The following is a 144,179-nucleotide window of genomic DNA, read 5'->3' as shown; positions in this document are numbered from 1 at the left end:
TTCTTCTTTTTACCTTTCTGCATAATTTCCTTCAAACTTTTCTTAGTCTTTTTGTTTGATCTGTCATAATATAGAAATTTATGCTTTTTAACATTCTGCATATGGTTGACTCTGTGATTTACAAACGCTTTCTTTTTGGTATAAGTTTTATCACACTTATAACATCGGTACAATGTTTTCTTAGCAGGACTCGTCTTGGTCAGTGATGAATCCCCAGAAACCAGTTGAATGGGTGAAACTGTAGGAGGAACATCATTATGAGATTCAACTGGTTTTGGTGGTGCCCAATCTGCAGTGCAACTCATGGGATTAGCTGTTGGATCAAAATTTATTATCGATTTCGGTTTCAATGTTAAGTCATTAGTGCTGTAATTCACACAGATTGGTTTTTCTGTTACATCAGGATACACCGTGAACGTCGTTGGCATTTCTGACTTCATTTTAGAACTGCCTCCATTTACACTAATGGGATTAGCAGTTGGATCAAGATTTATCATCAATTTCCCTAGTAGTTCTGATTTCAATTTAAAATCATCATTTACACACATTGGTTTTTCTGTTACATCAGGATACGCCGTGAACTTCATTGGCATTTCTGACTTCATTTTAGAACTGCAGCCATTTACACTAATGGGATTAGCAATTACATCAGGATTTATCATATTTTTTTGAGGCAATTCTGGTTTTACTTTCGAATTACGATTGCTGTCATTTTTACCCATTGGATTAACTATTACATCAGGATTCATCATTGACTTCACTGACTTCGTTTTCACTTTAAAATTGTCATTGACTGGCTTTGATTCAGAAATGGCGGCATTACTCATTGCTTTCAAATTTAAACAGGCTTTCTTATCAAACGGGTGTATTCCCATTTCCTTTATTTTTTTATTTCGCCTGTGATTATTTTTGTGCGTAACAAACGTTTTTCGCACAGTGTATATTTTACCACAAATCTTGCAGGTATAAGATGGTTTTTCAGCAGCTTTAGAAACATCTTTAGAAACACTGCCTGATACTTTTTTTCTCTCATTTTCTGAAGTATGAGTCAGTTTATGCAACAATATATTTGCCCGAGAAAAAAATTCGCCACAAATGTTACACATAGACGAATCACGTTGCTCTTTCCTGTCATCTGAAAAAGATAAGATAATTAATGAGGCAAAAAATTAAGAAAGCACAATTTTAAAATGCAAAATTCGTACTCATCCGTTTCGAAGGGCTGCATAGTGGGACGAAAATCGATATTCGTGGTCAAATAGGGAAAAAAATGCAACATTTTCACCTTTTTTTTCTTTGGTAGTAAAATGTTGAAGGAAGAGCTTTATTTTGCAATTAAATAAATAATAAATGCACTAAAATTCAGATAAAGTTAACTTAAAAAATTATTGAAAAAATTAAGCTACGTTAACAACAAACAAAATATGGCATTCTTTTTATGTCTTGATTGAAATTAATTTCAGAATATGTATTATTATGATCTCAATTTATATTAGTAACAAAAAAAGTAAAAATGAGGATTGAAAAAGAATTGTAAAATTTTTTGAGTATTAAAAAATATTCGCCATAAAATTGCTATGAATTATGAAAATTGATAGTTTAGCCAATATGGAAAATATTACCAAAAGATAAGGTTTTATTTTATTATTTAGAAGCATTAAAATGACGGCATAATTAATAAAACTTAATAAAAAAACCTTTTTTATTTATATATTAAAAGATCATTAAAGTAAAATTTATAATTAATTTTCAAATAAATATTCATAGTAAACGTTTATTTAATTCAAATAAACATAGCTTCAATTTTCCAAAATTTTTTAGGTTAGCTTTACCTGAATTTTATTGCACCTTTTATTTATTTAATAGCAATTTAAAGTTCACTATTCTTACACATTTTACTCCAAAAAAAGTAAATAATAAATAAAAAATTTGAAAATAACTCTTGATAATACTTTCTTTTTCCCATATTTCCATTTCCGTCCCATTGTCAACAGTAAGAAATTAGTTAAACTGTTGTTGGCACAAATTATGCTTAATTAATTGTGGTAATAAAATCTATCTAGCATAATAAATTTATTGCGACAGTTTCTAACGACTCTCCCAAAACGGATAAGTACCATAAATAATAATGAAAAATCAAAGTTATTTTGCTTGTATGATTTACATATAAATCTTAAATTTTTTTGCTTAAATAGGTATAATTAGCACCAAATCAGGTATAAATATGTTGGAGGACACATTCGAAAGATAGTAGCTTTAAAATCTTAACAGAAAATCTTTTTAAAAAAATTCTTAGTTAATAATTTAGTCCACAATTTCAGTATACAGAACAATAACTTTTAACTAAACTGAAATCAAAATTTATTTCACGTTCCCTCTGGTTACCAAAGTATTTGTCAATAATAATGTACAATCGTCACACAGGCATTTGCCTATAGTAACGGAGATAAATTCCTTAATTTCCAAAGGAATATTGAAATGCAAAATTTAAATGATTTTATTTATTATGTGCCTTCGAAATTTACATGGTTATCAAAATTAAACTGCCTTTATTCAGAGAGCGGTACACGTAAAATATATTCTATAGGCCAGAATAGCATTAAACTTAAGCTAACGGATACTCAAATCATCCACTTCGGATTTATCAACAAAGTGGCTCAGGTGATAGAGCGCTGACCTTTCCAATAGGACTGTCTACCCACACACCTGTCACCAAAAAAAAAAAAAAAAAAAAAACATCTAAGAGAAAACCCCAATAAAACCCATATTTAAGAGGGTTTTTTAAGAAATAAAAAAAAAAGGGAGTAGGTTTACCGACTTTTTTTTTCCTGTTATTATTATAATTCCATACATTTTTAAATATTTTTCTCAAGTTATTTTATCATTTTTAAGTTAATAATCTTATTACATGCTAAAAAGTTTAGCAAAAAATTTTTTAATACATTTTTGAAAATTTTTATTTTATGAAAACATATATTTTAAATAATAAAAAATATTGTAACATAGCAGAAATGAAACACTCTTTGTATTTTACCAAAATATTTTAATCTCAAAGATATCACATAATATAAATTTTACAAGAAAATTCTGTAATTTACGTTAATGAATGATATTTTGGCAAAGTAAAAATAAAATGAATGCCACATTTAGCTAAAAGTTCTGTAATAGTCTCTTCTGTCTATTAACCTCTAAAAAAACATCTATTAACTTCAGCAAGCTTTTTATTTTTTTCGGGACACAAATTGTTTCGCAGTTTGGACCAAACAAGTTCATGTGTTAAAAACCTGCATTCAATAACTGCTGAGCTTGCTGGACAACCAGCTAACTGAACAATAAAATGGGCAAATTCTTTTGCATTCTTCACTACACTTTAAACGATGATTGTGGGTTCACACTTTATTTTTTATTCTGAAACACAGAACTAGAATTACCCACTCATCATTTTTCTTAGAAGCCCAATCCTCTGTCTCTTTTCGCATGTACTTAGAAAGCCTCTTTCCAGTGTATTTCGGATTCAGCATATTAGCTAAAGAAATGAAAAGGCGCAAGGTCCCACAACAACGAGACCAGGTTTAGCTTACAATTTAATTCACGCCGGACCTTTATATGGAGAACGTTAGGGTTTCATCACCACCGTTACGGTAAATGCAGGACTGCTGATTTGGGGTGGTTTCATTCTGAATTTCAGAATGTATAAGCATTTTCAAATCGAAACGGACAAGTCAAATTTAATGGGTCATCATTCTAGAACATGTGCCTTTGTATTAGGCAGGGTTGGCAAGATTTTGCCGCAGGTGGAAAAAACCATGGTAAATACCGGTAAAAACCGTCCTGGCAAAAACAGGTTTAGTCCAAGCAAATTGGCAAAAACCTATATTTTCCAAGATGAGAGGACAAAAACACATTTTTGGTACAAAATTATTCCTAAAATTGAAATATATACTATAAATATAAATAATTACAAAAAAATTAACAAAATTATTATTCCATAATAAAATCATAATTTAATAATATATCATTTTAGTAGTTTAAAACATTATTGATTGGAAAATTTGCGATTATTCTCTTTTTTCCAGTGAAATGAACTTATTTTAAATTAATATAACTATAATTTAAAGCATAAAATATCTATCAAGATGTGTAGTTAATTATTGTACAAATAATAATTTTTTATAATATAATAATAATAATATTATACAAATAATAATATTTATTTATTTGTAAAAAAAACATTTATTTAAGGATTCTAAAATGAAAAGAGGTTAAAAACTTTCAATGTTTTAAAAATTATTGCCTTTATATTAATTATTAATATGTTAAAAATAATTTTTTCATGTAATGTATCAAAATTATTATTCCTTATGATTGATTTAAATTTGTTTCAAGTATTTTGTAATAATATTTAATCAGCAATTTAGATATTTTGGTTTTTGCCACTGTCCTGGCAAAAAACCCATTTTGCCGGCAAAAACTCCAACCCTGGTATTAGGGTGTGAGCAGAATTTGTGTTTATGGTTGACAACGCCCGGTTTCAAGTTTCACCGCGCAAACATCGTAAACGAGTGCCTTCAATATGCAGATATCAATCGTCTGGAATAGACAGTGTTCTCACCTGATTTGAATTCGATGCATGTGTAAGATATACTTAGCCCGACAACTTGCAGCTCATCAATTACTTTTTTACTTGCATATAGGACTTTAGGATCACATTGCTTGATGAGTGATGTAATCTTCGCCAAGATCAGAGCATGCCTAGACGTTGTACGTACTGCATTGCAGCACTTTCGAACGATACACCTTAATAACTGTTATGTTAACCATACGCTATAAAGTTTTTGCAAGGAACATACGCCGTAGTATTATGAATATTGTATATTTAACATCTTTTCTTCCTTTGAATCTTTATGAATGGTGTTTTCGACACTACGAAGCGCAGCAGGCTCTTTACAGCCTGTATTTCCGGGTTGCTGTAATGATGCACTGCTTGTAACAAAAACTAAGTCCAATCACGTTGCCTTTGCTAAACAATATATCTATAAATAACTAACACAAATTTTCACTTCAAGCTCACCAGAATTCTCATTATTAAAAATCTTATGAAATGCAACAGATTTGAGAGCAGGAGTTTTATTATTTCTCTCATTGAAAACAAAATTATCTGTTTGAAAATATCACCATGAAAAATAAGCTGTAGTAAGCAACCATAAACTTCGAGATTTGTGTTTACATTCGTAGTGAAAACACCATTCATTTGAGCCACATGGCATCATCCTTAATTTAAGAGCGTGAGTGTAGTTAGGAAACAATGTTCTATTCTGAAACAGATGGGGCTTTTAAACTAGTGTCACTCAAGCCAAAGTGGGGGGTCGTGTAATTGACGAGTTGAAGTTATGAGCTGAACAATTATTTCGTGATTTAATGTTTATTTAAGTTGTGTACATTACATCTCGTGTTTATAACGTTTATTTACATTGTGTTCATTAGATTTATGTTTCGCACTTATGTTTATTTATTTTACGTGTTTATTAATGTTACACGTTTATTATTTTTATCATCTTATCATCTGTATTTCTTATATTTATATATGCTGTGTTATTTACGTGTTTAATACCATGATAATTAGTACATGCCAACTGATGTTCATATACGTAATGTTTTTATTTATGCCCTATGTTAATTATGTTTATTTCCATGTTCTAAACAACGATAATTATTTTCATCTGCTTTTTCTGCAAAAAAAAAATTTTTTTTAATGTGCACTCTCAATGTATGTGTTATTTTGGTTCCAATTCGGTTAGTTATAATGTTGCGGAAGGCATAGACGTTTGCACATTTCCTGTGTGTTTTGTGTTCCTGTTTTCGTGTAAATAAATTGTGCGATGCCTTCTCCTCCAGAGTGAAAAATTCATTGCACCAAAGCTCAATTAACATAAGCTAACAAAATGTAAAATAACTACTCAATAATTTTCGCAAAAATATAATTAGACTAAATAAACAAAATAGTAAAATTTTTATTTGACAATATATGTAGCAGAGTTGGCCAAAAATGTAATCGATTACATTTTTTGATTACAGTAATCAATTACTTGTAATCATGATTACAATTTTCAAAAATTTTGATTACAGCTGTAATCATGATTACAATATTGATTACAGTAATCAATTACTTGTAATCGTGATTACAAAGTTTGATTACAGCTGTAATCATGATTACATAGTCGATTACAGTAATCAATTACTTGTAATCATGATTACAATTTTCAAAAAATTTTGATTACAGCTGTAATCATGATTACAATTTTGATTACAGTAATCAATTACTTGTAATCATGATTCCAAGTAATTGCGATTACAAGTAATCACAACAAAAATGATTACAAGTAATTATGATTACAAGTAATCAAAATATATGATTACATGTAATTTGATTACATGTAATCATGATTACATGTAATCTAATTACACGATTACAAGACTATTGTATTCTTATAAATGATTATATTTTACAGTAGATAGTAGAATGCATTTTATAATGATACATTTTGCACGTATTAACATGTACTGCTTTTTGTACGTATTTGTATACGTACAAATGATTGTAACTGAAATGTATGTACATATGATTTTATCTAGTGCATATGTTCAGACATTTTAGCATCACACACATGTACATACACTGTACATGTATACATGTACATTTATACACAATGAATATATGCATTTTATGCAAATATTTGTGTATGTAAAATGTATATCTATGTTCATGTACGCATGTATATACAAGTACTTGTGTTTGTACGAACATACATACATTGTCTGTACAATGCATGTCCCATGCATGTATGTGCAATTTATTTATGAACAGTACAATATATGTATGCATGTACAATATAGGTATATCTGTAGGATGTACAATATATGTATGTATACATGTACATGATATGCATGTCCAGTGTATTTATGTACATGTACATAATATGTTCATGCTCAATGTAAGTATCCAAATATGCATAATACATTTGTGAACTATTGTACGTACATTGGGCGTATTTATACTTCACATATATTCATACATGCATTCGACATGCATAACGTACGTACACACATTTGAGATGCATATATTGTACAGATGTATATACATATAGCGTACAGATGTATATACATATAGCGTACAGATATATATTCATATAATGTACATATGATGAAATGGACATATAATGTTCATATAATGTACATATGTGTGTACATATACAGTACGTATGTGCATAAATATATTGGGCATAATTCTTTCGTACAAATTTTACATGTGTACATGCATGCTATCCCTATCTATGCATATGGTGCAATGTATATATGTACAATGAATGTATCCACACATGTACAATAGACGTATGTTTCATGTATGCATATCCATATGTACTATATATGCACGTACAATACATGAATGTATGTACATACATTGTACATGCGTGCATACATTACACGTATACATATGTACATTACATTTATGTCTAAATATGTGTACAATGCAATAAATAAAATGCATGTAAGTTAACTTTTAATGACTCAAGCAAGTTAAATGACAAAATCAAACGATATTTAAATTTAGTTTTCAGCTTTAATTGTTCTATATCATTTTGAAATTCTCTGAATAAAAAATTTTTTTCAGGTATTTTCATGAAATGTTTGACAATACAGATTTATTTTTTTTCTAACATAATGCATGATTCATAGAAATTTTTTAAATGGTAGGAAAAACGGTAAATTTTATGTGTGGAATTAATGTTTAGAAATTCCAAATAAAATTATCGTTTGCTTTCTAAAAAATATGAGGTCGAGTTTCATATACCTTAGAATAATTTTAAAACAAATTTTAATAACTTTACTCATATAAATTTTTTTAATGTATGCACAATGTATGTGTATATTGTAATTACATATATTTAAATGTACGCACGTATTTGTACATTACTTGTAATTATGTACATGTATACGTTGTATGCACATGCACACATTGTGCATATAACTATTTTTTTGTACATCCATGCATTACATGCGCATAAGTATTAACAAAGTATGTAGTTATACAAGTACATACGTAAGTTGTACATAAGTACATACTTTGCGTGCACATATATCGATGTACATATAAATATGCATGTATACATGTACGCATTTTATTTACGCAACTATGTGCATATATTGTACCTTTAAATAACATTTTTACATATTGTACGCAAATACGTACAATTTTATATACAAACGTACATTGTATATACGTGCTATTATCGTAAATTTATACAATATATGCACTTAAGTGCATAAAAGCATGCAAACGCATAAACATTATTTTCATATACGTTCATACATACATTGTCTATGTATACAAAGATACAAAACATTGCCTTTTTGTACAAACTAACATACATGCGTACATGTATCATAAATGCATAATTATATGTACTAAGCATATGCGCATTGCATTAAGTATATTACAATATAATTATGAATATTGTACGTACAAACAACGTTTGTGCATACATTGTATGTATAGGAATCGCAAATTGTACGTGCATGCGTGCGTACATTCTATGTACATAAAATATGTAAACACATGAATACTTACATAAAAAATTTGACTATAGTATACAATCGTAATAACTTGTAATCGTATAGTTTGATTACAAGTAATCACAATTACATGTAATCAAATTACATGTAATCATGATTACATGTAATCATATATTTTGATTACTTGTAATCATAATTACTTGTAATCGTTTTTGTTGTGATTACTTGTAATCGCAATTACTTGTAATCATGATTACAAGTAATTGATTACTGTAATCAAAATTGTAATCATGATTACAGCTGTATTCAAAATTTTTTGAAAGTTGTAATCACGATTACAAGTAATTGATTACTTGTAATCGTGATTACAAGTAATTGATTACTGTAATCAAAATTGTAATCGTGATTACAGCTGTAATCAAAATTTTTTGAAAGTTGTAATCACGATTACAAGTAATTGATTACTTGTAATCGTGATTACAAGTAATTGATTACATAGCTGTAATTATCTGTAATCAATTACAGTTGTAATCGATTACTGTAATCAACGGCCAACTCTGATATGTAGCATGGGTATCAGAAGTTTAATAGAAATACAGTATTTACAAGATTCATTTAGGCATCCAAACACAGCAATACATGGAACTCATTATTGCTTTCAATTTCGTTGTAAACACTCTCACTTCAGTACAATCTTTCTCACAATATATTTGACTTCCGATAGCACAAGATCTGGTTCTACACGAAAAACAAAACTTGGTAGGAATATAAAATCTAGGGTAAACAAAATTTCACGTGGCACTGAGTGCAAAAATGCTGAGTGTATGATTCTACTTTAGTAACTACTAGTATTTTGCCCCATTGAACAGCGATATTTAGAGTACATGAGATTCTGTCCTTATTTCGTTTTATTTTCTCTACGCTTTGATGCTAAACTATGATACTTGAACACCTTAAGATTTTGTTCGGGTTTTCCTTTTCTTGGAGACTTTTATAAGCGTTTTTCGAAGCTCTTTTGCCACGAAAAATAAAAAGAATACATGATGTTTGAGTGTCTAAAACATGAATCAAAGGTTCAATTTTAAATTATATAAAATATCTTGTAACAGCTTAATATCAGAAAAAAATTACAACTTCTCGCTAGTTCTGTGGTACCTTTCTCCTTGAGAAAAATTAATAAGGAGAATGAATAATTCTTAAATTTGGCATATATTTATGAACACAAATAATGAAGCATCGAAGTAATTTTTTAGATATTAAAATAGATAATAATTTTTTAGATATTAAAACATTAAATCATAAACAGATTTTATTTCGACATAACTATGGTTTTTCTTTATAGTCATTTTTCATCATTAGCATAACAGGTGCAGCGAAAGGTGGACAAAACTTTACCTAAACTATTACAACACTTCAAAGAACAATCTTTAAGACATAGTTTGATGCACTATGTATTTTTTTTTTCTTCATACAGTGTATCTGCTACATTTTAGATTTTCTAACTTCATGACTTTCCATGATTAATTCCAAGAATTTTTCATGACTTAACAAAGTTACTATTTTTTACATACAATAACATTCATTGAAATGATAGGTATAACCAAAACTGTTATGCTCTGCATCTTTATATTTACAGATTTTGAATTTAAAAAACAGGGTAAAGAAAGAGTTGAAGCAATAAAATAGCTGGAAAAAATACAAAAGCAATTATATTTTTTTTTCCTGCAGAATACATTCTAATGATACTTTTCTTGTTCATCCGAAAGGAAAGAAATACTCCTGATTTTTCTGTTCTCATTTCGGAATAAAAAAATTTCGCCAATGACTGGCTTGCTTCAGCTAGAATTTTAAATTGATAAAATAAAAAAAATAAGTAACAACAAAAATTCTGAAATCACAGAAGTTTAAAATATAATTCACTCTAGAAATGCTTTTTCTTTCATTTTTTGAAGGAACACCCTAATTTTTAAAGAACACGATAAAAACATTTTATATTTTAATCAAATATGACTGTGAGTGGGGATTTTGTTACAAATTCAGATATTCGGAACACCATTACATTGGGGGGAGGGGGGTAAATTCCATCATATTATTAGATGTATATTGTATTGTGCACAGTAGAATAAAATTTACATGGGTCACTTCACATACTAAAAGACATTTTCAGATAAAATATTAAAGGAAATAATTTAGACAATAATTATGTCAACAAAAAAAAAATTATATTATTTTAGAAATTTTTTTGGTTGGAATTTTTAAAACGTTATAAATAAACTTAATTATAATACAGAAATATACATTTTAACAAATTTTAAGCTAGTTTTTTGATAATATCTTTAATTAACGAGAGCCAATAAATGTTAAGAACAGAACATTCAATTTTCAGCCAAATTTTGAAATGCCTTTATGAAAATAAAAAACAAATTAAATTTTTTTCAAATGCATTCTGTAACTGTTCAACTTCATTAATCTAAACAATTCATTTCATTAAGTCAATAGCTGCTTCATTGAGTAAAAAAAAAATATATATATATATATTCTTCAAGTTTTGCAACATGACAAGAAATTGGGACATGATAAATGCTATGCAATAACCCAAAGATAGACAAATGAATAACTACAAATTTTGCTACCAAGCTTGGAACTACAAATTTCCGAGTTAGGTGAAAAATTGGTAGGTGACATTATGAATCATGTAATGATAATACAGTGTAAAACATTAATTTTTCAAGACTAAAAAATAAAATAAAAAAATAAATGTGAGAAGCTGTGAGTGAGTATAAAACATTTATTTATTCTGTAGTCTTTAAATAAGGTGATTTTCAAGTTAGAATGGTGTTTTGTAAGCTTTTCTGATGTTTTGAAATATTGTTTCGTTAAAATAATAAACAAATAATCAAGTTTTGGAACACAAGATAAACATAATACATTCACTGCAATGGCCCATATATAGAAAAAAGTGTTTTTAAAATATATATATGACCCATATATATATTTTAAAAACACTGAATTTTCAAGATTTGAAAACATTGTGACTAGATGTGAGTATAATACATTAACTTATTCTGTTAAGTCTTTTAATAAGGTGGTTTTTAAGAAGAAAACGTTTTTTTAGGGTTTTCTGGACTGTCTCAAACAGTTGTATAAATATCTTGGTGAAATATTTGTTAAAAAATATACATAGATGTATATAAAGTTCCCCCAATTTAACCTATATAATGTGTGTTGCCAGTTTTCATTAAACTGTACATTTATGTAATACTGATACCCTGCATCTTTCAGGGTGGCCACCCACCAGAGAAATTGCCAAGACTAAAATTAATATAATTTTAGCAATCATTTGAAAAATAACCCATATATAAATATATAATTATCATGACAAATTTATACCTTAATGCTGAAGAAATTTTTTTAATTAAAATTATTTCTTAACGTTAAAATTGCTCATTGTTCCAAATCTGAAATTTTCATGATTCCACAAATTTTCATTATTAATTTTATTACAGACTCTAGATAGGTCTAAATTGAAGAACATTTATTTACCTTATGTTCTAAGATATAAGGAAACTGAAATTATTTTAATAATTTCAGTTTCCTTGTTATTTTAATAAATGACTCATTTATTAAAATAACACCAATGACAAAAAATAATAAAAAAGCAACTGGATTAAGTTTTAAAAGATACAATTTGATACATAAAATGTCAAATAATAAATCGAAATACTTTATTGTGTGTAAATAAAACGACATATTCCCTGAAATGAATATGACAAACAATATTGCTAATTGCTGGTTTTCCAAAAAATTAGATATAAGAGTAAATTTCCCTCAGAATTCTAGGTTTTCTCTGTTTCAAGAGTGAGTAGCCACCCTGCAATTAACAAAGTAAACTCAAAACAAATTTTTTCTTCTTTTAACTAAAGAAACTTTACCAAACATAATTTGTTGTAGGGTTGTCTAACAATGTCTTTCTTGGTAACAATGTCTTTCTTTCAAGCAATGTCTTTCTTGGTAACAATGTCTTTCTTTGCATACCATAAGTATATTCACTGCCCCCACCTCTGTTATCTTCTGAAGGATAGTCTAACAATGCATTTCTTGGATATGGGTGAGCTTTCAAATCTGTATTATCCCTGACTTGGTTCACACATGGGGATTTTAACAAAACTTTTCTTTCCTTTTCAAAGGAATGTACTCTTAACGCCTCATTCTTAACAACTGGATTTGTTGTAGGACTTCCTAATAATGCAGGTCTCTGAAAATCAGAAGAATGGTATACTTTATTTTTCAATACTTGATTTACAGCTGGGGTGGTTAACAATGCTCTCCCTTGTTTTCCAAAAGAATGCATTCCTAATTCTTTTTCCCCATTCACATAAAATTCTGGAACTTGTAACAATGCATCCCTTTGATAATCAGAAGGATATGCTTCCAGATCCTCATTATTAGTTACATAACTTGTATTGGGGTTTTTCAATAAGGGCTTCTTTTGCTTATCAGAAGATGTAGCTTCGAAAATCTCAACATCTGCAACATAACTTGTATTAGGGTTTTTCAATAAGGGCTTCCTTTGCTTATCAGAAAATGTAGCTTCGAAAACCTCAACATCTGCAACATAACTTGAATTATGGTTTTTCAATAATGGTTTTCTCTGTTTATCAAAAGATTTGGCATCTAAAACTCCTTCTGTAATATAACTAGCAATAGGGTTTTTCAACAATGTTTTTCTTTCCTTAGTAAAAGAATTAGTTCTCAAATCTTCATCATTTGCAAGATAACTAGTACCAGGTTTTCTTAATAATGTCATTCTTTGCTTATCAAAAGAATTCACATCTAAATCCTCATTACCAACAGCATACCTTGTACCAGGGTCTTTCAATAATGTCTTTCTCGGCTTCTCAAAATGACTTATTTCCAAATCTTCATAACCTGCACCAGGATTTTTTAATAATGTCTTTCTTTGTTTATCAAAAGGGTAAGTTTCCAAATCCTCATTATCTACAACCCGATTTTCACCAGGTTTCCTTAATAGCGTTTTTCCTTGTTTTCCAAAAAAGTGGGCTTCCAAATTCTCATCTTCTTTAACACAACTTGTACTAGGACTTTCTAATAAGGTTTTTCTTTGCTTATCGAAATGGGATACTTCACCAAGTGGAGAGCTTGGCAGAGCTTTTAATGCTTCCACTTGATAATCAACAGGATATACTCCTTGTTCATTATTTGTAGGAAATTTTGAAAATGTGCTTTGTTGATAATCGAAGGAATGTTCTTTTAATTTCTTATTTTCCATATTCTGATTTATGATAGGGGACATATTTCTTGGGTAAATAAAAGGATGAGTTTCATACTCATAACATTCGGAGGGAGTTTCTAACAACACATCTCTTGGATAATTGAATGTATGTATTTCTACCATCTCAGTTTCAATTACTTTATCAGTTGCAGGAGTTTCTAATAATGCATTTCTTTGATAATCAAAAGGGTGTACTCCGATGTAATTATTATCCATAGTTTGATCTTCCATAGGAGTTTCTAATAGAGTACTTTTCAGACCACTAAAATAACGTGCATTAAATTTTTCATTTTTGATAATGGTAGGAGTTTCTAACAAAGCAGTTTTTTGATAGTCAAACGGGTGAACACCCAATACCTTACCATTAGGGTCTTCAATAAGACCAGGTGTTTGTAATAATGGCCTTCTTTCTGTATCAGAAGGATGTAATTTTATTTCTTTATTTTTAACAGTTTGATTTTCAGCAGGAATTTTTAACAATGTCCTCCTCTGTTTATCAACATTGCCTCTGCTTAGTTTCACATTTTTTCTAGTGCTATTTACAAAAGGACTGGTCAAGGAACATCTTTGATAATCAGAAGAACTAGTCATACTTTTATTTTCTGCAGGGGATTCTAATAATGCTACATATTTCTTACGCCTTGATCGATTCTTCCTCTTTTTTCTAACATCTTTATCTTTCTTAGGAGTTTCTAATAATGCCTTACTACCTATAATTTCTGAAGGGGTTTGCAACAAAGCCTTTCTCTTCATACTAAAAGGATGCAATCCTAATTTTTTAGTTTCTACGATAGGATTTGCTTCAGGAGTTTTTAATAATGCCCTTTTTCTCTTTTTGAAAGAATGCAATTCCTCATTTTTCTCAAATGTATTAGCTACATTAGATTTCATATTTGTATGCCTACTGTAATCAAAAGAGTGTGTTTCTAAATTTTTATTTTTCCTAACTTCATGACCTGCAGAAGCATCTAAAAATACTGTCTCTTTCTTAATGAAAGCTTGTCTTCTAAATTTTCTTGTTTTACTGACACTATTTACTGAAGAGATATCTAATGATGTTTTCCATTTCTTACAAAAAACATTTTGCTTTTGCTGAACATGTGTTTTTGTAGAATTTTTTTTCTGAAAATTGTATTTTCCCCAACTATGATTTTTTCCCTGTGTGAAATTCTTCTCACCAGTAAGATTTCTTTCAAAACTTTTTTCCTGAGAAAAATTATTTTTACTAACCTCATTTAAAGGGGTTTCTAATACTTTCTTTCTTACCTCATCATAAGGATGTTGTTCTTGTTTAACATGAGCTCCTGCAGAATTTTCTGCGTGAATACTTTTTTCATGGGCGTAATTCTTTTCAGAAATAAAATTTCTTTCAGTACTTTTTTCCTGAAAATGATCATTTTTCTGACTTTGATTTTTGGCAAGACCTTTCTCCCTAATACAACTTTCTTCTTGAATATCATTTTTCTTCTGAGTATGATTTTTTCCAAACTTTTCAACCTGAGTATAACTATTTTTTTGAATTTTACTTTTTACTAAATTTTTTTTTGGAGTATGACTTTTCTCATGAGAAATCAGTAAATGCCTAAAATGCCTGGGAAAACGAAGATTGCAAAACTTGCATTTTAAACTACATTTTAAAAGCTTTTGAGTCGAAGACTCTTTAGTAGACTTTTTAATGTTTGTTTTTTTATGAGGAGAACCAGTAAAAGAAGTTATCGAAGTGTCATAGACTTTGGCTTTTTTAGAATCCATTTTGATAATTGAGGTACAAAACTGTTAACTTAAAAGTTATTTTAAAATATTTGGTATTTTGGCAATTTCTTTAACAAATTTGAAATTGATGTGACTTTACAGAAAAGTTAATAACTGGAATGCTTGTACAAAGTCAGATTTTGCTTATATCCTGTTGTTTCATTTTTATCTGATAATGACTGGTATAACTAAGACTAGTAGACTTGTCATATTTTTTTTATTGTAATTATCTGAAAGTAAGAAAAAAAACTTTGTGAAATAAAAGTAAATATACCAATACTGATTAATAAATACAATAGATTCTTAAAAAAGATTTTTTATTCTAACTATAGTCATATGTTCAAGCACCACTTAGACACAATTGTGTTCAAGCACAATTGATTTATGCTGACTATATATTAAGGGTTTTTGTAAATTGATCATTTAGATTAAACTTTTTATGTGGTTTAAGATATACAACAACTTAAGATGAGATAGATGCAAATCAATATTATATATCTACATAGATATATAAAGTAACAGTTTAGAAAAAATATTGAAATTTCTGTTTTTGTAATGAAATGCACAAACTTAAAAGATTTTGAACAAAATTACCCAAAGATAATATCGGTAATAATAAAATTAATTTTTAGAAACTTCTTTTATTATTATTATTGAATTGTAATAGAGATAAAAAAAAAAATCAAAATTTTATATAATATTGTACAGAAAAATCAGCAGAGTTAAATAAGAAAGGTCATACATTTTTACTCTTCAAATAAAAATAAATATTGTTATACACTTAAGAGACAGATAAAAACTTAATTTATTTTAAATGTTTTTCATTTTGTTTTAAATAAAATAAAATAGAGCATAAAATTAACTTATATAGAAGACTAATTTCCTTTTTTTTTCTCAAACTTTTTTCTGTAAGCATTCATTAGTTTCAAAAAGTGATGTTTATATTTGAATGTTTTTTTTATTAGCTTTAAAAGGTTATGAGTACACTATCATTATGAATTTCTTTCTTCCTCAGTTATTTATTTTTGAATCAACCACAGTTTTGTGAAAAACATTGCAATTATTCAAAGATGATAGGTAATATATTGTATAGATGACACTATTATATTGTATAGTCTTTTTTTATGCATGTCTTTTTTTAATATTATTTTCCTTTCTATTTCAGGGAATTGTAAAAAAATTGCTCAACTCTAATTAACACATATCTTAGTTTAACAATTGAAACATGAACTCTACATATGTGCAAGTATTTTTATAAACTAAATGAATAAAGTACAGGTAAGAAGAATTTTTTGTGGGGAAAGGGAATGTGAAAAAACAAATTGTAAAACTAATATTTCTTGACCACTTCTGATAATGATTGCTTGAATTGTGACGAATTTTTAATGTATAATTTATTATTGCATAATGCATAGTAACTAACACCTATCGTTTCTCAAAAGCTCAATGGAACTCAGACATCTAATAGTGAAGAATTGCCACAATCTTAGTTATAGGTATATTTCAAGAGATATTTCATATTACGAATTAAATTTGGAATGATTTATTAGTAATCCATCCCTAAGATTTCTAGGTTCAGGAAGCATTATAAAACTTTGACACTTTTCTAAAAATTGTGAAATTTGGTGTTTCTTTTTGCTTTTTTTAAGTGCTTTTTAATAGAATTTTTTTCTTTTTCAACAATTTAAAAAATGTAGGTGATCATTTTATTATTTTAAGGTTTTTAAAATGAATTTTAGGCTGCAAAATATAAAAAATTATGAAGTAAACAAAAATGTTATTAAGTATTTCGGCAGTCTGATAGCAGCTTTCACAAAGTTAAAAAGGCCACAAAATTTTATTCCTAAAAAATTTACAGCTAATCAGTTTACAAATACAACTACAATGAACGGTGGAATAACTCTAGTCAGACAAGTGAAAACTGAGGATGTTATATATCATGAGTGCACAAAAATACCATAAATATTTACTCATAACTCAACTGATTTTGACAAAAAATTTTATACTTTCTAAGAATTAGAAAATGAATGTAATAATTTATAATAACTCAACTATTACTTGATTAAAAGCTTCATTTGCTTCAAAAATATACAAAGTGGAGATAACAGTCGACACTTTCACATGCTAAAAAATGGATGCCTATTTTTGAACGCTTGAATTATGTGGACTGTTATTTATAATTGATTTATTTCAAAAATATAAAAATGGAGATAATAGCCAACGCGTTTCACATGCTCAAAAATGGACGCCTATTTTTGAACAATTGAATATCTTGACTGTTATTTATAATTTGTATATTTTTGAAACAAATGAAGTTTTTATTCAAGTAATATCTTACCACTTCAGTTTCCTGGGATTATTTACTTAGTTTTTTAGGTTATTGCATTCATAAAAGTATACTATTTAAAATAATTCACAATGGTTGAAAAAAACATTCATAGCTGATATCTATTTCTGAACATCCATTTTTGTAAAATAACACCCACATCTAGTTAATTGTAAAATCTATGAGTTTTAATTCACAAAACAAAACTCTAAAAACAACTAAGAGTTTGCGAAAAAAGAAAGAAAAAAAAACGGATAAAATTTTCAAACTGGGGTGGTATGAATGAATTCAGAATAATTATATAAAGAGTGTGAAAAGATTCATTATAAAGATTGTGAATGCATCTTTTCAACTCACTAAATGAGTGTTTTAAGCAGATTTCTGCATGAGGGTCCCACACTGTTGATAAACAATGTGAAGTAGGTAATCAACATTCCACAAACTTTTAAACTATAGATCATGAACACCTAACAATACCTTTTCGTTCATTCAAAGGTAACTTCTGGATGATTTAATTTGGTCACATTAAAAAAAAAAGAAATAAATGCTTAAACATTTTCCTCAAAACTTTCGCTAGATCAAAATTATTCTTTGTCAAAAGAAGCATTTTATTCTAAAATTGGAAAAAATTTTCAACTCCTACTTTTGAAATGATTCTAAGGAACCATAAAAAGGAAAACGTTGATTGTTATATTGTAATGAATAGTTCAGTGCAGACTAAAAAGAGTGTTAAATTGATATTGTGCCTATGGAATAGATAACAGCGCTTAATGTGTCAGTCCCGACAATGTGCTAGTGCAAACTGCAAAGAGTGTGAAATTAATATTGCGCCTAGGGAATAGATAATGGAGCTTTACCTGTCAGTCACAACAATAAAACGATAACAATTGTAACTGATTGGGGGATATTTCTGTATTGTGATCTGTCTCGCCAACTACAATCGCCCAAATGCAAAATAGATTTCAAACTTGCAAAAGCATGTAGGTAGATGTTTGTCCGGGGGTGGCTACAAGTTATACCTTTCGAGTTGATCCCTTTCTGTGATTTTTTTTTAAGTTTCTTGCGGGCCACTTGACCAAGACTTGGCGATTATTCTGCCACAGATTGCGATACAGAGATCTTCCCATTGATTGAGTATAGACGGTATTTCAGAGTCATGAAGCAACTCAAGCCATTTTTTTTTTTTTTAAATTGCACAAACTTTTGGATAAAAAGTACTAATTCGTCAGTGCTAGTGGTATGATTAACTAAAATAGACACTTTAAACTATTGTATTACGTGTATTATAAAGTCCTTAAAGGTGACAAACCCCTCATATTTATCTATGGAAAAATAATGTGAGCCATTTTAATTTTTAATAAATAAGCAAGAAAATAAAGTTAGAATTCCTTTATTTATTAGTAGAAAATATAGTTAGTTGAGGGACTTTAATAAGTTTCGATTAAAGTGTAGAATCGGGAGACTATTAATATTTGGTTATATGAAAATATGACTATGTATAATTTTACGATAATAAACCAAGAATCAGGTGACGGTAAATAGAAATTATGGTAACCCGATGCTGACGTCATTAAAAGCAGAGACAGCAAGAAAAAAAAATATAATGGTATGGTAACGGGACATTTAAACCAAAGTTTCAACTTTTAGAGTAAATATTCTTAGGTTTTTTGAGTTTTATAAGAAATTCAGATGCATTAAACAAGAACATATCTTACCGGAAAACAATTCTTTTTTCATTCCAGGAACAGAATATTCTTTGGAGTTAATGATGGAACCAACAAGATCCATGACTAAGTTTCTTTGAAATATAACAATCAATGACTACTATAAATCTATTTTATGAACATAACTTCTTTTTCATAAGCATAGCCACAAGCACATTAATTCTGTATTTGTTTTGAGAATTATTGAATTGCTTTAGACTGCTTATTTCTGTCCAATTCGATATGCTTCTTTAATTTTTACGACTGATGCGAACTCGCAAAAGCAGGCGATTATTTTAATGGGAAATAACCAAATCCGCAACCGTACCATTAACTTATAAAAATAGAAATGTCAACAATAGAACAAAGTGGTCCATTGCGAAAAAAATATCAAACTTTTTAATATCAACGGAAAATAACTTTTAATCGGTTGTAATTGTCAGCAAATTTAAACGAAAATATGGACTTACTGGGTTCTATTTTAAATTCTATGGAGAAGCCACCTTCAGCCTCTACCGAAAGAAATAAAATGATGCAAAGTGTGTTTTGCTTTTAATTTGTTAACAATAAAAATTATTTTCCACGCATTTTTAATTTTCATTAAATAAAAATTCGTCAAACTTTATATAAAATATCTTTTGGGAATTATCTACTATTCATTAAAAATCAATTAAGGTTTCTCATGAGAAAAATATAAATTTTCTTCTGAAGTGTAATTTGTAAGCAATTGCGCGTTTAATATTTAAAATTCAGTAATGTCCGAATAATGTAATTGTAACTACGAAACGGAAATATCCCCCGTGAAATTAAAAGCAAAGTTCATGGGTAGAGAATTATTTTAACTTAAATGTGCAATATTGTTGATTGACAAGCTCTCTGTAAGAACTTCAATCTTTGCGAAATCTGCAAGTGCAACCCTCTGACTAAAGTAGTTATTTTGAAAAAACAATGTATAAAAATTTCCTGAACAAGGATTTTATCACTGATTAAAGGGAATTTATTTAAATAAAAGACTCAAAATTAATGTATTTGAAGTTACCTTCGCAGGTAGGATTTCTTCCCTGAGATTTTTCTTATACTGAGACAAAATTTCTTTTACAATTTATTAATTAAGAGAAAAAAGATAGGAGAAGAATAACAATATAACATATTAAGCAGTTAAATAATTACCTAAATAGTACAACTTAGAACATTTAAAAATATGGATGAGTTTTCATCAGGGTTTAAAAAAACCCGGGGATTTTTGAAAAAACCCAACCCGCCTGGGTTTTATTGAAAAAACCCGGGGAAAATTGGGTTTTATTTGAAAAGACCCGGGGAAAATTGGGTTTTTTCATTTAGTGCTCATAAATTTCACTGTGAAAATATTTTTATTCATTAAATAGAGTTGTATAAGTAAACACTAAAATTTCATCTGACTTTTACCTGTATTAAAATTAAACTGGAATAAATATTTAATGGTCTTCCATGTTTTTATAATACGATTAATAGAAAGTGAAATTAAAATTACATATAATTATAAAGAGTATCAGTTACTTGCCCCTTTTTTCAAATATTTAGATAAATATATGCATTTTTAGATACATTTTAACTTTATAGTTTCAAAAGACAAATTAATCTTAAAATACATACACTAAAAAGTATATATAAAAAGTTATAGCTTATTTTTAAAATCAGAAAATAAAACTTTAAATTTGTTTATTGTTGTTTAATGTATCACTTAATAGAAATTTTTTTTTGTTTGCTTTCAATATTTTTAAACATGATTAAAGGAAACAAAATAAATTGTATTCAAATGAAATTTTAATAATATTTAAAAAATCTTATAAGTAATATTTTAATTTTTAATTGTGATAAACTTTCTCCAAATAGTTAAAAATTGTCAGCAGATGTTAAGAGTTAACTTAAAAAAAAGGTCCATTTTTTCCCTTATTATTATTATCATACAACAGATTCAAAGTGTCTACATTTCTCTCTTAGACACTTTTACGAGTTTTGTAGCTTTATCTATTCCTAATCTATTTCGAAGTTTACTCTGCACCAAACCGAAAGTTAAAAAGCGTCTTTCGATAGAGACAGAGGATGCTGGTGCTGAGTGCAAATAAAAAAGAATTGACAGAAACTTTGTGGAAGCAATGAATTTTATTTACTTATTTTTTTTTTTTTGCCATAATTTTCCACTATTTTTTGATGAAAACTGTTGAATAACAGTGTCAAGCATCATTGATTTTGGAAAGTATTCAAGATCGGAAATTTTGAATGCCATAACACGTGGCAGAAATTCTGGATGATGCTTAGAAAGACAGTTTTCTGCTACTTGGTCTTGTTCATCATTTAAAAATTGTCCCCTTGTTTAGAGATCCAGGATGCATATGCTAATAAATGATGTGGCTGAACAGCCTGATTGAATCTTTTTACAAAATGTTTATGGGGTTCTAATTCATGATAGTAAGTTATTTCATATTTCAACAGCTTCTGAAATTGAAATGTTTTCTGATTGAAGCTTTTTTAAAGCTTAAGAAACAATTGATATCTGCTTTTCCCAATTGATAGTTTATTGGTAAAGCCCAACATTATTTAATATTTTTGACATATTATTATTAGATTTATTTTGATGCTCAAGAACAATCCCTTCATATTTATGGTAATTATTGGCAAAAGTTTTTACGTGCTCTCAATATGAATTCCACCTAGTGTCATTGGGTCATCAAGTAGTTTTTTTCATTTGCCCATCCATGTGCTTGATGCACATTTCTAAAATATTTGTTAACTTCAACGATGTGTCCAATGATAGTATTAGGAGATACTTCTTTTTGAACCAAATAAAAACACAGAGCTCATTCTAGGCAGGGTAAACAGGGTGCAGAACCCTGCTGCCCTTTTAGTCAAAAGAATCCACCCTGTTGCCCCTGAAGTAAATTAGTGCCCTGATATAATAGACTCCATTCCCTTTTTGCTCTTTCTTTCCTCAATCCTTCTTTATTTTTCCAACTCTGCAATGGATTTCTTAAACTTTTGTTATTTTCAACTCTTTTTATTTAGTTTGTTGTTGCTGTCAATACATAGATTTATATGGGAAAGAAAAAATAGCCATCACACCCCCTTATTGCACTTGTCTTTGAAAGTTTGCAGTTACTTGCTCTATCATTAAATCATAATTATTATTAATCATTTTAATTATTAAATCATAACTACAGACACTTAAAAACATACATTTATTATTTTATTAATATATGCATGCATTTTAAATAAATTACTAAGCTAATTAGCTCAATATATATGTTAATTTATTAATAAAAATTAGTAATTAATGATTGCTTTGCTAGTTTTAGTAAAAAAAATAAAAAATTCTTTTACTAATTGACAATGTTTTTTAATAGAACGTGTAAAGCCCATCGAAAGAAATTATTGCCTTTTTAGAATAATAATGCCCTTTTTTTAAACTTTTACACCCTGCCCTTTTTTCTGCCTAGAATGAGCTCTGAAAAACACCAAGTGGGTTTTTTCAAAGTGGGCCCACTTGGGGAACCCTGGTTATATGTATTTTATATTAAGTTTAAATAACGCATTATCACTACCTATTTGAATCTTCTTTATTGTTAAGTGCATTACATTTCATAATTTTTTAAAATAGGAATTATAAAATATAAATGCAGTAATATAAAAGGAACAAGTTTATTAATCTTTTTGTTTTCACACACATTTATTTACTATATTTATTAAACATATGGATATTATCTATTATAAAATTATAATCTGTAAATATTTATAATCAGTAAAAACTAAAATTTCATCTGACTTGAGTTAAATAAAAGAACTGAAATAAATATTTAATGGTCTTACATGTTTTTATAATAAGGTTAATAGAAAGTGAAATTAAAACTATGTATAATTATAAAGAGTATCAGTTACTTGTCCCATTTGTTTTCAAATAATTAACCCTAGGAAAATGATTTCATTTTTAGATAAATAATTTTGAAAAGTAATAATAATAATTTTAAAGCCAGAAAATAAAACTGTTTAAATTTGTTAATGTATCACTTGGTAAAAAAAGAAAAAAATTGTTTTTTTTCAATTTTTTTAAACATATGAATTAAAAATAATAACCTGTTTATAAATATATAAAGCATGCAACTATATTTGAAAAATTGATCTTTTCAGAGTATATTATTTAAATTTTTATTTGATTTAATATCATTAAAATATTACTTTTTGAAAAAACCCACTTTAAGTTTTCAATAGTAGATACCTACTATAAAATTATATGAAGATTCAAGTTTTTTTTACTTTACTAATATTAAAAACTTAATCATATAAATCATGCAACTCAATTTGACAAATTTATGCTGCACTATAAATTATATAAAAGTAAATGCAAAACAATAAGTTTTAGTAAAAAAAAAATTTTTTTTTTGAAAAAACCCACTTATTGTTCCAAGTGGGTTTTTTCAAGGTGGGCCCGCCCAATAAAACCCGGGCGGGTTTTTTCAAAGTGGGCCCACTTGGCGAACCCTGGTTTTCATGCAAGTTTCTGCCTTCATATATCAGTTTTTATTTTAGGGTAAACAAAGCAATTTCCTTAAAATAACTAAATTGAATAAAAATACACGTCTTCTATAAATACTAAAATACTTAAAACTACCCCTCTATATATTAATTTTAACATTCTTATTTAGATTTCAAGTAAACTAAAAACTATTACACTTTTCTTACTTTTCAATAAAATTGTGTAGTGCTCAGCCATATAAATAAATTGCATACGAAGTGAAACCTAATTTTGATAGCCATGAACATTAACTCTTTAATTTAATATATAAAATATATATATATTATTCCCAATTATTCTTTTAAATACATTCAAGATACATTTATTTCAGAACATTTTTATTTCTAAAACAATATTTACAAATGTTTTTTTTTAATGAAATATGTACTAGTTTTAGAACTATACCCCACTCTGAGATAAAGTGGGTAAATCAAAGCATGTTCTTTTGAATGCATTGTAAGAAAACAATAAAATGAAATTGATAAGTTATGTTTCATATTTAATCTACATTAGGGGTGCTCAACCTGCGGCCCGCCAACCCTCAATGTGCGGCCCGCAGCAGCAATCTGAACAAAATGAAGAAAAAAATTAAATATTTGTTTTTGAAAAATAAAAAAAAAAATTCGGTAATTTAAATTTACACTTTTAAGTTTTTGACGCACCCAATCTCAATCAATGTAGTTTTTTGATGGTAAACGCTACGAATTTCAGCATAGTTTTAAAAATCCCAATATTATTAATACATCATTATTACGATTTACGAATTTTAATTACAACTTTTGACGCTTTTCGTATGTGCCGATTCCAATGAATTTTCGGTAGTTAATGCTACCCATTTTCAAGTAGTTTCTGAAATAGCGATTTTTGAAAGTTATGAAACGCTTTATTTGTGCAAACTTCATGGAAAATCTAAAGGACTTTAGATCCTATTTTCAACAGTTATTGCTGCACATTTCCGCCCGTTTTTTAAAACTTTGATATTTTAGCACGATATTATTACGAATCGCGAGTAAAGAAACGCTCATTTAGATAACCATTTTTTGACATGGCTTATTTGTAACGATTTTATCGCAAATCAAATTATTTTTCTATCGTTATTTTAGAAATTATTACTACCCATTTCTACAAGGTTTTGAAAGTACCGATATTTTTTTATACCCTATTGCAGCATTTTAATTTCAAATCCCGCATTTTATTGTTTTAGTAGTTATTATGTTTTCCCCGTGATTGCACATTATGATATTTTTAATACTATGTTTTGAATCGCGCATTAAAATAATTATTTTTTACGTGCTCTGTTTGTGCCGATTTTATCATTTGCGTTGTACTGATTTTAACACGCATTTTTTAAGAGGTTTTTCGAGCGGGTTTTTTCTTTCCCGTTATTGCTGCATTTTTATTTGTGATTTAGAATATACCTGATATTTTCACACAATATTACAACTCGTGAAATTCGATTCAGTTTTATTTTTTTTTCATAACTTAAAAAGTAATTGCGTATCTTAGCCAAATCAACACCTTCCCAGGAAAAAAAAAAAAAACGAGGTGTGCTTATATTAAATGCGGTCCGTTTTGCAAAAAAAATAATAATTCAAAACACGGCATAATTCTTTAGTCCCATGAACACGTGCAAGTTTAACAACACACATCGAACCTATTCTTTTTGTTGTCACATGTAATTTAAGAGTCATACATCGTAATTTGTATTTACGCTATCTGAAAATTGCGCATCGCATTTCGTATTAACATTAATGAGATTTAAAAATAATCCTTCGTATTTACGGGATTTAAAATCACATATCGTGATTCGTGTTCTGGCGTTTAAAATATCATCCTTTGCGACTTTTCTCGCAATTCATATGCATGCGTTTTAGAATCCATATATCGCAATTCATATTCATGCATTTTAAAAATCAAGTGTTGTGAGTAGTCCTTTCGCAATTTAAAAGCCACACGATTGGTATTCACGCGATTTGAAAAACAACCATCCAGTTTTTTATTTACGCAATTTAAAAATCACACGTGGCAATTCGTATTCAAGTAATTAAAAAATAACACATCGCTATTTGTATTTCCGCAATTTGAAAACCCAGAAAGGAAGAACACCATCAAGGACAAATTCCAAAACTGATTATGTTATTTGCTCTAAGTTTAATACTACCCACAACAACAGCTTCTGTCGAAAGACTGTTTTCCAGAATGAATTTGGCCTGTTCAAAATTAAAGAGTAGTCTTTAAATACAATCATTACATTTTCATTTAATGGCTCAAATAATATCACATGATCAAGTAGATAAAATTATCACAATATTCAAAAATTTTTCAAATCATTACATTTCATTTCATTACAATCATTACATTTTCATTTAATGGCTCAAATAATATCACATGATCAAGTAGATAAAATTATCACAATATTCAAAAATTTTTCAAATTACAGTATAACCATTAAGAAATTTTTTAAACCATTTTCTACCTTCATGGAGCATTTTATATCATTTATGATTATATGCTGGGAAATGATTTGTATATCATTAAATTTTAACTGTATAAAAAATTTAATCAAGATAAGTTTCGTAAAGTAATGTAAATTTTATTGATTGTTAATTGATTGTGTATTAATTGTAAATAGTAAGTGTCATGTTAAAAATATATTCGTCATAAAAAGTTGTAAACAAGTATCTTAATAGTTTTTTATTGTTAAGGAATATAGTTCCTTAAAATTTAATGTGTTTTCTTTCTTTCTTTTTCTTCCCTCTCTCAGCCTCTTATTATTAATTTAAAATGAAAATGTCTGAAAGTTAAAGTACATTCCCTAATAAATGTTAAATCTTACTTTACACTTAAGGGGTTTTGTTTCAGTTTTAATCATTTTTAACCCTATAAACTTTCTTTAAATCAAAGTATTTAACTTGAATTTATATTAATAACTAGAATATTTATTTATTTCAAATTTAATTCTATGAAGAAAAAAAATTAAGGTTGAAATTTATGTTTAAATGGACTTTTGTATTTTGTAATGTGATTAAAAAAATTTCAATTTTTCCATAGTTTTTTAATTATTTCAATTTATCTAAATTTTTTCTGATAAATTGATTCTGATTTTCGAATTCTGTTTTCCTTCTTAAGTAATCAGTTTTGCATTTTCTAATTTTAAATGTTTTAAAGTATTGTATTTTCTGCAAAGAGATTACAAGGTTAACCGACAAAAAGAATTTAGTGTTATATAAACAATGATGTTTATATAACAATCACCACCAACAATTGCTTTCAATATGTCAGTCTAAACACTTTGGCATGCGGCCCTTCATTGGTCAATCTGCTGTGCATGTGGCCCTACACTGAAAAAGGTTGTGCACCCCTAATCTACATGAATCGAATGTGCATGAAAGGCATCTACATTTTTGCCGGAAGTCAACAAAACTTGGTAATGATTTCAGCATAGATTACGATATAAAAATATTCCCAATGTAGTTATAGGAACACTTTTTTTAAAAATAATAATCAGTGTGTAGTTTTAAACCAAACATTTGCATGGGAGGAGATTTTTCCATAACGTAATCTAACATATCAACTACAATCATGGAATGGATTTTAAACTTACAATTAAAAAAAAAAAAAAAAAAACAGGCAGAAGTTTGCTTGTGAGTGGCTACAAGTTATACCCTTCGTGTTGGTCCACTTCTGTGATTTTTTTTATTTTGATTTTCTCACAGACGGCTGCTCAGAAATTGTTAATTATCTTCCCTGGGAAGCTAACTTCATTTCTTTTCAACAGATTTGGAGTTCCTACCCTCAAAATATAAGGGGTAGTGGCAGTTTGGTCATTAGAGTGGTCCAATGTTTTGACTCTTAATGTTAAAAATACTTTTTGCGGATTTTGCTATATCTCAAGAACTTTTTATTAAGCGAATTGAAACATTTTTGCATACAATTTCAAAATTCTTTTATCCCAAGATAATTCCCAGCAAAAAATAATTTTTAATAATTATTTTTTTTTAATAATGTTGAAAAAATTTGGGATTGTGAGGTATAAAATTTTTTAAAGTATGTCATTTTAATTTGCAAAATACAAAATTGGATGAATATATAGTTTTAAAAAATATTGTAGATTTAAAATTTGATTTCTCAGGAACTATTTGCCTCATTTTGCTCAAATTTGGTACTTTGAAGTTTAAAATTAAGTACTTCAGAGTGATGTGAACCTTACAATTTAAAATTTTTTTGACTATTATTTAATAAAATTTTTATTATTATTATTTATCTGTTATTTAATAATTATTAAAAATTATTTTTTGTATGGAATGATCATTCCGCAAATGTTATTTACAAATGTGAGCGAAACTTTTCAATTGTTTTAAAAAGTTTGCTTAGATTTGTTTATTTTTTTGCACACTGTATATGTATGGTTGTTATAAAGGAAAGTGCTTTAATGGAAGGCATACTAAAGAACTTCTTAAATAATCTGAAATGTTTTCTGAAACAAATTTATAATTATGAAGTCACAAAAAAGTGTCTGAAATATTTTTTTTAGAAAAAATCCCATGCCCCTAAATGACTATGTTGACTTGCCTTTCCTTGTCAAGATGCATACATTCTAGTCAGTACAGAGCATGGGTGCAAGTCTTCCGTCCCCATGACGGATTTCCGTCTTTCGAAAATGTCCTAGTAACGGAAGAAAGACGGAAACAAGACTGACTCGAAGACAGAAATCGAAATTTTTTTTCTTTTCTGTCCTTAAAAATATTTTTTAGGCCTGCGTTATTGGTCTACTTTCTTATGTCCTGTTGTTATTTTATCAAAAGACAGATGAATAAATATTTTTTGTGCAGTATTTAAACTTGATATATTATGGTAAAGCTTTCTTAGATGGTTTGCATATGTCGGGCTATTGTGTATGTTAGGTATTTCAGTCAAAAAAATTTCAGTCTTGGCCTTTTTTCCAACTTGCACCCATGGTACAGAGATTCAGTACTCTTGAAAAATATTTAAGTTTATGCTAATTTTAGTATTTGCAATGGAAAGTAAATTTTCTGCTATAGTAAATGTTCTATATACTGTTGTCAAATTAATTATTTTTGTTTATTAGTGTTCTTTTATTTAATTTAGAACAAAAGAAAATAATGGAAAAACAACAAGCTGCACAGAAGGCAAAGCTGAACAGTTTTAGAGAGAAGGTAAATTTACTAATCTACTCTTTGCTATTGTAATATGTATTTCATGCTGTCTTTAATTCTATGTTATTGCATTTTATTTTATATTGTAATCTAATATACATTTTAATAGCTGGAAACTATACTCTAACACTCAAAGTTATTGCAGATGCACTATAGTATGACAAATCTCAAAAAATTGAAAAGTAAGACAAATAAAATTCTCCCGTCAGATCCATTTTTAATTTCAAAACAATCTGTTGGTAGGAGTCGATTAATTTCCATGATAATCCCCTTCATTCTCAAAATAGATTCAAAATATGATGAAGAAAAAGTTGGAAGTAGTTTATTACCTATAGTTTATTTTTAAGTTGCAGAGTTTTCTCAGTATTTTATCCATATCTGTGTTTTTAAATAAATAAAAAAATGGCTCAGCTGCTTCTTGCATTGTCTAAAGGGAGAAAGTGTTAAATAGGTTAGGAGTTGTACACTAAACCACTGGTTTAATGCAAACAAATTATGTATGCTCTCTGAAATAAACAAAATACTACTCTGCTCATTTATAATAAAAGTTGTATCATAATGCAGGGTTTTTTTTCATATCTGGAAGCAGATTTTTTTAAAAATCATATTAATGTTTTGTTTACTCTTAATTGTGTCACAGATTTGTTGGTATTTGGAATCAACAGGGTGGCCACCCACCTGGAAAACCTTGAAAATCTGGAATTATCAGAGAATTTTTTTTATACTGGAAAAAACCTGGAAATATCAGGGAAATTTGGATAAAAACCTGGAAAAATCAAGGAATTTTAAAGAAAAGCTGGAAATTTTTTCTTTTATCATTTTTTTAATTTCACCAATTTAAATTATTTACTAATTTTCTTAATTTAAATTATTTCATCCATTATACCCAGTTTTTTTTAAACGGAAATGTATCGCCAAACAGTTGAAATATCATCAACTTAGCGATACTTTGCTTGCATCAAAATTTGCTCCATTAGAGCTCTGTTAAACTAGAATGCCACATAAAATTCTGCCACGGTAGCTAAACGAATGTAGAAACCTTTGACTGCTATGGGACTGTGCAATTTAGGAAAGATTCTGGTGGAGGTGGAAAAAAGGATTAGGAAATTAGCTTCTGTTTTTAAATTCTGTCCTTGGGCTGAATCCATTTATGGCTAAAGTTTGTTCCGATGCTTTGGTGGTAATTTTTTTTTCTATTTTGACAAAATGTTTTTGTATTTTTAACTTTATGAAATTCTCCAAAAATTAGTTGGTTATAATTTAATAATAATAGACTTTATAGTGCACCCTTTTTCTCAGAGCTTTTCTACTCCCATTCAAAGAAATCTATGAATTATTTTTTCTCAGCAAACCAACCAATCACATTTTTTTACAATCGCTAACAGCAATGTTTGTCGACAAATCTTTACAATTGTTGCATTAATGATTTTTCATTAAAAATTTTGTACCAAAACATTAAAAATTAAATAAAAAATCTAGCCAAATTGTCAAAATAAATTATTTTTTTCAAGATGATATGTTAAAAAAATAATATTTTTAATAAAATATTTCATAATACCGACACTTTTCTTATGCACATCCTACACTTTATAAGAAAAAAGAAACAAAAACCTGGAAATTTTAAGATTTTTATCTGGAAAATCAGGGAAATTTGAAATCTGATGTAAGTGGCCACCCTGAATAAATTAAATTTTCTTAGGCTTTTTAGTTAATGAGTTGGGCTCTTCAATAGCAATGCATTAGGTATTCAACTCACTTTCAGGTTAGCAAGTGCTCTTAGATCGTAAAGCATTTTTTTAAATAATAAACTATTCGAAGGGAATACTGATTCATTTTCTTTGTATGCATTTGAAATTGTTTTTATTATATTTTATATTTCTAGCAGAAACTATATTCTAGTTTTATTTGATAAGTGTAAATTGAATTTATTAATTCATTTTTAGTAAATAACTTATTTGAAATATATTATTGTTTGAAAAAAATTTTCTTTGCATAGATAGAAAAAGAAATAAATGAATTTATTCAAGATTCCCAGAAACAAAAGCACAAGTTTGCACCGATGGACAAAGTATATCGTAATATTGTGTAGGTATAATTTTTTAATTTATTTAACATATTTGCTAGTTTATTTACGTCTCATAAGAGCTACACAATGGGCTATTGGTGATGGTCTGGGAAACATCCCTGAGGATGATCTGAAGGCATGTCTTAACAATTTTGATCTGCTACTGAGGGAATGGCATCCATGCTTCTGTAGCCAGCATACCTGCGGGTGAAGTCAAGCACTTAACAGTAGAACGGTTTAACGACAACCGATACTGCTCACCCTTGGCAGCATTCTACCTATCTGTTAAGATAAAATAGATCAGGTGTTAAAAATTTGCAGAAAGCTGGTTGCCAGAAAAACTTGGCAGATTAAGGATACCCAATAAAAATTATGAATATTATCTTGTCAGATATTAGTTATATAAAACCATTTATCTCAGGTACATAATATTATAAAAATAGAAATTCCTTTTGATTTAATGTTTTACTAAACATTGTTCTCTGTAAATTTAATATGCACAGATATAAATATATATATAAATTCAAAGTAATATCTCTAACTTTATATACAGGGTAGTTCAAAACTATGTGTCAAAAGCGTAAGAGGGTACAAAAATCAGCAGATTTTGTACTGGAATGTAGATGTAGAAATACAGAGTTTAAGTGCTAGCTGAGAAAGCAGTATTAATCAAAGTAATGTAAACAGTTAAACATAATAAATAATTAAACAGTTCACAATCAAATAATAGTTTACAGTATCTTCTTGAAAGAGCAGATAGGGCGAGCCGCCTTCCTAAAAGCGCTTAGGGGGAACACTGCATGGCATTGAAGAATTTATAGAATGAATCATTTTAATGTACAATTCGATTTTCATTTTTTAACATTCCAATTTTCTTGTCTGAGATTTTGTCATGATGTGAATTAAATAAGATATTATGCTACCATATATATTGGTGTATAAGTTGACCTATTTTTCTCAATAATTTTCATTGTGTTGTATTTTTTGAAATACTCTTGTATGAATTATTTTAACTTTTTTTATTCTTAATTTTATGAATTGAAATTAAAAGTATTGAGTCTAAAAAAAACTTTATATGTATAGAAATATGATGAGAGAAAATGCAAGATTAAATGCATATAACATTTTAAAAATATTCCTTGAAAAGGTAAATTGTTGTAGAGTTATTCATATCTATCTCATTATTTATAATGCATCAATATTTCATGATCAATGGAATATCCGACTTAGTCTGTATGTGTCAACCTTTTTTTTTTTGTAAAATTTTGGAGGTTTGAAAAGTAGGCTTATGCACTGGTACATACAGTATTAACGTAAAAACTAGATTTCTTAAGAATGGCTTCATATGTAATAGTTGTTGCATTTTCCTTATTAATGCGATATATTTTAAACTATTATAAATGTTAGAATTCTGTTTTACAGACATGATGTAGCTGATATTGCTGGTTTATGTGCCTTTGCTTTTGGTGAAGAAGAAGTAGATAGATATGTAATGATATTTAAAAAGGTAAATCGATACATCATATACCAGAAAATGTTTTTTATTTTTTCAAGCAGTTTATTTAAAGTTTGTATCTAAATTGTTACTTTATCGTCAAACTTCTATTACTTGAACTAATTTTATAATTCTGTTAAAAAATAACAGCTTGAGAGTAAAAATTTCTTTTCCTTGTCTATGTTCATCACCATTTCTTTTATTCTGGTCATTTGTGAAAAGAAATTTTTGCCCCAGGATATCAAATTTCATTTTTGTAAGTCAATTTTTAAGCCAATTTAGTTAATACCAAAAAATAAATCATGCAAATCTAGCAAGGTTGGCATAATTTTTAATGTTTAAGCACATTAAGAACATTTTTAAACTTGCTGAAAACTGATAAAAGAAATTCATCTAAAGCATGCATGTTCAAAATTTTATACATTTCTATCCAATACTTCTTAAAATATACAAATTTAAAGTAGCTAAAGCAGAAGAAAAAGAAAAAAACGAGCATAAAGCTTAAACAAAGTAATAAAATTACAGGAATTTAAATCCTATAGTTGTGGTTCTATAAACAAGAATCTTTTTCAGTTTCTCAATACCATTCATCATGTTGGTATTTAGACTGTTAGAAAGGCTCTTGTTTATAAAACCAAAACTATAGCATGCCCATTTCTGTACTTCATTTGTGCTTTATGCCCTTTGTATTTTTACTTTGGTCTACATAGCACGAAATATACCCTATCCATTTTAAAAAGTAGTATCCAAAGTAGCTACTTAGCTGTGAAATTTTTCAAAGATAAAACTGCATTGAAAGATTGATATGATGATGATTTTTGCTGCTTTTGAAATTCATTTTACTTTCAACTACTGTTATATAACTTTCACTCTAATTAAAATAAAAAGTTCCTATTTGCGACATTTAAAGCATACAGTTTTTCAAAACAAATAATAAAAGATAAATTTTTTGATTTTTGAGGTCCGTGTCCCCTTGAGTAATTAAACTGATTCTTGTCCTAAACTAGTGAGTTATCTTGATTGTGGTTTAATATTAATAATAATTGATTTTTCATACTTATTGATTTGAGAAAGAGAATAATAAATAAAAAAATTTTCTTTTTTGGCTGAAATATTTTTTTCCCTTTAAAAATGTTTTTTTTTTCTAGGAGCATGCACCATCTGATGAAGAATTAGCTGCATATCGTAAAGGGGTAGAATATGATCCCCAGAAGGCTAAAGAGCTTGCTTTGCAAAAGGTATTAATAACTGAATATAATTTGACTTTTAAATGAAAACTATGTTGTTGCTTTTTTATTTTGACACAAAGACAGGTCTAACTAACTAATGAGCAATTTTGATTTTCTCTCTATGTTAAAAAATTATAAGGACCACTGTTGCTGTTTCGAATGTACAATTTAATGTTATTTTGCAGCGTAGACAATATGAGACTTTGAAATTATAAATTCCGAAGTTGTGTAGTAAAAAGAATGAGAAATTTGTTGGGTTAAAAAAAATATATAATAAGATTCTATTTTTAGCTCAAGATTGCAGATTTATTACTTTTTGAAATTTACAGTTACTGAATGAGCCATTTTTAATTGTAATTTTTTTTTCTTTTTGAAATTCTTATTTGTTTGAAAGTTATAGCAATTTTAGGCTTTCTTTTTTTTTTAAATTTTCACTTTTTTTTGCTTTAAATAATTATTATTTATCTATTGTGGAAAAACATGCATCTCTCTAGAGATATTCATTTCATAAGTTTGTACTTGCCTTGATGTCATAAGTAACAAAAATTGAATAAATAAAATTTAAGAAAATAAGAGAAAGATGTTAGATGCTGCTAGATATAAATCACAACATTTATGTCAAAATTTTTATAAATATAAAGACTGGTGAGGTATTTATCTAAAATTTATAATAATTATATATTTACAAATAAATAAAAAAAAAGTTGTTTTTTTTTAAAAATATTTATTATTGAAAAAAACAAACAATTATACCTAATCTTATACCGTTTGTGTCTGATGAGTGTTAAGCATGATCATGCGTGTGTATTGAATGGTTCTTATTTTTGTATTACATCAAACAATGTTTTAGTAAAATCTGTCCTGTAGCTCTGGAGATAATCAACTGTATGTAAATCATCTTTTTATGCATCAGTGTAAATTCTTTTTCTGTGCAGTAGTAACATATACAAAATCATCCTAATTTTGTTTTATTACTAAATTATGTTTAAATTTAGAACTTTTATTAACTTACAATGAAATTTAATAAATTCATTGAACTTGGTAAAAATGTACTTGCATCTGATAAATTTAGCTAGATTTTAAGTTGTCGATTTTTCATTATCAAAATAAAATAATTATCATCAATATCATTTCATGTAGCCTACTTTTACTACTTTTTTATACTAGTGACTATTTGGATGGTTTTCATTTAATATAATTTAATTTTAGTATTTTTTATTTTTTTATTTCATGAGCAACTACTCTTGTTTGTTTATACTGTAATGAATCATTTCAGGAGAAAGAAAGACTCCAAGAACTTGAGGAAAGCAAAACAAGAAAGCAACAAGCTGAACCTGTAAATAATTATGCTGCTAAATATGAAAAATTAGTAGGCTCAGATGCTGGAATTGCTGCAGCAAAAATAGCCACCCCAAATAAACAATTTGGATTCGGTAAGGCTTTTTTAAAAATATATTTTTGTATTAGCTGTCATTCTGTAATAATAAATGTTGCACGCTTATATATTTTTATATATTAAAAAAAGAAAACATTTCCGTAAAATTGAGAGATCAAATTTTAAATTTTAGACTTGCTTTAAATTTGTTTTCAAATTTTGTAATTTGCAAAATAATATAAAATTTTTTAAAGTGATAAAAAAAACTTTTTATTCCTTACAATTTAAAATTTTTAGACTTTAATAAAATGTTAAATAATTATTAAAAATTATTTTTTGCATGGAATTATCTTTGGATGAAAGAATTTTTAAATTGTGTGCAAATTTTTTTTATTCACTTAAAAAATTCCCAAGACTAGACAAAATATGCAAAGCGGTGAAATTAACATTTAGAGGTTCAAACTTATGATCACTCTCCTGACCCAACTATAAGTATAGTTTGTTCACCAAGAGTTGGCACTTCCACCTCCTTGGACCTAGAGTTCATTTCAGCGTGAGAGTAAGAAGAGAAACATCTCTGGGCTTGAAATTGAGACAACCCTTAATGTGTGCCAAATGCAAACAGTGAATTCTTTTTTGTTAGATAAATAAATGCTTAAAGTTTTTTTTTCTATTTCAATTGATTAAATGACGTAAAAAAAAGGGTATAGGTTCGATCTTTGTCAGTCGTCTAAGAGGACGATCTCATGCATTCAACTTATGTAGGTGACGTCATGGTCTGCAGGGATTGGTTAGTTTCTTTTCATTCGCTGTTGGTCTTTCTCACGTGGATCATGACGTCATCCGTTATCTGTTTAAAGAGTATTTAAGCTTCTGTTGAAGCCGATAATTTTGCATTCTTCCCTTTCATTACGTTACTCATTTATCACTCTGTTTGTGAGAGTATGATGCCTGTTTAATATGTTTTTAAAATTAATTGCTATAAAAACTTCGTTTTTTATTTGTTTTGTTGACAAACAGATACAATGATATTCTGCTATTATCTCGGATGTCATGGTTATGGGCCATGTTTTAGGCATAACCGGGATTCATATTCTACCGTCCTGAATATCAGATTTGCATTAGCCTGGATTTAGCCGAGTCATTGTCAACTTCAAATGGAGAAGCTTAAAAAAAAGAGAGAGAGAGAGATAGAGATTACATGTTGCCAGACATAAATCTTAACATTTATTGTGAAATTTTTAAAACTTAATCTTATGCAATAAAAACCGTTCCCTACTTGAATTGTTTTAAGTCTCGTCAATGTATAAAATTACTTCTAATTTATTTATTCCTCTTGAATCACACAATCTGTATTAAGTTACTTTTTTTCCAATTAGAGATAATTAATTTTCAAATCCAGGTAATCGTCTCTTTCGTTTCCATTAGCATCTTAACAAAATGTTCTTACATAAAGCTATGATAGTTATATATTTTAAAAACAATAAAAAAATTTTGTGGAAAATATGAAACAATGATGAATTAAGAAGCAATTACCAGGGCTGATGAACGAGTCACGAAAGGGTGTAGCTTCCTCAACTTATAAAAGATTATTGAATGTGTGCTTATAAAATAAAAATCTTGTGAGAAAAAATTTTCTATAGCAATGGATAAATAATCAATATTTAAAGCAAAAAGCTGGGGGGAAATATCGAATAAAAACACTTAAAATTGCAATAACTTTCAAAGAAATTGGAATTTTAAAACAAAATTTATGTTATGTTTAGAAATAAAAATGGCTCTTTTCATGTCAAATTTTAACTCAGTAGTTTTATTTTAGAAAGCTACAAATTGATCAAATACGGGTTTTTTTCCTGCACGTTTAACGCTTAGTAATTCTTGAAAGTTAAAGTTTTTATTCCGCCTTATTCCCTATATTTTATTTCACACCACATTGTAATTTCACATTTTTAAATCTTATAGTTTTTGAACAGCAAAGCATGATGTAACGTAAAAAAGAGGGTACAAAAATTTGTGAAAGAAGCATTCTAAATTGGAGTAACTTTTGAACAAATTTGAATTTAAAAAATAAGCTGAACTTAACAAAACTAACATAACAAAGTTCATAAACAAAACTAGACTTTTCAGTACGCAAATTTAAACTTTGTAATTTCCTTCCTGTGGTCTGCAAAGCAGCCTGTATGATATTTTTTATGTCAAGATTAACAATAATTAATTCTCTATTATTAATAATTTTATTCCATCGTATTCCTTATACATTTTTCTACAATTATTCGTAATTTCAAGTTTCTAAATCTAATATTTTTTCACAGCAAAACAAAATGTAATATTAAGCTGAATACCAACATCAGCCCTTGCAGTTTTTTAATAGAAAAAAATCCATTGAAAAACCTCTATTAATAATAAAAAATTTGTGAGCAACCTCATTCCATATATTTTGCTTTTTCAGTCTCTTTATTTTTATTCTCATATACACTAAATCTTGAAGTGTTTTCTTTTTCTATTAAAAATATTTATTTTGTTTTAGTTAATAGTGAACAGAAAAAAGACAAGAGGTCAATCGAACAAACTTTAGCTGACATACAAGCAAAAAAGAAACTGAAAAAAAGTAATGAAGACAAAGAAACCCCAAACAAAGATGACTAGCTGCTTAATTATTCTCCTAAAGATCAATTAAACTTTTATTCTCTTGTTACATCATGTCTTAAGATGTAGATAGGACAACTATGCTGTTCCTTTCGAAAAAGTTCCAAATCGCATTAATTTTTTTGACTGTCGCCAAACTCATTGTAGATACAACATACTTACACCTTATTACACAGAGCAATTGAGATTTAGTGAGACTCTTGTATCCTGTACCTGATTGTATTAAATGTGACTGTTGAGACTTAATACAAATTGCTCACTGGAATGTTTGTGATGAAGGTTACAAATAAATTATTTATTGTGTTATTCTGCAACTGTCGATTAAATTTGTGTGCCCTGCTATTTTTAGCTCTTATGAAATATGAAAATTAGATTAGCATAATAAAATGTTAATCTCAGAATATTTGTTATGTGAGCACAGGTGAGGCTTATAACTCAAAGTGTGCTTTTAACTATTATCTGTTTTAGCCGCTGATCAAAAGAAAAATATTTAAAATAAATACCTAAAAACCTTGACAATAAAAATATACTTTATTTGCTGGCTTAGAAAAGTATTTACTTTTAAAATAAGGCTGATTTGGGAAGTTGTGGATTTCTTTTTTCTGGTTGATATGGTGCAGTGTGGTCTATGACCAAGAGTGATTGCACCAGACAGGGAGAAGGGGCTAACCACTCCATCCAGAAAAAAAACAAGCCCTGTTACGTAGTCAGGTCATTGAAAAAAAGAAATCATTAAAACTACAATATTTTTCTAATGTAATACAGACACGTGATTGCTGAAGAAGAAATTGGCTAAAAAATTTTCCCCTTAATTTTTTAGTGCTTGATGTTTAATTTTGTTTTAAATAAAAAGTTAATAAATAAAATAATCATTTTTGTGCACAAAAGTAACATTTAAATTTAATGAGAAAAAGAAAAAATGTTTTGTTCAAGAAAAGAACCTATACATTGAAAAAAATTTCATATTCCTCCTTTTTTGTACTTTACAGAAAAAATATTAAAACCTTGAAATTTACAGTGATAATTGAAAAAAGATTGATGATAATACCACATGTATGTACAATGAAATCGCACATGTTAGAAAAGTTTTAATTAAATGTATGTTTTAGATTAAAATGTAATAAATAATGTCGTATTGAAAAAAGTCTCACATATTCAAAGTTTATCTGAAGTTGTGTTCTTCTCTAACAAATCTGCTTAAAAAAAGGCTCTGGTAAGGGGAGGATGTATGTCTCAGTAACAAAATTTTGCGTAAGTAACGAAAATTTAAATTTTAGATTAGTGGAACTCTGAGAAAATTTTGGCGGAATATAAATTATTGATTCGCAGATCAAAGGTCTTAAGATTCCAAAACTTTCACAATTCACACAGTAAATTCAAGGATTACTCCTATTGTTTACCTAACATTTTAAATCTTGTGTAATATAAATAGATCACTTACTGCAGTTTCCTTTGTAATGAGAACCCTCCACTTTCATTTTGAAAATAGTTCTTTGTCAAACCACTGCAGTTCAAATTCTCATATCAATTGTAAGAAGCAAAGATTGGTGTTTTAATTCCAATGGCAGCATAATTGCACTTGGTGAAGCAGAGCGGCAATTATTTTCTTCTTAACCATTACGCTTCGTATGATTCAGCATTGCATATTTTTTCAGGATCAGTTTAACTGCAGCTTTTTCTCATTGTGAGGCATTTTTCATTGGCTTATAAACTGGTTTGTATACTTGAAGTTATATTACATGCTTTTGTGATACAACTGGTTAAAAGAAATATCCCAAAATTACTTGTGAGAATTGGTAAACTTAAACAGGGTTTCTCCCTAGATTTATTCTTAAAAACCTTGTCAAATATGAAATCAAAACAGGGAAACTTAATAATTAATTGCATAAATATCAATTTTGGGTTCTCAAATTGGAAATTTGAGAGGAAAAAACCAAAATTAATTTTGGAATCTTACACATCACTATTGAGGAAGGTTGATTGATTGATTGAATGTAGGGTTTAATGGCACAGAGTCCAAAAAAGGACATGCTGCGCCAAACAAACGGTTTTAAAATAAGGTAAATGTATAATACAAATTTTCCTCATTAAAAGTCAGACGGAATTAATAAAACTAGGTACAACGTGACAGAGGTATTTCAAAAGTGAGTAAAAGTAGATAAAAAGGATAAAACAGTTATATACAAGATAAAAGACCAATCGCGCGTAGAAACGCAAAAATGTTAGGATGATGGGAGTCACCTAACAAATCCTGCAGAGTTAAAATAGAACTACCAAAAAAGGTTAGTCGATGACGGTTAAAACATGGGCAGATGATTAAAATATGATGAATAGTTAGTAAAACTTTACAGGTGTTGCATTGGGGTGGAGGTTCCCCAAATAACAAATGTAAGTGTGTCAGCCGAGTGTGGCCGATTCGGAGACGATTTAACTTTACATCTGCATGTCGCAGACTCAATACAGGATAAGGGTTAAAATCTGTTTTTATTGAGTGCAACTTGTTATAAATCTTTAGATCCCATTGTTGTTGCCAAACAGATGTGATGAACTGTCGAATATAAGTTTTTGTGTCCGAGAAAGGTATAGATAGAGTTAAGACTGAGGTAGCAGATCGTGCAGCCGAATCAGCTAAGTCGTTCCCAGGTATACCGACGTGACTCGGTATCCAACAGAGTAAAATATGAAATCTATTTTTGTGGAGGGTTATCAACAAGTGATTAATAAAACATAAAATCGGGTGAGTGTCACTGTTAAAATTTTCCAACTGCCTCAAAACACTCATACTGTCGGAGTATATGCAATATTTCCTTGTAGAGCGAGTGGAAATCAGCCGCAGTGCCAAGAGAATGGCAGCAGCTTCAGCAGTAAAGACGGAGCAAATACTTGGGATTCTGTAGCTATAGGTATCATCAGCTATAATGACGCCACAGCCCACATAACCCGCAGATTTTGATCCGTCAGTAAACACAGGTACATACTCTGAATATTGATGACGATGAGAAATGAATAGTTGCTGGTAGATAATGGGTGCAACATTAGATTTATTATACATCATAAAAGGGGAATAAAATTGATATGGTATAATGTTCCATGGAGGTATGAGAAGATGATCCACTGATTGCGATGGTGATTTGCAAATGTCAAAAGTTTGAATGAGTAAACGCATGCGAGCATGAAATGGACGGACGTGAGAAGATCTAGCTGCATATAATCTCTCCAAGCTTGATGAAATTACATAATGCTTTAGTGGATGATATCTAGAGGACATGATACGAAAATAATAACTGAGAGATAGCTTCATGCGACGTAAATCTAATGGTATTTGATTGCAGACAACGTATAAACTTTCAACAGGGGATGTACGAAAAGCTCCCGAACAAATGCGAAGAGCTGAATGGTGTACAGTATCTAAGATACGTAGATTGGAGGTGGTTGCAGAGCCATAAACTGCACATGCATAGTCAATTCGCGATAGTATGAGTGCTTGATATATGCGTAGCAGGGCTAAGCGGTCCGCTCCCCAAAATGTATTAGACAGTACACGCAACATATTCAGTTTCCGTTCGCATTGTTTTCGTAACTGCCTTATATGAGGTATGAAAGTTAGCTTATTGTCGAAAGTGACACCTAAAAACTTCGTGTGTGGTACAACTGGTATATTAATGTTTCGAATGGAGATGTCAGGGTCATTATGAAGCGAGCGTTTACGGCAGAAATGGATACAGCAACTTTTAGATGGCGAAAGAGTGTGACCATTCTGATCACACCAGTCTAAGATCTTGTTCACAGCTAATTGCAGTTGTCGCTCGATGACTCTCATGTCGGATCCTGAGCACGAGATGTGTAGATCATCGACATAGAGAGAGCCAGAGACAGTAGGGGGCAAGAAGTTTAAAACTGGTGAAATATGCAGGATGAATAATGTGACACTTAAAACGCTGCCTTGTGGGACGCCTTCCGCTTGAGCGTAAAGATCAGATAATGTAGATCCTAGTTTAACACGAAAATAGCGCTTTAGCAAGAAATTTTTGATGAAAATTGGCAAATGACCCCGGAGTCCAATGTCAAACAGCGTCTGGAGAATTCCATAACGCCAAGTCCGATCATATGCTTTCTCAATATCAAAAAATACAGAGACGAGATGATTCCGCCGGACAAAGGCGTTACGAATTCTGGATTCCAGTTCAATAATATTGTCTAATGTTGACCGGCCCTTACGGAAGCCACTTTGAAAATCTGGTATGACACGCTTTTTTTCGATGTAATACACAAGTCGAGAGTTAACCATCCGCTCAAATGTTTTACCAAGGCAGCTGGTCAAGGCTATCGGACGATAGTTGACTGGATCGTTAGCGTCTTTACCTGGTTTCAGAATAGGTATTACAATTGCTTCACGCCAGACAGATGGGTACGTTTGTTCCGTCCATATTCTGTTGAATAGAACAAGGACATTTGACAAAGACGTCCCATCTAAGTGGCGGAGCATTTGATATGTAATACCATCAAAACCAGGGCTTGTGTTTTTACTTCGATATAGGGCTCTCTGTAATTCGACAAAGCTAAAATCACTGTTATATTGGCAGAGACGACGCGATGCAAAGTTTATATTATTCCTTTCGGCGGTCTGCTTATGGTGTTGAAATGCTGGGCTGTAACTCTCTGGACAGGAGACAGCAGCAAATGCATCACCAAGCATATTACAAACGTCTGTAGGAGAAGAATACATGGTATCGCTTTTCTTAAATATCGGAAGTCGAAATTCGCGATATATGCCATTAGCTCTCTTAACTCTCGACCAGACTTGTCTGGAAGATGTTGAAGATGTTATGAACGAGACATAGCGGGACCAAGATTCTCTTTGACTTTTGCGTCTGATCTTTCGTGCCATAGCTTTTGCCCGTTTAAAGGCCAAAAGGTTAACAGTATTAGGATAACGGCGGAAGATGTTCCACAAGCGTCTCTGCTCTTTGTAGGCAGCTGCGCATTCCTTATTCCACCACGGCTTGCGGTGGCGAGGAAGCGAACTTGACGACTTAGGAATACTTTCTTCTGCCGCTTGTAGAATTACAGATGTTATATTATTAATAGCAGCACCTATAGTATTGCGAGTTATCATATCCTCCGTAATTTGAGCAAGCATTGTAAATAGAGGCCAGTTAGCGCGATGAAATATGAAAGTTGATGGTCGTGGACTCATGGGAACAGAAGTAAAATATGAAACAATGAGAGGAAAATGATCACTGTTGTGAAGATTATCACTCACAGAAAGGTTTATAAAAAGTAAGATAGCGGATGAACATAATGCTAGATCAATGGAGTGAAAGGTTTGAGTAGGTGAATGAAAGTAAGTTTCTTCGTCTTTATTTAGCAAACAGAGATTATGGTCGTGGATGAGTTGTTCAATTTTACGCCCCCGATCATTGGGGGCGGAACTACCCCACAATTCACTATGACCATTAAAATCTCCGAGCAAAATAAAAGGCGAAGGTAATTGAACTATCAGTGAGTTCAAATCTGTTAGAGAAATGGATGCATGAGGAGGTAGATAAACAGAGCAGACTGTAATGAGAACATTGATGTGAATTTGAACTACGGTGGCTTGTAATGAGGTTGATAATGAAAGGTGAGTTGATGGAAAAGCTGATGAAGTTAAAATTGCTACGCCGCCATGCGGTTGATTTCCATCATTAAAATCCTGCCGATAGCAAGAATAGTTGCGCAGTTTAAAAGTATTTGATGACGTGAAATGTGTCTCCTGCAAGGCAATGCATGCAGGTTGATATTTTGAAATAATGTCCTTGACATCAGAGACTTTATTTCGCAAACCGCGACAGTTCCATGATATGAAAAATATAGACATTATGAAGTATAAAAGGATGATTTAAAGGTAACGTCATTATTAAGTGGTCAGTCGAGTAGGCATTCGTCGTCAGAAGGATGCAAAGACAATTCTACCTCACAATCCATCTTCTGTAAAGCAGAAGAAGTGGATTGATTGGCAAGTTGAATGTACTTTGCATCTTTTTTCTTCCTGGAATAGCCAGGCTTTTGACTAGGGGGTAATTTTTTTAAGGGTATTTGTTTTGGAAAAGGTCGGGCCTTTTCGGAATTGTCTATTTTAGATGTTTTACTAGGGGGAGGTGAGGTGGTCCTATTAGATGTTGATGCTGCGGTAAAGTTAAAGTTAGGTTTTGGAGTTGGTGGTTTAATCTGCTTATTTTTAGAAGATGTTTGTGCCGGGGAATCAGTTTGAGTACCTATAGTACAATATGAAGTCTTAGTAACCGTAGAATACGAAACGCCCGGACGGGGTGTACGGGCGGTAACGATTCGACGGGCTTCACTTAAGGTTAGGTTCTGCATAACTTTAACTGATTGAATTTCTTTCTCCTCTGACCATCTAGGACAACTCCTTGAGTAAGCTTCATGAGCTCCCTTGCAGTTAATACAAAGGGGTTGTAACTCACAAGAAGTGTCTGAATGGCCTGGAGTAAAGCAGCGAGCACAAACAGGTGTACCACGGCAAGATGCTTTTGAATGCCCAAACCTTTGGCACTGAAAGCACCTCAAAGGATTTGGGATATAGGGTCTAACTGGGCAATTATACCATGCAAGTTTAACAGCAGATGGTAACGTTGGGGAGGCAAACGTAAGGATAAGATGTTTCGTTGGAATGAGTTGTCCATTCCTTCGAATCTTAATCCTACGGACCTCAACAACATGCTGGTCTTGCAGGTTTTCTAAGATTGTATTTTCTTCGTCTTCTATGAATTCTGATTGGGAGATTACTCCACGACAGGTATTCAACGATTTGTGTGGGGTGACAGTTATCTGAAAGGAACAGATAGCTGTAGAATTAGATAGCGCAGTGGCTTGTTTTTCAGATGTCGTCTTCACTAAGAGGTCGCCAGAACGTAGTTTTTTCACAGAGGCTACTTCTCCCAGTGCGGAGAGAAGAGCTTTGTGTATTAAGAATGGTGAAACTTTTGAAAATGATGTGTTTGGTAGGACAGGATTCGTCAATGTTATTATGAAATAACGAGCGTATACATGCGGTGTAAGAGTTGTTCCGCTGTTTTTGCATTGGTGTGCGGAACTCAACACAGTACTAACTTCAGCCATAGAAAATAAAAACAGTTCTACTACCAGCGGCATCACCCACCACGGAGTCCTACTAAGGGGATGCAAGTAACAAATATTCGTCACTTAACACCGATGCTAACCAGTAGCTATACGTCCGCGAGTCACCCCTGAAGCAGCCTCCACCCTTAACGAGGTGCCCAGTAAGTGACTCCGGACTTGACCCTAGCCAACAGGTGACGTTCGTGGCTAGCCGGTTGACGCATACAGGCCAATATGCACCTCCCGTTTACCTGAAGCACGGGCCAAAGCAGTGTATTGGGGTACCAGGATGCCCCTCAACTGCCAGGATCCTGTTTTCCAGGGACACGGGTCTCCACGCACGGCAAACACGCGGGTGGTCTCTTCCCATCTATGTCCAACACAACAGAGTGGTAATCAAACACAGATGACAAGCCCTCACCAGTAAATTTGGCAACCACGTCAAGGGGGAAGAGAAAGGGGAAAGTAGGAGTAAAGGGAGAGGCTATTGAGGAAGGAGCCTATGCAAAATTTTAAAGCTTGTTTGATTGATGGAGTAACCAAGAAATCCAAAAACAGATGTTAGAAACACCAAGTTTCAACCAGCAGTCAAACAGGTTTTGTATACTTGCCTTTTTCAACAGTTATGTCAAATTTCATTAACTTTTTTTTCCTTGCATAAATATTAGTTTGAGTCTCCTAATAAACTTATTATTGGTCTTCATTTTTACCAAGTATTTTATAAATATATTAAGGGCAGTAAAAAAAACTCCCTGTATGGATTACTAACAGGGATCCAACAGATACCCAGTGTGTATCCGGCCAGTTGGTCTATCGAGCAATAGCCAGATATTTTGATTATACAGCCCAAAATTAAATATTGAAGAAAAATAAATAGCATATAAATTAAATAATATTTAATAAATAACTCAAAGTTATGCTCAAAACTGCTATTTAATACTAAAATTTCTTTTTCTATTAAGAACTTTTAAAAATTCTATATTTATAAACTTTACAAAATAAAGAAATTTTCTTGGACAGTCCTACTACAGTTATGAAATCGGTCAGTGATATAAATATCTTTAATATATAAAACGCTAATACGTATGTATCAATGAAACCGATATTTCTTTTCTCGCGTTGGCAACAGTTTTCATTTTTAATTGATGGGCTTCGGCGCGCAAGAGCACGTAGTGAGCATCATATGGCTAATCTATATTATATAAAACACTAATACGTTTTAATCGATAGGCTTCGGCGCAAGAGCACGTAGTGAGAATCATGTCTAATCGGGGGAATTCTCATCGAATTATCAAAAAATTTCTCACAAAATTATCTTCATCGAAGCCGATGCTTTACATCCGGCGTTCAGTACTATTTCATATTGTTTTACAACACATGGTTTTAGCCCTCTGGTGGGAAAGACTTTAAAACAAAACTTACAACAGTCACTTTTCTCGACAACTGGAATTTAGAATAGTGTGATTAAGAAAAATATGTGAACTGTTTGCAATTTCAAATTAATTTTGAAATGCACAGGTTTAGAATTTTCTACAATGAAAGGTTTTCGGTAAGAACGTATCCAATGAGCGAGTAAAGCGAGCATCGGATTGCAAAGCAATCCGAAATGAACTGCGAAAGCAGTTCCGAGGGTTGGCGAGAGCCAGCGAGCAGGGGGCGAAGCCTCCTAGTATTATTTTAAAAGTTATATGAAGTTGAAAATATATTGTGGTACTTATGGTATTCAATATGTATAGATTCACAGACATATATATGACACCATTGCTTTCTAACATTGTGAGTTTTAAAAATTAATAAAATCAGAAATCTTGTCAAATAAAAATTTGCTAGCTAATAAATAAGTACAATTTCATTAAATATTTTTCTGATATAATTAAAAAAAATCAGCATGGTTGGCAGTTATAATATCACAAAAATATTTTAATAAAGTAATGGTCTCTAAGAAATTTTTTTAGCAATACCAATATATAAAATTACTGAAACTGATATCAAATGCGGCAAATATCAAATTTATTCCAATAATAATATAATTTTGCTTATTTTTTACAAAGCTTGCCAACGTGATATTAAAAATTAAATTTCATATGGATCTAACAATCTGAGAAATTATGATTATATTCATTAAATGCATTAATAATGTTTTGTAATTTAAGATATATACTGACTTGAGATTAAAAGTTCAAAATGAATAAAAATATAAACAAAAAGAAAATATTACCTTAGTCTCATGCTATTAAATATTAATACTAAAATAAAAAAGATACCGTTGCTAAATACTGGGCATCTAATATCTTATTAAAAAAAGTCCATGTACGGTCGCACTCGTAACACCAAGAAGTGTATAAATTTTACAAATAAAAAAACACAACATTAAACATCACACTTTTAATGCATAGGACACATACATCAGCTACACAATATTGCACAGCAATTAAAAAAAAAAAAGGCAAAATTTTGATGATATAAAGTAAACATTTTTCTGAGCGCATGTGAAATGTACAAAATTCTTTTTCTTTTTTATCATATATATATTATATTCAAAGTGATAATAAACTATAGATTCCTCACATTGCAATGCAAGCTATTTTATTAAAATACAACTGGTTCACTCACTCGAAAATATAGTTTTTTTTTTCTGCAGTGGCAATATGTTCATTGGAAAAATTGAAATGGTGTAAAGATGGAACATTTTCAATTGAATGAAGAATTCTAAACTAAAAGCTCGTGCATTGAATAAAGCAAATATTTTAAATTTGGTCCAGTGCAGTTTACAGAATTTTGACATTCAGATCAAGTTCATTTCAAACACCGTACCAGACGCTACAATAGCAAAAATACCTTCATTTTTTTTAAAACTACGCTTTTCTCACTCTTCTGAAAGTTCAGAAATCAAATACAATTTGAGATATCATTACTGATACTTTGCACAGAAAGACCAATTATTTCTAATATAAAACAATATTAAATTTGTACAAGATTTTTTTCGTTTTCGTTTATATGGTATAAAGATGATATAGTGATATGTAATATACAATTCTAAAAATTACCTATAATTCACAATGGTTAAAGATGAGTAACACACAATTTCACAGACCTTTCGTAATTTTAAAAACTTCAAAGAGACTAGTAATAAGAAGGCAATGTTATATTTGCTTAATGCATGCCAATGGCTGTGATTTGCAATTGTGAAAGCTGAATAATTTTGATGTAATATTTATTTTAATGCAATTACACCTTTTCTTTTCTATGGAGATAGAAAATAAAATTCCAAAATTATTTAAAATATATGTTACACAGTATTGAATAATGTATCATTAAATTTTTTAAAAAATTATAAAATAAATTTTTTTTAAATGCACTTACACAATTAAATATGAATTTTTGTTTCAATTTTTTTTTACATAAGGATTTCTAATATTGTTGACCTAGAATTTATTTTTCTGTCAATAATATTACAAAACAAATACCTCATAATAGTATGTTAAATGCATTTGTACACAATCTAAATTACTATAGAAAAGTATTTAAACAAATACATTTTTCAAAGGAAATATTCACTGTCATACAAATATTAATAAAGAATCAACTTAACAACAATCATTCAGGAACATTTAAAGACATCAAGTAGTAACTGAATAGTATCTACTTTTCAAAAGTTGCATAGTAATGAGTTTTAGTTCATTATAAATAATTTTATAAAAATATTTTTAAGTAATCCATTTAAAATAAAGTGAGAACAATCGAAATTTCAATACGGAGCATGTGTTGAAAATAAAAAGAGAGTTATACTATAAATATTTCAAGGCAGTATATACTACGTAGAACCGTAACTGAAATTATTTATAACATGAATGAGTATTTTCCATTAATATGATATGCAAAATGGGCAAACAAGCCAAAACCCAAGGATGCAGTTTCACACTATGATGCATAGAAAAACATGGATAGAAAAAAAAATCCAGTGGATTTTGAGAAATAATATAAATTTCATGATAATTGTTTCAAAATATACTAAATACTTTACACATAGGGAATTTTAGTCATCAAAACAGAAAAACTGCAATATTCTCCAGTAGTGATTTCACATGAAATTATATTGAATGTTTTGTATTATGTTTATTCATAATTTTAAATAGTAATAGGCATTTAATTCATCAAAAATAGTTGACTGAATTTTTAAAATGATGCTCGCTTAATATGCATTAGTGACACTAATTTAAATATTCAAGAAAAAATCTGCACTAAAATTTTATTTTAATAGGGATTTCTTTTGAGGAAACTTAACACAATTTTAGGGAATTTTCGAAAATGTACAAAAACCAGGAGAATTTTTATTAAACCAATAGAAACTGGCAAAATCCAGTAGTCTACTGAAAAATTCAGTAGAGTTGACAGCTATGAGTAAGAAATATGCAACTAGGAGAAATATAATCTGCTCACAGGTATATTTCATATCACTGCTCACTTAATAAACCTAACCAAATCTTTTGTTGAGATGAAATTTGATCAAATTCTTCAATGTTACCAAGCAACTGAAGCAAGTTTGATTAAATTCTATGATTTTCCCTAATGACTGTTAAACAATGGGTAAGTTCTGTGTAAAAATGTTCCCAAAAAACCATAGAGTGTTTCTCTTATTACACTTTAAATAATTTCAAGCTAATATTTAGAAAACTGAATCTCACAAGTCTGAAATCATTTTATATATGTAGTAAAACTGCAGACAAAAGCAAGAATAAAAACTAAGCCTAGGTTTGATCGGTTAAAGTAAAATTGCAAAAGCTTTGCAATTAAAACCCGAAGAGTTTCTACCTTCAACCAGCCAAAACTGGGACTAATGAGTCCTTATCTGTTAAAGCTCCAAGTTTTTTTTATGTTTATAAAATAATGTATTAATAGGTAAGAAAACCATATATATGGAAATCATATACCAATACGATGGAAACACTTCAGATGATCTCTGACTAACATTTAAAAGACTAACTCTTACACGTCTGAAATGATTTTTACATATGTTACGGACAAAAGCAAGAATGAAAGCTAAGCCTAGGTTTGATCAGTTAAAGTAAAAATTGCAAACGCTTTGAAACTAAAAATTGAAGAGTTTCCACAATTTAACCGGCTAAAACTGAGACCAATGAGTCTTTTTCTGTTAAAGCCCCCCAAGTTTTAAATATTTATATAACAAAGTATTATTAGGTAAAAAAAAAAAAATGGAGATCAGTTACTAGTAAAAATTACAAAGAAGGTGAAAAATTGGGAGCCATTAATTTAATAATGCCAGAGCTACCAACATTATATAGGTTAAAGAACTTCAAACAGTGATAACGTAATTTTCTTTAGGCAGATTGCTTGGCTTCCATCAGAACACCAATAAGCTGACTATATTTTACACTATGTATGTAAAAAGTACTATTACCTCCAAAAGCAAACAACGTTTAGGAATTTTAAATAGATTAATCATTTTTGGTTTCCAAACAGCACAATTCTTAATTAAACATGATCTAGAACTGAGATTAAATTATCAAATTAAATTATTCAATTCAAATTAAATTATTAAAAAATATTGACATTAAGCAATTCAAAATTGCCTAGCATATAGTTCCTAACAATTATATTATAAAAGAATGTACAATAAATTTTTATTTTAGACAGTTTGGCAAATTACACCCATACCACTACAAATATATTTTATTACTATTTGCTTTTAAACGTCTTGTTTAATACAATAATGCTTTGATTTACCGATGGTCCAATTACCTGGATTGTTCAAATATTGTGGTGTTTTCCCCACATTCTTCAACAAAAAATTATGCAAAAGTGCTTTTTTACTTTTAGAATATCTGAAAATGTTCAAAAAATGGCTTCTTTTGCCCATCGATAGCCTTGAAAAAAACATCCTGTTCTCTCCGCCCAGTTTCAATGTGGGTGGCAAGTAGTTTCTAATAAGGGAACAAACAGGTTTCGAATAAAATTTTAAGAAATTAAACTTTTAAACACACTATTTGCAGTATGTTATAATAGGCAAAACTACAATTGCTAATCTTAAGCCTTGAAAAGATTGATCCAGATAATCAGCACTCTCCTGTACATTATTTTTGAACATCGTTTAGTAAGTTTTTTAATATATTATCAAACCAGTTAATGAAACAGAGCCTTAACAGATTTATGAAAATATTTTTCAGAGGAAACTGCACATTCATACACAGGAAAATATTCACACATTATAAATAATCTTAAAAGTTCTATTATTGACTATTGACAGACAATACATTCTTTTAAGCCATTCAAAATTTCTTTGATTAGGCACACAATTTCTTAAGCTATCTTAAAATAAATTATGAGATCAAATTATTAAATAGTATTTAATTTATATGAATGTTTTGACTAGTATATCATATAACCAATAAACTTGTTAGTAATTATTGGTAGAAAAATGACTGCTACCATCAAGTAATATAGAAATATTTACAACACATATTTTTCAACAGATATACACAATTGAAAAAGCACATATGTAAGGCTACAATAAAATTTTTTTAGTCAAATAAAATTGCTTTCTTTTTAAAAAAATTTACAGCTCTCAGACGAATAAAATAAAATTACAACAAAAAATTAAAAGAATCATATTCTTTGATCTGCTTCATACAAAGTTGTGCGTTAACCAGATTTGAAAGGCAATAAATTTTTATTCTAATTTTCAGTCTATTTGAATGACTTGTGTTTTTGAAAATTATTACTTTAAATTTTCAGATTTCATTAAGCTATATAACTGTATCCAATGCAACAAACATCATTAACAGATAATCAGATATAATTACTTAAAGAGGAAATAGCAACATTTTTGAATAGAACTGTTGTATTAACTTTAATCTCTGGTTAAACTTGCATTTGCATAAAATAATACAAAAAATTTTTGTTTAAGCATATTAGTTGATAATATGCTTTATATGCATAGTTGATCACTTTTTTGAATTTTTTTTAAAAAAAACTCTGCAGCTGTCATGGCAAAAGAAGGACTCGAAAATTATACTGCCGGAATGACACATAAATAATTACAATGCAATAGATAATGAACAAATTTTGATCAAAAATATGCATTTTTTACCCTTACATGATCAGGTTGCCATGTAAACATTTAAACAGAAACATTCCGAATTTCTGATTAAGCCCTGAAATTTTAAAGCGATGCAATTGAGCAAATAAATGTGTCATAAAATTTTTTAATTGGTACTAAGAACAAAGAAAGCAAAATCTATTGTATCTGCATAAAATCTATTTGTTACTGAATTAAATACATAAAAAATTATAAAACTATGTTAAAGTTGGTTTATTATTTATTTACTCCCCTTATCATGCTTACTTTTATTGAAAAAAGCTTATCTAAAGAATATTGTTTTTTTAGAACTTTTACGAACATCTGCTTTGACTATCTCGCTGCAGGTGATTTTGTAATAGGTAAATGTTGTTAAAAATTCTATCTAACTTAATATTGTTAAACTGAAATGATAAGTTAGGTTATTGCCTGCATTTTTAACTCCAGGTAAATGTTTGTTTGTTTTTAATCAAGACTTGCCTAATATATTTATTTTGACTTCCTTTTGTATTTGATGTGCATAAAATATTGTTAGTGTCTAATTTTTTTGAAAAATTAATAATAGGTATTTCTAAATGATGTCTGGATACATAAAAGTTAAATTTTTTCACTAACATGGCTAGTAAGAAATGTAAAACCTTATAGACTTTAAACCCTGGCATGATGAAAATCCACATATAACAAATTGAAATGATCAAATAGTAAGCTTAATTAAAACAAACTAGTTAAATTGAAATGACTACTCATTAGAACCCCACATAATAAGAAAGATTGTTTCAAAATATATTTTATAATAAACAATTTGATCCATTTTAACTGGCTTATTATTATTCTTTTTTCAGTTTATATTTTGCCTTTTATCAATTTATACAATTAATTACACATGTGCTTGTACATTGAAAAAAATTAATAAATAAAAGGATTTTATGAAAATGAATTACATGTCTTCTTATTTCAAATAATAGTATATCCGTACAGCAAATATTTAGTTTTAAAAAAATCAGTCTTGTTATTTTCGACAAATAGAAAGCCTCAAAAAGTATTGGTTACCTATGATGTCATAACCTGCTATTTTATTTATTGAAACTCTTTTTGAAACTTATCAACAAAAACACATTCCTTAAAATAACTTTTTGATCCATCACTAATGAACTAGAATTCGATGTTTAAACTTCTAAATTAATTTGTAACGCATCGATTTTAAAATAACAGTGTAGAAAATTTCACAACAAATAGAGAAACTTGCCGACAAATATTTCATAATAAAATGGCACATTATAAATAAAATAGCATTAGTACAAAAGACAAATAGCAAAGCACACAATACATATGAAGTGAACTTTGGCAAAAAGAACAGGATAAATTATATACTCTGCAAAACAGATACTTATTTACATGAACAAATACTGTAGAAATTTTAAAATATAAAATACATATTTTTAAAGGAACTGTACACTTCTAGACTAGATTAACCTTTATTCAGTGGCTTCACTTTTGATTCACAGAATAAAGGAATATTAAGTACCAATAAATAATCAGTGCATAGTGGATGAAATATGATAAAAATAATAACCATAGTAAATAATTTCGCAAATTCCATAAAAGAAAATTCTTAAGCACACTATATTAACCTAAAGGTTTTAAACAAAATATTTAAATAAATGCAAACCTATTTTTGCATTTAACCCGGGAGGATAAGTAATTGCTTAGATCAGTGATTTCCAAATGGTTCCATGGAATAGTTAATGGGCTTCTGAGAGTTATTTCATTCTTTTAAACTAGTAATGATTTTTGAAAAATGTAATTATATTTAAGTCCAACCAATAATCTTTTAATTGCCTTTATGAAATAATTCAAAATAAAATGTTAGTTAAAAAAAAACTGCAAAATATTGTTTAAAAAATTACATTTTCTAATTACAATACAATGAATAAATTATGAAGAGGATATGGACTTATAAAAAAAAATTTAATTTTTACTTCCCATTACGCTTTTTAACTAAAAATAAAATAACTCAATTCGATAATAAAGAAATATATTTCCCTGCATTACCATTTGAACGTTTACAGTTCTTTTCAGTTTTTATTCAATTTCGGCTAAACAAATTCAGAACCAGATTAGATACAGTTCCAGGACTGCAAATCAATTGTCGGTCAAAAAATGTATTTTAAGTCCTTTAATGATAAAACGATTAAAAATTTCATTTCCATCAACTAAATATTTTTAAAGTAAATAGTCTTTTATTGGTTAATATGTTCGCAATTGCCTTTATATACTTTATTCATAGAGTCAAGGTTCAGCTTAAAAAAAGGCTCTATAGGTGAAAAAAATTAACTTAGTGGGAATTATTTCGATAATGCTGGAAAGGAGGTAAAAATGTAGGTATGAGCTAAAATCATGAAAAATGTAAATTCCGCTGATTTATTTTAATCTACCTATAATAATAGACTAGATATTGACTAAACTGCAATAGGGAATTTTTTAGCAGTGAATAGCTTTTTAAACTTGGGATAGATTAAAAACATTTGGTGTTCTGGTCTGACTACATCATAAAAAGCCGAGTTCCTTAGCATATTTCTGATAAGAATTTCTTTTCTTTTTTTTCTCTTTTTTTTACACTTAAGCTGCCAATTTAATGAAGAAAAGTAATTTAAAATACAATAAGTTTAAATTTATGACAATTTTTCTTAGAAAGCATAACTATTTAAGCCCTACAAAAATTCAAAGGTAACTTTAGTAAACTTTTAAACATATTTACACATAATTATTTCACCAATCATGAAGTAATATAATTATTAAAAATATATTCAGCTCACTAATAAATATTTTAAAAAACTTGCCTGTAATCTTAAAATTGATCAAAAATATAAGAAGAATCAAAATAAAATCTTACGATGCATGTTTGAAGAACTTTGAAACAAAATATAAATGAAATAAATGCTGATTTGGATCACATACCTGCCAACCTTTACTCTTATTGAAAATATTTTTTCCTAAGCGGTATTAAGTTGACAATTTAATTACAGTTGTAAGCAGAAATATTTTTTTCTTTTGCCAGAATCTAAATAAACCATCGTTTGATTATCATGCTTTTTTAACCTTAAAATTGATCAAAAATTTAAGGAGGATCAAATGTGCAATTCAAATCAGAAGTTCAATTATATATATCGGTAGTTTAAATCATTATAGTCAAATTTATTAACTTCAAATATAAAAAGAAAGAATAATCTTGCTACCACTTTAAATATCAAATAAAATCTTGCAAACTATTTGCAAAAGTTGGCAGCTACAGCATCATTGTGGCTAGTTTCGCAAAAACTAAGGACAAATTTACTAACTCAAAATATGAAAAGAAAGAATAATTTTTCTACCACTTTTAACATCAAAAATAAAATCTTACAAAAGTTGGCAGCAATGGGATCATTGTTAGTTTCGCAAAAATAAAGGATTCTGAACCGTTAAACGTTAACATGTTTCACAGGTTTACTCTATAATTTAATATTAAGGACGAATTTAAAAATAAAAAAATTAAGGTGCCTCCTCCCAGGTTAACCATGCCTTAATGTTATTAATTTAAATTTTTCACTTTTTATGAAAAAAAAGTAGGATGTGGGTGACAAATAGTTCAGAAAATCAATTGTATCGACTTTACTTTAAACCACTACAAAAGCTTTTTGTATTAAAAATATTATGTACTATACATATATTTATAAAGGATGATTAAAACTTTTTTCCTTCAAATAGGTATAGCATTGAAACCAGGATTGATAATTAATGCTACATCCATCTTAACTATTACAGCATTTATCTAGATCCCGTGTAATCCAAATATCAAGGTCATTTTTTCATGATGAACTTTTTTGCAACGATAATTTTTTCATTTAAGATTTCTTCCTTGCTTTAACAGAAATAATTTTAACAAAGTCAAGAGACAGAATATTTTTAATCTGTTTTTTTTTTTTTTTTTTTCCTTTTTCAATGAAATAATATTTTTTTTCAATAAAAATAAACAGCACTTATTTTAAATAATGTTTATAAATGGTTTCGCAAAAAATTAAATAATCATTGCACTTTTATTTATGTAATAATACATCAGCATCACGTCAATGTTTATTATATCAAATCTTGTCAAAAAGTGTTAAGCTGTACCAATTGAAATTAGTAATTAATTAGTAAATATTGAACTCACAAAAAAGTTAATCATGCCTGATACTAATAGAAATGTAGATAAATAATAATTTCTTTTAGAGAAAATCAACATGTGTATTATTTTGAAAATAAATCTATTTGAAATTTCTATCAGCATTAAGTTTAAATAAATTTCCTTCAGTGAAAAAGTACATACGTTACAATTTTTTGTCAATGCACCAAACAACTCCTACTTTTCCTTATATTTTTTTTAATCCAAACTTTTAAATCAGTTCTTTATATCTTTAACAAAGATATGAATTACTTTATAACAAGACATGAAATTGAAAATATATATAGAAAGATAAATTAATACCTACTCTGATGTACAAAACTTGAAATATCCAGTTAAAGTTTTTAAAATTTAAAGCTCACATCAAAAACAAGCGTTAACAAATTTAAATTTTATAGACATGATGCTTTTAAATTAAAAATTTACCATATGTACTTAAGGCCAATTATGCTCCACACTCATAAAAAAAATGTATTTACAGAGAAAAAAAATTGGGGAAGAATAGTGAGTCTGATATACAAGTCTAACATAGCAACATTCAAGTGCCAACAAATATAATTTTGGCAGAAAATATTTTAATGCAACTATTCCAAAAATTTTATATTTTGGTAAAAGTAGGAAAAATAAACTTTCCGTTTGTTGTAATAGGAGAATTAAAAATCAACTATTAAATACACAGAATCCTGATATTAAGGATTATTATTAACCCTTTGACGCAGATGAGACACAAGCGCCCATTTTATATAGTTTTTTCTGACACTTTAATTACAAGCAAAGATATATTTTGGTATTTTTTTTAATTATAAAAAAAGTCTAATAGTTGCTAAAAAAATCTCTTAGATTATCGGAATTATATTTGTACTAAAATATAAAATCCCAAAAAAATACAGTTTGATTTTTTTTTCATTCATATTCCAAAATGCATCAATTATTGATTTTGTAAATTAAAGGCATTTCAATGACAAATAATTGTTTCTCTTAGATATTAAGTGTGTTTGGCAGATTTTACCTTTAACACAGCAAAAGATGCAGGTGTTTCATACTGTACTTAGTAACCAAAAATTATTAGAATGCTTAATATAATATTTTTCACTTATTTTGACTTATATTAATACAAAATGATTAAAGTATGAAAAATATGTTTAATAAAAATTCTGCATCAAAGGGTTAACTATTGATAATTTTAAAATTTATATAAAAAGCTAATAAGTTTTCAAATACATGCATTAGAACAACAAAAAAATTAAAAGGAAATTTCATTTTCACATATGTCATTGCAATTTTCGTGTTTGTTTGAATTTCTCAGTGAGGAAAAAAATTACTTCTGTACTATAACTGCTTAAATAAATAACTTCTAATTCAAAAATTGTCAAACACAAAATAAAAATCCATAGATCCAAAGAAGTAAAAATTACCTTACTTACAGCAAAAAAAAAAAAATCTGAATTCAATCAGAAGGAAAGAATAGATACACACAAGATTATAACAATGTGCATTAAATAGTTCATTTTGTATATTGTACTTACACAATACTTCAGCAACACTTTGTTTAAATCATTTTTTCTATATGATATATCTATATACATGTATCACAAATGTATTCTTCAAACGAAAATATTACATCAAAATTAAGCACATGTTACACATATTTGTATATATATGTATTTTAATTTACAAATATTTAATGCATATATTAAACACAAAAACATAGATCAGAGTATGATAATTTAAATATTTCCATATGTCACGCCGCTTGATTTCTCAGTTCTAAAAATTCATAAATATCTACACTCACAACTCGACAAGAGAAAACAAATAATCAACAAAAACTATTCTTGGAAAGTAAAGCTAATTTTGATAAAAATTTCAAACAATGACTTGTTTTGTTTGAATTTTACAAAACTAAAGAAAAAGCATAATGGAATGCAAACTTATGTGAAAAAAAAACTCTTTTAAAGTGCAAAAGAATGCTTGAACTCCTTGGAAATGGCACTTTTTTTTATGATATGTATGCAATCAATGGAAAATAATGACTTAGAACTCTTTGGACTTAGTGAATAAAAGTATGATATAAGTATATCTGTATAAAATAAAAATGGAACATAAAATATGATATCACATCTAAAATTAAAAAAAAATCTGAAGAGTTTGTATGGAAAGTGATGATTATAGGTACGGATGTTGGTGGAATTATTAAACAGCAATTTGCAGAACATTAATCTCCGTACGGTCGATTTACCCAAAAACAAATTTTTTAGAAGTCAATCTATTTGATTTTTGTATTTCTTTGAAATGGTACAGAAGTTTATTTTTTAAAATTTTAGTCTTTTTGAAGAAGTTGCAATTGAAAGTTAAAATTACTGTGCGACTAATTCACTCAAATGAGAGGTTTTCAGAAACCAATTGTATTATTCAATCAGCAAAAATATATAAATTTTTAAGAAAATTAAACATCATGAAATGCAAAGAAATTTAAACTTACAGAACTTTTCAAGTAAAACAATTATTGATTAATATACATTATCTAAAGGAATGAATTATCTCCATTAAGAACAGTTTACTTATACAACATAAATTATTTATTGTAGTTTCTTTTTTGTACAATGTAAAAGTATAATTTATAATATAACTTTATTTTTATTTAAAGTCATAATTATAAAATTTTAAATTATATGATATTGGCTAAAACTTTAGTACCATTCAGTTTAATAACTGAAAAAAGAACACTAATTTCCTTTAAACGCTATTTTTTTAAACTTAATTTTTAAGCTGAAGTCATTTGATTTCGTGATAGTAGAGAGTCGTAGCTGTATTTCTTTTTCGGGTCATATGTCAATAATTTAAATTAACTTCCAATGTTTTTGTGCATTTTTTAAGCACAATAATAATTAAAATATGCATCTAGATTGACTTACATATTTCAGGGCTATTTTCTCGTAAGAATACAATTGATGTTTATTCTTACTTTATTGGTTAAAACTATTGACAATTAGCAAAGAAATATTGTTGACATTCATTTCTCAATGTGATAAAAACACAATAAACCTTAAACGATGAGAACATTGTTCTCCATGCATAATTATTATTATTTTTTTTTTTAATCTTACCTTACTAAGTTTTAAAATATTATGAGAATCACTTTAATATACTAATAAAACACCTTAAAAATGAAAAAGATTTTAAAAAAATAAATAAATAACTGCAACATCCGCACCTTAATGATAACTAAAGCATGAATTTTTGTTATCGTATGACTCGTAAATGTAATGTACTACTGGTAACAAAATAAACACTAATCATGCACCTCACATAAGCTAAAATAAATAAGAGCCCTAATAACTCAGAAAATCAAATAAAAATAAAGCTACAAAATCAGTTTAACAAGCATAATTATCTAAATTATTTCAAAATCACTGGTATTTTTTCCCCTAAAAGTAATAATTAAGAGTAAAAATGCAATAATAGGTATTATTATTGATCTGTGCTTTTACCAAAATTTACCCTACTAATGAGTTAAGTATAATACCAAAAATATTTAGGGTTTTAATACAAACTAATTCTGAATTAATTATTTGTTCATTTGTGTAAACTTTTAAAAAGTTTTTAATAAATAAAAAAAGAATAACAAAAACACAATATGCTACAGAATTCATGTGCTTTCATTACTAAGGATGCTTTAAATAAAATAGCACTCAAACATAACATATAAAAATGACTACACATAATTAAAAAACATATTTCAGTTTAGTAGTAAATATTTTAAACTCAACTAAATACTCTACTTACACAAATACAATTTTTGTACATATCAATTTTAATAGAATAAATTTAAATTACGCGTATCGCATGCCTTTAAGTGAAATGACAATAAATGCAAAGCTCATTATTTTGGATAAAAAAGAAAAACAAAAAAGAAATGATAACATTTAAAGTTTAAGTTGTTTGAAAATTGTTTCTGATTTGAATTGACATGACAGCAAGGTTTTACAAAAACCTTTAGGCATTAAAGAAATTCTCTTTCACGGTAGAAAGTTGGGGGTCATACAGTTTTTAACTTTTTGTTGTGTTGTTGAACGCTTTCACCGTTTCCGGTCGTGTCGGCTACGGAGCTCAAAAATCGCACTTGAGGTTGACCGATAAGACTAGCTTGAAGAGTGGTATTATTTTCCTTCAGTCCATTAGTCATAGTAGTGTTGCTATAGATATCCTGAGAAATGCTACAGTTAGATTCTGTGAGAGTCCCATTTTCCATGAGTTTGCTTGTGCTGCAACCAGATAAATTCTTTGAGTTTAAAACAAAATCTGTGCTCAAAGAATTAGTTTTTGCTCCTTTCCCAATGAACTGAAAAATTATAAAGAAATTCAGGAGAAAATATTTTAAGCAAATTTATGGAATAAATTTGCTTAAAAGAATATAAAATTACTAAATTCAGATACATATTGGAGGAGCGCATATTTGTGAAAATTTTAGAATAAGTTAATGTAAAATATGAAGGAAACGTAAAACTATTTACATTCGGCAAAGATAAAAGAAAAGATGGCTATTTTTTTTTTACCTTTTAAAGGCAACATTTATTTTGCATTTAATTTTATAAGCTAATTATTTTTTTTTTTCATTAGAAACAAGTGAGATTTTATAGTGAGCATTGTTGTAATATGCTACTTTCCACTCTTCCTGCAACAGGAATTCATCAACTTAGGTATTCTCTGTCAGGCCAAAAATATCTATAGCAATTCTGTGTGGCCAAAAATGGCCTATATACCTAAAATTCCAATTTAGCTCCTTGATTAGATACTCATTTACAATAATAAACAATTCTGATATGTCTGTGACGAAATAATTTTTAAAAAATAGAAAAAGAAAGAAATATTTTTCTAATTCTTACAGAGAACTTGTTACTTTACTGTTTTTTTCTCCTGTTTATTAAAAAATTGCTAATATCCTCTCTCATTTTGGTTTTAAATTCATTTTTTGGCCTGTTAATGAAATTAAATTTAAGTCTCTTGAAGGGATTATTAGTTTTGATAATCACTGAGGCATTTACCATATTCCTTGTCAGTGCAAACAAACTTGACACACTTCAAAATTTTGACTTAAGAAACACGATAGATACCTCTGTTATACAGAATTTGAAAACTCAACAATCAACATCATTGTTGGAATCTTGGGCATAAACTCAATTTTAATAATGCCAGAATTATTACCTCTCTAGTCATATCTTGATACACAGGAATCATGTTTTATTCATATGAATGCTGATTCCCTTGTTAATGACATTAAGCCCCTAGCCATTTCTCCATAGTGAGTGGCAATGCATTTTACCCTAATTTGCTTCTCTCAGCCACGGTAATTATTCTTGTTCTGCTTTTTATCTTTCTCCCTTGGTTACTGTGGTTTTTCCAGTTCTAGTTTGCACCTTTATTTTTGCATTTCTCAGTGGCAACTTTACATTTTATATTTCAAATCACTTTTGTTTCTTAAATTCATGCCTGGCCAGGTTTTGAAAATGAGTGCCTTTTTTCGAGCACTTGATACATGTCGACTGTAGTTTTAATTTGTATGTTTTTGAGGAGGATGAAGTTTTTTAACAAGTGATATCATTAGATTTGATTTAACAGTTGCATGCAAAAAATTCCTTTAACGTGCAAAAAGTATTAAATTGTTGTAAAAAACATGCAAAATATGTCTTACCTCTCCCATAACAGCTATAGGAGTTTCATTAATAGCTTTAGCAACTCTATGTTCAATAAGATAGAACATATACTCATCGTATAAAAGCCGTATTAAGTGAAAAGAGCCAAAACTTGCTGCACTTCTTAATGTCAAATCCCTGATTACCATAGAACTGGAAAAAATTAATGCATTGTTTTTTTATAAGTTAATATTTAAACAATAATTCAAACTTTAAAAATGTACTAAAAAGTATAAAATTCTGAAGGGAACAATCATTGCAAATAATAAACCGGAGGTACCAACTTTACAAACTAGCTATCCATAATCAAAATTACAATAAAATTCATAAAAATTCAAATTAGTGCAATTTTAATGTGTTCTTACTATTTATTCTATATGGGAATATACCTAATATTAACACTTTACAGTCAGGAAGTATTTCAATTTAACTTCCCACCAGGTATAATTATAATGATTAATTATAATATTTAATTACAAATTAATAAATTGCATATAAAACATTAAGTGTGCTAAAATTAATAATTTGATTAGTACCACTATATGTACAGCACTGGACCCAGTATGCAAAAAGCCAAGCTGCTTATATTGCGGCATTGGTCCATTAAGGGTCAATAATATTAAGCATGAATTGTCGAATAAATAAAAAAGTTATAACTAAATATTACTTTTTTCAAATATTTGCTGCAAAAAATCTTTTATAATTCTTGGGAACTAAGGAAAACTTTTTTTTAACAAATTATTTAAAAAATTCTCAAAATCTGCAATTTTTATTGCTCAACTGTTAGATTGTAATCTTGACTACAAAATTATAATAATTGCAGATAAATCATTATATTGTACCACTGGATAAACATGGTAAATAAGTCATATGAGTAGACCAAAACATAAACAGGAAAACAAAATATACATGGCTACTATATTTACTCATGAAAAAGACTCTTTAAATAGAAATAATAATATATAAGCAAAACAATATATACAGAATCATATTGCTCCAGTAATAGTGGTTTTATTTTTACCTTTTCCATGTTAGCACTTTCAGTTTTGGGGAATTAAAAGACATTTGTCAAATAGAATAGACAAAAATGGTTTTGTTGTTTAGTAGTACACAATCTAAAATTTTAACCAAAAATTATGTTAATTATCTCACTGGCACTCTTGAAGGATACCAAAAGAAATAAGCAATTTTCTATAAAAATCAAACTATGCACTTATTTGCTATCATCGTTACATGAGTAATCAAAATGCTTGTTTGTAAGCCAAGATTAAATAAACTTGTAGTATTTAAAACATTTGAATGTCTTAAAATTGAAATGCTATTTGGACAAATAAGCATATTTATGCCTAAAATTACCTGTGATAGTTAAATATAGGTTTTTTTTAATATGTAAATACTACTACTGCTGTTTGGCACTAAGATGAGATTTAATATATTTTTTGTTTCCTATATCAAGTAGTCGGCCGCAAAGGCCATTGATTTCATGAGTGATTACTTCAGAACTTAAATTTTGTTTTTAGGAGCTTTAATCTGCTAATTAACTCACACACCCCCTCACTCCTATTGCTTTTGGAATTAAAAAGATCATTTTGCAACAATGCTGTTTCCATGACAGTGCATGCTAAAACAAAAGTTAAACATGTTTTTTCAATGATGCTTACAAACAATTTAACATAGATAAATGAAAATATTGCAAAATTATAAAAAAAATGTTAGGGAATAAAAAACAAACATTGTGAACAGCAAACTATTAAAAAGGTATCAAGGAAAGTTTCATCTGTAGCAATGTTACTTATCAATGGACTTCTGTATCAGCTCAAAGAAAAAAAATCATGGTCAGTTCTTGAATTACTAGAACACATTCATACTTACAGACTATGACTTCTATATAAGGAGAGAAAGATTTTCAAGTATAACAAATTCTAAAATTTTACAAATTAGATCAAATTATTTGTGCCAAAAAAAAAAACTTAGTATGAAGAAAAAGGTTTTTTTCTTCAACAAACACTAATATTAATGCAATTCTTTTCATTCTTAATTTTTTTTATAAACAAGATGAAATAATTTTCTTTTAAGGCAAGATTAATTAGTAGCTTCTAAGTTATACCAAATTAAGAAGTCAACAAAACTTTTATGCTCAAGTTTATACATAAAACATTTACCAAATACATACTAAATATAAAACATGCATGTTGATATTTAGTATAACAAATGCATCACTGTCAGAGGTTTTAAATACTTTATCGCATTTTTGGAAATTTTTTTCTTCTTTATGTTAAAATTTATACAAAAAACAAGAATCAGAAAGAAAAGATTATAAATGAATACAAAAAGTTATTGATCACAATAAAACAAAAACTTACCTATAAAAAGACCATTTCAATAGAAATTGTCGAGCTGCTTTGGGGAAATCTGTTTTGCCTTCATAAGGCTGCAAGACTATATCTACTACTCCTTCTAACCATTGAGCCCACTGTTCAAGAGAATTCTGTTGTTGCAAAGTCAGTTTGAAATCTTGTTCTAAACGCTGAACAGTAGTTTCTTCGCACTGACAAACCCAGGAGGCTTGTTCCTGTCAGCAAGGTAAAAAGAGTTTATAATGAATAGTTCATGTTTGATAGGAAATAAAGATTTAATTTAGAATTTAAACTTTAGAGCTACGTTGCTAGTTAATTTACAATAACTAGCACTTATTCTTATTAACTAAGTACGATTGCAACAGAATAAATAAATTGCTAAACTCTAGGGACCAAAATTATTAAAAAAATTAATTTAGGAGGAAAGCTTTCGACTGAACAATAGTTATTTGTTATTTTTAGGCTTTAAAATTGTTATGTACTCTTAACTTGATAGCCTTAAACTAATGAATTTAAATACTACTGAAAAAATGTCATTATGATTCACAATAACAAGCTAGTTGAGAATTGCAAATTAAAAATGATTCAATTTTTTAATTATTTGAATGAATAAACCATAGCTTTTATTACTTTATATAATCTTTAATTAAAAATTCCTCTAATGTGAGAAAAGGTCACAGTGGTTTAACAAATGACGACAAAGAAACATTCAATAGAAAAATATTGGCTAATGCGAGCAACCCTTATCCATTTTATTGAAAATAGAATATGGATGGACATTAGAGATGAATTTTGACTCAAATTTAGAGAATTGAAGTTACAAAATAAATAATTATGCACTATGAATATTGCATTGAAATCATTATTCTTTATCAGATTTGAAATGTTTTTAAAAGAATGCCATTGAAAAAAAAAAAAAACATATATTTCAGATATAACTGGACCAAACATTTTTTTGGTATTCAGTTAATTTATTATAAAACTGCAGTAAAGAGAACACTCTTAAGACCAAAAATATTGTCCGTTTACGGGAAGGTCACACTAATAACAAAGACTCACATCATTAATTGTTTTTAGAATAATTGCTATGATATAGAAATAATTAAATTATAACAACTATTTACAATACAAAAAGAGTGGATGAGGAAATTTGATATAAGCCTTTATTTTATATTTATTCAATCAAAAAGGAAGATTGAATAAAACAAAGTTTGTTTTAAGCGACTGTGACTTATCATATTTTCATTGTACACTTTTAAATTAGTTAGCATCCATTCCTGAAGAGAAAAAAAAATCTCAGTTCGACAATACAAGTTTGAGCATAACTTAAAAGTTTTCAATCCTTCGTTTTCAGAAAGTATCAGTTTCTTCATCTTCACTCTTGACGTCATTATTTGCAATCCTTCCAATAATTTTGCCCATTTTTAATTAATTCTTTTGACAATCAATATTCCTATCACTGTTTATAAAATCATTCCCATTAATAACACTTTCTCCATCCAGTCAAGCATATCAAATTTAATTCAGAAATGGGATCATCAGAATTTATGTCATGTAAAACAACGGCAAGGATATTGCTTTCTGGAGTATAAATTTTAAAGCCTATTTAATTGAAAAAGTTTAAAATAGTTCAGCCTTTTTTTCCCAGATAGTAATTATCCACAAAGAAGCTTTTGGACATCAATTTTTATGTTTTCTATATTTGGTCAATCTAAGCTCGTAATAGAGGGTTTTTAAATTAGTTACTGATAAAACACTTTGAAATATTTAATAATAGCTAGATCAAGTGGTTGGAAAACAGATTAATTACATTTGGAGGAAATAATGCAATTTTCACTTTGTTTAGATTAATTTCAGGGTGAGATGTTGCGTTACCATGAAAAAGAACTACTTTCCTTTTCGTGAGACCTATTTTTCTATCAAGTTCAAGCAACCATTCAGTCATTAAATCCTAGGTCATCCATGCTTGAAGTTTTACTTTTCATTGCCTTGCAAGCCTCGACAAATTCATTCCTTTAAAACTCCTGGGTTTAGCTGCTTTTCCTATAATTAATGAAGGCTCTTGTTGTCCTGTCATACTTGTGCAAAGTAAAATCATCTTTTTTTTTTTTTTTTTTTTAGATATTTTTTTCTTTTTTACACCTTTCAACTTTAAACATTGTTTTTTCCAGTAATGCCCTATAAATCATAAACTCACTTAAAATAAATTGTATGCTTCTTTTGAAACTTTTCTATAATCCATTAAAAGCTTCAAAATCCTTTATTCCTAATTTTTCAGCCGCCACTCTAGCCTTTTCTTGTAACATTGGTCATGATACTGGATATTTGTTACTTCCAACTGTAGAAAACCATTCTAAAACACAAATGTCACTTTAAAATATCCACGACTCAGCAGATGCGCCATGAATTCGGATTCGGTAATCATTTCCATCTTTACATCATTGTTTCATAAGTTTTCCTCTGCTTTTAATAATATCTACGTTCTGAGTCTTTCCAATTGCAAAGTGTCTGTGCAATTTTTGGGCAATGCATTTTCGATGTTTGGAATACTTTAAAAACTTAAGTTAAAGCTTTATGAGGCATTATTGAATGAAAGGAGATTCACTCAAGAATAAGGATAGTTTAAAGTTATCTCAAATACTCTTTCAAAATAATTTGAGACCTACTACAGGGAAATAAAAATGTTTTTCCTATTTAAACAGTATCCTAATAAACACATGTATTCCTACTTCACTTCCCCAATTGGTTACAATCAATAGGGCTTATTTTCCTTAACACCCCCATCACTGCATAGGAAAACTGGCAGTACCTCCATAAAAGTAAACATCCTCTGATTCATAGAAGAAAAGAACATGGCAACACCTACCTGTAAGACACCAAGTCTTATGGAGTTGCTATACTCACAATTGATCATTTAAAAATCTGAATAAATGTTTGATTTACATAAACACCTCGATGAATAGATTTCTATTCCTTTTTAACCCAGCCGTGTTAAGTACAGGATCAAACTGATAAGAAGTAAAAAGTAATTTTTGGTGGGGAATTATTGTAAGATTTACTTCAATTTCTGAGGCCCCAAATGAGGAGTTAAACTAAAACTAAGCTTGTTAAACCTGTAATAAAGGCACTAGCTTGGACGAAAAAAAAAACTTTTTAACGTATTGGACAACAAAAATGTCTTACTGAGATAAAACACATACAACAAATTATCCTGAATAAAATCTGTGAGTATATATTTCATATCAATCTACTCCCCAAGATCATCATTAAGTAATTAATGAGCACAATTTTATTTTCCCACCATAAAGAAAACACTAATCAGAATTTAGTTACATGAATTTGATGCTTCAAAAGATTCACAAACTTTGCCTTAACCAAATTTAGAAGGTAAAATAAATTAAAAATATTCATTAAATGAAATATTAATAGAAAAAAATGTTTTTGTATGACGATTGAATAGTTAATTAAAATCAGCTTTTTAAAAAACTAGCCATAGTACTGTTACAAATAAACTGCCCACACATAGATATAAATAAATAAAACAGTACAATACCTGAACATTGTGGAAATCCACTCTGTTAAGATCTGCCATCATCTGATTAATTTGAGATGAATTTTGTAGGACGGCTCTGGCAGCTTGGGCAAGGTGGTTCAATGATGTATATCGTCTCAGAGTCTGAGCAAAGGCACTTACAGCACTCATCTGGAAATGACAAAACATTCTCAGTTGCTAACTCATATAATCTATACATATAAAAAGACACGTCCTGACAAACTCTCAACATCATATAGCCTATTATACTACTGAAGCTAGAAACATGAAATATCGACAATGGATTCCTTTTATGACATAAGAATCCACTATAAAATTTTTTGATATTTCCAGGGATGCTACTCGCAAAATATCAAATTGTCTCACCAGAAATTGCATTTCGTCTCAGTTAAAATCTCTTTTTGGTTCAGTTTGTCTCAGCTAAAATTATTTTTTCACTCAGTTTATCTCAGCTAAAATGATTATTAATCAGTTTGATAACAATATAAAGATAGTTTTCAGGATCCATAAAACCATTAATAGCATACTAGGAGTACTACAATTATACATACATTCACTATTGCTAGGATTTTAAAAAACCTGCATATGATTGATTATAAGAGTCCACAAAATTGTTTTATGGACTCTGTTGTTTTCATATATATTGCATTAATCATTTATGCCAATGAATAGTATCTGTTCCAGAATTTTACAAAGTAAATTTTAACTTTCTTATTTTTTAAAATATAATGGTGTTAACTTTCTAAAAAGAAATATCTATTTAGTTTCAGTAATTCAAAAGGGAAAATACCCATTTTATTTTGAGCTCAAATTTCATCTCAAAATATATAACTATTCAGTTAGTTACAATGGAAGGTCTACAGATTTCAATAATTAAAAGAGAAATTCAGTAATTAAGTAATGAGAGTTTAAGAAAATGCAAATAACACAAAAAAAAAAAAAAACTCTTTGATAGAATTCAGGAGGTGCAGTGAAATTTTGAAATATTGTAGGTAGGAATTTTTCAAGAAAATTTTAGGGAGCACTTAATAGCCAAAAATTAGCATATATACATTTTTATATCAAAACAGAAATATATAAAAACTATTATAAACAATTTAAAAAGACACATATAAATATAATTTTCTTTCTAAAATGACTTGCATCCTTTATTAAGTATAAAAGTAAACTTTTTAGTTAATTGGCATTGACTAGTAGATTGTACTTTCTTGCATTCACAAGATCAGTTAGTTGACTATGTTCTTTTAATTTATATAGCTTAATATACAATCATAAAATGTGATTATGAATGCACTTAGTAATTGTTTAAATGCAACAACTGTAGAAAAATATATCACATCTGTTACAGTAACTAATTCAAGAAAAAACTTAATTCTACTTCTTTCTAGAATCGTGATACTGGATTTTAAAATTGCGTGAATATGAATTGCGATTTTGGGTTTTAAAATCGCGTGAATATGAATCGCGATATTGGATTACAAAGTCGTGTGAATATGAATCACGATATTGGATTTTAAAATAGCGTGAATATGAATCGTGATTTTGGATTTTAAAATCGCGTGAATATGAATCCCGATATTGGATTTCAATATCGCGTGAATATGAATCACGATATTGGATTTTAAAATCGAGTGAACATGAATCGCGATTTTTGATTTTAAAATCAAGTGAATATGAATCACGATATCGGATTTTAAAATCACGTGAATATGAATCGTGCGGTTGGATTTTAAAATCGCGTGAAAATGAATCGCGATTTTGGATTATAAAATCATGTGAATATGAATCACGCTGTTGGATTTCAAAAACACGAAAATACAAATCACGATATTGGATTTTAAAATCGCGTGATTATGAATCACGATTTTGGAGTATAAAATCACGTGAATATGAATCGCGCAGCTGGATTTTTAAAACACAAATCACGATATTGGATTTTAAAATCGCGTCAATATGAATCACTATTTTGGATTTTAAAATCGCGTGAATATGAATCGTGCGGTTGGATTTTAAAATCGCGTGAATATGAATCACGATTTTGAATTTTAAAATCACGTGAATAAGAATCGTGCGGTTGGATTTTAAAATCGCGTGAATATGAATCACGATTTTGAATTTTAAAATCACGTGAATAAGAATAGTGCTGTTGGATTTTAAAAACGCGAAAATACAAATAGCGATATTGAATTTTTAAATCGCGTAAATAAGAATCACGATGAATAATTTTTAGATCACGTGAATACGAATCGCAATGAGTAATTTTTAAATAGCGTACAAATACGAAAAACGAGATCTGATATTACAACTGCGTGATAACGAGTCGCAATATTGGATTTAAAAATGCGTGAATACGAATCGCGACATTGGATTTAAAACTCGCGAGAATACAGATCGCGATATTGAATTTTTTAATTGAGTTAATAGGAATTGCTAGTAAGATTTTTAAACAGCGTAAAAAAAATCGCAACACATAAGTTTTAAATCAGTTAAATACGAAAATCGATGATGGATATTAAAATCGTCTGATTAAAAATCGCGATTTTAGCATATTCCAGCGCAGTTCCTAATATTTAAAATTCCGAAAATCAGCCAAACGAAAAAAAAATATCAAATATCGGTGGTCGAAACGAAACACTTAGACTCCTTTCCACTCTACAGCGGAAGTCGCGGCAATCCGACTATCGTTCCGGCGGCTTGGGTTTCTCTAATTGGACTCCCTAAAAATTTTAGTTTTTGGAACATGGTCGAAAATTTTAAAAATTGGGAGAAAAAAGCGGATTTCCGCTTTTTCGTGGAAGTCTTTCATCCCGTGGAGACGTGAACGGCAAAATGATCTCCAATGACTCACTGCAATGCGGATTAATATTTGAAACTGAATTCAGGTTTGCCAAATTTTGGACGTTTTGTCTCAGAATGGCGCAGCTTTAGCAGAAACTGAGCTGAATGTCGCAAAATGGCGCAGTTATGCCGTTTTGTCTCAGTTTGTCGCAAATGGCGCAGGCGTAGCATCCCTGTATTTCCATTTTAGGTTTCATTCATTTCATAGATTCATTTTGTTAGGTCATCTTGGATAGTTTAAGAAGTGTTAAATAATTATTTAGATTCATTTTATTAAGTGGTCTTAGGTCATATCGTAAAATACCGATAAAACTCCCAGACTCGAGAAATCGTCCTTCTGTAGCTTCTAACAAACACTGATTGCCAACCAGTATCAAAAAAGCACCACATTCCCTACAACACAATTTAAAAATTCCTATTTTAAGAATTTCTTTCTAAAAAAATAGTTTTTCTGATGATTAGGGTAGAGGATTAATGTTATACCATAAATCACCAATGAGTGGGGGGGGGGGGAACGGAAGAAGATTAATCACTAACAGTAACTGAATTGAAGATTGTAAACAAAAGTGCAAGTGTTTGTAAAGTCTGGTGGGAAGAGAGGGGGAAGCAATCCTCTGCACACGTGGTCAACATTTTCTCTCTGCTGAATGTAAGTTAAGGTTGCGTTGAATGGAATGTACATTTGAAGGCATGAACGGGGGAAATTTTAAGGTGGGATGGGAGAATTGAATGTGAAAGATTGAGTAAAAGAGATAAACGGATATGATTTAATCCAAATAACATATATGGAGTAAAAGGGAATTATAGTTTCTGAGAATTGTTCTAAAGGGACAAGAAAAATCTGAATACTGGGTGGAGACTAAATATTTTGCGTGTTCGTGGAGATAAGAGTCAGTTGTTATTGAGAAATACAACAAATCGTTATTGAGATTTTCCTAAAATAAGTTCTTACACCAAAAAATTAAAGTTCTTTCAAAAAATCGAAAGTCATTCGATGGCATACATAAACTTCCTGCATTTGTGATTTTATAAGAACCGACTGGATGCATCTGAAACGAAACATCCGGACGAGAAATTAAAAAATCTGGACACAGATATAGTTTAAATTCCAGAAGGGTGCATAAGCTTTCTGCAGGCGACAGATATTTTGTGGATGGAACCCTTTAAAAATGCATTAGGCAGAGAATGGCCATTCTTCATAAGGATTTTTTAAAAAAAAAAGAGACCTTTGCTAGAAATTTAAAAAGGCCAACTCGGCAAGAAGTGATTGGTTTTGTGTCTGCCGCTTGGGAGGACGTCTCTGAAATGACAATCTTAAGCTCATTTAAGTGCGGAGGTATTTCCAACGCATTCGATGGAAGCAAGATGGGCTTTTTCACCCCAGATTACGGAAGTTAATATCAGATCTATAGACAATGATATTGATGATGAACTGAGTGAAGTGTTCATCAACCTTGTTTGGATGATATATTTTGTATAAATTTTTTTTATTCATATTTAATTATGCCCAATCAAATATAATTGATTTTTTTTAAACAATGCTTTGCATTTTCTACAGTACTGTTTATTCACCACCCTCTACATCACGTCGATTTTTGACAAAATTAGGGGCACTTTATTGGTATTTTACGGTTTAAATAGAGTTGAATAGTTAGTTTTACGTTCAGGATTTATTTAGAACAATTTTGTATTTTTATAGTAATAAAAACTTAGTTACGAAATAATTATCTAGATTTATTTTAAATTATACATAGCTATTTCATAGGACTAAGTAAAATTACAGTTAATTATTAAAATTGAATTATTGAGATAATTAATATCAATTTCAATGTTCATTATCTCTAGAAACTACATTCTCATTGATATTTGAGAGTGTCAAGCTAAGAATGAAATTTTAGATAAATAAAACTGATTTTTAAAAGAACCTGATGTTAAAATATCAAATACTTTCATTACGTATTGGTTTTATAGGACTAAGTAAAATTCCAGTTAATAGTTAAAATGGAATTATTGAGCTTATTAATATTAGAGTCAATGTTGATTAACTCTAAAGATAGGAACTAAATTTTTAATGATATTTGAGTGATATCACCCATTACTGGTCAGAAGTTTTTAAAAAAAATCAGGAAAATAATTGGTATAATAATTGGTTTACTTGAAAACCCATAACAGGGAAACCTTTTATTTATTTATTTTTTAAAAAAAGTTTTGTTACTAGCTATATTTTAATATGTATAAATTGTCAAAGAATACTTTTATATTATTTCAGAAGATTCTATTATGAAAGTCACGTAAAATGCAATCAGAAACAAAATTTAAATTATTTTAACAATGGAATTTGCTTGATGCCGATAATTTAGTCTTTTATAGAGAAATAAAAAGTTTAATATACTGAGAATGATTTATAAAAATGAAATGATTTATTTCAAATGTTACATTAAATGATTTTCATAATATAAATTCTCTTTTGCTTATATATTTTTTCCTTCTTTTGAATGAATATTTTAAAAAGATTGAAGGAATTGCATTTATTTTACATTTTTAGTTATATAATAAGGATTTGAATTTCATCCATTGTTACCTTTAATGACCTATATATTGAATTATCAAAAAGTATGCATTACCTTAACTTTAATCGCTTCTTCAGGGCATCCATTCATTGCTGCAATCAGCCATGCTTCTAAACACTTGGCAAAATTTCTAATAGCTTGTGTCAAAGAACCTATGAAGAAGAAATTAATTATAAATAAATAACATTTTTATAATTTATGAATGAAAATTCTTATTGCATGCAAACCAAAGCCTAAAATAAACTGAGTGATGAGTTAGAAAATTAAAAAGGTTAAAAGCATATAGTTTATGTCAACAAACAAACAGTTCCATATTATGTTTTAATTATATTTGTGCAGGTTCAATAATAAAGAATTTATTTGAAAAATGAGTATTACTCATGATGCTATGCTTTTTTTTTTTAGTACAATAAAAAACAAAGCATGTTTGAAGAACAGGAGAAAGTATTGATAACTGTTATAAAAGACAACTAATGAATCAACTAACTTTGAAGAAATGCGTAAGAGACCATGCCATCATATATGCATAGCTGTCAATATGGATAGAAAAAATACAGCAGATTTCATGAAATATAAATTTCAAGATAACTGTTTCATAATATACTAAATTATGATATGACATGTAACAACTAAAGATATGATTTAATGCAAGAAATAACCATAGTAAAAGATATGTAATTAATTTTAAGAAAAATAGTTTTCAACTTACGTCAGTAAGAGTAACCAAAATGAAATTTGAAAGGGGTAAAAACTAAGAATTACCCTCATAATATCATTATCAAGTCGTACAGAAAAGGTAATCGTAACAAAACTTATCCTTGATTACATAACTCTGGAAGTTTGGAGGAATGGGATTAACGAGGGCTATCAAATTATGTAACGGCACAATTTTATACATTCAAAACTATATGGTACTTAAGTACTTTTAAATACATGTTGACAAAATTTAATATATTTACTGTATACAAGAATTATAACTTACTGGGTATTGGGCGCAAGACATCTGGAATAAGTACATCGACTAGATTTTGATAAAACTGGTAATCAGACTTTCGCATAAACAGGAGAACAGGTTCAAATTTGCACAGCTGAAAAAATTTACTTTTGCCAAGTAGCTTTTCTTGATCCCTGCAAATAACCAAATAAAAAACACTGTTAGTTAAAAAATATAGGAAGCAATTGTGCCACTTATTTACTTCAATTAAACATGAATTTAATAAAGAATAATCATCTTTCAATGTAAAAACTTATTATGATAAGCACTTGACATTGTTTTCGCTTAAATTATTTTAGTAACATCATTCTTACAATGAGAGGGAAGAAAAAAAATTATAATTGCTTGTGATCTTACCCAATAATAATTTCAAAGGTAAAAAAGTAGTGTGAATTTACACCTCTATGAAATAAAGATGTCCAACTAGGCAAAAATCAGCAATTTCCACAAAATTTTAAAAAAAAAAATTTCGTATCTTCATCTGAACTTAAGACAATTAACTTTCCAAAGGTCTTTAAACATTCTTTCTTTTATAACTCTAGAATCACTTTTTTTAGAGCAGAAGGTTTTAACAGTTTCCAGAAGAATTTTATGCATAAAATTCTTCTGAAAGTATTTATTAAGTCAACACAAGAATTTTAGACAAACAAGAATTTTAGTGTTCTCCCTAAGCGTTTTTAGAAGAGTATAATTATATACACACTGTTTAAGTAATTATTAATAATAATTAATGTAAATTTATTTGTGTTTATAGGTTTAATTATGATTATTATTGCAAATATTTACTTTAAGAATATTCTCAACTCTCTTTTTTTAAGGGAGTGGGGGTATATTAATGAAGTTATTTCAAAATTATTTTTTAAATAAAACTCTTTTTTAAAAAAATGCACATTTTATCATAATTAAATTTTCAGTTTAAATTCTAGAAAAAAAACTTTTAGGTTGTTTATCAATCGTTGGTTTTAGTTTACTGTTTTTCTTTTTTTGAAAAAAATTTATGCTCAGAGATTGTCTTTAAGCATGCCTTTAATTATTTTTCATAAACTACACTTTTTTTCTCTTGTTTTGATTGTGTATGGTAATTACTTTTTTAAATATATACATAAAATATTATAAGAAGGTAATTTAAAATCTACTAAGGATCAAATTCAGTTATTACATAATATTGCACAATTTCATAACTTTTTTTGGCGTTGAGTGATGCTCTTTCAAAATTCAAAGTGTCATTTTCTGAGAAGGAACACCCTGCCCTTTTTTATTCCTAAGGAGAACTCCGGAATTTTTTATACTAGTGTAATAACCAGTGTTAAACAACCAGTAAAAAATAAGCAATATCAAAAAGTAAATATTGTCAAGGTTCTAGACATCATTGTCAAGAAACATTAGAGTAGAATTTCTATTATCTCTAAATGAAAACACAGTAAATTCATTGTTCTAGCTTAGATGCAACCTACAAAAGGCAGATTAATCAAACTTGAATAGAAACAAATTGGGCACCAGCCTGTTAAACTGAATGAAAAATTTTTAGAAAAAGGTCACTCTTACCTTCGGTTGATACCACTGTTGTAGTTCCGCCAGAAAGACTGCCAAAGTGATTCCACTAATGCAAACTGTAGATTCACAACAGCATCCAAGAAATTCTATACAAAAAAAAAAAAAAGAAAATGTTAAATAATAAAAAAAAAGAGAATGTCAGTTTAGATATAAAATAACACTTAATCGAGTATTACTTCACAGTGTTCCCTATAGAGTAGCTTGAATGTCTCTATATTTTCAAGAGTGATACCATCTGGTAAGGAGTAATTGAGAGTATCAATCTCAATAAAGTTAGGAATAGCTGTAGAAGCATCACCGAGGTACTGTTGATGTTGGTGCTGAGGAACAGGAATGGGTTGAGTCGGTGGGTTATCAGTTTGACTCGCAACCCCATTGGAGTTAGATGCATTACTTTCGTCGTTGCTTTCGCTCTTAGCAGGTAAGTTTGACTTGAAACGACTGCAAGAAACACAATAAGAATCACTTTTCTTAAAATATAGAAAAGAAAGAAAACTTAGTTGTTGCTCTAAGGGACGAGTAAGTAAAGTATTTCACAAGTTCTCAGCATACACGAACCAAAACAATGATGTCACGAGTTGTTTTGTTCATTTTCCTAATCTATTTCCCTGTAAAAAAAACTAGGCAGTTTACCACAATGTGGGTAGATAGGCATCTCTCTGAGGTATACATAAAACAAGTATGAACCGAAATTTCTCAATTGTACAAATTGCTAGAAAAAAAAAAACTAATCACCATATCTTCCCTAAAAACTTTATTGAATACGATGTGTTACAGATCCACAGGTATCGATTATTATATAGTGATTTGACAGGTCCAAATCCTATTGCAGTGGTCTTACAACAAAGAACTATTAATTTAGAATCCTGTTTTTATGCAATTAAAATAAGAAAAACTTTATTTCATTTGATAGGTGATTTTAATAAAGTTATTCAAGTATCAATAACATATATTGATGTTTTTCCAACTACTGGAATTATATGCTCACATTTTCAAGAAATCAATTAGAATCTTAACAGGGTTTGGACAACCTTGTAATGGATCATTATTTGCAAATGAAAAATACATAATTAAAACATTTGCAAAATTTCTAAACTTTATTACTTCATTTTTTTCTTTCATACATTAATAATCTCAATTTAAATAATAATAAACACTACTAAATATTAACTTTAAATATAATAATAAACACAGGAATCTAAAAATTTTAAGTAAAATAATAATAAATAAATATAAAAAATATTAAATTGAGAAAACATCTTAATAACACCAATGAAATAATTCAAATCAAACTTTTTATTTATTTTTTAAATATTATATAGCCAAAGAAAATTTTTATATCTTTCATTTTTTTTTTTTTTAAACTTTAGCTCAGGGAAAGAGGTGAGAAACTACTTTTAATAATTCAAAGTTAATTCAGTTTTCAACAATAAAAAATTAATTACTTTAATAAAACTTAAACAGATTTAAAAATGTGCTTTTGAGAAAAACTTGGGAAATAACTTGAAGCTAGATGAATTCAAACATTAAGAATGTTAGTTTCACTTTAAAATTCAGAAATATATTTAATGAAACCATAATTTTAGACAACACATTGAAACTTTTGAATTTTGGTGCCTATAATGGTATAGCAATAGTTTTATACATTTAAAATTTTAATTTGTAATATCAATGACACTTTTTTAATACCAACAAATTTTAATATCTTCTTCAGTGTGGGAAATATTTGCCAGAAAAATATATGATGGATCACCTACCTTTTGATTTGGCTCAGACTCTGTGTAGATCTTATCGCTGAGTTGTCATCAGAAATCTGGTTTAGAGGAGAATTTGGTTTAACTCTAATACCATAATAATGGTACTTTGAATTCCCTCTAAAAATGTTTTAAAATAATATTAGTAAAAGCAATTGTGAAAACAAACTTAAGACACAATAGAAAATTTTAAAATAACTACATTCATCACATTAATAGGAAATTGGTAAGACCATCATAATTATTTCTTTTTAACTGGATTTCATTTTATCTAATGCATCATGAAAACAATTTATAACTTACTAACAATATATATATATATATATATATATATATATATATATATATATATATATATATATATATATATATATATATATATATTACAATAATGTATGTAAATTTTACAATTATGTATCAAACAAGTGAAAATAATCTAACACATTTTAGCTAAATTGTTGATTTAATTAAAAATAACAAATGAAAAATATAATATTAACAATTTATGAATTTTATTTTGAGCTGAAAAAAACTAATTGAATTCTGTTTCTTCTTTTGATTTTCAAATTTATTTCCGAAAACTTTTCTTTCTTTTAAACATTTATGGCACAAGATGAGCTTTCTTGTGAATAAGAAAGATTTCTAAATGATACAACAGCATCAGCCATCAAAACAGTTGGCTGAAAAATTTATTAGTTTTGATCCTCCTCATCTGAAGATTCATTTTTTTCTAAAATGTTTGCAACTGTCTTCCTTAGAAATAGCATCTGAAATAAGAAGATTTTCATAGACATTTACATAATTGTGAAAATCATTTTCATTCAGAAGTCCTCGTTTTTCAGATTCATGAAGCATGTCAAATGAAGACTCTGAATTTATAATGTCTGAAACAGTTAGTGATTATGTCTGCAGAGACATTTTTCCATGATTTTCTAAGGAAAATCCCAGCCTCCAAGAGGTTGATCAAAAATTCAATTTCACTATCATAACAGCTAATTATTTCGCAATTCCCTTTCCATAATTTATTTTCAAGCACACTATTATCCCCTTGGCATAAGATTGTATCTTTGTTATGGTGTTTGGTGGTAAAAAATATGCATTTTATCCAGAGATATTGCAGTACACACTATAACCATCCAGCAACAAACACATGCTTATTATCTGTGCGTACATCTATGATTTTAGTTTTCTTTCACGTTAAGCGATAATCAGCCGAAAAATTTCATTTTAAATGTGAAAAATGCAATACCAATTGATTATTGAATCAAGGGAGCAAACATGTGTTTCATGCAAAGCAAAGTTTCACAATAAGTGACATTGCGTTAATGAGATTCAACTAAATTTAATGAAAACTATAAAATAGAATGGAATTAAGTAAATAGTTTTCCTTTAGTTATTATCTTTACAATATCAAATAATAAATACTAGAATAAAATAATCATAGACTTACCTAGTTCCTAGCCTTCTAGTTCGAAGTCCTAAAAATACTGAGCGAATCAGTTTTCCAAATGATGCCGCGTTCACAGGATCCAACTTGTGTTCAGTACAGTGCTTTATATAGTGATTATATAATGTGCTTCGGGGTAAACTAACACCTTCGGCCGTTTCGTAATTATCTATCAGCCACTGAACCTGTAAAAACAGAATCGAGCACAGTCAGGTAATTGTAGTAAATTTGTTTATGATGATGAATTTAATATGAACATACTTACATGTATAATGTCCATGTCTCGAACATTTTGATGCTGAGAATGGTGACTTGGTTGAGACTGAGTTTGACTTTGTTGATTTGCTAACTGCAACTGTGAAGTATCATGGGGGCTCTGTAGGGTTTGAATGACGCATCCATCATTTGTGAAAGGAGCAATAATTTCAGCCACTTTTCTTGGATCATCCTTTTATAATAAAGGTATGTAAATAAAATACAAAGCAAGTATTGCAATGAATAAAAAATTATACCAAAATAGCTGAAAATAGAAACTTTAAATATAATGAAGTTTTAATAAATTGTACTTTTATACATACTTTTTAAATAATTGGAAGGAAAAAAAAAAACAGAAAAAGTGCATGCAGTCCTTGTGGAAAGAAAATATTTGATAAAAATACTGATGGTGTTAAATTCAAATTTATTCAAACTTCAAAATTTATAAGTACTCAACAGATAGCAAAGTAAAACAACATTTTGATAAAAAATTTTCGATGCAAAATTTTATTTTAAAACTATGTTAATATGAATCTCGATGTGTAGTTTTTAAATTGTGAAAATATGAATTCCTATGTAAGATTTTTAAACCACATGAACATGAATTGTAATGTGTAATTCAATATCCTTCAAAACAAATACAATGATAAAAAAAAAATTATCAGAAAATTTTAATTTTGGTATACAACGTATGTAAATTAGTTAACTCATAATTCATTTCATTTAATTAAAAAAAAAATTACATCGGCAACAAAAAAAGAAAAAAATTTATTTTGTGCATAACACAATTTAATGACATACTGCATTTTAATTACAACTAGCATCTCAAATATACACATTCTTTTATTGATAATTTTTATGTTTCCATCTTAACTTTAAAAAAAAAAAAAAGAATATACTTAACTGGCCCACTTCACAATGGATTAAATAATAATTGCTTATTCATAGTTATACAACTTTAAGCAAAATAATTAAAACATCAATACATAAAAAACATTAAGTTTTAACATAAATTAATAAATAAAGCTGAGACTGACACGTTAACAACCTTGTTGCATATGACTGATAATATATTTGAAAGACATTAGAAATGGGACCACTTAATTCCATCTATCAATGTCTATCAATGTGCATATTTTTTTTTATAGTTAACTACACCTACTTTTTTGTTACAAATGCAGTTAACTACAACTACCATTACTTTTTTTTAAAAATATAGTGACTACGAACTACTTTGGAATTGTAATTACTTCACTACTTTAAGGAGATAAATTTTGCCAGGGAATTAAATTTATACCCATGTTTAAAATGGTTTGAAATAATAAGTTGGCTCAGTATAAGGGAATAATTAAAAAATATTTATACATGTTTACAGGAGTCAGTTATTCCGAAACATTTTTTTAAAAATTTGTTTATTTAACTTGAACTTTTTATGTCTTTCGACAACGAATATTTAATTCAAGAAATGAGAAAATATCAAATACTTGCAATTCAATTGTTTAATGCTTTTTTATTTCCTCTGAGAAGTTAAGTAATAAAAAAATTCAGTTCCCTTTCTTTGAAACAGGGTTGGAGTTTTTGCCGGCGAAAAGGTTTTTTTGCCAGGACAGTGGCAAAAACCTGGCAAAAACCAAATTATCTAAATTGCTGTTTAAATATTATTACAAAATACTTGAAACAAATTTAAATCAATCATAAGGAATAATAATTTTGATACATTACATGAAAAAATTATTTTTAACATATTAATAATTAATATAAAGGTAATAATTTTTAAAAGATAGAAAGTTTTTGATCTCTTTTCATTTTAGAATCCTTAAATAAATGTTTTTTTACAAATAAATAAATATTATTATTTGAATAATATTATCATTTATTATAAAAATTATTATTTGTACAATAATTAACTACACATGCTGATAGATATTTTATGCTTTAAATTATAGTTATATTAATTTAAAATAAATTCATTTCACTGGAAAAAAGAGAATAATCACAAATTTTCCTATCAATAATGTTTTAAACTACTAAAATGATATATTATTACATTATCATTTAATTACGGAATAATAATTTTGTTAATTTTTTTGTGATTATTTATATTCATAGTATATATTTCAATTTTAGGAATAATTTTGTATCAAAAATGTGTTTTTGTCCTCTCATCTTGGAAAATATAGGTTTTTGCCAATTTGCTTGGCAAAAACCTGTTTTTGCCAGGCCGGTTTTTACCAGTATTTACCATGGTTTTTTCCACCTGCGGCAAAATCTTGCCAACCCTGCTTTGAAATAACAATGTTTCACAAGTGTGCATTCGCATGTGAAAATGTGACCAAAGTGATTAATTATCTGTCATAATGGTAGGTTCAAATACTAGTTATATGTGATTTTAAATACAGGATTTCTATTAACTCTCAGCGACGGGATAATTTTTCAGTTTTTTCGGTACTCTACTGGGATTTCAGTACTCTACTTTACGATCAGTCCACTGCGGGATGTGACATTATTTGGATATTTTTTAGCTAATTTATACTCAACTGAGTACCTTTATTTTGGTAAGATTTATACTTACAGACACAGGAGATATCCTGTTAGTCAATGTCACAGCAGCTGAGACAGGTGCCAAGTTATGGTGTCCATCAGCTTCAATAACTTGTCCTTGAACTTTATAGTTACCACTTTCATCCACGAGCTAATAACATAAAATTGTATATTCAGGTTTAACTTGTTATTTATTTCATTTAAATTTATTTACATTTACTAAATAATTACCCAGTTTGCCATATTGACATTACATATTGAATACACTGCATTAATTTGAAGGGAAAAAAAAGAAAATCATAATTTACAGCATTTTTTTCAGGGAAGAATCAAATTTCGTGGTAGCTCTTTTTCAAACATTACATGCAAATGAAAGAATGTACAAAAAACCTTTAAAAGTCATTCCAATCAATTGATCACTAACCTATTTACTAATTTAACAAAGTTACAAATTTAAACAATGGGGATGGCTAATGTAAAAGCTTCGATTAAAAAGTAGTAGTTTGTGGTTATGGAAGATATGTGCACATAACTAACATATGCAGGAATTATCAAATTCACTTATTAATTATCCACAAGTCTATTACAAAAACACAATTGTAAAAAATGATTTTAGAAAAGTTACAAGCCATTTTACACCAAAATGTTTCTTTTTTTTAATTACGAATGTTAACATTTTACTGCATGCCATAAATTAGTTATTTAACAAATTAAACATCAACACATGTTGAACTATTAAGAAACCTCACGATTTATTCAACAGATTTACTGTTTCCTTCCTCCCTGTAGTGAAAAATATATTCTAGTTCTGTATTTTATCACTAAAGAGTCAACAAGTATAGCAGAGCCACTGATTCGACATGAACACCAACAAAAATAAGATTTAAAAACTTCTACATACCTGGGAATAGGTAACAGGTGTTCCATTTCCACCAGTATAATAACCTGCAGTCGCTGGTGTGTACATGGCGGATGCATCAGTCACGCTATACACTGAGTATCCAGCCCTGAAATAACAATTAAATTGAATTCATAAAAAAAATCTAAATAAAAATTTTGAATAATTTTTTAAAAGAAATATGTATATTCATAAGACATACATTTGGCCATTGCTTCCAGCATAAATATTAGGTTCAGTAGTATCCACATACTGTACGTATGTGGGATGAACGGCTTGAGTTTGCAGGCCTTCTTGTTGATCGTGCTCAGACACTAAAAATACACAGGAATAAAAAATATCAAGTATAACATCCGATGCTGCTTTAGTTAAAAATACAATAGAAACTCCATTATCCAAACCTACTTATTCGCATACCTCTATTAACCAGTTAACCAAAATCAAATTTCTATTTTCTTCTTTTACATGTTTAGTGCTTTTTCCTCATTTCAATAATATGCTGCCATCTTTCAATATTTTTAAAAATAAAATAAAAATTTTAAAAAAAACTACTACATGACAGCATAAGTAAGTCAGCTTTAAGTGAGTAAAAAATAAATGTTTAGTTAAGTTGGTGACAGATTTAGAACAGAAAGTTACCCTTTCAGTTATTTTATCTATACTTTCCTTACTTTTAGTGTAGTTAGGCTAAACCATCATTGCTGTTAAAGAGAAACATATTATCTGTGTAAGAAAAAGATTATATTGTTGCGAAAAATCACCTATAGATTCATAATTAGTTTATATATATAAAAAAAAAGGAATACTGCTTTCTGTGAAATAATGCAAGTGAATTCCAAAATAAAAATATATTAACTTTGATATAAATAAATTTATTAAATGCCCATATTAAAATTTGAAACCAAATAGGTATACATTGATTTTTAGAGTTAGTTGGAAAAAAATATAATCAGAATATTTTTACCTAAACAGGTTCGGTCCAAATTACTTTGGATAATCAAGGTTCTACTGTATATGCCATTAAAAAATAACAGAAATAATAGAATAAGCTAAATCATGTTATTTGGAGATTTCTCCTAAACAAATACCTGCTACAGTTATAAACTGAGTTCCACCAGCAGCTTGAGTAGCCTGCACAGCAGCTTCAGCTGCTTCTTGTTGTGAAGTAATTGGAGGCGAATGTGTGGGCACAGCTGAGATGCTTGAAGAAACTGCAACACCTTGAATGGGATGTTGCTTTTGAGACGTTTGACTTCCTTGAGAAACTGAACCACCCAATGATGAGCTAGATACGGTCTGTGTATGTGTTGCCTAAAGGGGAAAATATTATATTGAACTATGACTTAAAAAGCAACCACTGATACTTCTCTTAATAGCAATGCAAAAAAATCAACAAGTTAAAAATCAGATTTATTTAACAAAGAAATAAAGAAAAGTATTTTGATATTATAGAATAGCCAAAGTTATTTGAAATTGTCAAATGTTCACAAAATTTTAGAGATTGAAACTATTCATATATTCTCCCTGTTGTCAAGAAATACAAAATTTTAAGTACATAAAGCTTTTATCAAACCAATACTTATTTAAGGCTCAGAGATCTGAACTTTAACAAAAGCTGAAGAAAATAAAATAGCCTTTTTTCAAGTGGAAAGTTCCAGCAGCTGAGATATTTAGAATGAATACAGATTCCACAATAAAAAATTTCTTCTTCATAAACCATAATAGACAGAAAAAGATCCAGATTGAGATAAAATTGTAAAGATACAACTTTCTTGCTATCCGAGAAAGGAGCTGATGTACAAGTATCAAAAATAGAAACTGGTGGAAGTCAGATAAAGGTATTGGTCCATCCTGCTTTGATGTTTTTAAAATTACGAATGACTACCATTAAGGCTAAATTTAAGACACATCTTTGAAAGAATAAGGATTCTGTAAAAGAAAAGATTTGGGGTCCCTTTACAATACCTATTCCCTTCAAAGTTACTTGGTTAACTTCATTTAAAAACAGGACATGATGTCTACCTAACTCAAGAAACACCTGCACAGATTTGATTTACCAGATTTTTTAATTAGGCTTTGATGTAAAAACATAAGCAGAGACAATTGGGACTTTTGTTTTGAACTTAGCATAGAAAAATAGTGCACATTTTTAATTTTATATACAGCTTTATCACTACACATTTGTAAATAAATACTTGTCATACAGTAAATTTTAATGATTTATATTTTTAACTATAAAATTACTTAAATTCAAATTAACTACAAAATTACTTAATTACAAAAATTCCACTTAATAAATATGAACTGTTATTTAAGAAAAGACAATTAGCTATTTACAAGCTATTATATATGCTATATATAAGAAGAAATTACAATGATCAGGAATTACCCCAGTGATCAATAATTACCCCATCTGTAGGGGGGCAACATTTGATATAGTTTCCTATAATCAATTATAATGTTTACAGTTCATGTGAAACAATTAAACAAAAGCTTACACTACTTTAATATCAAAGAAAAAGAAAGTAACTCAAAATATTTATTATTAAGAGAATGAGGGGGATCTTTGCAGAAATATGTACATTTTGAAACCCATCTTTGAAATGGAAAATACAGAAAACAGCTTAAAAGATACTTATTTTGTTAGATTAAACAAAAAATTATTAATAAGTAATATGTAGTTATACTTTAGTAAAGTGTACAAGCATTCTTGTCCATGTCTCAAATTTAAAAAATTATAATTTTTTAAAAATAAAACTTAGGTGATCATTATTCACCCCAGAAAGAGAGTGATCGTGAATTACCCCGGGTCACCCTATATACAGGATATAAACAGGAAATAAATGTTGGAAAATCCTAAGACATGTCAAAAGACATGAGTAAAAGATATGTCCTTAAGGCATGTCTAAGACATCAAAAAGACATGTGTAGATACATAAAGGAAAAGCATTTATAATATAAATGATACATAGAAAAAAAATTATCGCATACTTTATAAATAAACATAAAATACACTAATTCAGTTAAGCAGTCAAATTAATTTCCTTTAAAATCCATAACATATTTTTTAAAAACAAACAACTCATCAATTACTACTACAGCTTATTTTTAAAGTAATAATTTAAAAAAAAAAAATTTGTATATAATTTTTTTTTAAAAAAAGAAAAAAATTTTAAATCAGTCAATGTAAATTTTAGAAAATCCTATTCAAACATCAATAGAAAATTCTTAAACAAAATATTGAGCTTACATTTAAATTAAAATAGATCTGAAATTTCATCTACCGTTACTTTAGCTTAATATTATGAAAAAATTATTTTAATATCTAAACAAATATAACAAGTTTATATTTTTATATATTAAAATGTAATAAAATACATAATAAAATATATTGAAATAAAAATACAACCGTAATGTTAAACTTTAAAATAATGTAATAAAGAATAAAGTATATAAATATTTTATTTCTTTAAATAATCAAAATTAAATAGATAAATAGGAAAAAAATTAGATAAATTAAGTATCACACATAAGAAAAGAATAAATAAATTATTCTACTAGTATGTTCAAACAAAACTTATTAAATGAATGATAAAATAGATTTTAATAAAATATGTATATGAACATAAATGAGTGAAATTGGAAATATAACTTTATTGTAAAACTATAAAAAAAAATTATATAATTTGTTTCAACAAAAACACTTAAAAGAGAATAAAAGAAAAATGAAATGCCCTGCATGATGAAAGAAAAAATACCTTAATGTCAACACAAATCAAATGAAAATATTAAGTGAATTAATTTCTCAAGAAATAAACTTATTACTATTACCTGATTAGATTGACTGTGACTAATACTGGTTTGTGGAGATTGTTGTTGCTGTTGTGGGACAGGAGAATTTTGTTGCACTCCACTCAGTGCCTGCATGTCTGGAATGAAACTCTGTGTTGTCATGGTAACCACATAACCCTGCAATAAGCAAAACAAGGAAATGTTTCATCAAGGAGAAGTAATAAAATTGCTACTTTCCAATCTATAATAAAAGCACATTAGATATACATATTTCCATGAAAAATAATTTTCAGAAAATTGAAGAATTATTTTAAATGGTTTAACTAAAGAACAAAAAATAATTTTTCACTGATTCTTTTTATATTTACTTTATTAACACTTTTTCTGCTAAAAAAAATATTACATGAAAAAACTTTTTTTCGCAATAGTTTAACCATTGATTTTAAATATATTTACACTGTATTTAAAAAATTAAAATTCCATTAATAAAAGTAATACTTTTAAAATTTATATTTCTGAAAAATATAATATATACAAATATTTAAAATATTTTTTTAAAAATATGATTTAATAGTTTAAATTTTTTAAATAGTAGTTTTTCTCTACTTAAATAAAAAATAAAGCAAATTTTAATTTTTTTTTTTTAAACAAAAAATAGTACAACAAATATTTATTGAATATAAAACTTTACACACGTAAAATATGTTTACAAGATCTCATTTTTATTTTAAATTGTAGGATTGGATTTTTCTATTTTAAATTAATTTATATTTATTAATATTTAAATATTTATCTTCATTTTATTGAAAGATTTTCAATATAAAAAATAGTACAATAAATATTCATTGAATGTAAAACTTTCCTCTGCATGTGTCCAGGAAATCCTTATTTTTTAAAAAAACAGCTTTTAAGAGGTACCGTGTCTTTTGAGAACATGTTAAAAAATATTCAGCAATAACTATCTTCATTTCTCTAAATTAACTCATAAAGATTTTTCTAATCACACAAAGCTAATAATTTATTAAATAATTGCTATCTAAAGAATTTCTTTTATTTTATTTTGACTTAAAATCAAATTATCTGGCAATAAGAATTATTAAATAAATAAACACAAATTAAGGAACTCTAGGACCCAGATGCACAAGTCTAATTACAGAACCAGTAGCACAGCAATGGGTCTTGCAAACAAAAATATACCAACCTTAAAATAAATATTAGTGATGTTTTTACTTTTCTTTTTTAAATTTTATGTAAAGCTCTGTAATTTCTGAGGATTTAGAATGCTTCAAACTATTTACTTAAAACTTTATTTAGTTTACCCAATGTTTGGCTAATTTTACTAAAATATTTTCTATGCCAAATATATATTCCATAGCATTAATAGCAAAAAAAAATTATTGGAATTCAAAATATTTTTAATTTTACTGTTTTCAATTAACTAATAAAGTTTAAATTTTTAAATACCATTTAGCATTCTTGTATTACAAAACTTGAAAACCTGGAATATTTCAATAAAAATATTTTACCTCTCACTACTCAGCAAATAAATTTTTAAATTTTTTCATTGTATTGTAGATCATAAGAGAAAATTCAGCAACTTGGTGTATCAATATTTAAGTTCTAGAACAATCGAATAATCCAGCATTTTGAAATGCTACAAGTTAATTTGAAAAGCAGTATTTTTCACTAATTGCAGTGAGCCCACATACTTAAACATAGACTAATTAGAAAATGCATCATTCACTCCTTGATTAGCCTGATTTGTTTCAGGCAGTTTGCAGTAAGTTCAGGAGAGGGAAGACTTATTATTAAAAATCTTGTTTCAGGTTGATTGTAATAAGTCAAAGCAAATTTACTTTGAGTATTCCTTCACACATTTCCTAATTAGCATGAACAATATTAAAAATTTCAACAAAAAAATTATTAATAAATATAAGCCTTTCTTTCCCAATTGTTCAAAAGAAAGTAGAAGTACAAATTTACAGACTAACATTCGAAACTTAATATATGTATTATTACTTGAGTGCGATTTTCCCCATAATCTATACATTCCATCAGACGCAACAACTTTAAGTACCTGAAAACAATAAATATTGCATTTAGAAGTAGAAGGCCGTATTTAGATATGAACAAAATTAACAGCTAAAAATAAAATTTTAATTTTTTGATCTAAAATGGTTCCTTATTTCACACCTAAAAGTTTTTTGATATAAGGAAAAATTTCTGAACAATTTATTATTGATTTCATCAAAATATCCAGGCATGAATTAATTTTAGCAACGTTTATAATATTATAATTACATTATAAATGATTATAAAATGTTTTATGAATTTAATACAAATACATATGAATATAAAGTTTTTTATTTAATAAAAAGTTAATAACAAAATTAGTAATTAGAATTATTTATTCAAATCACATGAAAATAAATTATACTATTACTGAATAAATTTGTATATGATATGATTGATTTACTAAAACAGTTGTGTACGATCATTATACTTATTTTTTATTATCATAAAAAGAAAAAAAAATTTATTTCCTAAATTCTAGGATTTTCAGGTAACTTGGAATTCCAGGTTTAATCTGCTTCAGAGAAAGTGGTTAGCTTATTTATTATTGATTTCTAACAGCGCATTATAAAGAATAATCTAACCTAACAAGAACAATTAAAAACAGTTGGATCTTTCACAGCATCTTTAATTAAGGTTTAAACCATCACTCCTATTTATTAAAAACTTTATTTTTGAGAAATGACCTTAGATTCATATTGACAGGCTTTAAAAATTAGCTCAATAATTGTACCTTATTTTAGTCAAGTGTCAGCATAAAATAAAATTTATTAGCTTATGATTACAAATCAAACCAACTAACAGACAAACAGTAAAAAAGTGAATATTATAATTTTTTTAAAGACAGTTTTAAAAATGTATTGTTTTATTAAGATATTTAATTAAAGATTAATCTACTGAGTTACTATGCTTTCTCCCTTCTTCAAATACTAAAAAAAATTTTGATAGTTCAAAAAATTGAAACATTTTATAATCTTTCATGAAATTTATAAAAATACCTTTTAATGTATATACTCAACAAATTCCACTGACGCAGTCAAGAGTCAGGAAAATAAATTTATATTTCAAATTAAATAATTATACATTCCCATGAAAGTAATACTAAAATATAATTATATAATCGGTTTAATTGGAATTTAAAATAACTTACCATACTAAAAAGCAAACCTTGTTTTTATTAAACAAAACAGTTTATTTTTTAACATATTTAGTACATAAAATTACAAATGAATTTAATACTTTATCTCATAATTAACTTTTTTTATAATTAATTTCATCACAAATATTCTAAAATGCTTAAATAGTTGCTTAATATTTTACGACTTTATAAATAGGACCTTAATACTAAAAGTTCAAAAATTGTAATTAAGTATGGTATGATATAATTGCTATGCTACCTACCATACAAGATATATACTGTAACTAAATAATTATTTATAATATAAACTTTTTTAAGAGAAAGTTGACCACAAGTATTACAAAATATCTAAGAGAAAAGATGCTTTGATTTCGTTTTTTCGACAAGAAAGAATTATAAGCAATACAATGATAAAACAAATTCTATTATTAAGAAATAATGTGTTGTAAGATTCAAAAACAATTAAATTTTCTTTCTTTTTCGAAGTGCAAAGAAACAAATTTGAATTGCTTAGTTTAGCTTACAGAGAGTCACAGGGTGCAAAATCACAAAACACTGTGATGCTAATGTAATATTTTGATGTTTTCATAACTCTATACTTCAATAACAATTAAAATAAATCTATAATAAAATAATTGAACATAAAATATCGAATCGCAAAATTTTATAATTGATTGCTTTAATATACTATCTCAAACTTTCCAGGAGTTCACATATAAAATTAATAATTGAAACTAACTGAAAGCATAAAATTCTTAAATCAGCAGAAGGTGCATCAGTGACTTGAACTGTAAGAGATGGCCTAAAAATTGCATAACTCGAGTTAGTTAATATGCTTGAAAAGTCTTTCAGTTAATTAAAAAAAAAAAATTAAAGTTTAATTCACTTAATCTAAATAGAAGAAGTCAGAGAGGATCGCCACAGAACCATTTCAAAAAAGGCACCTTATATTTATGTCAAAGGATCACAGATCAAGCACAAATTATATTATTTTTCAACATCCATAAACATAAATAAAATTTGTATGGATACTATACTAAATTAAAAACAACAAATAATGCGATTAAAATTATTAAATAATAAAAGCAAAGTTATCTGAAAACTTTATTAATAGCAAACAAATTGGTAAAAATAATGACCAATACAAAAACTAGCATTACCATAAAATAAGAAATAATAATAATTTAGTTGAAATGTCATGTACTATAACTATTTCTTTTCCTAGAAATTATGAAAATATATAACTAACGAAAACAAAATCCTGATAAAGAAAGAATAAAGGAATAGGAAAAACAAAAGCTAAAACTACAATTACTTAAAGTCAGGTAAACAAACAATAACTACACCTATAATAATAGAAGTATCAAATTCATCATAATAAAACATACATAACGGTAACAATTCAAATAATAAGTAAAACTTACAAAAGTTTCATACAGAAACGCCATTATACAATGAAACATTACTACTTAAACATGGGAAGACCGACAACTTTAAAACTCTACGAAACATACTTCAACTCAATTTAGTATCAAAAAGATTATGAGAAATAAACGAAGGATTACTTCCATTGAAAATAAACTAACTTTCGTTATAAATTCTTTTAAAAGTAACGATACATTTAAGTTATTAATTTTAACATATGATAAAGTAACTACAGAAGAGTAATACTCCATATCTGCCAGATGAAGATAGAGAACTTTAAATAAACAAATGAAAAAATTTGCGATTTTTACCTCGGAAGCAAACTTCGATTTCAAGTCTTCAGCTGATATTAAACATTTTAGCATCACACTAATAAATATACAAACATCGCAACTATTACATCACAAACAAATAAATAAGATATCAGAACAACACCAAAAACCACAAATTATGGCGTTTAAAGAGGTGGCTTGTTGCCAGATTCAAAATCAAACTTTTGTGAAAAGATGGAATAAAATTCCAAACAAAGTAAGCTAAAAGAAACAAATTCATTTCGCATTCAATTTAACGATAAATTCACCATTCTCACTGTATGTAAAAAATATTCGTTTGTGAATTCAGAGATGCGAACAACAATCTGATTGGCAAGTTTTTCATGGGTAAATATATTTCACAAATCAGGTTCTCATTCGTATACACAAATGTATGCAGTGAGGACAACTCTTATTAAACTAAAATGTTTCAAATTTCTAAAAATTATTTAGGCCCATCGTCAATTGAATACTCCAAACAGAGGGATTGCTAATAGCCCGTTGGGTCCAGATAAGTATCAGTTGAGTGCTTTACGCTGATATTTTAGTAAAAAAAAAATTCCCCCAGTGCATTGATCGCAAGGCGCAAGAATTTCAGTAGATCACCGAAGTCAAGGTGAAAGACCACTTTGATCAGCATACGCAGGGACCAAGGGTGCGCGGTATCGATCCTCTTTAAACTGTTTTATCTTAAGAGTTATTGATTGCGCGCAGCTCATCAGGCTACCAATGCGAGTGAACCATTCCGTCTGCAGATTATCAAAATTGTGATAACATGTCTTCAGATCATCTTCAGGATTACTTCCCAGATTGTCAGCAATAGTCATAGCTCATTGTCCAGCTTTAATGCGACGTATATAAAGTATATGTTAAATTACGTAATTTTAACCCACTGACGGTTCTTTACGTAAAAGTCGTTTTTTAACCTGCAGTCTTCACCGCATAGCAAAACCGGTTTCTCCATGTTATTAGGTAGGAGTATAGTGTATTGGGGGAGAAACATTCTCCTAATCTTGCCTTTTTACTAAACCGCCAGTGGGTTAAATGCTAAAATCCGAATAAAATCAATTGAATAGTTATCGAGAAACAATAATAAAAAGCCGTATCACTCTAGTTGCAGCGTTATCTCCAAATTTTAGGACATCTTTGAAAATTATGTAGATAAGTATACGCACGGTATGAAAATTTTTGCCCTTATATTAATTTTTTTTTCATAAATTAAATAATAATGCAAGTTTATTTTATGCATGAAAATATCCTTGGGGAACGCGTTTAGCTATTGGCGTCACTGAATGATATGTAGTAAAAGAATTGGAAACGCAAATTGTAAAAATAACACTTTGAGGCTCAACTGTTAAAATTTAGATCTGATGAGAATATAAGGACCTATCATCTAATTTTGTTATCATTTAATATTTAAGCAATATTAATGGCCCTTACAAGTGAGAGTTTTCGCATTCAAGCACCCAGCTTAAATGTTTTCTAAAAATACTTAAAAAATGTTATTTTCTAATCTCAATTTATATGTTTTTTTTTTCCTTTCTTCTTTTTGTGCTGGGCTTATTTTATTTAATATTACTGCCTTATTTACTATTGTATCTATATGGTAAATTAGAAAAACTTTTCAAATTTTTAAAGCTAAGAATTGATTTACAATTATTGGTTTCTATAATTAGTAAGAACAATTATCCACACAAAGCCCTGAGAGAAAATGGTACCCCCCCCCCCATGGCTTTGTTTCTTTCAAACCAGTATTGAAGCTTGCAATATAACATTCCTTTTGGATAAAAAGTGATTCTATTTTTTTTTAATATTTATTTCGCAAATTGGTTGAAATACCAGAGATGCAACAAAGTAAGAAAAATTGATAAAAGCAAGCAAAGTTTACGCAACATTCTTTTTTCTGCAGATACTGTTCTGGGAATACAGTTTTCAGTAACTCATTCTAGAAATTTCTGAAAGAAGTTACTTGGAAAATAAAAATAGCAAAAAAAAAACCCATCAAGAACATATTGTTTTACATTCCCTTTTATAAGAAATAAAGCTTAGTCCCCTAAAAAACCGAAATTATATTCTCACAAGTTAAAAAAGAAGTATTGCACTAAATTCTAAACAATTTTTAGTTAATTAAATGGTTACTACTTCATTTATAAAAATCCTAATTGCATTCAGGGAATAAAAATTAGGATTATAAACTTTCTATTAAGCAATTATCTCTAAAGAAAAATTAAAATGGTAGGGTAGATTAAATATTACAGGTATTTTTATTTGCAATGAAATTACTTTTTCTAACAAATAAAAATTTAAATGTCTGAGAAGATTTAAGATACAAAAAATATTATAATTAGGATATTCGATGCATATCATGTTAAAACAGACAATGTACTCAGGTGATTTTTTCTAATTTTAAGTGCTAAATACTTTGGAAAAACACAATTACATGAAATTCCCCCCCCCCCTCTAATATAGGCAAAGATCTTCAAACTTTAATCACTTAATTAAGTACAAAAGTCTTTTTAAAGTCAGAAAATATTAATAATTTAGATTTTTATTCTTGTATTTTTTTAGAACGTTGCAGAGCGAACAGACATCAAGAACTGGCTCTTTAATAAAATTAAGATTTGATCTTCATTTTAATTAAAGGCAAAATCTATATATCCAGATCGTGAATGTGCATATTTTAGAGTAGGATTCTAAAATTATAAATTAACCTTCGGCATACGGTGTTTTTCAAAAGTTTGTCATTCTGGTTGGCTTGTTCTATCAGTCATAAAACCTTCATTTTTCTGGCCGCCTACCCCCGGGGTATTCAGAAATATTGGTTCACTGTCGCTAACAGTTCTTGCAACAAAAACATAGGTCCGAAACTCGAGCCCGAGTGACCCAGACGAGCCACCACTTGTGACGTTTATTAAATCAAAGAAATTGAAACACAAACAAGCCAGAAAATACTGGAAACAGTTTCAGTTGTACCAGTAATACGCATAAGATTAGGGGTCATGACTACCAAATACATGACATTAAAATTTTTGCTATTGAAAATAGCAGTACAAATTTATAAAAATAGATGCTACAGGAAAGGACAAATTTGATTTATACAAACAATGCATGCTATTATAATTAAATTTAAAATATAAACTGCAAAATGTAATGTGCAAATGAGAAATAGACAAGACATTAAAAATTTTTTCTTATTATCATTCATTTCTAAACATGAAAGAAATTTATGTACATAGGATAATTATGTACACAGTACAAATGATATTTACAATCTGCATGACAATGTATTATGCCTCAATCTCTATATCGTTGCATGAGTGGCTTCCAGACATAAATTCAGTTAAACGTGTTTGAAAATCTCCTACATATTCAGGTTGCAGCATCTTTTTAGCTCTCCAAAGAATAGTAGCATAGTTTGCAGAATTTCCATCTTTATGTTCTAGTTCTAACTTCATGTAGTCTAACCATATATCTGAAATTACAAACAAAACATAATTTTTTTCAAAAAACATCATAAAAAATAGCGATTTTAGAAAATGTTAATTGCTGACTACAAAAATAGATCAATAAAAAATTAGTCAAATAAAAAACATAACTAATAATCAAGTATAAAGCTTAATATTAATAATCAATATGAAATAAATTTATTTATGACATAAAACTTTACTTAATTTTGTATAAGATTAAGATTAATATAATAAATAATTAAAAGAATTCATAGTAAAATTAAGGAGCTGCTGTAATATATACTATGATGTGTTATAATTTTAAAGAAGCATGTTGGAATACAAATATCAGTATTTATTGGAGGAGAGTAAGTTTCTTTACTTTAGTATTGATAGCAATTTATGCATGCAAACACATTTTGTTTTCGGCAATAATAATACTTATAACCTTTATTTTAAGAGAAAATACATTAAAATTGCCAATCCTAATTTCATAATAAAAATGCATTAAGCATCTAGGAAGTCATACTTCACATTTTTCCCAGGCATTCTATAGAATGTCAAATGAGAAGCTGGCAAAGTAGGGAACGAATACATCTCCAATTCGTTTAGAATGCATTGTAATTTAAAATGCCATGTTGCAACATCGTGTATATCATGCTGCAACAAGAAAGTTGACTTCATGTCGCACTTTTTATATAAAAAATTTTTGTTTCCCTTAATAAAAAAGACATAAATTTTGCTTTGCACACTTTTAATTTTATTTTACCTATTTTGAATACATTTTTTAATCTCTTTTTTTTCAGAATAACATTTGTATTTTTGTGGAATGCACATTATTTATATAATAGCCATCAGAACCTTTTTTCATACTTTGCCTAAATAACATTTGTCATTCTATAGAATGCTTTGGTATTATATACAATGGTGTGGTGAAAGTATATAATAATACTCAGATTTCATACTTTTTCTAAAAACGCCTGTACAATGTCCAGGCACTGTGAAGAATGCTGGTATTTCATATTTTAGCCAGTAATATATACACCAATACTTTCGGGACATTTAAAATGTTTGGACTTTGCTTCCATATCATTTGTAGATCTATGTTTAAGAGTGATATGGTGATTTTTGGTAAACTGTCTAATTAAATGGTTTTCAAAATCTATATGTTTTGTTCGATAAAGGTATAAGAGGTTTTCCAACAGTTTTAGAAGATCAAAAATATCACCAAATATATTAATATTACAACATTGATTTAAAGTTTACTTCTTTAACAGTTTTTGCCAGTATAGAATTCGCAACATGTTTTGAAAATATAGTAGGTGAAGGCTTAAACTGGAATAATTTTAAGTATCATATTACATCGTTTCTTTTCCCTGATGCAGGTGTTTGATTAGTCCTTGATTGTTCAACTATAACTCCTTTTTTTGCTTTGAAATTTTTTGCTTTGTCCATTAATTGATAGAATAATTATGAATGCACACATTAAATAGATAGATGCAATGCAAAGGTAGAGAATCCATATTTTTAATATATGCAGAATTTCAGAAGCTCTGGATAGAACAACACAATAAAAAATTGAGAATATGAGTAAAGAAGTATGAGGAATTTTAGTAATTTTATTACTTATCAAAGCACTGTAATGTTTAATCCCTTATTTACACATTATTATTGAAAAACTAATAGTAGTTTTTAATCATCCCTTCCCTCTTAATAGTCAGTTTTTCAATAGCGATGATTCCTTAATAGGGTTTAATACCCTAATTTTTTTCACTCGATTAGATATGTATAACGGCAGCTGCTTTATTTTATTACGAAAAGAGAATTTGATTTATTTTCTGTCACAAGTTTAACATATTTGTATAAAATTATAAACTATTTGATAAGCTACATAAATAAACTATCTATGTCTTACTAGTTTTTTACAGAAGCAATTTTATTATAACAAATATTTGCAAAACTATTTATCAATTCATACAAAAACAAATAATCATATAAATCAAATGACACACATGCATATACATCATAAAAATACAGTTGTCTCATATTGTGGTCAAGCTATTTTGGAGACTTTAGCTAATAAGAAAAAAGTCTGTCATGTGATCAATACCCCAAAAAACTAATCAGATGTTTGTGTGTAACCAACACTGAATTCAACTAATAACAGCATTAATTTGATGTTGCGTTTTGTCACTACAACTCAATTTCCCTCGATCTTCGTTTGCAAAGCAAATAAAAAATAATTGTGTAGCAATTATTGGGGTTTGGCGAGCATTAGCGAGCAGGAGGCAGATCCCTCTAGTATATATATACAGTGAAACCTCCAAGAAAGATCACCTCTATGTAGCAACTTCCCTTATCTACAACTACTTTTGGGAGGAATGGAATTTCTTCCATAAACTTTGTGATGAAGAAAACCTTTAGGAGAGACCACCGAAACCTCTCGCAGGTACCGGGCTAACCTCTGTACCGAATGTTCTAATAAGGAAACACGAAAAAAAATATCAAGACAAAAAGTATTAACAAAACAAATAAATAGGTAAAACTGCATTCAAAATATTTGTGCGAGGTTCTTATTTAGAGTTGAAAGTTAAATAAGAAAAAAAGTTATTAAAAGAAACTAAGCATCACAAACTTCCTCTCATTTTTTAAAGCTAACTAATTTTTATAATATAAAATTTAATTAATTTTTATAATATAAAATGCAAACCTAAAAACAAAAATATAAAATTACTCATTTATTTAAAATAATTATATCATTAATAATTGGTAAATAGGTTTTTACTTATAATTATATCAATAGAAATTATTTTCATTGACGCTAAATTTATTCCTCGATCCGGTTCTCATTATTCCAACACAAGTGGCATTTCCGCAAGGAAATGACATTGACTAAAATGAAAATCGTTTACAGAAAATCATGTACCTTTGATACCATTTTGAAGTCAATGTGGGTAACCCCTAAGAACGAACAACCTCCATTAACGATCAGTTTTACTCTGGAATAGAGAGTGGTCACTCCTGAGAAGTTTTACTGAATATATATATAGAACAAATACAACAGAGTTAAAAAAAAAAAAATTCAAATAATTTATGTAGTATAAAATTCTTTACCAATATTTGTGGCACCGAATTCTTGAATGCCATCTTCATAATATTGTCTTAACAAATCAATAGAGGAGTTCATCTATGATAGAAAAATAAATAAATAAAAATTACAAATTTGAAATAATGTTAACTAATTTCTGTCCTCATGATTAAAAATAAAAAAATCATTTGTTTGTAATTTACAGAAATGTGTATGCAAATTGAAAGAAGTGATTACTGACTATAATTCTTTCGTTGGTAATAATTTTTCTAAATTAATGAAAAGAACTATAACAGAATTCAGAACTCAAAATATAATAATTAAAAAAATGTAAAAATATTTTATTCATCATTTAAACTTAACCATTTTTACTGCACTCTACAAGACTAGTTTGAATATAACAGGGTTCCCACTATATAATGAGATTGTAATTCAAGGACTTTCCAAGGGCCTCAACAAAATTTTCAAGGACCTTAATCTAAGACCAATTTTAAAAATTATTCTCTTCTATTTTACTAGAAGCAACAATGCTTGTTGTGGCAATAATTAATTTCAAATATAATACCTAAATGCTTTGCCTATATAGAGAGAAGAGAGTATATGTATTATGGACTAAAATTTATATTTTTTTAAAAACAACCCTACTGGTTTTACATATTAATTCACAAAATCATTTTCAGCACAATCTATAACTAATGGTAATGAGGTGTTAATCGTGAAATCCTTTAATCCTGTGTATTTCCATGTGAAGGCTGCATGAAAGACAGAGCTAAATCTTAGGCATTCCATATTCCATGACTATTCCATAACCCCCTCCTCTCCTCTATTAAACATCGTTTCTGAAATTATTCATCCATAATTTACACAACCTTCTCTAAATGTTATGCAGCAACAATTCTTTCTGAAAATAAAAATTAGAAGGAACATATCCCATTTTCCCCATGTTTAAAAGCATTATTCGTTATGTGTAATCCACAACTGCCAATGAATATGACCTGGTGGGAATATTTCTCTTTTAATTCACACTGAAGCTTCTAATAGAATTTGCAATTGACATAGGGTCCATTCATGGATAATTGAAGTATTTTAGAGAGCTTTTAACCATCATCTATGCATTTGTAAAAAGAGGACAAAATATTTTCTGCAGTTCCATGACCCATAAATTGGGAGGTAAGATACTTAATGCAAACTTTATTATCAATTCCTTACCGTAATATCCATCTGCTTAGATTGTAGAGACTGATTTAACGTCTCATCAAAAAGTACAGTGTAGCAATCAACATTCTTCAGCTCATTTATAAGAATCCCTTTGAAGTATAGTGCCAATCCAAAGGAGTCCAAATAGGCTCACTTTGTGGCACTACAAAAAATTGTCTCGCTATACAGCTATCAGCAAACATTTTGGAGAACAATTTACTAATCCCTTCACAGGAGTTACATGAATAATTACTAGTGATGCACTTCAGACTCCAGAGAATTTCAGCATCAAGCACATTCCTTTTGACCAGATAAGAAGACAATGTTACCTCGGCCACTAAAGTTTCCGTTTCACTTGGGGCACACGATATTGAAGGAGTATTTACACCAGATGAATTAGATGTTGATGTCTTTGGAAAAAGAGAACTCAGGGCATGAGACTGCTTTTTTGTTTTACCTTTCTTTCATGTGTGATATCAGAGCAGATTCTTCCATTTTTGCGATATCGATCTCCTTCATGCATAATCGGCACTTGGCTCTGAACTTCTTTTCGGGCATCGATAAAATCCATTCTTTATAAGCTTGATTATCCATCCATTGGGGATTAAAATAGCACTTCCCAGGCATAACTAGTCTAAACTACATAACAAAAATACGAAGCCGTGCCTTTGCGAATACGCTTCACAATAAAGTTTTGAAATGACGCAAACATAAGGACAAGTGCGGATGGTAAAACGGCAAATTTATTGAAAACTACAAGGTACATATTGTTATGAAATTCGAGAGTATTCCAGTTCCAATCAGAAAAAAGAAGATCTAAGCATATGCGACAGAAGATGAAATGGAGTCTCGCCCCAAACGCATTGATTGTCTGCTGTGCTCCGCGCGCTTGGCAAACACCAAGACGCTAGGCCCGGTTAGAAACGGAGGCGTTAAAAACCACGTGAGAAAGCTCGGGAACAAAACAGAAAGAACGAGAAAGATCCGCGGGTGTTTTATAAAAGGGGCCGTCGGCAGTATTGGACAAATTCAAGGACCTATCAAGTTTTTCAAGAACCTAAGACGTTCTTCAAGCACTTTCAAGGACCTAAATTTAGCAACAAAAAATTCAAGGACTCTCAAGGACCGTGGGAACCCTGTATAAATTACACCATTCAGATCCTTAATTTCCAAATACATCTTTCATATGAATTTTAATTTTAATAAAAAAATAAAAATGGAGAGAAAAAAAGGACAATGTGATGCTAGATAATGTTTTCATTACAAATAAAAGCTTACTTAACATTTAATTGCTTGTTTACAAATTGAAAGAATAGAGGGGAAGAATCTCCTCTCTCTAGTGTTTAAACTGATAGAACTTTTAGCTTTTATTTTTCAGATATTTTTTAATAAAATAGAGATTTTTTCATGTACTGGTTTAAGGATAATGGACCAGGGAAAACCAGGGTTGGCAGGTTTTTGACATGTGACAGTTTTTGACAGTTTAAACCATGGTTTAAACCGTCACGTCAAAAACCTCACTGTCAAAAATGTCGAAAACCTATATTCATATGTGAAATTTAATTAATACATAAAATTTAGATATTTTTTAAAGGATAGTGTTTCTAAATATGTTGTAGAAAAAATAAATTTTAAATTTTGAAGAAACACTTATATTTTGAATAGTAACCAAAATCTTGTACTTTTGAAAACTCACATCTTTTGTAATATTATGTATATTCATTTTCATGTGTTATTGAAAATCTGCAGTGATATTATTAAGAAATTTATTTATAACCAAATTTAGTGTATAGTATAGATTATACTAAAAATTAGACATTTTTAAAGATAAACATTAGCAGTTTTGTACATTAGACATCTTCTTTTAAAGAAAAATCTTTTTAATATTCTTTTAAATCTTCTTAATAATCTTTTTAACATAAGAAAATACAAATTTAAGTGCTTTCTGTTAAATACATAGAGTAGTTAGTGTCGATTTACAGTATATTCAGCCTATTCATTTACTATGCTGAAAATTTAGTTTATCCAAATACTTCTGAATTTCATTTTGCTGAATACGATATAGTTTTGTTGAATATCTAAATATTCAGCTGTTGAATAATTACTTCTTGCTTTCAAGATATGCATTATTTGTATTAATACAAGTGGAGAAAAAAAAATTAAGAGATAAAAATTGTTTTAAAATGATAAGTGTAATAATTATAAATAAATATAATAAACAATATGAATTATATTTATCATTATTCATAAATATAACTACTTTTAAATTCAAATTAACATACTGGATAATAAAGATATTCGGTATAACATTAAAATTTTTTTTTATACACTTGTATCAAGTTTGTATTTATACAACATAACTTGTAAGTTCCTTATAAATATTAGTTATATGTTCCTTTTATGTCAAAAATGCATAGTAATGAACTTTTAATTTTCTTAAGTATCAAAAAGAAATTTTTTTTTTTTAAATATAAATATTTAAACAATTTTTGTGCAAAATTTTTCTGCACATGCATTTGAATATAAATTTCTGAGATTTTAAATCTGTTATTTTACCTTAATTTTAATTAAAAAATATTTTAAAACCTGCTGATTACCTATAGTATAATTAAATTTCAATATAATGCATGGCAACTGTTGGTAGTTTTGAAATTTATATATTTTCTTGGCAAACTTCAGTTTTTGACATTTTTGACGGTTTAAACCAGTATTATACCCTTGTCATGTCAAAAACCACTTTTTGACGTCAAAAACCCAACCCTGGGGAAAACTAGTTATTATTTCCCCGCAAAGAATACTTATGCATTAATTCAACTGTCTTAGGTTCATTTATTACAATAGTAAGAAATTATTGAAATTGAATTCACAAATTCAAACAATATTATGTAATCAATCAAAAGTTGTAATTATCTGTGCTTGGAAAAAAAATGGTAACTTTGTTACAAAGGCAAATCTACAAAAATTTATATTAGTAAGAAAGGGAAACAATACACACTAGAATTAGCATGCATATATTACTTTTTACAAAACAAAATATAATAGCAATAGTAAAAATTGTATCATAACTTACTTGTCCATTTTCAATCAATATCATTTTTTTGACAATATGATGAGATATAGGTCCCAGCTTTTTAAACCTTTAAAATTACAAAATGATGAACGTTAATAAAGGAAATGACACGTCAGAATAATCAGCAGTTTTATTTCATTACATGAAAGATAATAGTTAAAAGTAGAATACCAGAAGTCAAACATATTTCATAATACAAAACATAGTTAAGAGTCAACTTAATACAGCATCACAAGCTGATTTTTCAAATAATTTAGTGCAAAAATCCCGCGACTGGAAATTGTAGCCTTTAATCATTTTAATTAGTTTAGTCTCTTTTCTTATTTCCATATTTTCCAAATTTCATAGCTCAAAATTTTTTAATTTTTAGCTATTTTAAGAAGTGAACAGTAACTATTTTTGTTAGCATGTTTAGGTCTCATAGGAAATATTGATTGTTGGTCTACTGAACGTTTTATTTTAAGGCATTGAAACACTGATCCAACTAGACTTTGGAAAATATGGGGACAGAGGATTTCAAAATTTCCAGAGTTCTTGTTAATAGTCACAAAAATGTCAATTTTAGATACAGATAAAAATATTTTTCTTACAATTAGAAAGAAAAAACATATTGTAATTGATTCAAAAATAATTATAAAATAATAATTGATATAAAATACTTATTTGATAATAAAATAATAATTGATTCAAGAAGAAATTATTTTAACTTTGAAAAAAATACTTTATCTTCAATGAATATTCTGAGAATATAGTCAAAATTATTATTAACTAATTTTAACCAAGATGAACATTTTGTTACTGCTTTAAATAAAAAAGAAGACCACAATAAAATCAGGAGACTTGGTGGTTATATGAACACAATGATCTAATGCAACATATAAAGTACAATAAGATTTAAGTTTTTTTTTATTATTAAATTCTAAATTAAATCAATCATTGAATAAAAATTATTTTTTTAACAAAGTGAAAACAACAAGATTAAAAAAGAAAGATCAAAACAATTTACTATTAACTAAACAACAGCCAATTTTAGTCAATAAATTTAATCTAATTACTTTTTATATAATTTCCTAGTTGCCTCAATACCAGATTGGATTGCTGTAGCTTCTAAGTACATTTCCTTAAGTGGAACAGAGATTTCTTTAGGTTTTTTAATTCCAGTCTAAAAAAGAAAAAGAAATTTAAAAAATTTTCAATAAAGAAATTGAAATATTATAACTTTAATAATAATAAAAAAAAACAGAACTTAACAGAAGAGTAAAATAAACATAAAATTTTAACTATAAATATGCACATAAAATATTATACATAAAATTAAAATACTTATTTACCTCAAAAAATTCAATCAACTTTTCTGGATCTAAAGCAGATAACCATTCAACTCCTAACTTCCATAAAATGACTGAGTCCTAAGTATAAAAAAATCATGATAAAATTATTGTTATTTTAAACAAATTAATTTTAACTGTTTGAACTAATAAGCTTCAAGACAGATTAAAACTTTTAGTAAAAAAAAATTTTTTTTAATGCATAACATAAATCTGTACTGTTAATGCATTTTTTGTTCAGAAAATACATATAAACTGAGAAACATGTTAAAATAAAGATTTTTAAAAATAACGGTATTGCTTATCTTTTGCTTTAATAGCAACATGAAAGGAAGAAACAAAATTCAGTAGATTTCATAAAATAGTTAGAATATTTATGCAAACTATTGTGCAATGTATAAAATACTATTCACTATGGGAATTGTAAGCATTTTTAACAATCAATTAAAGAAAATAAAATAGAAAAAATGATGACAATAGATATACATATATACATTATTAATCTAATGTTTTCTAGAACTGATAAATATTAAAAGGGTTTTTCTTTATTTATAATGTTTATTATGTACTTAAATCTAATCTTTGCTACAAATATTAAATTAATTTCATAATAATTCCAAATACATATTTTAAAAAATATTTAATTTTCCAAAAGTCTTAATAAAATTTGAATTTTTTTTTCAAAATGGAAAAAGTTTTAAACTAATTGAAATGAAGTGCACTTAATTAAAAGTACTAAGTAGCTATTTAAAATCACAAGTAAATTAAAAGTTGAGTGAAAAATATGTTTTGATAGAGATTTTTTTCAAGAACTTGCCCAATTTTAAGGAATATTTTAAAATACAGTTGAACCTAGATCAATCGTTCATACGTCATGCATTGTTTTATTTTAACTATCGTATTACAAATGCTATTCTTATATTGCTAATAATATCTGTTTAAATCATTTTTGAAATGAGAAGATTCGTGGATTTTTCAGAAATTCTACCAGATTCCTTTATAATATTAAACAATTGTGATTGCCTTGTTACGATCACTGGTTACCCATTGTTCAAATGTTTTTTTCTTTTGGGAATGACTCCATTAAATGCCACAACATTTCAAATCATGGGTAGCAAAAACTGTCTCTAATTATACATTAATAATAGAAAGAATATAAAAATACTTTAAATTATTATTATGTAAATACATTAAGATGCCTGCTAGTGAAAATAAAAACAGCAGCGGTCGTCATAGCAACGCAGGCGCACTGTTTACTATTACTCTTGAACACAGTTGAAAAGTGTGTGGGTGCCATCAAATCCAAATCAAGATTCATTCTGCCAATGGGTAACATTGAAGTTAATTTGTTTTGAGAACAAAAACAGTAACTCTTAATACAATTCATAAAAAAAAACGTGAATTTGTAACAGCTTTTGTAAAAAGCCTTAAATAACAAATTTTGTATATATGTATCAGTTGATAAAAATGTTTAAACTTGTGGTGTTTATCATTATAACAAGAGAAATTGACTAAATCCAATAGAGCTGAAAGCTATGCTGTTGGTATCAGGTATTTTTTGTATAAACTAAAAAAGGTCAGTAGACTGAGGTTACAATGCGTTATATAGGTAACTGTACAATAAATAAATAAATATGCAGAAACAAAGCCATATTCAAGGATGAAAAGACAGGGACAATTGTCCTAGGTTTATGAGTTTTGAGGAAAAGGCCAGTAAAACCTGTAACCAGCCTTGAGTATCATTTTTGCAAGCTGCATGTGACACTTTTCATGAAAGTTGAAGTTTTCTTACATACTTCTTTATGAATCAAATAAAAATATGCATCCAAAAAAAGTTTATCCTCTTGAACAGACGAGCTTAGTAGTAAAATACTTTATATGACATTTCGTAAAAATTGAAATTTCAAAGGATAAGTTTTATTTTAGCTCCATACAGCGATATTTTTTTCCAAACTTTTAAATTTTGTAGATCTTAGTGAATGCAGTACAAAATGATAAATGACAGTCTGAGTGGTTCTCAGAGTGGAAGAAAGTTTCAAGTGCATTGGGCAACATAACAAACAAATCAAAATCAAAAGCAGCTTAAAATGCCTAGAATGTTAACTTTAAGAAACAGTTTAAATAAATAAAAGGATTTTATAGATATCACCAATTGGAAACTTGTGAATAAGAAATAAATGCATGAAATAATCTTTATTTTTATTATCAACATATAATCTTTAAAGGTAATTAATTTACTCAAATTCCTTAAAATGTCACTCAGAGAACAAGAAAACAAAAGTGCAATACAAAAATAAATAATGCAAAATGTTGTGTAAAAAAGAAATGGATATAATAGAAACAAAATTTAAAAATAATAAATAGATCAAATAATGCCAAAAATAGAGCTGATTGATAAATAAGGTTATTATGGTCTAAACTGTAAAATTGTGTAAAAATTTCTTCTTTTTTTAAAGGCAAAATTCACCAAAAAGTTTTAAATTTAGGCTTTAACTATAAAGCTGTATAAAATAATGGTACAAAGCTATATATAAAATAATGCGGATTTTTGAACATTTAAGCACGATTTCTAGACAATATTTTGTTTCATCAAAACTTTGCAAGATTATTTTGTTTACAGTTGACAATGTATGTAAACATTTATAAATAAAATCTATTGTAATAACAGAACACTGATAACACACTATTAAACATCTCATACATCACTAACTGAATCAATCTCAACACGTCATAGAACTGAATTCTACTTTACTAAAATATACCTTTTCAGGCACTGTGTTCAGAGCTTCAAGTAGATACTTATATATTTGCTTAGTTGGGTGCAATAGTTGAATATGAAAAGTTAGTGTTTTGAACCATAAATCAACTGTGTTAAACTTGCGAGCAGCTTCCAGAGAAATAGATAGTCCTTCGCCTTCATCACCTCTTTCAAAAAGGAGCTCAATCTATAACAAACGAAATAAATAAATTATATACAAGGTGTAGCAATTAATTTCTAGGACTGATTAAAAAACTACAGAAAATAATATGCGAGTTACATAAGACTTTATATATTTCACTATTACCTCTACCTCAGCTGTAAAAGTTTCTAAAACAAGTTTTAAGCTCAACAATAGGTTGTCACCTAGAATGATCTTCAATTACATTAGTATACGAGAAAATTAGGAAATTTTACTACTGGCGATTAGCTGTAGCATTTCTAATAGTGAGCACTTTTTAAAACACATAGCTATTTTTTCAAAATTTAAGTTTGGAACAATGAAAAATGTAAGATGTAATAATATAAGGCATTTTATTCGAAGCATTTCTCAAAATATGATTGAAATTACAACAAGGTTCATTCAGGGAGCGTAGTCAAATCTTTAAACAAAAAAATAAGCACATTTTCAGTACTTTTTCAGCACTCAAAAAACATTTTTAAGCACTATGTACATTAACAATATGCAAAGTAATTTTCAATAACTTTACATGATCATGATAAAATATCTAGTTTCTGACAAAGAACTATTTTCTCGATTATATTAGCCATTATAAAATGATCGAGAGATTTTTTCGTCCGATTTCAGAGGGTGGAAAATGAAGCTTAAAATTGAGCAGAGTTGCACATGAGAGTGCAATAATCTCACCAAACACAGCTCACTATACGCACATGCGAACTCACAAGTATTTCACCAAACCTGTAAAATGATTGGAGCTTTCATACGCTATAGACTGATGGTACGCCGAAATGAATTATGAAAACACTGAACAATAGAAAAATGTTAAAAGCATGCTTTTGCATAATATGCAGCGAATATCGAAATGGTAACGAAAAAAATCTCCTTTTTGAGAAGGGAAAATTAAGTACTTTTTAAAAACACCCAATGAAAAAAGCACCTTTAAGGGTTTTTACATAACGAAAATCGGAAATAAGCACCTTTAAGCACTTTTTAAAAAAGCTATGCACCATGTTTATTTCTAAAAAATAGAAAGTCATAATTTTCAGAATGTTCATATGTACAGTGAAACCTCCAGGAAAGACCACCTCTATTTACGACCACTTTTGGGAGGTACAGAATTTTTCCTTATAGAGTTTGTGTTGAAGAAAACCTTTATGAGAGAGCATCAAAACCTCTCCCAGTGACCAGGCAAACCTCTGCACCAAATGCGATAAAGGACAAATAAGGAAACACGAAAAAATATTAACAAAAGAAATCAGTAGATAAAAATATATTCAAAATATTTGTGCGAGGCTCTTATTTAGAGAGCTCTCTTTGATGATCTCTACAAATTCATGTTGCAGTCAGAGTGCACTAAAGATGATGCTATAAATAATATATTTTAAGAGTTGAAAGTGAAATTAGAAAAATAAAATTTCAAAAACTAAGCAGGCAAACAAACCTCTTTTACTTTTTAAAGATAAAAAAATTAAATGCAGACCTTAAAAAAAAACATAATTGTTTATTTATTTAAAATAATTCTATCATTCATAATTGGTAAATTTGTTTTTGCACATAATGATATCAGTAGCTAGCACTTTTATCGATGCTAAATTTTATAAATCTATCGCGTTTTTATGACGCCAACACAAGTGGCTTTTCCCCACCAAGAAAATGACACTGACTAAATTTAAAATCATTTGCAAAAATCATGTAACTTTGATAATATTTTAAAGCCAATGGAGGTAATTTTTAAGAATGACCAACCTCCATTAATGACCATTTTACTGTGGAACAGAGAGTGGTCATTCCCAAGAAGCTTCACTGCATTAAAAAAAAAAAGAAAGAAACTAATAAATTTCACGTGACCCTTTCCATGAATTGGTAACTTCAAAACTCATTAAATAGTTATGTAACTCACATAATATTTTCAAGAGTTATTAAAACAATCTTCGAAATTAAGAGCTACATTTCGAATTACAAATGGCACGATTTATTTATTAACAATATAATAAATTACATACCCATTCTGAGTAGTAAATTGCTGATAATTGTTCATAAGAAGCTGCTCTTTCCATAATTTTAACAACTTTATCTTGAAGCTGAAAACAAAATGTTTCAATTGGGAATAAAGAACAATTTTAACAAATATACATGCAAAATTTCATTCAGATTTTTTCCCTCTGCTTAAGATGCATAACTAAATTGATATCTAAGTATGTATCAAAGCAGTGGAATGTATTTTTTAAGCATTTACTTCATTTTCAGCAATGAACAGTCATAGTGGATTTGAAGTAATAACATTTATATGGAAATACACAGGAGCAGAAAACTATATAACTTACTAAACTTCTTCTATTTTCCTTTGAAGACTTGATCAAGTTTAATACAAAATCAATATATAGATTCCACATTTTTTCTGAAAATAGAAAAATAAAATGACTCATAAAATAAATCATTCAGAAAGATTAAATTTTTTTATTTTCATATACTTAGTATGGAAATTTTACTGGCAGGGTTTCCATTCAATTCCAAAAATAAAAATGACTGCTTTAAGTTTTTCAAGAAAATTTCAACAATACTCCAAATTGCATTCTAGCTAATCTCTGTAATATTTTTTGTAAACATACACTTTTCAGATAAAAAGCACTGAAACTTTGTTTTTAATAGAAAATATGTCAACTATGTATTACATTTTGAAAGAAGCATTTAGTCAAATGTGTTAATTTTAATTAAATAAGTACTAAAGGTAAAACATGTAGATTTTATAATACACAATATATAGATAAAAGTTACTGCTTAATTTGTATAAGATGCTAAACTAACTTAAATAACTCAATGTTATATATTTCAGTAATCCAGTTTTCTGGCCATTATATACATATTTTGCTTGCTATTAAGAACTAAAATTAATAAATACAGAAAGCTTAATCTTTAAAAACAATTATTGCTAACAAAGTTAGCTATATTATATTGAATAAATAGGTATATGAAAGGGAAAAAAAATTGATGCAAGTAATTGTTAAACTAAGAAGTTGTAATATTTTGTAATAATATTCATAAGCCTAAGAAAATTTAACCTGTGTTGCAATAAAATTTTAGCATGAATAGACTAATTTTTTTTAAAGACCACATTGGTTACTTATTGTTACTATGAATTTCAAGATTCCACTTATAGATTAAAGACATATTTGCAAAATTTTTATAGAATTTTCACAATTAAAACTAAGAATTTATAATGATTTCATTATGATATTATAAATCATTTACATATATGCATTGACTGCAGCAGTCATAAATATTTATTATTCAAAACAAAATACTTAGTTATCATAAAAATACCTGTAGAGAGAGTTTTGACAGCCTCTTCATATTTTGAAAAGATTTCCTCGTTTATTCTTGATAATGTAACTTCTAGGAACAAAAATATAAAATAAGTAACAAATCAAGTAAAATATATAATAAACAATATTAAATACATAAAATCTAATTTGAAATAATATAAACAAAATTAGGTTTTATGAGAAATGTATGATACAGTAGATTTTCATTTAAATTTATAATCATCTGAATTTTCCATTAGGCAGATCACTACAGTTCGTAAAACAATTTTAAGACAAAGATATCAAGATAAGTTCTGGTCCTGACTAATTTAAATTGTAGTTCTACAGTACATTAGACCACTATTTACACAGATAGAAATCAGCACACAAAACATTGAATTTTCTTACATTTTAATTTCAAAAAGTCTTTAAGACTTCCAATCAATAAATATGCAGAAAAAGAAAAAAAATTATTTTAAATTTTGACCAAAAGAAGAATGCCAAAGAATTTAGTTGTCTCTTTAATTTTTAAAACATTATTAGAAATATAAGACTTTCAAATCATTTTAAAAAGATTTAAAAAATAAAACAAGTATAAATACCATATATAAGCAGATAATTTTTAGAAAAATTACAAAAACTAGTGGGGGAGGTCAACATTGTATACACGAACTCTAAAAAAATCTAGATTGACATCAACAAAAATACTTTACCTTTTGTTGACGAAAGGTCCATGCTTCTTTTACCCAATATGCAACCATTACTAGATTTACTACTGTTACTTCAAGAAGAATATTTTTATTTTCAAGGGTAGCATGCCTTATTATTTTCTTTTAAGGTTTCTTTTATGTACGAATTTTGAATTTCAGGTGAATGCATCTGCACAAGCAATATTAGTCATAGAATGTATGATTGAAACACAAGCAGTAAAAAGTTAAAAGTTAGTTCCTTCCTGTCACATTGAAAAAATTAACACAAGAAATGGGAAAATATGCATCAGAAGATGTTATTTACAGAAATATGATTGATGTACAAAGAAATTGCTTAAACGAAAAATATATAATTGATGTTGCTAGGATCACTGATATTGTCAGTGATGTTAGGGAAATGCCTGGTGTTTTCACAGCTGTACTGTTGGCCTTTCAAGTAAATTGAACCGGCAGGAAGATATTGCGAGCAGAGTGCCTGGCTGACAGTAGATTAGCTGCATGGTCAATAAAAACAATCTTTAGCTTGAATTTTATTCGACTATTTCAAACAAGTAATAAAGTCCCAATAAAAGTAATAAGATCTGCCTTTATTGAGTAGAAAAATAAGCCTAAATTATATCCAAGAAAAACATTCACAAAAATGAAAGATACATAACCTCAGTGCATCAGCACTTTCTAGAAAAGGGGGACATTAAAAGGCGAAGATAAAAACACACATGTGTTAGTTGAGTTAAATTCTCTCGGAGTAAGAATGATGTCACGGGAGAAAGAAAAACCTCTGAGGAGAAAAAGCAAACATGTAGAAAGGATACTCCGTTTTTTATTTTTTTACAACATATACATCACTCCCTACGCCAATGTGATGCCAGCTTTGCAGCTGGTGGAACATCTTTGAACAACTCCTAAAACAATTTGTCGTACATCAATTACATCTTTTTCTTTTGAGCAATTCCTTTGTACGTCAACTATATTCCCACAAATAAAAAGTTTTCTGAAGCACCTTTTCCCATTCTTGAGTTAGTTCTTTAAACATGACAGTGAAAAGCTATCTATTAACTTCTTACTTATTAACTTCTCACTTGCTTCTTCCATCAAACAATTTATGAAAAATATTGCTAGCATAGATGTGATCTATCACCCAGTAGAGTTTTCCATCTTTCTCACACTCACCCTGCATATTCTTATACATACCTTAAATACATTCAAACATAGTGAAAAAATTATGCAAATCAAAATATATTCCAAACAAGCAATTACTTTTCTTTATCCCCTGTTCTTTGCCTTTCTTTATTTTGTCTTCTATGTGCAGTAAAGGTTGTTTTGCAAGAGCATCTAATGTTTCTTCTTTATCTGGAAACTTTTCTAAGACTCTGAAAATGAAACAAATCACTCACAGATCGTAACAAGGCAAGAAATAAACAATTTTATGAATTCAACTATCCTATAATAGTGTACTTATAAGTTAACAATGTAGATACCGAATTGGGGAGAAACAGGAATTTAAAATCGTATAACATTGGACTTAGTTAACTTTTAAGTGCTTCCAGCATTGAAACAGATCAGTATTTTCCTATTTTTACCGTATTTAGTGCAATTATTTAAAATGCAATTATTCCGTTGTTTATAATTTAATAAATTTATCAAGCATAAGGGGAAAAAAAACTTTGTTTATAAGAGGGCAGTCTAAATTGGGAGAAATTTAATCAAATATTCCAGTGTTCAAGGAAAATTTCATAAAATGTTTCTCCATTACTAGACAACTGAAAAAAGTTTAATGAAATTCTTTGATTTTTTTTCTTATTATTATTGTTTCTCATTATTTTCTTACTTTGAATTTTTCCCTAGACTTTTATGGTTATATAATGATTATATATAGCCATATAATCCCTGTTAATGCTATGATAATACTTCCCCATTAATACTAGACTAGAAGCAAAATAGTGTGAGGAGAATTTTCCCCTAAACTGTGTAGAATATTTTATTGTTAGCAAAAGGGGGCCTGAGGGCTCTAAAGGAGAAATTGCTCTAAACTGCATCATGCATCACAAAACAGAAATGATTAATTTAGAAAGATTAATAATTCCCTGCATATTAATTTATGTTTAGAGGAAAACAATTAATTTCAAATTTCCTACAGAACAATTTCTGTCATAATCTTGTCATAAGTTGTAAATAATTTTTGTTTGTAAATAATTTTCGAGCAAAACAATTAATTTCAAACTTCCTACAGAACAATTTCTGTCATAATCTTGTCATAAGTTGGAAATAATTTTTGTTTCACAACGTAGGCTTTCATACATATGTTGAACATTTGTAATGATGAAAAATATTGTTGGTAAACAATTTATTTAATTCAACTCCTGGTTGTGACCAAAAATTTAAAACAAGCTTTTAAAAGTATAAATGAAGGTTTAAACAAATTTTTGAAATGATACTGGAAAAAGTAATATCAATCATTGAGTGGAGTATATTTAAGCAAAAAGGTAGCATAAAAAGATTCACAACAACAATTTCACATTTAACCCACAGATGGTTGTGTGCCAAGAAAATAAAAATTCACAATGCATTCTCTTCTACATAGCAAACTGTTTTTTGTCTATCTGATTAGCAAGGGATACTATGCAATAAAGAGGAACATTCTCCTAATCTTGAAAATACCAGAAGTCAAATGATTAAAACTTAAGAAGCACAAAGAATAAAGATGCCTAGGTAAAAATATCAAATACCTTAAATAACTTTTAAGGTATTTGATAACTTTTAAGGCATTTGGTCTAATAATCGAATTGACAAGTACTAGGACTCAATCTTTAAAAGTTTGAGGACCTAACCTTAAAATTCCAATTAATTAGCCCAAATGATATCTTAATTTATGAAATCAGACCTACTTGCTCTGAATAAACATATATTTTCTTCAATTAATTGATTCATATTTTTGACCAGTTAAATATGGAGGTAGCAGCAATTTGGAATAGTTGATCAGGGAGAGGAAGAAAGTTTGGAATCTAAATGTTGATTTCAGTTTATGCATATTTTGATACATCTTTAGAACAAATAAAGGGAATCAAAACATTTTTGTGTATTAACGTGCTTACGCGACAATGTTTTGATACCCTTTATTCGTTCCAGATAAAGTTCTTTCTAAAGATAATTCCATGGAAAAATAAAAAATTTTCATTATTAATTTTAATAAACTAAAATTTAATTATAATTTATAAAAATCTTTTCACCATTTTTAACATACATAGTTTTAAAATACAAAATTTAAAGGGAATTACTCGATTTATTCTTGACAAATAAAAATTTTAAAACATCTGATAACCAAATGGAAGACATTTATCTTTGTAATCATAATAGTCAGTATTTTGCATTTTATATAATAAAACAGGCAAACAAAGTTCTTTTTTTTTTTTTTTTTTTTTTGAAAAAAATGTAAAAGTGCCAGTTTTTCTTGTAATACAAAGTGGTTATTCAAAATATCTGAAATGTTAATTCTCCATCCGCTTTTAAGATGTTTTTTAGTTTAATCTTTCTAATAATACTTTTTGCTTTAGCATCATAATGTATATTATGTAATTTAGCTGAAATATGGAGACACACTAATTAATTGGTTAAAAGAGTCTATGATGGCTGTAAATATAAAACAATAACTTATTTTGTTAAAATAGCAAAAAAGCTATTTTTATTGTATTTTAAAAATTTTCTTACTTTTCAAAAATGTGTTCAATATGTTTTGCAGTAAAATCAAATTCTAAGCAAATCTGAATGAAAGATAAAGCAAACTCCACATCATCTAGAAGAAATGTATATAAAAAAAAAATTAAAAATACTAAGAATAAAAGTTTTTATTCATAGTCTTATCAATAAGACTGTAACATTTCATCTTTATTTATATAGTGTAACAGAGGATGTTAATAAATATAATAATTATTATTGCTTAGTTACATATAATAATTATTATTGCTAGTTTATGTAGCACTACTACATTACATTGAATCAAACATAACACACATTAAAATAAAAACTTTAAAATTAATAAAGCTAAATACCAGAAAATATGAACAAAAAATATTTTTCTGATAAAATGTTTTCAAACTTTTAAATAAGTAAAAAATTTCATAATACAATTGGTTTTCTATTTACTAACTTTAAAGGGAATGGGAAAACCCATTATTATGTAGAGTGTGTGCTTAAGTAGAATTTGTGTACCATTTCCTCTTTTTTTTTTACATAAAATAATTGTTTTTAATATATTTTAGGGCATACGATGATGGCTAATTATTACAACAAACTTATTATTTTACAGATAACAATACAATCGAGAATTTAAAAATTACCTCAAAAATTAAGAAGAACATACATTTAAATATCACAATGCTATTAAATTTAAAGGTCTATTACCATCTATTTCCTCAATAGCTTTGTCAAATACAACGTTAGGGATTTTTCCATTCAAAACTACATCATCTTCTTCTAAATCAGGATCCTATAACAGTTAGAAATATATGTAAGTAATCAACAATGAATACAAATTAACCTATACATCAAGATTAAAAATATAATGCAAAAAGGAAAATCACGACATTTTAAATGATGGAAGGGAAATAAAATTCATACCTCCATTTTTTGTAGTTGAAGCACTTCTCTTCTTTTACGGATCTAAAATAACAAAAAAATGAAACAAAATTAGTAATAAAAACAAACAGTATATAAATCAGCTTTTTTTTCTTTTTGTAAAAAAAATAATTGAATTAAATCAAAAATTACTAAATTAGTGTGAAAATAGTGTCTTTCATATATAAAAATAATTAAAAGAAATAATGGTTTCTCACTGTCATAAAGATCTTATTTTGAAATAGCAGATATAATTAATTTATTATAGAATTTAATTTTGTAAAAGGGAAAATGAAATATTTTAATAATCCATGCATAACATTTATTAATTTTCAAAAAAAAAAAAAAAATTAACATAGCTTTTGTGATATGTTGTTTACCAAATTTTTATATCATACTATATCAGTGATTTTCAATTAATTGGTAATGAATTGCATTGATTTAATTTGGTTATTTTTAATATGGTATTATTGCAAGCTTAATTATAAATTAATCAATAATTATAAATTATTTGAGAGGCATTATTTTAATTTAATTACTACCTTTATATGTAATTCATGTGAGTAATTTGTTCCTGGTATTTTAACATAACTGTTTGTACAATATAATGCTTAAAAATATTCTTAAATATTTGAATTAGTGTTGAGAGATGGATATGTATTTAGTCTGATTGTTAGCTGTTTAATTTTCAACTGTTTTCTTATTTTTTCACTATTATATTCCTTTTGTTCCCTTTTATCTAAGTGGTAAGCTTTTAAAGCTTATTTCTCACTGGTCAGCAATCTTGAAGCTGCCTGTACTTTGTTAAAAAAAGGAAAATTTATAAAAGTAATAGAAATACAGTTTTAAATTTAAACACTGAACTAATGAATTAATTTTTCCACACCAATTAAAAATTTTCCTCAAAATTGAAAATTTTTAAAAACTTTTATTGATTCTATAGACTTAACTAAAAATCTGTAATTGAAAAAGGTTAAGTAAAGCATTCCTGCAACAGCTCGTAATGAGTCAGGAGAAGTTCAATACCTGATGAAATAAATCTTGGAAAAATTAAAACAAAAGTTTTGTATTAATGTAAAAAGCAACGGAATTATATTACATTACAATAAAACAGACAATCCCCACAGAGCTCGTAGTAAGTATAAATTCCAATTAACTGAGAAATAAGTAAAAGGCTTATTATAGAATAATTGCATCTGTGAGCATTAAAATGGATAATATATTTATAACTAAGAAAAACAAAAATGATTAAAAGGAAAACAATAAAAAAGTTCCAAAAAAAAATAATAGAAAAATTCTTACCAGATCTGTATACATCAGTTCCATTCGAAAATACTGAAAACAAAGAGTTCACAATAAATTAATAATGCGAAATGCATATTATGACTGTAGAAAGTTTACAGTGGAATGGAATGTGCAATTGCAACCTTCGTTAACAACTTATGTTTAAAACTTAATTGTATATTACTTCACTAAGTTCTTTTTAAAGAGAAACATTACTTTTAACTGCATCCTTTAATTTTATAAATTCTTTAAAAGCTATATATTTACCTTTTAAATAGATAAATAAAAAGGGAACAGTAATTTAGATTTTGCAAAACTCAGCAAAGTCGAAAAGTGGTTGATATCAGCCACTTTTTGACTTTGCCGAGCTTTGATTTGAGCATATACGAATTGTTTAAATCATGTGGATATAAATCATGTCGCATGATTTTTAAATCGTACGAATTCAGATCAGATTTGATATTTTAAATCACAGGAATGCAGATCATGATGTTTGATCATGCGGATATAAATCACGTGAGATTTTTAAATATTGTGACGAAAATATCGACGTGTGATCTTTAAATCCTACGAATTCAGATCGCATTGTGTGATTTTTTAAATTGCACGAATGAGGATCACAGAGTGTAAATTTAAAGTAACATGAATACGAAGCACAATGCATGATTTTTTAAATTGCACGAATATGATCAGATTACATTATTTTCAAATCGTATTCGTACAGATTACAATGAGCAATTTTTTAAATAGTACAAATGAAGTTCACAACTAATAATTCTTAAATTGCACAGCTATGAAACACGTGGTGGGATTTTATAAATTGCACAAATGTGGATTGCGATATGTGTTTTTAAAATCTGTGAATACAATTTGCAGTGCGTGATTTTTAAATTGAACAAATACTGATTATGATGAGTGATTTTTTAAACCACATATATGCGAATCATGATGTGCAATTTTAAATTTCACAAATACCGATCGAGATGTATAATTTTTAAATCATGTAAATACAAACCCCAATTTGTGATTTTTTAAAAAGGTCACGACGTGTGATTTTTTGAAATCGTACGAATATGAATCGCGATGTCAAATTTTTAAATCATGTGAATACAAATTGTGCTACAGGATTTTTAAATTGCGCTACAGGATTCAGGGCTTCAATAGCCAAAATCTATAATGAACCAGGCCTTTTCATGATTTTGCAGCACTTATCACAGCAAATCATGACTTTCCACGACAAATATCGATCAAGGTTGAAATCCATGAGTTAACTCCAAGTGTCAACCAAACTCTGTCGGCAGCAGCAAAATAAATAAATTAATAATAAAAAGAAAACAGTATACTTCTTTTCAGAAACTATGTGCATTTATTTCTTAATCACTTCGTATATCTAAATCTAAAATAAAATATTAATGTATTGTTAGAATAATTTCCTAAACTTACTTCACGCCACAAAATTTTTGCCTTTGAATTTATCAAAACACCTCGCTGCAAGAGTTTCCTGGCATTTTCAGGTGATTTAGATTCTTCAAACTCATACTTTGCAGCCATAACCCATAAATCTGGTAAGAAATCATTCATTTAATTATCCTTAAAAATAGCCATAAACTACTACTATTACAATGTTTTTGCGATACTTACTAGGAACTTTAGAGTGAACTTTCAACATCTGAGTATGAAGAACATTAATGTTGTCATACCATTTCTGCAAATAAAAAAATTAAAATAACTATAGCTAAATGAGCAGCATGAAAAGGCAAAAATATGACAAGTGAGATTTAGTATATACATTCAACTGTTCAGCGTAACTTTGCTGAAACTCTTTTTATTTAACTTGACAGCTGTTAACTGCAAATTAAGTTCAAAATAAGACCTGCTTTATGCTTAATGAGTGATTTTTTTTTCTCATTTAGTAAGCCTGCTTTTCCTTATTTAAATGCTATTTTCAACTAGCGAGCAATCAATGGAAAAATTGATACACTAAAAAATTTTCGAAATTTTTTAAAACTTTTCTGTATTTAGGAATTATAGTAATTGTTCACTTTTCAGAATTAAATTTATTTCAGACTTAAATTTTGAAGATTATACATCTTAAAAAAAAACAATTTTAAGAATTGATATGTGAGTATCAGCTAAATCCCAACACTTCACTAAACATATAATGACCCTTCAAATCTCTTCTTTCAATTAAGTTTTTGACTGAACTCAGGGAAATGCATACAACTTTCCTTTCTGAACATCTTGCTTATTAAAATAATTCTCAATGCAAATTAATGCATTTGAAACAAACTAAAATATGACATTAAAAAAAAACAGATAATTATATCATAATTTCTAAAAATATTATAATTACAGTATTAATTAATTTGCAGTTACACATACCATTTTCTTGCAAAATTGAATTTGATCCAAACGTAATTTCTGATCATCAGGAAAACGGGATATTACTGCCTATAACACAAATGAAAACAATCTTAAGTAATTTACTCCAATAAATTTATCATAAATTCGTATAAATTCTGCTGAAAAACAACAGTATGATAGAAAACGATTGATAGGCTAGGCATAAGAATAAGTTAAATTCAATTCAGATTCGCATGTAACTGGAGAGAGCTAAATGAAATCAAAAATGAAAATAAATTTATGTAGTGAAAAAAGCAATACAATATGAATAAAGCACAAATAAAGGTACAGAAATGGGGAAGTAAAACTATGTGAATAAAACATAAATAAAGGTACAGAAATGGAAAAGTTAACAATGCACATATAAATAAACGGAAATGATAAGATACAATTTATGCTACGTTCATACATAGCATAAAGATACAATTTGTGCTTTATTCATACATAGCATAAAGTATACCCTATATTTAACACAGAGGGGGGGGGGAGATTGATGTTACATAATCCGTGCTTAATAAAATTGAAACAGCATAATTGTAAATTAAAATTTCATTAAAAATGAATTCTTATACTAAGTACATCAAATATAAGAATAAGTGATCATTAAAGATAAACTTATAAAAGAAAAAAAAGAATAATATAATTGATTAATTCAAAACAAAATAGATGCTCAAAAATGTTCAGAAAGGGGTGCTGAGTGCAAGATTTTGTTTTTAAAAAGCATCCTCCTTGAGTGATGCTACAACAAATGTTCATCATCAAGAATGAAAAAGTTCCTCATCAGTCATGCTTAAAACAGCTACCTTTTAAAAGTCCATTTTTTTATATGTACTTTAAGTTCTCTTTCTCATTTTAAATTCACGAAAAATTAAACATAAAAATATAACAATAATTAAAATTGATTCAATACTTTAAACTTAGAAGTTGATGTTTAAAATAAATGATAAGCAAATTTTTATGATCAACAGACTACCAACAAAATTTTATAATCAAAATACGTACATTGAACAATTTACTGATTCTCTTTGCAATCTTGATATCAATTTCTTTCTTTTTAGATTCACAAAGTAACCTCTGGAATAGTAAACAAAAATCAAGGATTATGTATCAAAATTTAAGAAGATTACAATTTTGATTTATAAATCAATCAAAATTTAAATTCCTAAAAACACTATGAATAGAAAAGCTTAAACTATCCTAGAGGATAAGCTCAATGAAATTATTAAACATAATTTCAGTATAATTAAGTACAATTTCGATAAAAATTACTGTAATCCACTATATGCTATGCAATATTTGATAAATAACATGTCTTTTTAAAATTTTGTGTCCCTGATTTTAGTGCCCAAATAATCGATATATATATATTTCTCTTACACGGCGACAAAAAAAAAAGCCTCATTAGAACTCCCCGAATGGCAACGCTAGAAAATCGACCAATGATCGCCGCTAAATATTTCACATGCCAAATCTAGCTGAGATGGCTCAACATATAGCGCTTTTAAAAACAGAAACTGAAATAACCAGAGAGAGCATAAGCTAGGCAGAATTGAGTAGTCTTTGTTGATAGATCTCCATTTTAGTATTTTGTCGAAAGAGCTTTTTTCCCGAATTTATATATCACGAATTTATTTGTTTTACTAGAATTTATTTGTTTATGCAGGTTTTTCCATTGCAATTTACTTATTTCAATTTTTAATAGATTTAATTATAGCCAAAATTTTAACCTTTTTAAAGAGATATCAGTTTTAGAAATTTTATCTTAAGATTTTATACTATAGTACATTTCTAATTCTTAACGAATTGCATATCATTTATTTGAATTCAAATTTATTTTAATGACTTAGTATTTACTGAAAAGATGTAATTATTCTTTTTTAAAGTTGCTATATGGATTTGAATGATTGTTTTGAATTCTTAGAATTTCTTAGAATCTTAGAATACACCTAAGTTAGTAGCGAGCGAAGCGAGCTTGGTTTGTGAAGCAAACCATATAAGATTGAGTAGCAATTCTCGGGGGTTGGCGAGCGTTAGCGAGCAGGGGGCGCAGCCCACTAGTTGTATAAAATTCTGAAGCAGATATATAAATAGATGTAAAGAACAAACTTCAGATTTATTCTAATTCTATTCATATCTAAATAAATATGTCTATTCCATATTTTAGTCCATTTCATTAATTTTTAACATTAGATATGTGTTTTTTTCTTATATTGTCAACCTCACTATAACCACAACTCCATCTATTATTATGTACTGTTATAACAAGCTTTTACTACATATTAAATGTAGTCAGCTTAAAATTAACTAAACAAATACAGTGGAAAGTCGCGTATCCGGAATCGGCGGGACTTCCCGAAGTCCGTACATTTGATTTTTCTGTATAATTGACCTCCAAGGTAAACAAAGCTTAAAATGATCTGAATCTAAGAAGCAGAAAATAAATAAACATTATTTTTCGGGCAATAATGTTTTAGTATTAGAATGATAACTAATCAATCATAAACAAAATATTAGAAAAAAAATAATTATTGCTATTTTAAAAATAAATATAGAAAACGAAAAAAATTCACAGTTATGAAAATATTAAATGCTCTCTCCGCTATTTTGAACTAGAACGATTCAAGCAAGAAGGGGAAATTCCGGTCATTCATTAAGGTGGGTAGGTGGAGAAGAAAAATTCATTTCCTCCTTACTTGTCATTCAAGTTGAGGGCGGAGTAGTGACAAATTCTTATTTTCTCTCCCATCATTGGCTATCAATCAAGCATAAAGGCGTGGCATGCTGATTGGGTTCTCTTTATTTTTTCTTGTGTGACTAAAGGGGATTCCCCCTCCACTTTAACATTTGCTGTGTTTACCCTTTTTCACAGTATTTCTTCTTCCCCTGACACTCAAATAAAAAGGTTCCTGGAAATGCCTCGTTTACTAGCCAGCTGCATAGGAAAAAAGGGGGAGGGAGGGGAATCAGTTGTGCTCTTTTGAAAACAAATCTCCCCTCCCTTTCCTGCATTCCAGAGGAGGAGCGTCATGGTCTTAGTAGATCTTCTGTTCTCTTTTCTGTTGATTTATGGGTTCAATGCATAGATCTCTAGAAGCTGAGAAGGGGAAAAAAAGACTTCGTTTTTTTTTTTTTTTAAAGGAGAGGGGAAGATGAAGAAATGTTTGTTTATTTTGATTGTTAAAAAGTGTCCGGGAAATCGACCCTACCGGAAAAGGGACGTCCGGATATGAGAGGTTACACTGTAGTACAAGCGAGCAAAATTTGCAGGTTTTATATTTTGAAATGCCATTAAAAAAGTTAACTATTCAATAAAGAAAATTAAAAGTATGACTTCTGAAATTTTTTTATTGAGGGATTCTCACAATATCTACGAAACTCTAATGATTTCTGATTCTGAAATACGTTTTTCCAAATTAAGCACTGAATAGTGAAGCAGGAGGCTTCAGTCAAGCAATTTTGGTCCTGAAAACATTTTTTCCTTTGCCATTTCTGTTTTTCTCTTTCAGATATTGAAATTTAAAAATTTTTACAATGTACGTAAAACATTTTAATGTTATGTAATGATCCTTATTTCTATTTTATTAATTTTTGGTCAATAAAAATTAGCCGCTTTTCAAACGTTTTATTTCTTCCAAGGAAGGAATTGCTTAAATAATGTTAAATAATTGCACCGTGTGGAGGTATTTAGCACAGCAATCCTTATTTATTTATTTACTAAACTTAACAATCATATATGATTATATATGATACATATTATATAATATGTAATTAGATAATTAACCCCTTAAAGATCGGTTAATTTTCAAAAAAACGATCATAAAAGCGCCTATTTTTTTAGCTTTTGTATTACATACTTGATTAGCGCAGCAACTAGTTTAAAATAAACTAACTATCTACAATTACCTTAAAAATATCCCGTTACTGCCATCATGTGTGTAAAAGGAGAAATAAAAATCCGGGCAAAAGAAATTAATTAGTTTTATTCTTATTGGAGCGTTACTACTGAACACTCCAGACCGTCAATATCACGGGAGCAAGAAATAGCGGGCGAAAATTCACCCCGTAATTTTCACGGGAGCGAGAAGGAAGGGGTTAATGTAACTGCATAAATAATGGAAAATTATTCTGAACTTCACATATTTGGGGGAGGGAAGTTGTTTCCAACCAACATCCACACTGATAGAATGGGAAAATCTCCTTCCCATTAATATTTTTTAAATACTTTAAAAATACCATTAAAAATTCCTGATTTTCTGTCACTGGAAATAATAAATAAATATTTAATAAACCAAAAAAATTATATTTAAAGCCATTAAAACATAACCGCTGTAATAAAAAAAATTTAGAAATGAGATGGAATGTTTATATCAAAATAGACCAATCGAATTAGTAATGGGACTTAATCAGGAAGGGAACAAACAACGGATTCGAAGTGTCATCTACTGGAATGGAATACAGATACCTAATTTTTATTCTTAGAAGACTATATCTACGATTTGACACAAATCTCACAAAAACTTGGAAGAAAAGCTTCATGGAAACTAATGCCTTTTATGCTCTTTCTGATATTGTAGCATTTTAAGATAATTTAAACTATAACATTTGAAATACCTGTAGAACCTAAATATCTAATAAGACTTCACAGTTCAAAGAATTGGATAATTCTCCAAAGCAACACTTCGAAAAAAGTTGAATTTTGATATAGTTCTCATAAGTTAAAAGTTAACATTAAAAAAGAATTTAAAGTAATCAAATTCATTTAGTACAAGATGAAGTGAAATAAAGATAGTCGATTTATCATAGTATAGATAGTCTATTTATCATAGATTTATCATAGCATAATCATGAAGCACATTAAATGCTTCAAAAATAAAAAAAATTATAAATGATGTCTTTTTAATAATCTTGCCCTTCAGATATTTTATTCAAATACCAAAAATCTAATTCAAATGAAAAGAATTACATGATAAACAAAGACATAAATAGCATAAAAATTAAAAGAATTTTTTATCACTTTAAATTTTCAAAAAAAAAAAAAAAAAAAATCAGTACCACACTTCAAAATTTACTCTTATTTACATAAATATATAATATTTTAAAATTATATTACAAACTGTACAAAAGTTTCAAATGATAAAAAGAAAGAAAGAATGGTGGATTTTACAACTTACATCCCTTCTCTTGGATATAAGACTCAGGAGATTCATTTCATACTGAAAAAATTAATAAATAAGTAAATTAAAAACAAACTAATTAAATAGACTTTAATTAAAAATGATAAACCTAATTTATAAATTAGAGCAAATAAAGTCCGCGAAAATAATTTAAGAACCTTATGTTAAATAATAAAATTAACTTGCAAATTCATCTTTTTTGGTACTGAACGTTCTACCATTAATATGCACAGTATGTAAAATAAATATACATAAAATAATTTAAAAAAAAAAAAACAGAAAACCTTTACACCTTTTGATGTAATGATCAAATTATGACTTACAAACATACAATCTCAATTAACTTGAAATGCACTAATTAATTATAAGACAAATTTTAATGAATAATATCAGACACAAATAACATACTTTCTCAAAATAAACATAGATATTACTGATAGAGTCAGATTTTAGATCTTCATACATATAAGGGAAAAATAAATAAATCACAATCTAGAAAATATGGCTCTAATAGTTTAATTAATAGAGCAGTCAAAAATTTAAAAATATATTCATTTTTCCAAATCAAAAGAATTTTGCAAACAATAGTTTAACTAGTTTATTCGCAGATTTAGATTATTAATTAGTAAATTTAGCAATGGTTCAAAAAAATCTGAACAATATATAATACAAATTTTTACCACATTTTAAAATATGTATTCTTAAATAACAAAACATTAACGAAATCGACCAAATGCTAACTAAACTAAAGTAACTAAATTTTAAAAAAGTCGCACTTAAAAATATTCCTTAAGAATCATTTGACCGATTTTGTTCAAATTTTAGTTTTTGTCAATTATTACTGACATAGTTTTGTCAAATATTGCTGACATAGTTTAAAACCATGTAAAAAATTCTTTACTTTGCAATATGAACGTTTTTTAAACATAAAAATCAAAATTAAAAAATAAATAAATGAATCAAAAATCATAATTAAAATCCAGTAATAAGATCAAATCATTAATAAAATCATAATCAAAATTTTAAAAAATTATAATTAACTAGAAAATGAGTTTATAATAACATGAACATATCTTTAATTTCTAAAATATTTAAATAATTTTTCTTTAAAAAAAACAATAAAAATACAAAAAGTCAAATTAGCATTAAAGGACTCAAACTTTTGATATAAGATTAGCTCTTTGAGACATTAAGGCATCTTATTATTTGACCATCAAATTAACATATAACAAAAGTTACCAGGGAGTTTTACAGTCAATTCGCTATAACTCGAAGTATGATAACTCGAATATTACTATAACTCGATTTTTTTATGAGGTCCTGACCCTTTTATCTTCAATTTCATGTTAATTATTCTCGATTACTCGAATTTTACTTCCTTTAACTCGGATTTTGTTTTGGATCTTTTAAAGCAAAAAAAAAAAAAAAAAAAAACCTAGGAGCTGATATCTTGTCCCTTCCTTTGCAGCACACACACTGTCTTTCGCACTCTTCATGGAGAAGCTAAAGCTGTCCCTCTTGAAGTATGTGAACAGTGGTTAAATGAAATGTTACTAAATTTACTTCAAGGATACAGTTAAAATGATGTTTTGAATATTGATGAAATGGGTTTATTTTTTAAATGTATTCCAAATAAGACTATGATGTTTAAGGATGAAAACTGCTCAGGGGGTAAAATGAGCAAGGAACGTTTGACTGTCACAGTTGAAGGAAATGCGTCTGGGACAGAGAAATTGCCCTTACTTCTTATCGGAAAATACCGAAATTCCCGATGCTTCAAGAATGTAAAAACGTATCCTTTGGATTACAAGTATAACAAAAAGTTTTGGATGACATCAGTTTTATTTGAAGACTATGTAAGAAAACTGGATCGGGAATTCTTTGCTAAAAAAAGAAAACTGATACTCTTTATGGATAAATGCACAGCGCATAGTGAACTACCTAATTTGAAAGCAGTAAACTTGCAGTTTCTCCCGCCAAACACAACAGCAAAGTTGCAGCCGATGCACCAGGGTATCATAAAGTGCTTCAAACAGTCTTATCGTAAATGGCTTGTCAGAAAAATGATCTTAAATATTGTAAGCATTTAGAAGATTTGTAATTATTAAGCATTAATTAAATAATCCGACAATATTTTGAAAGTCCAAAACCGAAACTAACGATAAGTCGAACTTCCGATATGTCGAAGTTTTTCGTCAGTCCAATCAGATTCGAGTTATCGCGAATTCACTGTATTTATTATTTTGCTTTCTGTACCTCTAAAAAAAATTTCCACATTATGTTTATAAAAATTCTAAATTCAATTTTTAAAAAAAGTACAAGGAAGAATGGAAAATACCTCTTAAATATGATTTTACAAAAATTCCATGTTGATTTATAGATTACTAAAACTTATTATTATTTTTTTTTTAATATTAAAAACACGATAGATGTAAGACAGAATTTTAGCATAGATCTTTTGACAAATGTTAACGATTATCATCATAGTTAAATGCAAGAATGGATTGAATAAAAATAAATTTTATGGAAAGAGAAATATTATTTAAATACATTATTAGAAACTCACTTCAATATATTTTAAGAAGTCTTCTTTTCTTTTAAGATTACGACGAAGCTTGTATTCAAAAGCTTCCCGTTTTTTCTTTATTTTTCTGCAATAAAAAATTTATCAATAATAAAATAAATGTAGAAAATGATTATTATAATGAAATAAACATACAGTAATGTTATATTAATTAGCGTACATAAGCTTAAAAAATTATTAAGGTTGAAAGTTGGTATGCTTTCGAGCACTTAAAAATTTTATAGCATTTTCCTTTCAGTTTTTTGGAATTATTCATTTCAAATGCTAAACTTCTTTAAGTATATATTTACACTATGAAACTAATATGATAAATAAATTAGCCAGGTTTCAGAAATTCTGTAACTTGGAAAGAATTTGATACTGAGACATGACAATCAGACAGACTCTGCTAAAACGCAACACTGAACTCAGCAGTTGACTTATACATCCAACGTAGGGATTAACGAATATTCGGCCTTTTTGCCGAATATTCGGCCTAGCCGAATAATGAAGTATATGCTATTATTAATTATGCTGCTATTATTATTTATTTAGATTTGTGAAAGCCTTATAGTTGGCATCAAGATATTTAAAATATTACAAAAAATACATCAAGTTGTTAAATTTTTTTTGAAATATAGAAAGTTTAAAAAAGAAAATTTGTTAATATTTAGTTCATTTTTAATTTAAAATTTGAGAATTATTTAATTACAAAATTAAAATTTCAAAAGTGAAACTTTTTAAAAAGTTCTTAATTTTCTGAGTTTTAATAATTTTTCTGACAAAAAAGAAATTTAAGAATACATTTAACAGTAGTAAGTAATGAGTTCTTATCCCCATATTAAATAAAATAGCATATAAATTAAAAGTATAACTATAACTAAAACATGCTATTATTAATTATTTAGATTTATAAAAGCCATATTGCCTTGTTATTGGCATCAAGATATTTAAATTATTACAAAAAATAAATCAAGTTGTTGAAATTTTTTTAAATATACAAAGATTAAAAAAGCAATTTTGTTAATATTTATTTCATTTTTAATTTAAAATTTGAAAATTACTTTAATTACAATCAAAAGAGAAATTCTTAAAAAGTAAGTATTCGGCCTAAAATTTGGCCGAATATTCGGTATTCGGCCATATCACTATTCGTTACATCACTAATCCAACGTACTAGAAATTTGCTATCCTGTAATCAAAAATATGAGGTTGCCTCATATACTGATATATACAATAATAGTTTTGTACCTTTTTTTAATGTATGTTGATCTAAAGACATTTAAATATCTTTTTGTTGATAACAATATTGTACTATTATAGAAAATATTATTATTGTATTACAGAAAATTCAGGAACAAATTATTTACCGAATTTCTTCAGGTGAAAACAGTCCAACTCTTCCCATTTCTTCAAGCTCAGGGAGAGTTTGCTCAAGACGTAAGTGCACACGCTCTGCCATAATTTAAATATTCTATAAAATATAACATAAAAATTACGAAGAGAAAATTTAGAAAATACATTATACATGTAATTTTTAAAAACAGGAAATAAAATTAACAAGTCACAAAATCATTTTTGTATCAATTTACTAATATGCATCGGAAATGTTAAGGATTATCAATAACTAATCTCAAAAATTAAACAAGGAGAATTTTAATGAAAATAAATGAGATTTTACAAATTTAATTCTTAATAGGAGAGTAAACAGCTTTTTCTTATGGGTGTGATCAGGAAAACTGAATAATTTAATAATCCTGAGCAGAAAATTCCCTTTTTGTAATAGACTGGTATAAAGAAAAAAACAGACAGCACAGTAAAAAATAATGCAATAATAAATAAATAGAAAATGAGAAATTATAATTTGTGGTATTACTTAATTAAAATACTTCATTTGCTTCAAAAATATATAAATTGGAAATAACAGTCTACATGCTTTGAGCACTAAAAAACAATTGCTCACTTTCAAGACTTGGCGTGACAGGCATGACATCGATAATCAGATCTGGTAAGTCTTGAAAATGGAGAGCTATCTTTGAATGCTCAAAATATGTTGACTATTATTTTCAATCTGTATATTTTTGAAGCAAATGACATTTTTTTTTATTATCAAGTAATATCTTATCATTTCAGTTTTCTGCCCTTATTCATTTAATATGCTTTATGGGGTACATTTTAAAATAGACCAGACAAATTAAGTTTTTAGTAAACTGCAGAAGAAGACTGCTGACTTTATTTTTATTTTATTTTTTGTCTAACGCAGGTGGACAATATAAATGATTTTTTTTAACATTTATTTTAGTGTAAGTGTTGATTTAAGGAAAAACATAGAGCATTTTCTTTATAGAGCATATTTCTTTTATTTATTTGAATACATAATTTTAGTCACATGTAACCAGGCATGTATATTATACATGTAAAAAAATCTGTTTGTAAAAAATTTGTCACTATCACAAAAACTTTTACAGCTTTACAAATGATTAAAAAAACAGTCAAAAGTATATTTGACTTTCAGACATTGAAACTTGAACAGACACCAGTGATTTTTATATAAATATTCACTAAATGTTTGCATTGAAATGTTTCTGAGGTATTTAAATACACAAAATAAGCAAAGTATAAGGAAAAACAAGGTAAGTCAATGACTAGTTTTATGACATCAAAAAACTGCTAAATTTAAAGAAATATACATGGATGTATAAGAGCTGATAAAACAGAAAAACAGTTTTAAAAAAAAAGATTTTCAAACAAATTTTGTTTTTAAGAAAAAAGATAAACAGATGAAAATGCAGAAACTAGTAACAATAGTCAATCAATTGTTTTCGGAAAGTTTTTTAATTAAAATTTTGTGTTCGCAGAAAGTTTTTAATTTTTTCTAAATCTACATGTAACATACAATATTTAGTTTAAAATATTTAATCTAACCTCTTTACAGGTATAAAAAATTATTTTTCGCATCGATTACAAGGATGCCTATTCCTGATGTAACATAACTGCAGAGAAAAGATTGGAGTTATTTCCGTATCAATGCCTGTTTTCACCGATTTCAATCGGCAATGCTCCAAAGAATTTTGGTACTGGAGAAGATATATGAAGTGGTTTGCCCAGTGGTGGTTACTAAAAAAAAAAACTTCACAGAACTAAAAGTTTGCTTGCTAGAAGCATAAAGGTTGATACCTGTGTTGTGACTTGATGGTCTTTTGAAATTCGGAAATTGTAGGATATAACGGAGCTCTAACATTTGATTGTGCACTTATTTATTTGAGTAACTGCTTAGTAACTTATTTTATTTCAATTCAAATTTTTGAATCGGGCAAACTCGTTAGAACTTTCTTAATCAGCAAGAAAGATTAACTTTTCCACATTACATTTTTATTTTACTGGCAAATGAAAATAATTCTAAAAATATAAGATTATTACAAGAGTGGTTCTTCTAGTTTGAAGTTACTGTATTCAAAAGCAAGGAGTGGATGGAGCGATGTCTTCCTAGGTAAATTTCAGAAAAATAAAAATATTATTAAGAATGAATAAAATTTTAAAAACTATAAAAATTTACTACAACACCGAAGATCTAAAAAATACGATATATTTTTTGTTATTTTCCTTAACAAGAAAAAAAAATTTTTTTTTTTCAAACTACTGTAATGTTTGGAAACAAAAAACTGTACACGAGGAAAATTGTATTGCCATCAAAAAGTATTAAAAAATGCATTACTTAAGGATCATTCTCACTCGGATGTAGGAGAAAATAGGATCCATTCTCGCTTTTGCAAGAATTCGAGGGCGTGAATGAATACTTGATTGGTGGAAAGTATTTACTGTTGAAAACAAGCCAATAAAACTCTAGTTCACAATATCAGTGCTCGAATTACGCTCTTTTGGGAAAAGGTCGTTTCCATGTCTCAACCTTCCCTCAGTTGTGTGGGAATATACTACGATATTTTTCTCTTCAATAACATTTTTCGCATTTAATTGCTAAAAATATTTTCTAACATTTCCGTGATGCTTTCTTTAAGAAAAATGTTTAATGTTTTTTTTTTTAGTCCGATATAGATTCCTGTCTTAACTTTTTTAATCTATCTGATTATCAAGACAGAAACTAACATACTTCTTTCCCCCATGACTGTCCACACTCTAATGGGAGGTGAAAGCATGTGCAGTGTTGCCATAGTAAAAGAGTTGCTCATCTACATCAGTAACCCATTTCGATCACCGATACAAATTTTTTTGTAGGCGAAAAATTGTATCCAGTTAGAATGACCCGATTCGCGTTAAGAATTTCCCGCACACAGTGAGCATACTAGTCCTGTTGCAGTTCAATGGAGTTGAGTTCAGTGCCTTCGCCTACCAGTATTGTATCTCTGGATCGATTCCCTATGGACTCTAATGTAATGCATAAATCCACGTGAATGCAATGCACTGCATCAGATTTATCAAGGTAAATACTTTGTATTGACCAGATTTTTAATTTCGTCTTCAAAAAAAATCATGTTGAGCAGCCGTGAAATGCTCATGTAGAATTTTCATATTAAAAGGCATTATTTATTTTTGCAGAGAAATGTTCGTTAGTGTTGATTGGGATCAAATCATGACTTTTTAGGACTGCAATAGGGCGGCTTAACCTAGCTTTCATATGTAAGGACTCAATTTAAGTATCTTTTAGATGCCTAAGTTGAACAACTGTGGAAAAGAATGTATACACCAGACCCCAAAAAAATTAAGAGATCCATTGTAGACTTGTTCAGTGTGAAAAAACTTTGTTTAATAAGAAATATAAAAGCGGAATGCGGCCAGGGAAGTGAAATCGCCATTTGAGCACTGTCATAGTCTTAATGTTGGTTAATAAAGTCTATTTGTTTTTTCAATGCTAAAGAAACGTAGAACGAAGTGAAAGAAAAAAGTGCTGACAGTGCTATTATCTGTTCCGATTAAGATAGTCGCATTTTCGTTGTCGTGTTACCAATGTAGAGAAGAGTTCGAACAATAGAAATGCAGTTCACCAGTCGGATGCTTTAACGATAATAGAAAAAGAGTATGCCTCCTGGAAGTTCAAAAGCTAAGCTTCTTACCCAGGATTATTTAAAATGTTTTCATGCTTAAAAATTCTTTTGGCAGATTCAAATCTTATATGCATATGCAAGCAGCTAATCAAACTGAAAATAAAAACGCCGGCGTTAAACGCAGAAATTTAGTTTATTTCGGATTGCCTAACGAAACCATTAATTATTTAAAGACATAATGTACAGACTGATCGAGATTTTGTCCTCTGCTCATCAACACAAATCTCATTACTAGTGTGACATAGATGTGAAATGAAACAAAACTAATTTGAAGACGCCACTTAATGCCCCATTCCGTTTTTCATAAACATTAAGGTTTAGTCTTGTTGAAGCAAAGAACTGCATTGAAATGAAGACTTTCTCTATTAAAAGACTCATGCCCTCTAACAAATTTTAAGGAAAAGAGTACAACGAATATGTCCAGCTTACCTGCAGATCCAAAACTATTAGTGCGTAAAAAATCTGGTTGAACTAGTACTAAGGTTGTTAAACTCTTATTTTTTAATATATATTTTAGCTGAGACTGCTGTCTCTTATCTTTTCATATTTCTCTTAACCCTTTTAACTTCAAATTACCGGTAAGGGATTTCCTCTTATGTACGAACTTAAATTTTTCTGTTCTCACCATAGGATAAGATCTCTACATTTATTAAGCTGAAATCTGTGGAGTATCAATAGCTAAAAGATTGGTTATAGAGCTACCTAATGTAATGCAATCAACATTGGAGTGTGGATGAACTTAACTTTCAGAGGAAAATGCCAAGTGAAAATTAATTAGACTAGTTTTGACTGAAAATTAAGAAGTTTTTTCAAAAAAAAGGAAAGGAAAAAGAAAAAAAACCAACTTGAACCTAACAAAAAGTTTTAAACAGGGATGTGGAGTCTGAGTCTGTAGATTTATGGGTAAATTGAGTCGGAGCCATTATGTCGCTACAAACAAGCCTACTCCAACTCCAGTTTTTTTGCCAGTTCGAATTAAGAATGAAATAAACCCAATTTAAAAAAATAATAAATAATGACAAACTGAGTTATTTTTATTAATCAACAATATAGATTAATAAATATTTAGTTATTTTCTATTTTATTGACATATTAATAAATGAGAAAAAGGAAACTAGTTTGCTAGACAATGAGATCTTGCTGGATTCAATATATGTAGTTTCAATGCATTTAATTTTGTTTGATGGCGAACAAATTTAAAAAAGCAAACAAAGCCATATATGAATTTATACTAAGAATGAAAGTATTCTCAGAAAGACTGCAGACATTGCAACTGAGTATCCATCAACGTCTTCCAATGATGAATTTGATTTTGAGAAATATTTGGATAGTTTTGAAAAGGCTGAGGCAAAGTGAATGAAAATAAATAACCAAGAATTTAGATATAAAAATTAAAAACAAGTTTCTACATAGCCCTTGAAGAAATATGATTGTTCCTGGAAAGTGCCTCTTTTAGAACCTATACAAATAAATCTATCCTGAAAAGTTAAAATAAGCAATCCTAACAGTAATGCTCTTCCTCCAGTTCAAGTTAGAGAAGAAAGGCTATTCTCAGCTCTGAGGTTTATCAAATTGGAGTTACAGTCCTCAGTCAAAAAAGATATAGCACAGCTATATTGTTTTTTAAAAATTACTAATGCCAGTTTTTCCATTTCACAATAAATGCGAATTAATATAGATAATCTGCTATACCATAATTTTTTTTTTCTGTAGCATTTATTAATTCTTTTATATTAAAAAATAAACAAGTTGTAATGTGTATGTGTTCACACATAGAGGGAATCTGTGTTTTTAAGTTTAAAATTCCAGAACTCATAATATGCTATTTTCCCTACAGCCTTGGTTAAGAAAAAACATAATTTCTTTCCAGACCAATTTCTTGTTAGGCTTAATATTTATTTCAATTCACTAAACATTTTAATGAATTTCGATCAAGACGAGGTTAAACAAATATTGCATACTACTATTACGTGTGAGTTACAAAAATGTCATACTTATTTGCTTTTAACATATTTATTTACTTAATAGTCTTTTGTAAACATGAGAGCAATTTGGAAAGTTATCTGCATTTCTCTTTGAATAAATACACTAGAAAATAAAACACATTAAAAAAAAACTTATGTGTATAAATTTTATTTTATTTACACCTAATAGATATCAATATCTGATAGCTGTGCTCTAAAATTGGAAGAAAAAAACAATGGAGCTATGCCCAGTACTAACAGAAGTACTCCACAACAGAAGATACTTTCCAAATTACTCTGATTAATAAGCATAAAAAACAATATAAACTTGAAATATTTTTATTGGAATAACAGCTTCAGCACATGTTATGTAATAAATAGTGAAAATGCTTTAGGAAGCATTGATACTTTTATTAAGATTTACTATGTAAAATAAATTCTAAATAATAATAATAATATTTAATTTATTTTCAAAGAAAAACTACCGCAAACCACTTTAACAAAACAATCTTAAAACAATCTATGAATTTGCATAGTTTACCAATAACAGCTTTGGTAGGAAAGTGCATAAAATTCCCATTGTATCACATGATTCAATAAATTGAAAAAGTTCATAACAGGTTTACTATTTACAAACCATGATTGAAAAGTTTATTTCATCAGGCTGTAGTAAATATATTCAGTGTATAGCACATAATGAATGGAATGTTATATCAAGTTTATGGAATAGTGTATCATAAAACAGAAGCGCAAAACAAAACAGGAATTCTGTACATGGACAAGTCTAGACACAATCTTAACTTTCTCAGGAAAACAAATCAATGACGCAATTTTCATTCAGGTCACATTTTTTCATATTGAGAGTGTTGAAATGTTAGCAGAAAATTGGGTTATAGACTTTATAATTTTATTATGGTCTAATAGCAAATTTTTCAACACCAGGAAAAAAATGGAGATTTACTTTGAAAAGTCTGAGTAAAATTTTCACTTGAGCTTCTAGCTCTACCTTTATCCCTACCTTGACTTTTTTGAATCAGCACTGCTGGCATTTGGACTAACTGAAGGGGAGATTTTGCATCCTTTAAAGCTTGAGTCAAATTCAAAATCTGACCTCTCATTACAGACATTTGCTTTTCAAATATATTTCTGTCGAATCCTCTGTCTATACTAAACAATTCATAAAGGTCATCACACAACTCTTGAACAAAATTCATATCAGATAACTGGGGTAAAATTAAATCTCTCGTTTCAGATGAAAAAGGAATTCTTGCCATAGGTAACCAAGCCCAATGGAATGGATAAGCCCTCCAAGAGTCTGGATGTTTAAATGGAAAAGCCAAACCATTATCTATGGCAGCTATTTTGATTTCAGGCTTTAGAATTTTGCCACTACCATCTCCTGCTTCATTAACCTTGACATATTTTACAAGCCAATTATCATTTCCTCTATCAGTGTTTCGAATGATGTAATCTAAGACAACTAATCTTTCAAACTGTAAATGGAATTTCTTTTGCGAATCTTCTGGCAGGGCCTCAGAATCAAAAATTCGCAACCAATAATCAGCATTTTGATAACCTTCTACAAACAATTGAAAAGATCCTATTTTAGGAGGCAAGCCAATGCGATTAAAGTGGCAACGATATCGCGGGAACTTTTCAACTATGTTGCGCTTTGTTCTCGATTTAGCTTTGTCGATGGCAGAATAATTGAAAGATTCGCTAACTAGCCGGACAACTTTCGTTTTTGGAACAATATTCAGCTGAAGCTTTTGATCTACCAAGGAAGCTCCAGCTTCAGATAGATAACCTTGATTGGGTACTAAACAACTTCGACCAAAGCAGCAAGGACAACAGATTTTATGCATCCATTTGGTCCATTTAGGATTTAATCTTCCATAAGGTTCTTCGTCTTTAGGTTTAAATACTCCAATTTTTACACTGCTTACATTCTTTACAAAATAACTACCACTGGAACCTTGGTATATACGCTCAGGTATAACCCCATGAATAATGGCATGTTCTGCTTCTCGAATCACGGCTGTAAATTCAAGATCTTCAGGAAAAATATTCACACTGCAACATGGTTCAGAATCCATTTTATTTATTAGGGGTTCTCCTTCAAGTGTGCTGTCTGAAGCACTTGATGTATTCAGGGGACATAAAGCTATGTCTGGCAAGCAGTCATTAATTTTTACGGTAATTGGCATGTCTGAAACAAAAGAGAATGTAGCAGATATTTAATAATAATAAAAGGGCACATGAAATCTATTAATCAAGTAATTATAATTTATTATTATCAATAGCATATATATATACAGAAAAATAAAATTTAGAATTGTTCTAAACAATTTTAAACCTTCTTTCCTTTACAAGAGAAAATAGATAAATAGGATTTTCAACATTATCCTCAATCAGAAATTTTTTAATTCTTATGAAAATTTATAAAATTATGAAATTCTAAGGTTTGGATATAAATTAGTTTTTTTTAAAGTTACTTTTTTGAAAGACTAGAAATTTGTGAATATCGAGCTACAATCATTAACATAATTTGAGTATTTCATACTTTTTTTTAAAAACTCATAACAATTTTCTAGTAAAAAAAAAAGGTAAATTATAATATTTTTAAAACCGGTTAAAAAAAAAAAAACTTCTACTGTAAAATATAACCTACAGTATTGTACAATCTCACAAGGTCTATCAGCAATCTGTTATCTATGTTTATAACTATGAATTATCATCATAATGAAAATATTTTTAATTAAGGTTACTAATTCAAAAAACAATGTCTAGCATAAATAAGCTGATTTATGTTAACAAATTTTTATATATATATTAATATATATATATATAACATAATCAATCTACAATATGTTTGTAATAGGGTTTTAGAGTTAAGAAACATTTAAATTGATTTTGCTTTAATAAAAAAGATTTTCAGTACATCCAAATAAATTACTCAAATTTGAAAATAAAGGTTCTTGTTGCTTGAAAATCACATTAATAACAAACTTGTTGGCCAGTCAGTAGTATGATACATTGGTCAGTAATAGGTAATGATAGTTTAAATATCGAATCCAATACATAACATGAAAAGTGGATGAAAGAAGAAAACCACAAAAGTTGAAGAAATATTGGACTGAGTTTTGTAAAGTAATCTTTTGTACTTAAATAATTAAATCAAGTAATTATTTTAGTCATGTTTTACAGTTGGATGTAAAAATTTCTATGGTGTATCAACAGCATGCTGTATAATCTTATTTTAAATAGCGATTTGAAATACATACAAAAATTTTCAACACATAATTGCATAAATGATAAATTAAGAAATCATAAAAGCGATGCCTCCCTAATTTGATGCATACCACACTATCTCAAATTTGATGAGTATCTTAACAATTTGAATGTTAGAAGAATTAAATTTATAAAAATTATAGGAAAATGTTAAAAATGAGAAATACATTGAGATTCAGAGGCTACTGAACTACCCATTTAAAACATTTGATAGTAATATTATTTTGTAAGAATCTTTGAATAAAGCAATAAGCATGAAGTTGGGAGGGGCTTTTTTTTAAATTTTTTAAAAATCTTATCAGTCTTATTCTATCAATTTTAGCCATGTCTTTCTACTATAATAAGGAAGTAATGGTCTTTCTATATAATAAAAAAGCAAACAAGAGTGTTCAACTAGTTTGCACATGTGAATATCTGTGTGCTGTTTTCACAATTTTTTTTTTTTTTAATACAGGCTAATTGGAAGTGGATGAGTAATCCCATTAATGTTTGCCATTTGAATAGAATTTGATCTTTAAATTTAGTTTTAAAAAAATATTCAAACCACGTATTCAGTTATCTAAATTATTTTATGATGACTTCATTTCTAGTAAACATTTCCCCTTTTTAATAATCAATCACAATTACAAAGCAAATATCAGTTTATTAAGGTCTGTCTACAAGTGAGCAAAAGAAAAGGAGTTTCTTGGAAGTTGAGAGAAAATAATTGTGTGAGTAGAGGGAAAATTCTCATGAGGAGATGGGGTGAAGTTCTTCGTGAGAGGAGAGATTATTTACAGGCATTTGCTTTCGTCAGGGTTGACAAAATACCGAATTTTTTTTAAATATTCGACAGCCAAATTATGAGATAAAATATATTAACAACATTTAATATTTTTTAAAAATAATAATATAGCTAAAATAATAAAAATTTCCAACTAAAATGTTTCAAAAATTATTATTTAATTACAACAAACTAATCCCAGAACTAATAAAATCATGTTTCTTTTTGTTTAAGCTAAACACTCTAACATTTTAAAGACAGGGAGGTAATTTGTCAGTTAGGTATCAAATGAAGAGTAAATTATTTTAGATCAGAATGCATTCAAGGAAAAAATATATTTTAAATTTCCTTAGACAGAACAAAACTTTCTTCAATATTGGTTAACAACTTATTTAATGAATTTTAAAAGCATTTAAATGAACATAAAACTAAATGGGTATAATTGAAATATATTTATTGCTAGCAAATTATTTTACACACTGATAAAGGAAAATCATAATTTAACAGTTTAATGTTACTCTTATTCACTTTGCCTCTAGTTTTATTTTTATTAATCTACTTAGAAATATAATAATTTACCCTTTCATCATTTCTTTGTATAAAACCTTCATTATGAATGAAATTAGAGTTCATAAGAATATATTTATAAAAATTATTTTCCATCTAATTTATTTTTAAAAAAATCAATTTGTTTATATCAAAGAGTTTCTTTAAAAAAAAATCAAGCGTTTAAAATCAATATCTTAATCATGACTTAAATTATTCCAACCCTGAGTATTGTTATTAAGTTTAACAAGGAACCAAACTCCGTTTTATGTTAATGTGCTAAAATTGACACTAATGATTATAATTTGCAAATACATGAAATAATGATACACTGTTTTGGAAATCTGAAATAAGTTTAAATTTCAAGAGATAAAAAAAAACAATATTAAGCTAAAAGCATCATTGATTATAATGTTCAACAAACTGATAAGGATAAAACTGATAACATAACGAATTGGCAATTCAGTTGTAGCTCAAGAGCTACAACTGAAAGCTGAGATAGCATTAGAAAGAAAAAGAACGCATTTAACTGAAGAAAAACACCTTTATTTTTAAGAATTAATACAGAATTTTGCGTGTTTCAAGTGCAGTTAAACATTTTTAATGAGCTCAATAAATTAATTTTTAAGAAATTTATGAAAAAACTCTTAGTTAAATTCAAATTAAGCTCTTAAGAAACAAGATGATAGGTTTTTTAACATTAAATAAATCATTTCTTTTATATTTTCTCATTATTCCTGGGATCTCATTAAATTAAGGCTCATAAAAAAGGAATTCAACCATAGATTATGAATTATAAGTCTGATATAATTACAAATATTCAATTGAACTTTCAAATTCTAATACTAATAGAAAAACATGTAAAGGTATTATTTTGAAAACAAATATACATTTTCATGTTCAAAAATACATTTACAGTAAACTGTTCATCAATGTAGCCCTTGAATGGCTAATGCAGGTCTTTACTTTTTAGCCAAAAAACAATAGAAAAAAACAACATAGCTTGTGGAAATTTTTAAAGTTTTTTTCAAATTAATATCAATGATTAAAAAAAAACACAGTAATTATAGGAAAAAATTTATTTCAATTTTTAAAACTTGAATGCCAAAAGAGTTAAATCTCTTACCTTTTTAAAATTAAAAAACATAGTTCAAAATTGTTTTTTAACAGGAAAAATTTTAAAATTACAATAATTTAATTTTGTCAAAGTCACACTTTTCAGAATATGTGTAGCAAAATGATCACATACAAAAACGTTTGTTTTATTCACTTCAAAAATATTATACAAGCATTTTTTAAATGTTCATAATTTGCTATATTTTGCTCTTTAATTTTTACAAAAACTAACTATGTTTCTTTAAAACAAGATAACTTTTAAAACAACAAAGCATGAAATAATTCTGTTACAGTACAAACTGGACTACCCTAGTTAACTTCAAGGCTAAATAAAATTTCTGACGTGGCCTTCTTACAAAAAAGATTGTACAGCCATACGTACGTATGTATTATATGTTTGAAAGAAAAATATGTTTTATAAAAAACTTAGTGGAGTTCCTACTATTTTAAAGCTGATTTTCTCAAATTTAGTTAAACTCTTTCTTCCACTAAGCCTCTAAATTTAAAACTACAGTAGTAAAATAAATAAATGCAATAAAACAGAAATTTAAAGAGTCAACAAAAATATTCAAAAACTAAATGTAAAATTAATAATTTAAAAGCGACTGCTTAGCTTTTATTAGAAAATATTGGTTATTTAAACAGAAAGGAGAAGGAAATACTAACACAGTAAGCATCATGCTGCAAGCATAACAATGACTTCATTTTAAAAGGAATACAAAAGCTTAAGGTACTTTAAAAAATTAACTAAAAATAATTATATACGAAAACAGCCACAATAGAAAAATATTTTTCTCCTTACAAATAGTATCACTCTCAAACTACAAATAGTAAATACTAATAGTATATATATATATATCAGGGGTCTGTTTAGAAGAAATTTGGGTCCGTTCACAAAATATCATTTTATAAAAACGGACCCTTCACACAATTTTTCTTTTAATTGGACTCTTCACAAATTTGTTTATCTTCGTTATTGTTTTGTTAATCGAATAAACCCTTCCCAAGGGGAAAAAAATAAAGATGGATGTAAACGAATTAAGTTTTGTCTTCGGCAGACGCATTTTCCTAAATTTGTCCAAAATGAATATTATGCGTTCAGCAGTATAGGCTAAATACCAAATATTTGTATGTTGCACCTCTAATTTAGAAGCAGCAATTGTTGCTTAGTTTTGAAAATTTAATTTTTTTTAATTATAGTTTTACAGTGTTGAGCATAATCTTGTATCTATTTACAATTTAAAAACTCCTTGAAAAAGTTTTTTGCAATAACAGGACCCTATTTGCACAAATTCATAAAAGCAAGACCCTGGTTGAAAGAATGTGACTTAACATTTATTTTATATTCGCAAATGACGAGTCATTTTTTCATAATTTTAGAAAAACGGTCCTTTCACAAGACCCCTGTATATATATTGATCTCTTCTATTTTTAAGTTGAGTTGTTCACAAATTCATTATAGTATATTCTTACACTAAGCTTCTTAATTTATCAAAACAATACTATAAATAAAAATGGTGAAAACAGAAATTTGAAATGGCAAGAAAAAACGTAACATTACTAACTTTAAAAAAAAAAAATTGCTCAGGAAAAATACTCATTGAAAAATGATAATAAAAACAGGAAGGGGAAAGTAATAGACTATATTACTAAGCATTATGTTTTAACAATAATAATTGTTAAAGCCTGGATTTTAATGACCTGGAATGTCCTAAAAATAGCAACAAAAAAAAATGTCCTTTTTTATTTAATACAATTACATTAAAATACATACCTATTTTATTACGATACACTTTTTATTTAAATTTGAAATAAATGTTAAATGATAAACAAATCGAAAAATAAATAATGTTAAATGATTATATAGAGAAATAAAGTTTGCAAAAGATATTGAGAGTGGCAACATAAAATGCAAAATAATAAGAAAAATTTTAAAAATAAAAATGAGCTAATACAAAAAAAAACACCCTAAAATGTCAGAAAATATCATACACAGAAATTAATTCTTAAAATGTGAAATAATTCCATCAAACGAAAAAAAAGAAACAAAAACCTAAACCTTAAATAATTTCCTAAATAATAAATTAGATCCAAAAAAAAGCAAATGTCACTAAAATTCAGGCCTTAATAATTATTTAAAAGCAATACAAAAGCTTGGGTAATGTTAAGAAAATTAAATAAAAGAAGATGAACAATAAATAAGACCAGGAAGAAAGTTATGGCAACATGCATGCAGCAGTCATGTTTTTAAAGGGCATACCTGTATTTTCCATTAGAAAAACTGAAAAATTCCTCAAGTAATTGATAAGTGATGAGTAACTTCTGAGAAAGTCTTAAGTCATAATTTTCTAAATATTGCTGTAGAAACCATATCTGCATGAAAACAATTTAAACCTGACTAAAAAGTAGTAATTTAAGAAAAGAAAGAACATTGCAGCGTTGTAACATGATAAAGCAAATTTAATCAGTGGGTATTGAGAATGATAACAGAGATAAAAGTTTTGATTTCTCATTGACTTATAATTATTTTGAGCTTCTAAAGATAGACACTGTTAACAAGACTTTGTTAAACAAGGATATTAAAAATAAATGAACTATTTTTGAAACATAGAGATTATGTTATTTTTTGCTGAATAATTCAATAGTTGAAAATATTAGAATTTTTCAATAAAGAATATTGAAAATAATAATGGTGAAAATATTGAGAGCCAATAATTTTAAAATGCTGCTGAATAAATAAAAAAAAGATATTAATTTTTTTAATTATAGATATACTATAGGTATATGTTATAAATAAATTAATATTCAATAAGAAATATTAAGTAAAGAAATTACTACGTAGAACGCAGTGGCATCCAATTTAGATAAGACTTTAATCAGAATAACAATAAAAGATTTAATAATAAATAATTTAGACATAACAAACACAAATAATTTCACTACAAATATTATGAATGAAACAGATTTGTTACTTTCTACTCCATTAATTAAACATTTATTAAGAATGATTAATATAAAATTTTATAAAATAGAGAATATTTTAAATAATAATAAAGACACTAAAATAATTCTTCAAATAAATTAGCAAATTACTTTAAATTTCTGTTGTATATGTTCTCAAATAAAAACACTTCAAATCAAAATACTAAAATTTCTCAATTCATCTTCTGTTATGTTATGAGATAATCAACATTAAACCTTTTTAATGGATAATACATCAAATAATTATAGTTAATGCATTAAATATAATAATGGGTAAAACATTGTGGACGAGTTACTTTGAAATGAAGTAAAATGAAGAAAAAAAAGTCAAAATCTATGTTAATAAACTGTATATATACTCTGTAACTGTAAAAGTTATGTTGTATGTGTTGTGTTGTAATTGTGTTGTATGATTAATAAATTATGTCAGTTTAAAATTGTTAAATAAATTAAAATTTAAGTAGAAGTATTGGCACAATTGAAACTGCTTTGGCATTTATAATTTGTGTAACTATTGGAAAGATAATTACTTTTAAAATCACAGATGGAGGGATAAAGAATGATGCAATTTATTAAAGCAGAATATCCTAAAATAAAAATTTGTTCAACTGATTAAGTTTAAAGTAATTAAAATTTTTATTTTTGCAAACAATTATTTCTTTTTCAATTAGTTAACTTAATTATGGTTAACCTAAGTATGCTTCAGATTTTAAAGTTTGTGTAATGCTCGAAATAACCTATAAGTTTGACAGTTGTGTTATTTATAAAATAACCAAAAAGATGCATTGAATAAATGTAGCTTTAAGTCAATAAAAAAATATTATTATTTCTTTTTTTGTTGCAAAATATGTAACAAGAAATACTGATAAATCATATCAGTTATGATAAGAAGTAAGAATTCACCAACTACGTACATAGAAGTGTGTTTTACATTTTTTTCCAGTCTAGAAAATTATTATTGACAACTGTTCACTATATTGAAACAGCTATAATATTCATAATTAAATTGATTAAATTTAACTTCCGGAACAAGATAACAAGCATATGACATATGACGATGACGACTCTTTCAACACCACAGATGTTTACAATTTTTAATGAATTGGAGTTGAAGTACTAGTGATATTTTTACTAACTCATGATTTTAAAACAAATGAACATAATATTAACTGTGACTGTGAATTAGAATGCCTGCAATCACAGCAAAATATTGATTGGTCAAATAAAAACACGTGATCAGAATAAATGCTAAAGGGCTTTTCTCACTGTATGTGATTGAAGGGCCATTCTCATTGGATACATTTTTTTTCCATATGACAGCGAGATTCTGATTTGGTAGTTTTACATAGGATTTTCAACTAATCATAGTTCTCATTCACTTGTGATGAAATCACATGCTATTAATATTTTGTACTATTTTTCATGCTATTGGAACTTTATCCCATGTTGCTGGGACCATATTTTCCAGATTGCGGCTACCTTCAATAATTTCAGGGTCAAAAATACAAATCACATGGAAAAGAAGATATGTTTATTCAAAGAAAGTAAAGTT

At 28.0% G+C, this 144,179-nt stretch overlaps 5 protein-coding genes across 10 annotated transcripts; 1 reads left to right on the top strand and 4 right to left on the bottom strand.

Annotated features, from left to right (window-relative positions):
• Positions 1–12,274: 12,274 nt before the first annotated feature.
• Positions 12,275–19,863, bottom strand: LOC107438691 (uncharacterized). The gene is made up of 2 exons (XM_016051054.4): positions 19,658–19,863; positions 12,275–15,846 (listed from the first exon to the last, which is right to left on the bottom strand). Exon 2 carries the CDS (start codon positions 15,614–15,616, stop codon positions 12,500–12,502), a length of 3,117 nt encoding a protein of 1,038 aa, XP_015906540.3. The 5' UTR covers positions 15,617–15,846; positions 19,658–19,863; the 3' UTR covers positions 12,275–12,499.
• Positions 19,864–19,953: 90 nt separating this feature from the next.
• LOC107438597 (sperm-associated antigen 7 homolog) lies at positions 19,954–38,492 on the top strand. 3 transcript variants are annotated; one of them, XM_016050952.4, is made up of 7 exons: positions 19,954–20,184; positions 29,301–29,368; positions 31,365–31,453; positions 32,856–32,940; positions 34,077–34,166; positions 35,434–35,590; positions 38,060–38,492. In XM_016050952.4, exons 1-7 carry the CDS (start codon positions 20,106–20,108, stop codon positions 38,176–38,178), a joined length of 687 nt encoding a protein of 228 aa, XP_015906438.2. In that variant the 5' UTR covers positions 19,954–20,105; the 3' UTR covers positions 38,179–38,492. The 3 variants fall into 3 exon arrangements, with proteins under 3 accessions (XP_015906438.2, XP_042899584.2, XP_071040234.2); XM_043043650.3 differs by lacking the exon at positions 38,060–38,492 and adding an exon at positions 36,553–36,816 and having other exon boundaries at positions 19,972–20,184; XM_071184133.2 differs by having other exon boundaries at positions 20,166–20,692.
• Positions 38,493–59,619: 21,127 nt separating this feature from the next.
• Positions 59,620–92,472, bottom strand: LOC107436715 (DNA-binding protein RFX2). Of its 2 annotated transcripts, XM_043043661.3 has the most exons (18): positions 91,791–92,472; positions 88,863–88,920; positions 86,883–87,020; positions 84,140–84,362; positions 83,254–83,365; positions 83,055–83,160; positions 82,185–82,304; positions 79,623–79,805; positions 79,361–79,542; positions 77,914–78,030; positions 76,333–76,597; positions 76,148–76,242; positions 74,591–74,736; positions 73,663–73,760; positions 68,201–68,350; positions 64,654–64,862; positions 62,290–62,443; positions 59,620–60,939 (listed from the first exon to the last, which is right to left on the bottom strand). In XM_043043661.3, the coding sequence occupies exons 2-18, from the start codon at positions 88,896–88,898 to the stop codon at positions 60,637–60,639; spliced, it is 2,637 nt and encodes an 878-aa protein (XP_042899595.1). In that variant the 5' UTR covers positions 88,899–88,920; positions 91,791–92,472; the 3' UTR covers positions 59,620–60,636. The 2 variants fall into 2 exon arrangements, with proteins under 2 accessions (XP_042899595.1, XP_042899591.1); XM_043043657.3 differs by lacking the exon at positions 88,863–88,920 and having other exon boundaries at positions 91,791–91,961.
• A 2,495-nt stretch (positions 92,473–94,967) lies between these two features.
• LOC107438509 (U3 small nucleolar RNA-associated protein 6 homolog) lies at positions 94,968–130,601 on the bottom strand. Of its 2 annotated transcripts, none has more exons than XM_043043672.3 (22): positions 130,083–130,601; positions 128,276–128,379; positions 126,909–126,993; positions 124,340–124,381; positions 120,171–120,242; positions 119,148–119,216; positions 118,407–118,470; positions 118,209–118,327; positions 116,784–116,816; positions 115,485–115,526; positions 115,269–115,353; positions 114,576–114,660; positions 112,128–112,240; positions 110,180–110,251; positions 109,183–109,256; positions 108,862–108,939; positions 106,682–106,864; positions 103,923–104,000; positions 103,647–103,753; positions 102,592–102,658; positions 98,351–98,423; positions 94,968–95,262 (listed from the first exon to the last, which is right to left on the bottom strand). In XM_043043672.3, the coding sequence occupies exons 2-22, from the start codon at positions 128,365–128,367 to the stop codon at positions 95,078–95,080; spliced, it is 1,818 nt and encodes a 605-aa protein (XP_042899606.2). In that variant the 5' UTR covers positions 128,368–128,379; positions 130,083–130,601; the 3' UTR covers positions 94,968–95,077. The 2 variants fall into 2 exon arrangements, with proteins under 2 accessions (XP_042899606.2, XP_042899604.2); XM_043043670.3 differs by having other exon boundaries at positions 130,326–130,601.
• A 3,651-nt stretch (positions 130,602–134,252) lies between these two features.
• Pi4KIIalpha (phosphatidylinositol 4-kinase II alpha) lies at positions 134,253–143,791 on the bottom strand. 2 transcript variants are annotated; one of them, XM_043043689.3, is made up of 3 exons: positions 143,542–143,791; positions 141,906–142,018; positions 134,253–136,138 (listed from the first exon to the last, which is right to left on the bottom strand). In XM_043043689.3, the coding sequence occupies exons 2-3, from the start codon at positions 141,916–141,918 to the stop codon at positions 134,862–134,864; spliced, it is 1,290 nt and encodes a 429-aa protein (XP_042899623.1). In that variant the 5' UTR covers positions 141,919–142,018; positions 143,542–143,791; the 3' UTR covers positions 134,253–134,861. The 2 variants fall into 2 exon arrangements, with proteins under 2 accessions (XP_042899623.1, XP_042899631.1); XM_043043697.3 differs by lacking the exon at positions 141,906–142,018 and having other exon boundaries at positions 143,542–143,781.
• Positions 143,792–144,179: the final 388 nt, after the last annotated feature.

Source organism: Parasteatoda tepidariorum, chromosome 10, assembly GCF_982258835.1.
Source record: "Parasteatoda tepidariorum strain Cologne lab strain chromosome 10, Ptep-v5.0, whole genome shotgun sequence".
NCBI lineage: Eukaryota > Metazoa > Arthropoda > Arachnida > Araneae > Theridiidae > Parasteatoda > Parasteatoda tepidariorum.
Note: the sequence above shows the minus strand (reverse complement) of the source record. Positions and strands in the feature narration are given on the sequence as shown.

Coding starts and splice junctions, on each gene's coding strand:
- LOC107438597 (XM_016050952.4), top strand. CDS start 20,106: ATGGACTTACTGGGTTCTATTTTAAATTCTATGGAGAAGCCACCTTCA. Junction 20,185..29,300: donor AAGAAATAAAATGATGCAAA/GTGTGTTTTGCT, acceptor TATTTAATTTAG/AACAAAAGAAAATAATGGAA. Junction 34,167..35,433: donor AAGAGCTTGCTTTGCAAAAG/GTATTAATAACT, acceptor GAATCATTTCAG/GAGAAAGAAAGACTCCAAGA.
- LOC107438509 (XM_043043672.3), bottom strand. CDS start 128,367: ATGGCAGAGCGTGTGCACTTACGTCTTGAGCAAACTCTCCCTGAGCTT. Junction 118,328..118,406: donor AGTTCACTCTAAAGTTCCTA/GTAAGTATCGCA, acceptor ATTTCTTACCAG/ATTTATGGGTTATGGCTGCA. Junction 108,940..109,182: donor AGGAAAATAGAAGAAGTTTA/GTAAGTTATATA, acceptor TTTTGTTTTCAG/CTTCAAGATAAAGTTGTTAA.
- LOC107436715 (XM_043043657.3), bottom strand. CDS start 91,844: ATGCTAAAATGTTTAATATCAGCTGAAGACTTGAAATCGAAGTTTGCT. Junction 78,031..79,360: donor ACTAGAAGGCTAGGAACTAG/GTAAGTCTATGA, acceptor AAACATTTTTAG/AGGGAATTCAAAGTACCATT. Junction 62,444..64,653: donor TTGAAATGGTCTTTTTATAG/GTAAGTTTTTGT, acceptor AATTTTTTCCAG/TTCTATGGTAATCAGGGATT.
- LOC107438691 (XM_016051054.4), bottom strand. CDS start 15,616: ATGGATTCTAAAAAAGCCAAAGTCTATGACACTTCGATAACTTCTTTT.